At 46.9% G+C, this 144,179-nt stretch overlaps 1 protein-coding gene across 10 annotated transcripts; it reads left to right on the plus strand.

Moving 5' to 3' along the window:
• The first annotated feature begins 39,972 nt into the window (after positions 1-39,972).
• On the plus strand, positions 39,973-118,219 carry STARD8 (StAR related lipid transfer domain containing 8). 10 transcript variants are annotated; one of them, XM_050776849.1, is made up of 15 exons: positions 39,973-40,233; positions 57,836-57,869; positions 105,339-105,410; positions 107,740-107,821; positions 108,808-108,871; positions 109,650-111,055; positions 111,651-111,824; positions 112,690-112,849; positions 113,350-113,548; positions 113,969-114,179; positions 114,479-114,593; positions 114,854-115,078; positions 116,052-116,269; positions 116,371-116,547; positions 116,730-118,219. In XM_050776849.1, the coding sequence occupies exons 1-15, from the start codon at positions 40,189-40,191 to the stop codon at positions 116,845-116,847; spliced, it is 3,300 nt and encodes a 1,099-aa protein (XP_050632806.1). In that variant the 5' UTR covers positions 39,973-40,188; the 3' UTR covers positions 116,848-118,219. The 10 variants fall into 10 exon arrangements, with proteins under 10 accessions (XP_050632806.1, XP_050632804.1, XP_050632802.1 ...); XM_050776847.1 differs by having other exon boundaries at positions 39,990-40,233; positions 109,638-111,055; XM_050776845.1 differs by lacking the exons at positions 39,973-40,233; positions 57,836-57,869 and adding an exon at positions 78,801-79,012 and having other exon boundaries at positions 109,638-111,055.
• Positions 118,220-144,179: the final 25,960 nt, after the last annotated feature.

Genomic DNA, 144,179 nt, shown 5'->3' on the forward strand with positions numbered 1-144,179 from the left:
GTGACAAATGCACAAGCTTCAGTAACCGACTCGATCAACTGGAAGAAAGAGTATCAGCGATTGAGGATCAAATGAATGAAATGAGGCGAGAAGAGAAACCAAAAGAAAAAAGAAGAAAAAGAAATGAACAAAGCCTGCAAGAAGTATGGGATTATGTAAAAAGACCAAATCTACGTCTGATTGGGGTGCCTGAAAGTGAGGGGGAAAATGGAACCAAGTTGGAAAACACTCTTCAGGATATCATCCAGGAGAACTTCCCCAACCTAGTAGGGCAGGCCAACATTCAAATCCAGGAAATACAGAGAACGCCACAAAGATACTCCTCGAGAAGAGCAACTCCAAGACACATAATTGCCAGATTCACCAAAGTTGAAATGAAGGAAAAAATCTTAAGGGCAGCCAGAGAGAAAGGTCGGGTTACCCACAAAGGGAAGCCCATCAGACTAACAGCAGATCTCTCAGCAGAAACTCTACAAGCCAGAAGAGAGTGGGGGCCAATATTCAACATTCTTAAAGAAAAGAATTTTCAACCCAGAATTTCATATCCAGCCAAACTAAGTTTCATAAGTGAAGGAGAAATAAAATCCTTTACAGATAAGCAAATGCTTAGAGATTTTGTCACCACTAGGCCTGCCTTACAAGAGACCCTGAAGGAAGCACTAAACATGGAAAGGAACAACCGGTACCAGCCATTGCAAAAACATGCCAAAATGTAAAGACCATTGAGGCTAGGAAGAAACTGCATCAACTAACGAGCAAAATAACCAGTTAATATCATAATGGCAGGATCAAGTTCACACATAACAATCTTAACCTTAAATGTAAATGGACTAAATGCTCCAATTAAAAGACACAGACTGGCAAACTGGATAAAGAGTCAAGACCCATCAGTCCGCTGTATTCAGGAGACCCATCTCACACGCAGAGACATACATAGGCTCAAAATAAAGGGATGGAGGAAGATTTACCAAGCAAATGGAGAACAAAAAAAAGCAGGGGTTGCAATCCTAGTCTCTGATAAAACAGACTTTAAACCATCAAAGATCAAAAGAGACAAAGAAGGCCATTACATAATGGTAAAGGGATCAATTCAACAGGAAGAGCTAACTATCCTAAATATATATGCACCCAATACAGGAGCACCCAGATTCATAAAGCAAGTCCTTAGAGACTTACAAAGAGACTTAGACTCCCATACAATAATAATGGGAGACTTCAACACTCCACTGTCAACATTAGACAGATCAACGAGACAGAAAGTTAACCAGGATATCCAGGAATTGAACTCATCTCTGCAGCAAGCAGACTTAATAGACATCTATAGAACTCTCCACCCCAAATCAACAGAATATACATTCTTCTCAGCACCACATCATACTTACTCCAAAATCGACCACGTAATTGGAAGTAAAGCACTCCTCAGCAAATGTACAAGAACAGAAATTATAACAAACTGTCTCTCAGACCACAGTGCAATCAAACTAGAACTCAGGACTAAGAAACTCAATCAAAACCGCTCAACTACATGGAAACTGAACAACCTGCTCCTGAATGACTACTGGGTACATAACGAAATGAAGGCAGAAATAAAGATGTTCTTTGAAACCAATGAGAACAAAGATACAACATACCAGAATCTCTGGGACACATTTAAAGCAGTGTGTAGAGGGAAATTTATGGCACTAAATGCCCACAAGAGAAAGCAGGAAAGATCTAAAATTGACACTCTAACATCGCAATTAAAAGAACTAGAGAAGCAAGAGCAAACACATTCGAAAGCTAGCAGAAGGCAAGAAATAACTAAGATCAGAGCAGAACTGAAGGAGATAGAGACACAAAAAACCCTCCAAAAAATCAATGAATCCAGGAGTTGGTTTTTTGAAAAGATCAACAAAATTGACAGACCACTAGCCAGACTAATAAAGAAGAAAAGAGAGAAGAATCAAATCGACGCAATTAAAAATGATAAAGGGGATATCACCACCGACCCCACAGAAATACAAACTACCATCAGAGAATACTATAAACACCTCTACGCAAATAAACTGGAAAATCTAGAAGAAATGGATAATTTCCTGGACACTTACACTCTTCCAAGACTAAACCAGGAAGAAGTTGAATCCCTGAATAGACCAATAGCAGGCTCTGAAATTGAGGCAACAATTAATAGCCTACCAACCAAAAAAAGTCCAGGACCAGATGGATTCACAGCTGAATTCTACCAGAGGTACAAGGAGGAGTTGGTACCATTCCTTCTGAAACTATTCCACTCAATAGAAAAAGAGGGAATCCTCCCTAACTCATTTTATGAGGCCAATATCATCCTGATACCAAAGCCTGGCAGAGACACAACAAAAAAAGAGAATTTTAGACCAATATCCCTGATGAACATCGATGCAAAAATCCTCAATAAAATACTGGCAAACCAGATTCAGCAACACATCAAAAAGCTTATCCACCACGATCAATTGGGCTTCATCCCTGGGATGCAAGGTTGGTTCAACATTTGCAAATCAATAAACATAATCCAGCATATAAACGGAACCAAAGACAAGAACCACATGATTATCTCAATAGATGCAGAAAAGGCTTTTGACAAAATTCAACAGCCCTTCATGCTAAAAACGCTCAATAAATTCGGTATTGATGGAACGTACCTCAAAATAATAAGAGCTATTTATGACAAACCCACAGCCAATATCATACTGAATGGGCAAAAAACTGGAAAAATTCCCTTTGAAAACTGGCACAAGACAGGGATGCCCTCTCTCACCACTCCTATTCAACATAGTGTTGGAAGTTCTGGCTAGGGCAATCAGGCAAGAGAAAGAAATCAAGGGTATTCAGTTAGGAAAAGAAGAAGTCAAACTGTCCCTGTTTGCAGATGACATGATTGTATATTTAGAAAACCCCATTGTCTCAGCCCAAAATCTCCTTAAGCTGATAAGCAACTTCAGCAAAGTCTCAGGATACAAAATTAATGTGCAAAAATCACAAGCATTCTTATACACCAGTAACAGACAAACAGAGAGCCAAATCATGAATGAACTTCCATTCACAATAGCTTCAAAGAGAATCAAATACCTAGGAATCCAACTTACAAGGGATGTAAAGGACCTCTTCAAGGAGAACTACAAAGCACTGCTCAGTGAAATAAAAGAGGACACAAACAAATGGAAGAACATACCATGCTCATGGATAGGAAGAATCAATATCGTGAAAATGGCCATACTGCCCAAGGTAATTTATAGATTCAATGCCATCCCCATCAAGCTACCAATGAGTTTCTTCACAGAATTGGAAAAAACTGATTTAAAGTTCATATGGAACCAAAAAAGAGCCCGCATCTCCAAGACAATCCTAAGTCAAAAGAACAAAGCTGGAGGCATCACGCTACCTGACTTCAAACTATACTACAAGGCTACAGTAACCAAAACAGCATGGTACTGGTACCAAAACAGAGATATAGACCAATGGAACAGAACAGAGTCCTCAGAAATAATACCACACATCTACAGCCATCTGATCTTTGACAAACCTGAGAGAAACAAGAAATGGGGAAAGGATTCCCTATTTAATAAATGGTGCTGGGAAAATTGGCTAGCCATAAGTAGAAAGCTGAAACTGGATCCTTTCCTTACTCCTTATACGAAAATTAATTCAAGATGGATTAGAGACTTAAATGTTAGACCTAATACCATAAAAATCCTAGAGGAAAACCTAGGTAGTACCATTCAGGACATAGGCATGGGCAAAGATTTCATGTCTAAAACACCAAAAGCAACGGCAGCAAAAGCCAAAATTGACAAATGGGATCTCATTAAACTAAAGAGCTTCTGCACAGCAAAAGACACTACCATCAGAGTGAACAGGCAACCTACAGAATGGGAGAAAATTGTTGCAATCTACTCATCTGACAAAGGGCTAATATCCAGAACCTACAAAGAGCTCAAACAAATTTACAAGAAAAAAACAAACAACCCCATCAAAAAGTGGGCAAAGGATATGAACAGACATTTCTCAAAAGAAGACATTCATACAGCCAACAGACACATGAAAACATGCTCATCATCACTGGCCATCAGAGAAATGCAAATCAAAACCACAATGAGATACCATCTCACACCAGTTAGAATGGCAATCATTAAAAAGTCAGGAAACAACAGGTGCTGGAGAGGATGTGGAGAAATAGGAACACTTTTACACTGTTGGTGGGATTGTAAACTAGTTCAACCATTATGGAAAACAGTATGGCGATTCCTCAAGGATCTAGAACTAGATGTACCATATGACCCAGCCATCCCATTACTGGGTATATACCCAAAGGATTATAAATTATGCTGCTATAAAGACACATGCACACGTATGTTTATTGCAGCACTATTCACAATAGCAAAGACTTGGAATCAACCCAAATGTCCATCAGTGACAGATTGGATTAAGAAAATGTGGCACATATACACCATGGAATACTATGCAGCCATAAAAAAGGATGAGTTTGAGTCCTTTGTAGGGACTTGGATGCAGCTGGAATCCATCATTCTTAGCAAACTATCACAAGAACAGAAAACCAAACACCGCATGTTCTCACTCATAGGTGGGAACTGAACAATGAGATCACTCGGACTCAGGAAGGGGAACATCACACACTGGGGCCTATCATGGGGAGGGGGGAGGGGGGAAGGGGGAGGGATTGCATTGGGAGTTATACCTGATGTAAATGACGAGTTGATGGGTACAGCACACCAACAAGGCACAAGTATACATATGTAACAAACCTGCACGTTATGCACATGTACCCTACAACTTAAAGTATAATAATAATAAATAAATTTAAAAAAAAAAAGAAACTAGTTGCTAACAAATCTGGTGATTATTCTTGTGATGTAAATATTCTGGTATTATATAGTGGTGATGATTGCACCTAATGAATATACTGAAAACCACTGAAGTGCAAACTTTAAAATTGTAAATTTTATATTATGTGCATTATATCTTAGTTAAAAAAACACTATGAGATACCTTAACACAGCCACCAGAACGGTTAATATTAAAAACGTTCCAACACCAAATATTATGAATGATGTGGAGCAACTGGAAATCTCATGCACTGGTGGGAATGTAAAATGGTACAACCACTTTACAAAATTTGACAGTTCTTTTGCAGTTAAACATATGCATTTCCTATGACCCAGGAATCTACACCTAAGTTGTTACTCATGAAGAATTTAAACATATGTGCCTGCAAAGACTTGTAGACAAATACTCATAGCTGATTTATTCATAATAGCCACCATCTGGAAATAATCTACATGTCCATAACTTTACAGACTGTGATGTATTCATACAATAGATACTACTCAGCAATAAAAGGAATGAAATTATACATGTAACAATATGAATGAAGCTATAACATACAATGAGTAAAAATTTATACATTGTTTAATTTATATGAAATTCTAGATTATACACTATGTTATTTCATTTCTATAAAAATGTAGAACAGGCAAAACTATTTTATGTTAGGGAAAATCGGTGATTTCTCTACAGGACTGGAGCAGGGCATTGTTGGAGAAAGGTTATTAGGGAACTTTCTGAGGTGATGCTAACATTTTATATTTTGATGAGGTTTGGGTTACACAGATGTATGCATTTTCCAAAATTTAGTGAATGTACAATATGATTTGTGCGTTTCATTTTATGTATTTTTTTGAGACAGGGTATTTGTCTGTCACCCAGGCTGAAATGAAGTGGCATGATCATGGTTCACTGCAGCCTTGACCTCCCAGGCTCAAGTAATCCTTCTAGCTCAGCCTTCTGAGTCACTGGGACTAGAGGTGTGTGCCACCACGCCTGGCTAATTTTTTAATTTTTCTTTTTGTAGCGACGGGGTTTTGCTGTGTCCCAGACTGGTCCCAGACTCCTGGGCTCAAGTCAAGTGATCCTCCTGTCTCAGCCTCCCAAAGTGCTGGGATGCTGGGATTACAGACGTGAGCCACCACACTTGGTGTCATTTAATATAAATTTCTAATAAAAAACTAATCAGTATTGAACTCTAGTTAATCATATGCATGCTGATGTGTTTACAGGGAAATGTGCTGATGTCTGCAACTTACTCTGAAATGAAGCAAAACATAAGGTGAATTAATAGACAGCTAGACAGACATATGATACAGCAACTATAGCAAACTATTCATGTTAGAATCAAAGTGATGAGTATTCACATGTTTATCATAATGCTTTCTGATTTTAATGTGTGTTTGAAAAAAATCATCATAAAATGTCAGCAAAAAATCCAGACTTAGATACATCCTTATGAAGTTCCATACCCTCAATGAGAGGATCCTACAATCTCCTGGAAACAAAACAAAAACAAAACACAAATATGGACCAAACATAGGACCAAAAATTAAAATGGCACCAAAATAAGATCGGTATTGGACCTCTCCTTAGTAACTGTGGGTAACAGAAGTCAGTGGAGAAATTCCCTCAGAATTCTGGGGAAATTAGAGTCTTGCTCTGTCGCCAAGGCTGGAGTGCAGTGGCACCATCTCAGCTCACTGCAACCTCCACCTCCCAGGTTTAAGCGATTCTTCCACCTCAGTCTCCGAGTAGCTGGGATTACAGGCACCTGCCACCATGCCTGGCTAATTTGTTTTTGTATTTTTAGTAGAGATTTGTTTTCGCCATGTTGGCCAGGATGGTCTCAAACCCCTGACCTCAGGTGATCCGCCCGCCTTGGCCTCCCAAACAGCTGGGATTACAGGCGTGAGCCACTGCACCCAGCCAGGTTTACCTATCTTTGAATTTATCACTAACAAAAGCTATAAGATTATTTACATAATGGATTAGAATAATCAGTTGCCCAGGCATAGTGGCAAATCATCTCATGACTGTGAGGGGAACACAGCCTTGGAATAAATTTGATATTATGGAGAGAGGCAGAAAGACCCCAAAACTTCGGTGTTACCATGTAATCACTGACAAACCAACCTTTAAGCTTGCCTTCTCTATGGACTTTCTCTTATGTAACCTAATGTATTTCCTCATTGTTTAAATTAAGTTAAGCTCTTTGTTGCTTGGAGCCAAAGCATCCTATCTGATACAAAAAGCATGCCTTACTTTTGTCAAAAAAAAAAAAAGTGAGTAACTTCAAGAAATACAAAAGAGATATACGAGAAAGTCATGAGCTAGATAGGAAGCAATCCATGAAGAATAAGAAAAGAGAATTTATTTGGTATTGATGATCAGAACATTCTTCAAATAGCATGGTTTTAGAGACATACAATTAGATTTCCTTCTCTGTGGGCTCAATTACACTACATGATTCTGCAGTGAACAATATTAGTATAATCCTAATAGTGTAAATACTGTTGTTTTTAGTATTTTATAAATACTAAGCAAAAGCTTAAGCAGCATAATTATAACTATAGAAAAATTTAAGTGCCATAAATCTGGAGAGTTATAAAATTTTATCTGACATAGATTCTGGAGGTAGAGGGAGGATAGGGAATGAGGGAAAGTGAGGAGTTTAAATTATCTTATGTAAAGAGAGACAAATGATAATCTCTAAGGTGAAGACTGCCTGAGTTCCAGTACTGGCTCTACCACTTACTTGCTTTGTGAACTTGGGCAAATTATTTAATCTCTCTGTGCCTCAATTTCCTTATCTATAAAATGAGAAAAATAATGGTACCTACATCACAAGATTGTTAGTAAGAGAAGTAAATTAATATTGCTCTACAGGGCTTAAAAGAATATCTGTCATTTAGTAAGTGTTCAGTAAATATAAGTACTATTGTTTCTGTTATCTATCCAGAAACTGTGGTTAAAGTATGCTATTGAAAGTTATAAAAGTAATTCATAGGAGAATTTAAAATAATATTAACTCTAAAAATATGGGAGATAGGAGTAATGTAAATGAGCTAATTTCTTACCTTTCTTACCTTGGGTAAGGTACGAGTTATTAAAACAAAGAAATAGATAAGCATATTATTTAAGGTTATAGAGTAAACCACTTGAAGAATTAAAACTAAAAATGGTTAAAAATAGCTAACTCGGGGATGTGAGCCAGGAAGAAGAGCCAGAGATTTTACTTTTAATTTCATATACTCTGTTTTGTTTGAAAATTTTCGCTATTTGAATGCATTACCAATGTAAAAGCCTAATCTAATAAAATACAGCTTTTATTTTCAAGTGGCTGGCTCTCTTGTTAGGCAGTAGGTGCTAAAATGAGGGTTATGTTTTTCTTTCTTTTTTAAAATTATACTTTAAGTCATGGGATACATGTGTAAAACGTGCAGGTTTGTTACATAGGTTTACACATACCATGGTGGTTTGCTGCACCCATCAACCCATCATCTACATTAGGTATTTATCCTAATGCTATCCCTCCCCTAGTCCCTCGCCTCCTGACAGGCCCCGGTGTGTGATGTTCCCCTCCCTGTGTCCATGTGTTCTCATTGTTCAACTCCCACTTATGAGCGAGTACACGCAGTGTTTGGTTTTCTGTTCCTGTGTTAGTTTGCTGAGAATGATGGTTTCCAGCTTCATCCATGTCCCTGCAGAGGATGTGAACTCATTCTTTTTTATGACTGCATAGTATTCCATGGTGTATATGTGGCACATTTTCTTTATCCAGTCTATCATTGATTGGCATTTGGGTTGGTTCCAAGTCTTTGCTATTGTGAATAGTGCTGCAATAAACATACGTGTGCATGTGTCATTATAGCAGAATAATTTATAATCCTTTGGGTATATACCCAGTAATGGGATTGCTGGGTCAAATGGATTTCTGGTTCCACATCCTTGAGGAATTGCCACATTGTCTTCTAAAGAGCTTCTGCACAGCAAAAGAAACTATCATCAGGGTGAACAGGCAACCTATCGAATGGGAGAAAATTTTTGCAATCTACCCATCTGACAAAGGGCTAATATCCAGAATCTACAAAGAACTTAAACAAATTTACAAGAAAAAACAACCCCATCAAAAAGTGGGTGAAGGCTACGAGCAGACACTTCTTAAAAGAAGACATTTATGTGGCCAACAAACATATGAAAAAAGCACTCATCATCACTGGTCGTTAGAGAAATGCAAATCAAAACCACAATGAGATACCATCTCACACCAGTTACAATGGCAATCATTAAAAAGTCAGGAAACAAAAGATGCTGGAGAGGATGTGGAGAAATAGGGATGCTTTTACACTGTTGGTAGGAGTGCAAATTGGTTCAAACTTTTTTTCATTTTTTAAACTTTTTTTTCTGTCCCTTGTCTACCCTAAACTTTTTATTTTATTTATTTATTTAATTTCTTTTGAGACATAGTCTCACTCTGTTGCCCAGGCTGGAGTGCAGTGGCATGATCTCAGCTCACTGCAACCTCTGGCTCACAGGTTCAAGCGATTCTCATGCCTGAGCCTCCCAGGTAGCTGGGATTACAGGTGTGTGCCACCACACCTGGCTAATTTTTGTATTTTCAGTAGAGACAGGGTTTCATTATGTTGGCCAGACAGGTCTTGAACTCCTGACCTCAAGTGATCCACCCGCCTCAACCTCCCAAAGTGCTGGGATTACAGGCATGAGCCACCATGCCCGGCCAAACCTTTCATTTTGAAATAATTATAGATCCACAAGAAGACACAGAGATAGCACATTCAAAAGAAGACGCAAAGATAGTACTGATTTCATTTTACTTAACTATAGAACAACCAGAAAACTGAAATTGGTCAAGACAAGGAAACTGAAATTGGTACAACACTTGTGTATAATTCTGTGTCTCTTTTTTTCTCATGTATATATTTGTATAACCATCACAGTAATTAAGAGACAGAACTATTTCATCACCACAAAACCTCCTTCATATTATCCTTTATAGTTACATACACCTCTTTGCCACATCCCTAAACTCTGGCAATCACTAACACTAAACTGTTCTCCATCTATGTAATTTTGTTATTTCAAGAATGTTATATACATGGAATCATGCAGTGTGATCTTTTGATATGGGCCCTTTACATTCAGCACAATATCCTTCAGATCCATTTGAGTTTTTGTGTGTATCAATAGCTCATTCCTTTTCAGTGCTGAATAGTAGTCCCTGGTGTATGTCTTAGTCCATTTTGTGTTGCTATAAAGGAATACCTGAGGCTGGGTAATTTATAAGAGGTTTTATTTGGCTCACAGTTCTGCAGGCTGTACAAGAGGTGTGGTGCCAGCATTCACCTCTACTGAGGACTTCAGGATGTTTCCACTCATGGCAGAAGGTGAAGGGGAACCAGCCTGTACATAAATCACATGGTGACAAAGGAAGAAAGAGAGAAGGTGAACATGCCAGGTTCTTCTTAATAACCAGCTCTTGTGGAACTAATAGTGAGAACTCACCCTCCCTCCCAGAGGGGGCATTAATCTATTCACAAGGGATCTGCCCCCATAATACAAACACCTCCCACTAGGCCCCACTCCCAACAACTGGGATATAATATCAACATGAGATTTGGAGGGGGCAAACATCTCGGGGTGTTCAATCTTTTGGCTTCCCTGAGGCCACACTGGAAGAATTGTCTTGGGCCACACATAAAATACAGTAACACTAACGATAGCTGATTAGCTTTAAAAACATCGCTAAAAAAATCTCATAATGTTTTAAGAAAGTTTATGAATTTCTGTTGGGCTGCATTCAAAGCTGTCCTGGACCTTATGTAGCCCATGGGCCATGGGTTGGACAAACTCGATCTAAACTATAGGAGTATAGACATGCCACAGCTTGATTAACAATTTACCTATTGAAGGACATTTGGTTGTTTCCAGTTTTTGGCTATCATAAATAAAGCCACTATTAACCATCATATGCAGGTTTTGTGTGAATGTAAATGTTCGTTTTTCTGGGATAGATCCCCAGCAGTACAGTGGCTAGGTCATGTGGTAATTATATGTTATACTTTTGAGAAACTGCCAAACTATTTTTCAGAGCAGCTGTACCATATTAAATTTTCACCAGCAATGTTTGAATGATCCAATTTCTCTGCATCCTTTCCAAAATTTGGTATTGTCACTGTTTTTCATTTTGTCTACTCCAATAAGTGTGTAGTGATATCTCGTTGTGATTTTAATTTGCATTTCCCTAATAGCTAGTGAAGTTAAATATATTTTCGTGTAGGATTTTTGCCATCTGCTTACCTTCTTTATTGCAGCATTTGTTCAAATCGTTTGCCCATTTTCAAATTGGATGTTTGTTTTCTTGTTCAGTTTTGAGAGATCTTTATATATCCTACATATGAGATCTTTGCAAGATTGGCATCTTGCAAGCATTTTCTCCTAGTTTTTAACTTCTCTCTTAATCTTCTTAGCAGAATGTCTCTCACAGACTAAAAGTTTTAAATTTTAATGAAGTCCAATTTATACATTTTTAAATAGATTGTGCTTTTGGTGTCATGTCAAAAAATTCTTCATCAGTCACTAGGTCCCAAAGATTACTGATAGCTTTATGTTTTGTATTTAAATCTTGATCTATTTTGATTTCAGTTTTATTTTTTGCCTATGGATATGCAGTTGTTCCAGCATCATTTATTGAAAATGCTATCCTTCTTCCATTAAATTTATTTGCACCTTTTCCAAAAATCAGTTGAGCATAATTTTTCACTTCTATTTATGGGTTCCCCGTTTTGTTCCATTCATCTATATGCATCTCCCTCTGCAAGCACCACACTTTCTTGATTCCTCTAGCTATATTGTAAGCCTTACAATTGGGTAGAATAATTCCTCCTACTTTATTCTTCTTTGTCAAGATTGTTTTAGTTTTTCTACGGCTTGTGCCTCTGTGCATAAATTTTAGAATAAGCTTGATTATAAAAAAGTTTTGTTGAGATTTGACAGGAATTGTCAAATCTCAACAAAATTGTCAACTAACCTATAAATCAGTTTAGGGAGAATTGATGTCTTTAGTCTGTTGAATCTTCCAATCCATCAGCACAATATTTCTCTCCATTTATTAAGATATTCCTTAATCTCTTCATCAGTGTTTTCTTTTTTAGAGACAGAGTCTTGCTCTGTTGCCCAGGCTGGAGTGCAGTGGTGCAATCATAGTTCAATGTAACCTTGAACTTCTAGGCTGAAGTTGTCCTCCTGCCTCAGCCTTCCACAGGCACTCACCACCATGCCTGACTTTTTTTTGGGCGGGGGGGTGGGAGTGGTAGAGACAAGGACACACTATGTTGCTTAAGCTGGTTTCAAACTCCTGGCCCCAAGCAGTCCTCCTGCCTCGGCCTCCGAAAGTGCTTGGATTATAGGCATGACCACTGCACTTGGTCTGTTTTGTATTTTTCAGCATATAAATCCTATACATGTACTTTTGCTTGTTTGTTTGAGACAGGGTCTTGCTGTCACCCAGGTTGGAGTGCTATGGTGCAATCACGGCTCACTGCAATCTTGACCTCCTAGGCTCAAGCAATCCTTTTATCTCCCCAGTAGCTGGGACTACGGGGCACGCCACCATGTCTGTCTAATTTTAATTTTTATTATTATTTTTTTAAGTAGAGAGGAGGTCTCATTATGTTGCCCAGGCTGATCTTGAACTCCTAGACTCAAGCAATCTCACCACCTTGGCCTCCCAAAGTGTTGAGTTTATAGGCATGAACCAATGTGTACAGCCTTACATATGTTTTTTTGAACTTATACTTAATAAAATTTAAATACGTGTTTCAAGTTTACTTATCTTAAATTGGCATACACAATTTCAGATATTGCTTCAACATACTTATTTCATTTCTTTTGGAAATGTACCCAAAAGTGGGTTGCTGGATCATATGGTAGTTATAATTTTAATTTTTTGAGGAACCTCCATACTGTTTTCCATATTGGTTGTACTGATTTACATCTCCACTAATAGTATACAAGGTTCTCTTTTCTCTATATCCTTGCCAATATTTTTTAAATCTTTAATTAAAAAATTCTTTCATTTTAGTGTTTGTGAGTACTTAGCAGGTACATGAGATGTTTTGATACAGGTATGCGATGTGTAATCACATCATGTAAAATGAGGTATCCATTCCCTCAAGTATTTATCCTTTGTGTTACAAGCAATCCAAGTATATTATTAGTTATTTAAAAATGTACAATTCGGCTTTCGGAGGCCGAGGCAGGCGGATCATGAGGTCAGGAGATCGAGACCATCCTGGCTAACACGTTGAAACCCCGTCTCTACTAAAAATACAAAAAATTAGCCGGGTATGGTGGCAGGCGCCTGTAGTCCCAGCTACTCGGGAGGCTGAGGCAGGAGAATGGCGTGAACCCTGGAGGCGGAGCTTGCAGTGAGCCGAGATCGCGCCACTGCACTCCAGCCTGGGCGACAGAGTGAGACTCCGTCTCAAAAAAAAAAAAAAAAAAAAAAGAAAAAGAAAAGGAAAATAAAAAATGTACAATTAGGCTGGGCGCAGTGACTCACGCCTGTAATCCCAGCACTTTGGGAGGCCTAGGTGGGTGAATCACTTGAGGCCAGGAGTTTGAGACCAAACTGGGCAACATGGTGAAACCCCATCTCTACTAAAAATACAAAAATTAGCTAGGCATGGTGTTGCGCACTTGTAATCACAGCTACTTGAGAGTTTGAGGCATGAGAATTGCTTGAACCTGGGAGGCGAAGGTTTCAGTGAGCCAAGATTGTGCCACTGCACTCCAGCCTGGGTGACAGAGCAAGACTTGGTCTCAACAACAACAACAAAATAATAAAAAATAAAATAAAATGTACAATTAAATTATTACTGACTATACTCACTTGTGGTGCTTTCATATACTAGGCCTTATTCATTCTTTTTATTATTTTTTACTCATTAACCATCCTCACCTCATCCACAACCCTCCACTACCCTTCCCGGCCTCTGGTAACCATCCTTCTATTCTCTAGCTCCATGAGTTCCATTGTTTTGATTTTCAGACCCCCAAAAGAAGTGAGAACATGTGATGTTTGTCTTTCTGTGTCTGGCTTATTTCACTTAGCATAATGACCTCCAGTTCCATCCAAGTCATTGTAAAAGGCTGGATCTCCTTCTTTTTAATGGCGGAATGGTACTCAATTGTGCAAAGTACCACATTTACTTTATTTGTCTGCTGATGGACACTTAAGTTGCTTCTGAATCTTGGCTATTGTGAACAGTGCTGCAACAAACATAGGAGTGCAGATATCTCTGGTATACTGATTTTCTACCTCCCCACCCCTCCCCTCCCCTTCCCTCCCCTCCCCTTCCCTCCCCTCCCCTTCCCTTCCTGTCCTCTTTTTGAGACAGAATCTTGCTCTGTCACCCAGGCTGGAGTACAGCGGCATGATCTTGGTTCACTACAACCTCCACCTCCCGGGTTCCAGTGATTCTCCTGCCTCAGCCTCCCGAGTAGCTGGGACTACAGGCACCTGCCACCACGCCTAGCTAATTTTTTGTATTTTTAGTAGAGACAGGGTTTCACCCTGTTAGCCAGGATGGCCTCGATTGTGATCCATCTCCCTCAGCCTCCCAAAGTGCTAGGATTACAGGCGTGAGCCACCACACCTGTCATGGTTTCTTTTCTTTTGGGTATATATCCAGCAGGAGGATTGCTGGATCATATGGTAGCCCAATTTTTAGTTTTTTGAGGAACCTCCAACTGTTCTCCATAGTAGTTGTACTAATTAACATTACCACCAACAGTGTACAAGGGTTCCCTTATCTCCACATCCTCATCAGCATTTGTTATTGTTTGTCTTTTGGATAAAGCCATTTCAACTGGAGTGATGATGAGATCTCATTGTAGTTTTGATTTGCATTTCTCTGATGATCAGTGATGTTGGACACCTTTACTTATGTCTGTTTGCCATTTGTAAGTCTTCTTTTGAGAAATGTCTATCCAAACCTTTTGCCCAGTTTTTAATCGTATTATTAGGTTTTTTCCTACAGAATTGTTTGAACACATCTATATTCTGTTTATTAATCCCTTATCAGATACATAGTTTGCAAATATTTTCTCCCATTCTGTGGGTTGTCTCTTCACTTTGTTGATTGTACCTTTGGCTGTACAGAAGCTGTTTCACTTGATGTGATCCCATTTGTCTATTTTGCTTTGGTTGCCTGGGCTTGTGGGGTATTACTCAATAAATTTTTGCCCAGACCAATGTTCTGGAGAGTTTCCCCAATGTTTACTTCTAGTAGTTTCATGGTGTGAGGCCTTAGATTTAAGTCTTTAATCCATTTTGATTTGATTTTTGTATATGGTGGGAGATAGGAGTCTAGTTTCATTCTTCTGCATATGGATATCCAGTTTTCCCAGCACCATTTATTGAAGGGACTATCTTTTCCCCAGTGTACATTCTTGGCAACTTTGTCGAAAATGAGTTCACTGTAGGTGTGTGGATATGGTTTTGGGTTCTCTATTCTGTTCCATTTGTCTATGTGTCTGTTTTTATGCCAGTACCATGCTGTTTTGGTTACTTACAGCTCTTCAGTATAATTTGAAGTCAGGTAATGTGATTCCCCCAGTTCTATTCTTTTTGCTCAGGATAACTTTGGCAATTCTGGGTCTTTTGTGGTTCCACATAAATTTTAGGATTGCTTTCTTCTATTTCTGTGAAGAATGTCATTGACATTTTGATAGGGATTGCATTGAATCTGTAGATTGCTTTGAGTAGTATGAACATTTTAACAATATTGATTCTTCCAATCTACGAACACAGAATATCTTTCCATTTGTTTGGTGTCCTCTTCAATTTCTTTCATCAATGCTTCATTATAGAGATCATTTGCCAAAGATGATTAACCAAAGATGATATGATTAGTCATTAACCAAAGATGATATGATTAATCATTAACCAAAGATGATATGATCTTTGGTTAATGATAGATATTTAATTTTATTTGTGGCTATTGTACATGGATTACTTTTTAAATTTCTTTTTCAGATTGTTTACTATTGTCATACAGAAATGGTACTGACTTTTTATGTTGATTTTGTATCCTGCAACTTTACTGAATTTATCAGTTCTAGTAGTTTTACAGTGGAGTCTTTAGGTTTTTTCAAATGTAAGATGATATGACCTGCAAACAAGGATAATTTGACTTCTTCTTTTCCAGCTTGGATGCCCTTTCTTTCTCTTGTCTCATTGCTCTAGTTAGAACTCCCAGTGCTATGTTGAATAACAGTGGTGAAAGTGGACATTCTTGTTGTGTTCCAGATGTTAGAGGAAAGACTTTCAGTCTTTCCCCATTCAGTATGATACCTACATGTGTGTTTGTCATATATGGCTTTTGTTATGTTGAGATATGTTCCTTCTATTCCCAGTTTTCTGAGGATTTTTTATCATGAAGGAATGTTAAATTTTAATAAATGCTTTTCAGCATCAATTGAAATGATCATATGGTTTTTCTTCTTCATTCTGTTGATATAATGTATTATATTGATTGATATGCATATGTTGAACCATCCTTGAATCCCAGGGATAAAACCCACTTGATCATGATAAATGATCTTCTTAATGTATTATTGAATTCAGTTTGCTAGTATTTTGTTGAGGATTTTTGCATCAATATTCATGAGAGATATAGGCCTGTAGTGATCCTTTTTTTGATGTATCCTTGGTTTTGATATCAGGGTAATACTGGCCTCGTAGGATGAGTTTGGAAGTATTCCCTCCTCCTCTATTTCTTGGAATGGTTTGAGTAGGATTGGTATCAGTTTTTCTTTAAATGTTTGGTAGAATTCAGCCATGAAGCCAACAGGTCCTGGGCTTTTCTCTACCGGGAGACGTTTTATTTCTGCTTTGATCTTGTTACTTGTTATTGGTTTGTTCAGGTTTGGGATTTCTTCCTGGTTCAATCTTGGTAGGTTGTATGTGTGTAGGAATTTGTCCATCTTTTTTTTAGATTTTCCAATTTATTGGCATGTAGTTACCCATAGCAGCCACTAATAATCCCTTGAATTTCTGCAGTATCAGTTTCAATGTCTCCTTTTTCAACTCTGATTTCATTTATTTTCGTCTTCTCTCCTTTTTTCTAAGTCTGGCTAAAATTCATTGATTTTGTTTATCTTTTCAAAAAAAACAACTTTCTGTTTCATTGAGATTTTGTATTCTTTTCTTCCTTTCAAATTCATTTATTTCTGCTCTGATCTTTATTATTTCTTTTCTTCTACTAATTTTGAGTTTGGCTTGCTCTTGCCTTTCTAGTTCTTTAGATGCATTATTAGGTTATTTATTTGAAGTTTTTCTTTTTTGATGTAGGTGCTTGCAGCTATACATTTCCCTCTTAGTATGGCTTTTGCTGTATCCCATAGGGTTTAGTGTGTTATCTTTCTGTTGTCATTAATTTCAACAAATTTTTCAATTTTCTTCTTAATTTCTTTATTGACCCACTGGTCACTCAGGAGCATATTGTTTAATTTCCATGTATCTGTATAGTTTCCAGAATTCCTCTTGTTATTGATTTCTAGTTTTATTCCATTGTGGTCAGAGAAGATACTTCATGTGATTTTCAATTTTTTGAATATGTTAAGACTTGTTTTGTGACCTAACGTATGGCCTATCCTTGAGAATGATTCATGTGTTGAGGAAAAGAATATGTATTCTGCAGCCATGGATGAAATGCTCTGTAAATATCTATTAGGTCCATTTGTTGCATAGTGCAGATTTTCTGGTGTTTCTTTGTTGATCATCTGTCTGGAAGATCTGTCCAATGCTGAAAGTAGGGTGTTGAAGTCTCCAGCTATTATTGTATTGAAGCCTGTCACCTTAGCTCTAACAATATTTGTTTTATATATCTGGGTGCTTCAGTGATGGGTGCATATATATTTAAGATTGTTATATCCTCTTACAGAATTGACACTTTCATCATTATATAATGATCTTCTTTGTCCTTTCTTATAGTTTTTGTCTTGAAATCTATTCTGTCTGGTATAAATACAGCCACTCCTGCTTTCATTTTGGTTTTCTTTGGCATGGAATATCTTTTTTTATCCCTTTATTTTCAGCCTATGTGTGTCTTTATAGGTAAAGTGTATTTCTTGTAGGCAACAGGTCATTGGTTTTGTTTTCGTTTGTTTGGTTTTTTGTTGTTGTTGGTTTTTTTTTTTTTTTTTTTTGAAATGGAGTCTTGCTCTGTCGCCCAGGCTGGAGAGTGCAGTGGCATGATCTCGGCTCATTGCAACCTCTGCTTCCCAGGTTCAAGTGATTCTCTTGCCCCAGCCTCTTAAGTAGCTGGGATTACAGGCATGCACCATGATGCCCAGCTATTTTTTGTATTTCTAGTAGAGACGGGGTTTCACCATGTTGGCCAGGCTGGTCTCGAACTCATAACATCAAGTGATCTGCCCATTCTGGCCTTCCAAAGTGCTGGGATTACAGGCGTGAGTCACCACAAGATCTTGGTTTTTATCCTTTCAGCCACTCTATTTCTTTTTATTCAAGAGGTTAGTACATTTTCATTCAGTGTTATTATTGATAAGTAAGGACTTTCTGCCATTTTGTTATTTGTTTTCTGGTTGTTTTGTAGTCTTCTCTTCTTTATTTCCTTTTAGTGAAGGTGACTTTTCTCTGGAGATATGATTTAGTTGCTTGCGTTTTATCTTTTTGTGCATACATTTTATATTTTTTGGTTTGAGGTTTCCATGAGACTTGTAAATACTATCTAATAACACATTATTTAAGCTGATAACAACACTGTTTTTATAAATAAGCAAATAAACAAACGAAGAAAAGTAATGAAGACTTTTTGCTTTTACTTCTTCCCCTGATTTTTAACTTTTTGTTATTTCTATTTATATCTTCTTGTCTGTGTCGTGAGAAGTTGTTGTAGTTATTATTTTTTATTAGTTCATTGTTTAGTCTTTGTACTTAAGAGTAGTTTACACACCACAGTCACAGTGTCATAATATTCTGTGTTTTTCTGTGTACTCACTATTACCAGTGAGTTTTGTACCTTCAGATGATTTTCTATTGCTCATTAACATCATTTTCTTTCTAATTGATGTACTACCTTTAGCATTTCTTCTACAACAGGTCTGATGATCTTTCATCTTTTTGATAATAGCCATTCTAACAGGTAGGAAGTGATATCTAATTGTGGTTTTAATTTGCATTTTCCTGATGATTAATGATATTGAACATTTTTTTCATATACCTGTTGACCATTTGTACGTCTTCTTTTGAGAAATTTCTATTCAAGTCCTTTGGACATATTTTAATAGGGTTATTTGTGTTCTTACTTCTGAGTTGAGTTTCTTAAATATTTTGGATATTAACCCTTTATCAGATACGTGCTTTACAAATACATTCTCCCAATTTGTAGGTTGTTTCTTCATGCTGTTGATTGTTTCCTTTGCTTCACAGAGGCTTTTTTATTTTATGTTATCCTGCCTATTTTTGCTTTTGTTGTCTGTGCTTTTGGGATCATATCCAAAAAATCATTGTCCAGACCAAGGTCATGGAGGTTTTCTCCTGTTTTCTTATAGGAATTTTATAGTTTCAGGTCTTAGGTTTAAGTCTTTAATCTGAGTTGAGTTTTGTACATGGTGTGAGATGAGGGTCTAATTTCATTCTTCTGGATGTAGCAATTGCACTATTTTACATTCCCACCAACAATATACAACGATTCCAGTTGCTATTATCTTTTTTTTTTTTTTTTTTTTTTTAGACAGAGTCTCACTGTGACACTCATGCTGGAGTGCAATGGTGTGATCTCAGCTTATTGCAACCTCTGCTTCCCAGGTTCAAGTGATTCTCCTGCCTCAGCCTCCAGAGTAGCACTACCATGCCCGGGTAGTTTTTGTATTTTTAGTAGAGATAGGGTTTCACCATATTGACCAGATGGTGGCTTACACCTGTAATCACAGCACTTTGGGAGGTTGAGGTGGGTGGATCACTTGAGGTCAGGAGCTATTGTCTTTTTTATTCTAGCTACCCTAGTAGGTGTGAAGAATATCACATAGTAGTTTTGATTTACATTTTCCTAATGACTAGTAATGTTAAGCATCTTTCTATATGTTTATTGGCCATTCATATATTTTCTTTGGGGAAACACCTATCCAAATCCTTTGCCCATTTTTATAGTAGATTATTTGTCTTTTTGTTGTTGAGTTGTAAGAGTTCTTTATATATTCTGGATAGTAGATCTTATCCAATATGATTGGCTAGTATTCTCCATTCTGTGTGTTGTCTTCAGTATCTTGATAGTGTCTTTTGATGCATAAAAGTTTTAAATTTTGATAAAACCAAATTCATTTATGTTTTCCTTTGGTTCCTTGTGCTTTTGGTGTCATATCTAAGAAACTATTGCCTGATCCAAGGACACTCAGATTTACATATATGTATTATTCTGAGAGTTTTATAGTTTTTGCCCTTACATTTAAATCCTTGATTATTTTGATTTAATTTTTGTATAGGTGTGAGCTAAAGATTCAACTTAATTCTTTTGCATGTGGATATCCATTTGCGCCTGCACTATTTGTTGAAAAGACCACTTTTTTTCCATTGAATATTATTGGCACCTTTGCCTAAAAGGTATCTCAATTATATTACATTGGTCTATGTATCTTTCTTTCTTTCTTTCTTTCTTTTTTTTTTAAGACAGGGTCTCACTCTGTCATCCAGCCTGGAGTGCAGTGGTGTGATCATAGCTCACTGCAGCCTTGGCCTTTTGGGCTCAAGTGATCCTTCCACCTCAGCCTCCTGAGTAGCTGGGACTACAGGTGCACAGCACCATGCCCAGCTAATTGTTTGTTCTTTTTTGTAGAGACAGGGGTATCGCTATGTTGCTCAGGCTGATCTCATACTACTGGACTCAAGTGATCTGCCTGCCCTGGCCTCCCAAAATGCTGGGATTACAGGCGTGAGCCACGACACCCAGCCTATGTATCTATCTTGATTCCAGTCCTATATTATCCTTTTCTCCAAAATTTGTTTATTTTAAATCAAGAAATAAAATTATATGTATTTATCATGTGTAACATGATATTTTGAAGTATATATACATTGTAGAATGATTAAATCTAGCTACTTATAATATGCATTACCTCACATAGTTATCATTTTTGTAGTGAGAACATTTAGCATCCACTCTCTTAGCATTTTTCAAGAATACAATATATCATCATTAACTTGTAGCAGAAATAGAGAGTAGAATGGTGGTTACAAGAGGCTGAGGGAGTTGTGGGGGAAGGTTGGGCAAATGTTAGTCAAAGGATACAAAATTACAGTCTTATACTATCTTTATTACTATAGCTTTGTAGTACATTTCAAAATCAGGAAGTCAAATTTCTGTAACTTTTTTTTTCTTTTCTCAAGATTGCTTTGGCTCTTCTGAGTCTTCCATTTTCATATAAATTTTCAAATCAGCTTGTCAATTTCTGCAATAAAGGCAGCCAGGATTTTTATAAGGATCGCATCTAATCTTTAGATCAATAGGGAATATTGCCCTTTTAACATTATTAAATTTTCTAGTTCATAAACATGAGATATCTTTTCATTTATTAGGTACTTAATTTCTATTAATTGATTAATTAATTTATATATTTTAGAGCTGGGGTCTCACTCTGTCACTCAGGCTGGAGTGCAGTGCCACAATTACGGCTCATAGCAGCCTCAACCTCTTGGGCTCAAGCAATCCTTCCAACTCAGCCTCCTGAGTAGCTAGGACTACAAGCATGCACCAACACACCTGGCTATTTTTTTTTCTTTTCTTTTTTTTCTTTTTCTTTTTTCTTTTTTTTTTTTTTTTTTTTTTTTTTGTAGACAGGTTCTTACTATGTTGCCTAGGTTGGTCTCGAACTCCTGGGTTCAAGTAATCCGCCTACTTCAGCCTCTGAAGTGCTGGGATTACAGTTGTGAACCCCTGTGATGAGCCCTTATGTTCCTAATTAGGAATTAATTCCTAATTCCTAATTTAATGATTTTTTCATGAAAGGGAACTGAATTTTTGTCTAATCTTTTTCTTCAATTTTTTAGATGATCATATGGTTTCTGTTCTTTATTTTATCCGTATGGTGTGTTTCATGCACTGATTTTTATATATTAAACCAACCTTACATTCCTGGGATGAATCCCACTTACTCATTCTTTTTGTTGTTTTGTTTTTGAGTTGGGGTCTCACTGTATTGTCCAGTCTGGAGTGAGTGGTGCAATCATGGCTCACTATAACCTTGTCCTCCTGGGCTCAAGCTATCTGCTGGGACCGCAGGCTTACACTTCCACGCTGGGCTAACCTTTTGATTTTTTTAGAGACGAGGTCTCACTATGTTGTCCAGACTGGTCTCAAACTCCTTTCTGTGCGATTTCACCTTGTGATCGTGTGAGTCAATTCTCGTAATAAACTCTCCTTCATATATACATCTATCCTATTAGTTCTGTCCCTCTAGAGAACCCCAATATACCTTATAATCCCTTTTGTTTCTGTAAAGTTGGTAGTAACATCCTCTTTTTTATTTCTGATTTTATTAGTGTTCTCTCTCTGCTTCCCCCTCTCCCTAATCTGTCCAGTTAAAGGTTTGCCATTATTTTTGACCTTCAAAGAACCAACTTTTGGTTTTGCCCAAGGGCACCCTGGAAGGAGGAGCTCTGTGCTGAGCTCAGAGCCCTGGGCTGGCAGTGAGGGACTCTAGAGCACAGGCCCAGCCAGGTCCAGGCCAGAGGAGATTAAGGGGTCACTTAACCTCTCTGCCCTTGCCCTCCCTAAGCTCAGACACAGAGGTGTGGGGCAGCTCATGACTGCCTCCTGGCACTTGGACTGGGCAGGTGGAGCTGGATAACCCAGGCCTGGCTCTTTCCCAGACATGTGGGGGCCTGTCATCTCCCCTGAACCAACACCAGGCAATATGCCAGCCTGATGGAAGGCCGGGCCCCAACATCCACTCTAGACTCCTGGGCCATGACAGTACCACAGGTCCCATTTCATACCCAGGATGAGCCTCCGGACTGACCTTACTGGCTTATCTCCAAGGGGCCAGAGGTTTTCTGCTACAGGCAGATGGAGCACCCCCCATACGCCTCCGGGAAGTCTGTCTGCCCAGCCCTAACAAATAGGTGGGGCACCCTGGACAGAGCACTTGGTGACCGTGGTGGCACAGACGCTCAGAGCAGGATGTCCACCCCAGTGCCCCACCGCATTCCTGCCCTCTAGAAGAAGGTCACAACGTGCAGAGGGGAGATGAGCAAAGACAAGACCGCCTCTGACACAACCCCACACCCCACACACAGCAGGCGAGGACAGGAGCACTCCTCTCCGCCCAGCTTAGTCTCAGTCCTCAGCCCTGGAGCTTGCTCCTCCCTGGCTAGGCCCACTTTCCTCATCTGGAAAAAACGGGATGGGCCCTGGTTCTAGGGTCCCTTCCTTCCAGAATGCTCTGCCTCTATGAGCTCCTCTGTGTGTTCCCATGGGGGTGGGGCATCTGCAAGTCCAGGATGCACAGGGCTTCTGCAGAGCATAGGGGTGGGGGTGGCATGATAGTCCTCTGAGGATGGGGGGTACCTGGGGCCAGGGGAGGAAAGTGAGAAAAAGGAAGGGTGGGGAGCCTGAGGGGAAAGGCAGGAAAAGGGAGGGCTGAGGCTAAGCCATCCCACTCCTGGAGCCCTGGTCTCTGCCCCCAGCATTGCTCCCAGCTCACTCTGGGGCTATGGGTACCCAGAGTCCTTGAACAGCCCTCAGGATCCTGCCTCCTTGCCTGGGATCCTTTCAAGTGTCCCTCCAGGGTTGCAGCTCCCAAGGAAAATACCTGGGAAGGGGGGGAGGATCCGGGGAAGCAGAAAGAGAGACTCTTCCTTCCCACTCACAGGCTCCATCGTCAGCCCCCGCCAAGGCCTGACCTCACACTGCCACCAGACCTGGCGCCCTGGAAGCTGGAGGGCTGCTTGTGGAGAGATGTGTGGCTTTTACACACCCTGTCCCCTGCCTGGCCCAGCTCAGCCCTGCGGAGAGGGGTCTCTAGGGCTTGACAATGTCATTTCAGGCTGGCTGAGCCTGCCCCTGGCAAACCACCCCCCCGTCTCCTGACAGGCCCCAGGATGACATTGGAAAAGGGCATGGGATGTGTTTGGATGGTTGAGGGCCACTCAGCAAAGGGTTTGGCTTAGTCTTGGAACTCCTCTGCCTTCTCAGCAGGCCCTTCCCTAAGCACAGTTCCCCCCATTCCCTTCCATACCCACACACTTACTAAGTAAGAGTTCTGATTCACCCTCAGTCAGGGCTAGAACTTCCCCACACCCATGCATCAGCTGGTCCCGTAACATCAGTAGGCATGGGCATATACCAGGATATGCGGCACATCTCATGGAAGTGTCACTTCTTTATGTTATTCACCACATACTTTTCATGTACACTATAAGCAGGTCTCCACATGGCACCTTGTGTGTATTTTCACCTTTATTTTGTGGAAACTGAAGCTTAGAGGCATGAATGTGAATGGCAGAGCTGGGCTATGACTCCCAAGGCCACACAAACTTGATTCCAGGCTCAGAGCCAGAGGGCGATGGGGAGCGTATGGTTTGCTGGAGCTGTCTGTGAACCTCTCTTCTCCCTCCGTATGAGATTTCCTCGTCCTGTGGTGTAGATTGGCAGAGAGCCTGGATCTGTGGAGATGGCTCCAGGTTGGGGCTGCAGGACTGTACCCTTCCTCCGTTCTTCTCCTTTTCCTTGATTAGCCCTAGGTCTGGCTCTTACACTCTGATCATGAAAGCAGGATAGAAAAGGTGGAATGGGAAACAAATCATGGAAGAAAGCTGCAAACAGTCCAAAAGGCAGCATTCCTCCACGGGTAAGCAAAATGGAATGATCTGATTATTACACAAGGTGGCCTGTAGTATAAAATAATTTACTGCAAAGTGAAATGCCTTTTTGAAAAGTTCCAGATGAAGAATAAAAACAAAACAGGCTCAAATATGTTCAAAATTCCAAAAAGTTAGAAAGTGGAAGGCTCTGTGAAGTGATTCTCTCTTTCTTTTTCTCCTTCTACCAAGAACTTTCCATCAATCTTCCCTGCAAATTAATGCTGTGCAACAATAAAGGATACTTTTAAAAGTGCTTCTTATAGTATAGGGGGTTCTCCTGTTTTATTTTGAAAAAGAAATGTCTGGGAGACCAGAATGGAATGATAGAATGAGCTGTGTCTTGAATCCATAAGGAAGCCTTAGTTTGAGCTCTAGCTCTGACACTAACCTGCTCTGTTAGCCAGGTCAGTTCCCTCTGGGTCACTGTGAAATGGGAGTGACGGGGGAGATGGTAGACTAAGTGATCCTTAAAGTCTGTTCTGGTTCTGTAGGTGATGCTCAGCCTGTCTCTTCTATCAAGAGTATAGTTTACTTGTTACAAAATTGAAGCATTGGGTTACATTACCTTGAAGGCCTCTGCCAGTTCTTTCATTTGTGGCCTGAGATGAGGAGATATTCCTGGCTCAGCTGTCTCCTTTACCAGCTCCCCACATGAGGCACCATGCTGGATAGCTGATCCTTGAAGCTGAGGAAGAACTCCAGAAGAATGGGGTGTGGGTGTGTCCAGGCAAGAAAGGGAGGAAGAATTATGGCATGGTGTGGGAACTGCAGAATGCAGAGGAAGACAGATGGGTTCAAAATCTAGCTCCACTACTTCCCAGCTGTTGTGATTTTAAGCAAGTCACATGACCTTTCTTAGCCTTAAACAGCCATGCTCTTCAAACTTTCATGTGCATGGGAAGAACCTGGGGAATCCTGTGAAAATGCAAGTTCTGATTCAAAGGTCTGGTTTGGGACCTGAGATTCCACACTTGTAACAAGCCCCTAGCACATTGAGGAAGAAGTGGCTAGGTGACCTCACTGGGACCATGTACCCTGAGATGATTACTTCTTTCTTGAACAAATGATTGAGTGCTAACCTTTGTTTTTCTTCTTCAACTCAAAGGCAGAGCCTAGTAGTGAGGAGAAAAGGGAAGGGACAAGGGAGTGGTGACGGAGCTGCAATATGAATGGAATGAAGTCCTATCTGTAAAGGCCTCTCCTATCCATAGAATTCTCCCCTTTCCTGATTTATTTTATTTTTTATTTTTTTTTATTTTTTTTTATTTTTTGAGACGGAGCCTTGCTCTTCTCACCCATGCTGAAGTGCAGTGGTGCGATCTCGGCTCACTGCAACCTCCACCTCCCAGGTTCAAGCTATTCTCCTGCCTCAGCCTCCTGAGTAGCTGGGACTACAGACGCCCGCCACCATGCCCAGGTAATTTTTGTAGTTTTAGTAGAGATGGGGTTTCATCATGTTGGCCAGGCTGGTCTCGAGCTCCTGACCTCAGGTAATCCACCCTTTCCTGATCTTTGAGGGTTCCAGCCAGCATGGGGTGAAGCGAGGCACTCAGAGAAATGGGCTGTTTACAATCTCCCTACCAGCTGACTTGGTCAGTTCATTCATTTCCTTATTCATTCACTAATCCATTTAACCACCCCCTCCCCCACCCCATATGGCAGATGCACCTGAGAATAATAAATTAAGCATACCCTGAGAATGACCCTATGGTCTAAGAAGAATGTGTGCTCAGAGTTCCAAGCTAAGGAATCCAGGAGTGGCCAACCCGGAGATTCATTCCTTATCTATGAGGAACATCTCTGAACCCCTGGCCCAATTCTTGGAACACAGGACATGCAAGGAACCGAGGCCCTTTGTTTTGGGTTAGACGGAGGTTGCTAGGGGAAGAGTGCAAAGTAAAAATGCTGTATAAACTGCATGCTTTTTACAAACGGTATTGGTTTTCCTGTCAAGCCCACCACTCCTGGACCACCCTGTATGTAAATCTCCAATAAACCCTATGTCTTGTTTACCGGATCCAGCTCTCTTCTGTGGCCTCTCGGACACAGCGCCATCGCTACTGGAGTCAATAGGGGTCTGGCTTGACCCCCACTCAGTAAAAATTTACTAAGTATACTCTATTTCAAGCCGTGTGATGAGCACATTCATTCAGAAATGAATCAGATATAGCCTCATCCCTCAAGAAGCTCACAGACTAACAAATAAGTAGCAATTCAGTATGATACATTTTATAACACAATATTAACAAGATGAAACAGATTCATGAAGGAGGGGGATGTTTACCATTTCTGGGTATAGGATGATGCTTAGAAAGGCTTCATAGGGTAGGAGGTGATACTTAAGATGGGACTTGATGTAAGAGTATTTGTCATGCAGATACAGTGGAAATACATTCCAGGCAGAGAGAGGCACCAGCATGCACAAAGGCATTTACTAGTGTGTTAGGCAACCATGAATGGGTGGAATATGGTATGTATTAGTTTGGATGCTTTCAATCGCAAGTGAGTGGATATCCAACTAAAAGTATGATGAACACACGAACACATTGGCTTATTACCTCACATGATAGGTAGTCCAAAGGTAGGTGGTTCCCAGGCAGGTTCAGTGGCTCAGTGATGATGTCATCAAAGATTCAGAGGGTTTCTTATCCTTCTGTTCAATCATCCTTGATTTGTCAATGACATGCCTCTCTTTTTTTTAATTAAAAAAATTTTTTTAGAGATAGGGCCTTGCTCCATCACCCAGACTGGAATGCAGTGGCACAATCTTTGATCTGTCTTTTTGATTGCAAGATGGTTATTGTGTTGCATGCAGGCTTCATTCCATGTGTGTTCTTTTTTTTTTTTTTTTTTTTTTTTTTTGAGACGGAGTCTTGCTCTGCCGCCCAGGCTGGAGTGCAGTGGCCGGATCTCAGCTCACTGCAAGCTCCGCCTCCCGGGTTCACGCCATTCTCCTGCCTCAGCCTCCCGAATAGCTGGGACTACAGGCGCCCGCCACCGCGCCCGGCTAATTTTTTGTATTTTTAGTAGAGACGGGGTTTCACCGTGATAGCCAGGATGGTCTCGATCTCCTGACCTCATGATCCGCCCGTCTCGGCCTCCCAAAGTGCTGGGATTACAGGCTTGAGCCACCGCGCCCGGCCCCATGTGTGTTCTTATAGCAGGCAGGAAAACCTTTCCCGGAAGCTCCCCATCAGACATTCCTTTCCCATGCCCTAAATTCAAGAAAGACTAGAAAGGTAAGTTTATGGCATTTTTAGTCTTTATAGTGGGAAGTGTACCACAAGGAAGGGATGGCAGGACAAAAGTCTGAAGAAGTCAGGTCCCGAAGACCCTGTTTGCCTGGCTAAGAATTTTGCATTTTCTTATGCAGGCTATTGGAGAGAAACTGGATCACAGTAGTAATACAATCAAATCTGCATTTTGGAAAGATCATATTGCTAGATATATACATATGTGTGAAAATATATAGAAAAGGCCTGGATGACCAATGTCAAATGATGATTATCTCTGAGGAGGGGAGTGGGTTGGCAGAGGTGAAGGGGGATGTGCACTTTTTACTCTTTAGCAATTATTCCCAATGGGGGGAAATTTTGCCACCCAGGGGATATTTGCCCATGTCTGTAGATGTTTCTTAGTTATCACAACTGGGAAAGTGCTACTGGCATCTAGTGGGCAGAGACCAGGGATGTTGCTAAACATCCTGCAAGACATTGGACAGCCCTCACAACAAAGAATTATCCAGTCCCAAATGTCAATAGTGCTGAGGACAAAAAAAAAACCCAGTCTAAAGAAGTCTATAGACTTCTTTATTGTTGATACTGTTTGCTACTAAAAAGCTACTCATGTAGTATTTATATTTTTAAAGTGTTTAAAAGCCGAATTGCCTTACCCACAATTTGTAAGCAGTGTTGGAAAGCAGATTGGAGGGGTGGAGGATGGAAGCTGGAGGCAGGGAGAAGAGTTAGCAGGCTGTTGTAATATTTAACTGAATGGCTTATTTTTTATGCTGCCAGATGAAGTCCCTCTCCTCCCAAGAGCCTCTGTGTGGGAGGGCAGTAAGTCCCTCTCCCCACTAGTGGCCCGACCTAGTGCAGCTTGGCCTCCTTCTCTGAGGACCTCGGGTGGACCCAAGGAACCCATCCCATCCCAACACTGTGGCAATATATGCTCACCTTTGATGCCCAAATGACTTGACCTTCCGGACAATTAGGCCCCACTGGAGTGCATAATTCCAAATTACAGGATTCTAGGAGGAAATAACACATTTCCATGGTGTTTTTCAATTTAAAAAAAATTAGATGCATTGACTTATTTAGTCCTCAGGATTAAGAACAGCTGAAGACCAGTGAGAACAGTACTGAATTGTACCCAGGTGTTTGTATATTTAAAAGTCAAGTGTGAGTTTCATTTGATTTAAATGTTTAACTTAGTAGAGGCTGATGTTAAAACCAAGCTGCTCTCATAGAGTTCCAGTCTTCTGAAAAAGGTATACATGAGTTGAAAAGCACAACGCTTTCCTTGTCTCAGTTCACCTCTCCCATAGCCAGCTTAGCTACTGGGACTACGATAAATCCCCCCTCCATTTGCATAGCACTCACAGAGCCTCAGTTGCTCTGATATCCTTTTTATCATATCATCATAAAAATAACCACTTAGGAGGTGCACAGGACATAGACTTTTTTCCAGATTTTTCAGAAGAGGAGACCTGGAATGATGCAGCCTGGAGTGATGCAGAGATTTGCCCAAGATTTCCCAGCTATCAGGGGCTGGGCTAGGACTATGAGGTACGCCTACTGCCTCTAAGCCTAGTCTTCCTTCCCTTCTAATATAAGGGTCTGATTTTCTACATATTTACTTTTTGTGTTTATAGTTTGTCTTCCCCACTGGAATGTAAGCTTCAGGAGGGCAGAGGCTGTGTTGGTCTCATTTACTATTGTGTTCTCAGTGAGTAGAACAGTGTCTGGCATATAATGGTAAATATTTGTTTAATGAATGAATGAAATGTATACATGTGAGAATTGAACTCCACAAAGAAGTGCTTTGTCCAAAATCCCATGGCCAGGCTATGTCCTTCTTCCTCCTAACTGCCAGAACAGTGCTTTCCCTGCTCGCATGGGGTCAGGACTTAGCTCTAAAACTACTCTCTGTCGATTTGGGGGCCAGGACACTAGAAGAGGGGCATGAGGCTTGGTGGTCAGGTCCCAGTGCCAACAAGATGATGGCAATTATTGCAGTCTTGAGAAAGGCCACTGTGCCTTTGATAGAGGAAAGCTCTGGTTTTGGCCACAAGCTGAGCCCCAAGGCCACTCAGTAGTCTGGGGAACTGAGGTCATCCATGGAAAGTGTTTAGAGTGGTATCTGGCACACAGTAAGAACTCAATGCATGTTAGCCGTGGTTGTGGTTATTTTGTTAGAATTCATCATTATACTTTCTTCTTATTGTTCTGTTGTTATTTATTTTATTTTCACCATCCTCATCACTGCTCTTATTACTTAGTTTGCTTTTTTCTCCTTCCATGTACTCCATGCATTTTTCTTCCTCCAGCTCTATGGATTGATGGTATATAGAGAAATGGAAGCATATCAGCCTAGCAATGGCTTGTTCCGGGTCTCATGATTCATCAAGTCACCAAGAAGGCCACAGCTTCACAGCTCAGGGCTTGCTTTTGCTGCGGCTGGGCCTCTTGGGAAGCCTTCTTGCCACTACAGCATGGTCTGAGTCAAGCTGTACAAGCTGCGTTGTGTCAAATATGGGGGGGCAGGCACTTTTGGACTGACTTTTGCCCTGTGGGATGTCTACTAACTAACCTTGCCTGGTGCCCGGTTGCTGCTCATCTCCTTCCCCCATTGCTGAGAACTTCTGAGCCCCGCTTCAGGCCTAACTCCATCTCTGGCCCCCATGCTGACACTGGGAAGCCCTGGGCCCACCTGCTGGCCTCCACATCAGACTCTTGCCATGATTTGGCACTGGCCCTATGCCCTGGTTCTAGTCACTGGGCTCTGACCGGAAACAATAGCCAAGTCCCCACCTTGCCCACACCAGCTCTGATCTTTGGGTTCCATCTATGGTAAAGTGATAGCTGAGCTCTAGTTTGCTATTGCCGATCCTCTCACAGACTTAAGTCTGGTCCCTTTTCCTCCAGCAAGGTCTTGCTGCCACCTGCCCCTGCACACACCCCACTCCCTGCCCGCCCCAACTGTCTCCTAGAGTATTTGGCATCACCCATCCCTGGACTCCTCATCAGTTGCTGTGTCCTCCCCAAGACATTGTGTGAGACTGAAAACTTCTGCTGTTCCCTTGGGTGTCCCCACTTCTGGCTATTGCCTCAGCTCTCTAGAGAGCCTGTTCTATCTGTTCTGCCTGCCTGACTGCAAGTATAGCAAAGCCTGCCCAGCTCCTTCCATCTCTCAGGGCATCTGGGCTTGCTTCAGCAAACTGTGGCCATGATAACCCATAATAGGAAATCTGACTACCCACCAAGCCTAGCACAGGCTCCCAGCATTAGCTGACACTAACTCGGGCTCTCCCTGAGCTCTGTTAGGCCTTGAGACATGCCATTGGGCCATCCAGGGGCCCTAAGAGGAGGCCTAGAGTGTCACTGACCCAGACCTTGCTCCAAGCCAGTCTGTTTCTTTCTCCTGCCCCGTTTCTCAGCCCCCCTCTCCCGGTATTTGACTCCTCCCTTCCCCCCACACACCCTGCTCTCTCAGCCCTGCCAGGTTCTGGCTGACCTGTCAGAGCCAAGACGACAGCCCTGATACCAAAGCATTTGGTGCCACCACCTTGTGCAGAAATTGCTCACGTGCTGGGCTGTTGATAACCTACAATCCTACTGACAGATGCTTAGGGGATTCAGCCTCCAGTTGCCACCACTTCCTGTGAGGCCCAGCAGGATTGGCCTGTTGGCAAGTGGGCCTCTTGGAGAGGTAAAGTGGGTTGGCCCACGGTGGAGGCTGCCAGGTCTGGCTAGGAAACATAGCAGAGCCTGGTCTTCGGGGATCTCATATCCCCTGCCCTGACTCTAATTCTCAGTATAACAAGCTGGTTGGAGTAGGAGCCACAGGAGCTATGAGGTGCTGAGTTGACCTACTTATGGGCAGTAGCCACTGTGGCGGGAGGCAGAGGCCTTGTGTTCCTGAGCTGGGAAGTCGACATTTCCCACCTCAGTCCCTGCTGTGGAAGACCAGACTTTCTAACAGCAGTAATTTCACTTCTCCAAGGAGTATCTCATATCTTTTCTAGAGATCATGCTTAGGCCTGCCTCAGTTTCAGGCCGTTGGTCTTGATGGTCCTGTGACACACTGACCACCAGTCTCCATCCCATCCCAAGAAACTCCTACAAGGCAAGGGACATTTTGCACACACACACAAAAATGATCAGCTACCTCCTATCTGCCAGAACTCCCTGTAGTATGGGCATTTGACATGGGGCCTTCTGGAAGCTGGGAGAGGAATGGAAGGGGAGTCCCAAAGTCTTTTATAGAAATGGTTGGGCCTCACTGGTGAGGGAAACTGAGGGAAAGAAGGGACTCAGGGACTTGATAGTATAAAGGTATAGCCTACCTCTCTGGTATGATCACTCTTGAACCAGTCACAAAGAATATTGAAGCTAGAAGGATACTTAGAGCCACCTAGCCCATTGGTTTTCAAACTTAGATGTTCATCAGAATCACCAGAGAACCAGATTCTTCTCCCTAAGGTTCGGATTCAGGAAATTTGGGGAAGAGTCTGGGAATGTACACTTTGGAATATAGTTGTGCACTGGGTTTAGGAACCATTGGTCTAGTCCAGTGCTCTCACATTACAGGTAGGGGAAACTGAGGCTCAGAGAGGCAAGTTTGCAAAATCATCCGGCAATGACCTAACCTGATGTTGAGAGTTCTGTATGATCTGATTTCAATCTGCCCTTTCTCATTCTAGCTTCTCATTTATGCATTCTTGGGGTTGCTGTATAAAATATAGGACCCCAGTTAAAGGTGAGTTTCAGACACACTTGTATTAAAATTTATCTGAAGTCCAACTTTAACTGGGCACCTTGTACTTTTATTTGCTCAGTATTGTGATCCTATGAACCCTATACTGGAGACATCTTGAATGAACTTCTTCATATGTAATTTCTGAATTCCTACTTTTAGACCTTTGCTTATGCTGTTTCTTCTGTCAAGAATACTCACCCCATCACTTCCCCAAAACCTGCTCATCTATCAACACGAATGTCACCTCTTCCCTCAAGCTTTCTTATTCCTTGAGTTGACCCTCATCTAGCTTCCAATAACACTTTCTCTGACTCTCTGCTTCCACCCCCTCATGCTGTATTTTGGATCAAGGCTGTTTGTCTGGTTGGCTTAACTCTCCTGTGGAGCATGAGTCAGCCCTTTGCCAGGGTGGGGGGTCATATCTGAACAGTCAGCAAAGTGTAAAAGAATGGGCTCTGGAGTGGGGTGGCTTTTGCTTGAACCCCAGTTCTGTCACCTACCAGCTGTGTGACCTTGAGCAAGATTTCTTACCTCTCTGGGACTCAGTTTTCTCATCCGTGAAATGAAAATTATAAGAGTAATTTCTTCATAATGTTACTGTGAAAACTAAATGAGAGTGCTTAGAATTGAAAGAGTACACAAAAATGCCCAATAAATCTTAGCAATTGTTATAAATCATAATCATCATCATCATCATCATCATCATCATCATCTCTGTATCCTCAGCGCCAAGCACAGAGTGCTAATCAGTAAGGTCTACTGAATGAACACATGGGTGAAAGTAAAAGGCCTGGATATAAGATCCTGTGACCTATTAGCAGAAGGCGCTAGATGCTAATGTGTATAGCTCTGCATTGAAAATACACATGCCTTGGAAAATCATGTTCCCTCAGGAGGAAGTTTCTGCCCTTGAGGAGCTGCGTAAAATACCATATTTCTCTCTAGGAGAATAAGCTGTTGTTTGGAGATTGTTACACAAATGTTTGTCTCGTAGGAGCACTTCTATGCTTCTATTCTCTACAGTAATGATTGGAAATGGAAATCAAGACTTACGCCTTTCACAAGTCCCTGCCTTCCTGTGGAATGCTAAAAACTTTATTTTCTTTCCACCAAGCTTAGCTGTTTCCCTCTGTTATAGTGGAATGCATTAATTAAAAGATTGGCAAATGCTCAGAGACCAGGAAAAAAATGATGAAATACAAACACCAAGTTCTGTCCAAGTTTACTTTTCTGATTCTTCACTATTACTCCTGTGATGGTTAATTTTAGGTGTCAACTTGACTGGATTATGGAATACCTAGAAACCTAGTAAAGCACTATTTTTGGATGTTTCTGTAGGAGATCAGGGCATGCGTCTGATGGACTAGGTGGGGAAGATCCACTCTCAATGTGAGCGGGCACCAGCCAGTCTGCTGGGGGCCTGCAGAGAGCAAAAACAGAAAAGGCAGATATGATGAATTACCCGCTGGAGCTAGGATACAGTCTTCCTCTTTTGTCCTTGGACATCAGAATTCCAGGTTCTCCAGCCTTTGAACTCTAGACTTACACCAGCGCTTCCTCCACAACACTGGGGTTCTCAGGCCTTCAACCTGAGACTGAGAGTTACACCTCAGCTTCCCTTGTTCTAAGGCCTTCAGGTTTGGACTGAACCATGAACGTTACCAGCATTCTAGGGTCTCCAGCTTGCAGACCTTGCAGACCCTGCAGGCAGCCTGTTGTGGGACTTCTGAGCCTCCGTAATTGCATGAGCCAATTCTCCTGATATATATATATATATATATATATATATCCTATTGGTTCTGTCTGTCTGGAGAACCCTGACTAATATACCCTTAAACACACTCAGTAGTCAAGGGTTCATTGGGTTCATGGTACTCACTAAAATGAGCATAAAATAAACAGGTAGAGATTGAAATAAAAGGAGATGAGAAAGGTACTTTTCTAGCGCAATGAGATGTATTATTCTCATCTGAAATCACTTATGATTTTTATTGGAACAAGGCACCCAGCAAATTGCCTGGCATAGAGTAGATGTCAAATAAATATTTGTCAAATGGATGAATGGATATTATTGAATGAAAAGTAGAATGTAAATAGATACATAAATCATTTTTAACAAAATAAATGAGGAAGAATTCTTCTAATCTTTTCCTGCCTACCATGTCCCTGGCTCAATGTGGAAAAGTGACTGATTTGGCCCTGCATGGGAACCCTGCCTGAACTGTGGAGTAAGTACCATTTATAGTCACCTCTCTTAGACTCTTGAACCACCCAAGTGGTTAGCTGAGTCAACCTTTTCCTCATCTGCATCTAGTGACAGGAAACTCACTACCTTATTGGCATCCATGCTATGATTCTTGGATGCTCTAAAAATATATGACTGCTGCATCAATTACTAGCAAGTAATTGCTAGTAATTGTGCTAGGACACAAGCCTCTCTATTATCCAGACTCAGGTACTCTCCAGTGTATCACAACTGACACCCTTAGAATATATAGCTGTATTTTATTCAAAGGTGGTGGGAAAATAACTTTCCTAGGAAGCAGGAAACCTGGATCCAACTCTGAGCTCTGCCACTGACTTGCTGTGTGAATTTGAGTATTCTCCTTCCTTATTTGGGCCTCAGTTTCCTTTTTTTACTCAATGAGGGGGGTTTCAAACCGGATGCTCTGCAAGACCTCCAGTTCAGACATTCCAGGCCAGGACTCTCTAATGAGGTCTAATTAAGATCTTCTAATGCAGTGGTTCTCAAATTGTGGTCCAAGAATCCCTGGAAAGCCTGGGCGACATAATGAGACCCCCATCTCTAAATATATTTATATAAAAAATACATTAAATATATGCTATATTAGTGCACCTGCAGTCCCAGTTACTTAACAGGCTGAGGTGAAAGAGTTCGAGGCTACAATAAGCTATGATCGTGCCGCTGCACTCCAGCTTGGGTGACAGAGACCCTGTCCAAAAAGAAAAAAAAAAAAAAAAAAAGAAAAGAATCCCTGAAGGTCCCTGAGAATCTTTCCAAAGGTCAAGGAGATCTTTTCAAACTAACATATCCGCAGGAGGCAGAATTTTCTTCATATACTTCAATACATAGCAGAAGCAGCTATGAGAATCCAGCTGCTTCTGAATCCAGCCAAATTATCAAAGAGAATAACAACAAATGTAAAACCTCCCCACTCTTCTCGGTAAATTTATTTTTGTTTTGTAAAATATTGTTATACTTCATAAAATATTAAAAATATATTCTAAAATATATTATTTATATTAACATGTTTAATTTTTAAGCATGACTTTGACAATGAACAAATCAATCAAGCAATATTCCTTAAATGTTTCCATCTTAATTTCTAATATAGTGAATATGGATAGATGTAACCCACATAAATAAAAACTCCATGAAATCCTTCATAACTTTTAATAGTGTACAGTGGTCCTGTTCTTGTAGGTCTGACTTCCTTTCTCATTCCATATAGTTTTCTGTCTGGTCCCCCAATGGTCACAGATGTGCTCTGCTCAATATCTGGCACAGGAATGGACACAGTAACTTTGGGAGAAAGGCCATTCTTCCTTCCTCATGGGCCTCAGCCATACCGGGCCTGGCCTGTCTTCTCCTTCACCTGGGTTCCTTGGCATAGACCGGTGACTTGGGCCTTAAACAAGGCACCCCCTTGTGGGCAGTGCCAGTTCCCGAGTGGAGAAATCAAGCAGCTGATCAGGCAAGGTTGATGTGCTAGCCTCCCCGCTTGCCTGCGCACAGTTGCCCAGCCCCTCCGGGTTCCAGCTTCCCTGAATGCTACACTCTCCATACCTGCCACCCAAAGAAAGCAGATTTCATGACTGCTATGCCAGTTGTCAGGCCTTGGGTGTGAGGCAAGGGAGAACCTGCCAGATTCAGAGTCCCCATGGGGGTATGTGGGGAGAAGGGAGATGAGGAGGGAGAACTTGTGTTAACTGAGAGAACCACTTCACATCAGGTCCTGCATGTTCCTTCTTTCTTTGTTTGAGACGGAGTTTTGCTCTTGCCGCCCAGGCTGGAGTGCAATGGTGCAATCTCAGCTCACTGCAACCTCCGCCTCCTGGGTTCAAACGATTCTCCCGCCTTAGCCTCCCGAGTAGCTGGGATTACAGGCACCCACCACCACGCCCAGCTAATTTTTTGTATTTTTAGTAGAGACAGGGTTTCACCATATTAGGCTGGTCTCGAACTCCTGACCTCAGGTGATCTGCCCATCTCGGCATCCCAAAGTGCTAGGATTACAGGCATGAGCCACTGCACCTGGCCTGTTCCTTCTTTCTTAATGACAAACCTGGGAGGTGAGCATAGATCTTTATCCTTATTCTCCTGTTATAGCCATGAAAACCGAAGGTTCCAGAGGTAATGTGACTTGGCTAAGGTGGTTACACAACCAAAAAAGTAGCTGGGCTTGGATCTAAATTCACATCTAATAATGTCAAATCAATGCTCCTTCTGCTTTACCAGAAGCAGGGAGAGCCAGGAGCATTCAGGAGAAGACGAGAGAGGAAGGGAGCTAACATTTATTGAATACCTACTATGTGTCAAGCATATGTTATCTCATTAACTCCTAACAGCAGTTCCCTTATGTAAGCAGTGACTCTCAGTTTACAGATGAGGGAACAGGCTTAGGGAAGGGAAGTGGCTTTTGTAAGGGTACACTGCTAGGAGGTAGCAGAACCAGGATTCAAATCTAAGTCTGTCTGGCTCCAAAGCCTCTGCTTCTTTAATAATACCAAAGGAGATTTATTTTTATTTGTTAATTGTTTATGAAGACAAACCATTTCTTAGCCCACATATTCATATTTCATAGTTCAGGAACACAGGTCAGTGACAAACTTCTGTAATTCAACCCAAAGAAATTCTTTATATTCCAAATCACTTTGTACCAGCCTTCCTCATCTCCTCAAAATCTTTTATGGAATCATAATTTCTGCAAAAATTTGCGCATGCCTTCTTCCTTGGTTTGGTCAGAGCAAACACAGAGAGCTGCAACCCTCAGGGAAGCAATAAATGCTCCAATAATATGAAACCCATGCATCTGAGGTTTCATCAAAGCACTGGAAGCCACGGTAGTTATTATCCTTGATAGATATGTCAACCTTAACACCAACATCCTTCCTGGCTGATGGAGAATAAGCCACAAATAACATTTATTGAGAACTTACTTTATGCCAGACACTATACTACATGCTTTAATTCATTCTGTTTAAACCTCCCAAAGGAGGTAGGTACTATTATTATTGCCCATTTTACACATGGGAACACTAAGGCAGTAACAGGCCCAAGGTCACCAGTTAAAGAGCAACAACTAGTATTTGAATCCAGGCAGTCAACTTCCGAGTTCATGGCTTAAAACCACCTCAAGACTAAACTGTTGTGAGAGACCCAGAACTGAAACTGAAGTCTCCTGGTTTCTTAGCTTAATGTGGTGTGCTGTGCACTAATGCCTCCTGAATGAATGCCCAAGGGCGTGGCTGACACATCTCCCAGGGGCCGGAATGGAAAGAAGGAGGTGAACTCCAGAGAGCGAAAGTCTATGAGGCCATCCTAGGAGGGCAGGCAGCTTTTACTGTAATAGTTGCTTCCCAGTTCTCCATCCTCAGGCCTCTGGCTGCAGGGCAGGAGGGCATATGCTCAGAGAAAAGTCTCTGAGCTCTGACTCCTCCCGTTATTCCGCCCCCACATGCAGAGGGCTTCCCCCTTATAAGCCTGTGCTCAGCTGGAGGTGGGTGGGAAGCCACTTATCTTGGCTCTTGCTGACTATCTTCCCGACACAGCCCAACAAAACTCACATCTGAGACACCCTTGAGGTCGGTGCTAGAGAGAGGGTGAGGTCAGTGATTGTAGCCTCCTTGGTATAAACCAGGAAACTGAGGGCCACAGAGTAAGTTGTAAACAGAGCTGGGGGGACCCTCACAGAGCCTCTGGACAAACCTCCAGACAAAGCCACTGATGAAGAAAGGCCTCGAAGGCAGGCAGAGGCTTGCTTAAAGCAGCCTAGGACCTTCCAGGGTCCCAGGACCTGGCTGTTTGCCTGACTAACTTGGGTCTCTGAAACAGAAGTGAGGCCAGGGAGAGTAAGTTATTCTGGGCCTCATGATGACATGTGCCTCCAGAGATCCAAGACTGGCCTTTTGCCATGGGGTCCCTGGGAGCCTTCTGGCCACCAGCCATGGCACCCTGCCTTCTGATGCCTGGGGAGGGGCTGAGAGAGGGGGAGGGTCAGTGCTTCCTAATGGCTTCCTGCCCAGAAAGCCTCTAGAACTTCCTACTGCTAACTTTCTTTCCTCTAAAAGAACCGACTTGAGGGCATCCAGAGGGTTCAAGTTTAGATTCCAGGCTAAACTTCTAGGCTTAGAGGGTCCTGAGCATGGGACTGGATAAAGGAGGGAAGCCATCATCTCTTCAGAAGATGTTTAGAAAAGGGCATACACCCAGTCTATCTGAGCTGGGAGAGAGCTGTTATGTCCTGAGGCAAGGGGATGGATGAAATGGCATTTTAGGGCTCCGATTCTCTTTGGGGCAAGACCTGACTTCCTATGGACTCCCAGGAGCAGCAGGGGAGTTCTGACAAGAACTGTGGTTGTCCAGAGTGAAGTTTCTTTGAGACTTGCCCTGTACCTAACCCCGAACAGATTTGAGACTTAGATACCTCTAACCAGGCATCTCATTGTACAGCTGGGAAAACTGAGACCCAGGAGGAAGGGGCCTCTCCGAGATGCCACAGTGAGTCAAGAGTCCTCACTTTAGAGGGCTGGAGAATGATCCACTGAGGCAGGGCCAGGGCTCCTGTCTGAGAGGGGCTCCTGAGGCTGCAAGCTTTTCCCCTTCCGTGGACTGCATTCACACCTTGTTCGGTCCTGCTGGGGTCGGGGCTCTCCTTCCTTGCCCCTTTTCCTTGGCATTCTTTCCACAGGCCCTGTGTGGTCTGGGCTCTACCGAGAGGTCCCCAAGGAGAGCTGGCGCGTTAGTCAGCCAAGAAGCAAGCAGGCAGGCAATGCCAGCATGCAGGTGGCGGGGCTGGCAGGGGAGCCGGCAGGAGGGCCGGACACCCGGAGCCGGGGAACTGTAATGTTCAGGGAATTTCAGTTGGCATTGCTGTCCCGTTCCAGCCAACTGGCTAACGGTGCCGAGTTTGAATCAGTGACCCGCCTCCTGGTCCCTCCTCCTTAGCCAGCCTCTCTCCCTCCCTCCCTTTTTCCCTCCCTCAGTGGCCCTCCAGGAGGCGGGAGGCGCCCGCTGTCAAGGCAGCTGAGCCCCGGCAACCGCTGCTCTCCGCTTCTCCCCTCGCGGGGCCGCCTCATGGAGCGCAGGGCCCGGGCTGGCTCTCGCTGAGTCCCGGGCCTCTTTTAGCCTCATCCCCAGAGTGGGAGGGGACCGTGCCCGGCACAGCCCTGCCGGCCCTAGCAGCTCCCCACACGCCACCATGCCTCTGCTGGACGTTTTCTGGTCTTGCTTCAGGAAGGTGAAGGTAAGTGACTGCCCAGCCCCAGCCCATCCCGCTGCTCAGGGGGGAAGGAGGCAGATGCGGACCATTGCGCGCCAGCTGGGAAAACGGACCAGATGGGCTTCTGAGACTACCTGAGGCTCTCAGAGTTAAAAGGGATTGGGTTCAAGTCTCACCTTTGTTACTTAACCAGTTCTGTGACCTTCTGTTGCATTCCCATAAAAACAAGTCGGCTAGTTGGTTCTTTTTCATAAAACTTGCCTCTGTTGCTTCCTGGATCTTGCCACAAAGGCAAGATGCTTAACCTCTCTGAACCTCAGTTTCCTCTCAGCTTTAGAATGAGGACCATAGTAACACCAACCTTATGGGGTAATGAGGTTGGTGTTATTGTTTACATAGTAAATGTATGCAAATCCAGGAGATAATGTGTGTAAGGTTCCTAGTAGGATGCCTGGTGAGGAGCATCCACACAAGCAATGGTATCTATTATTATTATTATTATTATTATTAATTTCTATCCACATATATCAAAGCACACACTCTGTGCTAGGCACCATTGGAGCTACACAAAGACAAAAAAGGGCTGGACACAGTGGCTTACGTCTATAATCCCAGCATTCTGGGAGGCCGAGGTGGGAGGATCACTTGAGGCCAGGGGTTCGAGAGCAGCTTAGGCAACATAGGGAGACTGCCATCTCCATTTTTTAAAAGAAAGCAAAGAAGGACATGGCTTTTGTCCTCAAAGAGAATATAAGAAAAGTGACAAATATTTACCAGGCACCTACTATATGCCAGACATTGTGCTAAATAGTCAGTTTGTCAGTAAATATTTGTTGAGTGTCTACTATATCCTGGCCATGGGGGATACATGAGCACAGCCGAACTCACAAGGGTGTGTAAAGCATGATTCCGCTTTCAAGAACCAAGAAACTAATATTTATTTAGTATCCACTATGTACCAGACCTAGGCACTTTTAATTCATTCATGTGGTGGTGATCTTCAGCACAACCCATTGCTTTCCTGCTTTTATAGATAGGGAAAGAACACTGTGAATAGTTAAGAAATATTTACAAGGTTGCTCAGATATGACTGGCAGAGCTGGGATCTGAGCTCCTAAGTCCATGCCTTTCTTGACACTGTGTGGTTTCCCACAGTACAACCCAGGAGGAAGACTTTCAAACGACTAGCCTGACTGACTGTAAGACAGGATGAAAGAATGCTGGGACCTTTGGGAAGGAAAGATCCATTCCACCGGGAGGGACTTGGAGAGATTTCACAGGAGGTCACATTTGGGCTGAGTCTGAGGCTTAAAGGAAGAGAAGAGTTTGTCAGTCCAAAAGTGGGGGAAGGGCATTCCAGGCATGCCTGGCAGAGGGAACTTCGTGAGCTAGAGTTTGGAGGCAGTCAAATGGTAGTGGGCTGGGGGAAGGGCTTCTTTCGTGATGTGGCTCAAATGTAGGGTTAGAGGGGATAGGAGCTTGAGAAGGGGAAGCAGGGACTACTTCCAAAAGGGTTTGGAATTGATCTGTGGATTCATGGTCCTCACCTAGTGGGGGTCCCGAATGAGATTTTTCAACCATCTGTGGTGGAATGAGAGAAAAGTAGGGATAATGTCGTGCAGTGTTCATAAAACTAAATTAATTCCACTCAAAGGACTATTCTTTATTTGGAGACTGTTGTGTCCTTCCTGTGGGGGCGGGGATTCAAATGATCTTTCTCCTACAAAATATGAGTGAGAAATTTTTTAAATGTCTGCCCTCAGCAAAATTACAAAGTTTGCAACATGCTGATTGTTTCCCTATTTATTTATTTAAGAACGTTTTCCTCATCCATGAAATCTGAAACTCTGGTGACTACTGTTTTGGGGAATAAGGGGCTGATTTCAGTACAATAGGGATATAATTAAGTGGACGGTTTTAGAAAAAGCACTCCAGCAGTAGTGGGCAGGGATGGTGCGGAAAGGCCCAAGCGGAGGTGCAGAGGCCAGGAAGGAGGCAGCTGCAGTGGAAATGAGGATGGGAGAGGAAGAAATGATGGAGAGCTGGATGGAACGAGAACGACGGGGGAAGGGAAAATTAAAGCGCCTTTGAGGTTTGATGCCTGAGAGGCACCTCTGTCCCCTACCCCGGTTGACTGTTCTAGGTGCTTGGCATGGATTTAAATCTCTTTGCACTCATTCCCCCAACTTCTCAGATACCCAGCAAACATGTCCTAACCCCTGTCAGCCTCTTAGAAACTGTTGGGCTAGGTTTAGGGCGGTGGCTCATGCCTATAATTCTAGAATTTTGGGAGGCCAATGAGAGAGGACTGATTGAGGCCAGGAGTTCCAGACCAGCCTGGACAATATAGTGAGACCCTTTATGAAAAATAAAAAAATTAGCTGGGCATGGTGATGCATGATGGACACCTGTAGTCCCAGTTACTTGGGAGACTGAATTGGGAGGATTCCTTGAGCCCAGGAGTTCAAGGTTGCAGTGTGCTATGATTGCACCACTACACTCCAGCTTGGACTACAGAGTGAGATCCTAACTCAGAAGGAGGAGGAGGAGGAGGAGGAGGAATAGTAATTATAGGTATGGTGTCACACCTGTAATCCCAGCACTTTGGGATGCTGAGGCAGGTGGATCACTTCAGTTCAGGAGTTCAAGACCAGCCTGGGCAACATAGTAAGACTCTGTCTCTAGAAAAATAATTTAAAATTAGTCAGGCATGGTGATGCATGCCTGTTTTCTCAGCTACTTGTGGGCTGAGGCAGGAGGATAACTGCAGTGAGCCATGATCTCACCACTGCATTCCAGCCTGGCCATTAGACTGAGACTATGTCTCAAACAAAACAAAATAAAACTGGTGGGCTAGGACAGCCCCAAGAGAAGGTTGAGGATCTCTATCCCGGGTCCCAGACATTTGCACACATTCACTCATGTGCGTGTCCACAGAGGACATACACGTGCATTTGTGCACATTCAGCCCCACACACATATGCACAGGCACACCATTCAAGTGTGCGTACACACATACACACATAGAGACGAACACACATATACCGTGGCACAAGCAGGCAAATGCACATGTACACACAAACAGTGCACATTCCTAGCATGATGTAGACTCACACACATATGCATGCATGCATATACAGAGGTAGGCACACAGGCACATCAGATACATACCCTCCTACGCACAAGCTTGGGGGACACACAGAGACACAGCCAGGCACGTCTCCAAAAAGCCTGTAGACATACAAAAGCATGCACACGGCGTGAAGGCCCATGTGCATGCGCATGCATACACACAGGTCTGTGGTTGCGCATGTCCTTGGCAGATGTGAATCAACACACGGCTGGATCTCAGGGCTAAGAGGCAGCCTGCCAGATCCACACACACACTTGGACTGCGTGCTCCCTTTTCCAATGCTGCTGCTTCAAGGCCCCAGTCAGAAAGGCAGGCTCTCTGGGCTCGGGAGCTCAGTCAAGGGCACAGGCTGCTGTGAGCCACCTTCCCTCTCTGAGCCAGGCCCCCTGAATGTGGGAGACTGAGGGGTTTGAGGGGCGGGGAATGCCCAGGACAGATCCTGTCAGAGCTGAAAGGGCCTCTCAGATCATCTTATTCAAACTTCTCATGGTCCTGATAGGGAAACCAAGCCCCTTGCCTCCCCCACCATATGGAGCCCCCCATCAGCTGAAGAGGTATGAGGAAGGGTGAAGCAGACAAACTTAGGTTTCAATTCCACCCCACACCCACAGGCACACATACTAGCTGTGTGCCTTTGAGCAAGTCTTCTCCGAGCCTCAATTTCCTTGTTTGCAGAATGACACTAATCAGTGCCTGCCTCATAGAAATGCCACGAACATTTGGTGGGTGGGTTGTGTCTTTTTTTTTTTTTTTTAACTGAGTCTCGCTCTGTTGCCCAGGCTGGAGTGCAGTAGTGTGATGACTGCTCATTGCAACCTCCACCTCCCGGGTTCAAGCAATTCTCCCGCCTCAGCCTCCTGAGTAGCTGGAATTACAGGCGCCCGCCATCACCTCCAGCTAATTTTTTTTTTTTTTTTTTTTTTTTTGTATTTTTAGTAGAGACGGGGTTTCACCATGTCGGCCAGGCTGGTCTCAAGCTCCTAACCCTAAGTGATCAGCCCGCCTCGGCTTCCCACAGTGCTGGGATTACGGGCCTAAGTCACCACGCCCAGCAAAGTTGTGTCTTTAAAGTGCCTGACATGGAGTAGGTGGTCAATACACATGATTTGTTGGAAGCTGCTTCCGAAACTGTGTAGTGGAGGCATCACAGCAAAGAACGAGGGTTATTCCATATTTGAAAATTCCAGGGTTAGGGTCTCAGGTCTCGTCTGCTCCTTTGCCACAACTCGTCCTCAGTCCTTTACTTTGACTCTGCCTAGGTCTAGGAACAGAAGTGATCCATTTGGGAGATGAGGACTGACACCTCAGAAGCCAGGGATGGTGGGAAGGTGGCAAGAGGCCAGGTCAAGGCTCAGGATTGCTTTGAGCTGCTCTTGTGTTAGGGGCAGCCAAGGGACAAGACATTTAAGTGTGAGATGAATCCAGTATAAATAGTCCAATATGTGTCTTCTGTGTCTTTCCCTTGAGGCCACTCAGGGCCCAGAAGGTATCCATGGCCGCTTGGTACAACCAAGCATGCATATGAGTCAGTTTCTCACCCGCTCCCCCACAACACACACACACACCCCACACTCACACTCCACACACACACAGCACACACACCAAATACACACCATACACACACACCATACACATGCCACACACACCCCACACACCACACATACACCACACACACACACCCCACACACACACCACACACACACCACACACACCACACACACGCCACACACACACACACACCCCACACCCCACACACACAGCACACACACCAAACACACACCACACACACACCATACGCACCACACACACACCCCACACACCACACACACACACCACACACCACACACACACCACACACACACACACACCATACACACACCCCACACACACCACACACACCCCACACACACCCCACACACCACACACACCCCACACACCACACACACACCACACACACATCACACACACCCCACACTCCACACACACAGCACACACACCAAACACACACCACACACACACACCATACTCACCACACCCCCCACACACACCCCCCACACACCACACACATACCACACACACACACCCCCACACTCCACACACAGCACACACACCAAACACACACCATGCACACACACACCATACACACACCTCACACACCACACACACCCCACACACCACACACGCCCCACACACACATCACACACCACACACACATCACACACACACACACCACACACACACCACACAGACACACCACACACACACACCACACCACCCACACACACCCCATACATCACACACACACCACACACACACACGCCACACACCACACACACCCCACACACACATCACACACCCCCCACACACACCCCACACACACACCACACACACACACCCCACACACCACACACACCCCACACACACACCACACACACCACACACACACACACACACACACACACCCCCCACACACCCCACACACCACACACACCAACACACACACACACCACACACACACCCCACACACCACACACACCCCACACACACACCACACACACACCACACACACACACCACACCACCCACACACACACCCCATACATCACACACACACCACACACATACACGCCACACACCACCACACCCCACACACACACCACACACACACACACACACACACACACACACACACACACACACCCCACACACCACACACACCCCACACACACATCACACACCACACACACATCACACACACACACACACCACACACACACCACACACACACACACCACCCACACACACCCCATACATCACACACACACACCACACACACACACGCCACACACACACACACACACCACACAAACACCGCACACACACACACCACACCACACACACACACACCACACCACACACACACACCCCACATACCCCACACACACACCACACACCACACACGCACCACACACACACCCCACACCACACACAAACACCCCACACCACACACACACCACACACACACACACACACCACACACACACCACACACACCACAAACACACACCACACACACACACACACACACACACACCACACACACACCACACACACACCACAAACACACACCACACACACCACAAACACACACCACACACACACACACACACACACACACACCACACCACACACACACACACACACACTCCACAAACACACACACACACCACAAACACACACCACACACACACACACCACCACACACACACACACACACACACACACACACACACACACACACACACACACCACACACACACACACACACACACACACACACACACACACACACACACACACACACACACACACCACACACACACACACACACACACACACACACACACACCACACACACACACACACACACACACACACACACACCACACACACACACACACACACACCACACCCACACACCACACACACACACACACCACACACACACACACACACACACACACACACACACCACACACACACACACACACACACCACACACACACACACACACACACACACACCATACACACCACACACACACACACCACACCACACACACACACACACACCACACACACCACACACACACACCACACACACACACCATACACACCACACACACACACACACACACAGCACACACACACCACATACATACAGAACCATTTCTTTGATATGTCCTTTGCCCCCTTCCAGCACTTAGCATGGTGTTATGCACATAAGGGGTGCCAGGAACACAAATCCTCCCTCATGTTACTTGGCTTCAGGTGGGCATATCAGGTCCTAGAGGGCACTGACTTGGGAGGTGGGAAATCTACCTGGAGCGCCATCTCAACCACGACCTCTGGATGACCTTGAGAGGGTCAATTCTCTCTCCTGTCCCTCAGTTCCCTCCTCTTATAACATAGGTAGATAATCACACAATATCAGAGATGAAAAGGCCCTTGGAGGTCATCTATTCCTCCTTCTGTGTTCCTCTCTCCAAACTACCAGTGAGGAAACTGAGGCCCAGAGAGGGAGAAATATGGCCAAGGTCTCAGAGGGCGTCAGGACACAGCAGGATTCCAATGTGGTCTGTGTAATATACCATAATCTCCCTACTCATTCTGTGACAAAATCCAAACACAACTTGTCTCTGGTAAAATCTAAAAGCAGTAGTAGGGGGGATGTCTCTACACATGCCACACACACGCATGCAAACACATATGTGTTAACAACCCTGCCGCACCTACCCATAAAGCTTCTATGGGAGTTAAAGCAAATCATGGACAGACAGTCGTGTGGACTGGGAAGGCTCATAGAGGTGAACCTCCCAGTCGTGGGCCAACGTGGGACCCCATGCTTTTCCCTAGGCACCATACTTACATACTTAGGTCTCACACATGAGTGTGTATGTGCACAAGGGCTTTCCTGAGCTCGCCCAGGCACACATTCTCAAGCACCATCTCCTGTGAATGCTTTCGTCCAAGTATGCATGAGACTTCCATGTGGCTGCTCTTATACCTGGCTTCCCAGGCACCTGTTCATATGAGTGTGAGCTTTCACGACCCCCTGTGCAGGCTCACATTCATGTACACACACACACACACACTTGCAAGTGAGGTGAGCATGCATCCTCCTTATGTGTGCTTGCCCACATCCCAGCCCCTCTCTGCCCCTAGGCCAGCTCTCAGCTTCCCAGTCTGCCTAGGAGCAGCCTGGCAGGATATGGGGTGAACGTGTGACGATGATAGGGTGATTCAGCAATTTCACTCCCAGCCTCCAGGATGTCTCTCCTTTTTCATTCCTTTGCCCTTGTCATCCCAAGCAAATCCAATTTGCCACATGCAGTGTATATTTGTTGTGGAAGGGGCAGGGGGAGTATAGAGAATTCAGGGGTGCACATGAATGTATACAAACTCCTGGGGCTGGAAAAGGGACCTCAGAGACTCCTCGATGCCATCACTACAGAGTTGCCTCTATCACATCTTACCAAAAGAATGGCCAGACACTTGCACACCTCCAGTGATGTGGAGCTCACCACTTCCTCAGGTAGTCTCTTTTATCTCAGGACACTGTTGCAGATCCCTTCATCAGTCTGATGTATGTGCGTGTGTGTGTGTGTGTGTGTCTGTGAATGGAAGTAGTAATGTACATGGGTACATATGAGACAGTATGTACAGCCAGCCATGTCTTAACTACTTGTTCCAAAGAAATAAATTGTGACATAAGACTCTCAGGTCATGGAAAAACCACTTAGAGGGGGAAAGGCAAGGGCCTATACTGCACAGAAGGAAGGTTCACTCGGAGGACCCTCTTGGCAGAGTTCCACAGCCCACTCAAATAACGTGTCAGTTGGGTGATAGGTATTGGCCCCGTATACGTGCGAAAAATTCAGACTGTGGATTGTCCCTGACATGGTTAACTGTAAGATGCCTAGATACTGGACATATGCTGTGTATCTTTGAGGCACAGGCCCATGGACTAGAGCAAAATAATAGGTTGTGGTAAGGTTATTGGCATAGATGGAGCTCAAGAGATTTGTGAGGTGGTTTCTGGGTGATCTAGGAAGCTTTCTGGGAGCAGTTTTTGGGAACAGAGTAGAAGGCAACTTAGTGTTGCCAAAGGAGTACTGGACACAGAGTGAGACTGACCTGGATATTACGTCCACCTCTGCCACATCTAGGCTGAGTGCTCCTGGGCATGTCACCTCTCCTCAGTGGATAAGACTTAATGGAGTTGCCAGCGAGATGATGTCTATAAAAGCCTGTTACAAGGTAGATGCTCCATTGAATCTGAATCTGAAGGAATGACCTTTGGAAGAAAAGGGCAAAGAGTGTTTTCAAGGCAGAATGAGGTTGGAGACATGTGAGGGAAGAGTCACAGATCCAAGGGACTTGTCCTCAGTGGAGGTGTTGGGAGTGAATGGAAATGGGAGGAGAGGGAAGAACAAGAGACTTTGAAATTTGTGTGTGGGACTTTGAACTTTGTGTTCTTGATGCAGTGAAAAGACCAAAACATCTACATGGAGTCAAGCCCTTCACCTATCTGAGCCATGACTTGCTAGCTGTGTTGACCATGAGAAAGTTACTTCACCTTTCTGAGCCTTAGTTTCTTGCTCCCTAAAATGTAGATAATAGTAGTACCAACCTTACAGGGTTATTCGGAGGCTTAAATCAGTTAATATGTATAAAGCTCTTAGAAAAGGGGCACATAGTAAGCATTGACCATTTTTATTATTTGTACACTGGGAAGAATGATAACTCCTACCTTATAGGGCTATAGTAAGGATCAAATGAGATAATGATCCCAAAGCCTGTTGAAATGTTTATTTGTTGTTATCTTGGACAAAATGTGAGGGGGTTTCCTTAGGCTGAGAATAACCTTAAGTAATTCATTCCTTCACTAGTTCAACCAAGCAATATTTATTCAGGGCCTACTATGTGCCAGACACTGTGTTAGATCTTAAGGAGATAGGTAATGGTGAGCAAAACTGCTATAGGTCTTCATCTCATGCAGCTTACTGTCTAGTGGATATGAGTTTTTCACACTCAACCCCCAAGTGCCCTGTTGGTGGGCATGATTGATTTAGTACAGAAAATTTCAGTATATGAAACTGTTCAATGCGTTAACAGTTCTAGTTAATCTAGTACCTGTGATTGGAGATGCCACCTAATCCTTAAGGCAAAGGGATAGCCATGCTGAAGTCTGAGTAACTCCTGTAACAGCAAAGTCTGGAACGATCTTAGGCTCAGCCTGGGAATGGGGATGGGGACCCGCTGCCAAATTTGCCTGATCCGAAGCTCCTAACCCTTGCCCCATCATCACAACTGGTGTGTTTTCCTCGAGTCATGTGAGATTGGATAATATTTGTTCTTGGGAGTGGGAGAAATAGGGGCCAGCATTGGGAAGGTGAGATGGGAGCAGGAGGCAAGGCTTCAACTCTGACCTAAGTCTCTTTGGATACAGATTCTTACCTTGCTTTTAGTTTTTTTGATGCCAAAAGGCGTACAAGTGGGAGATCCCGGCGGGGTGGAGGATATACCTCCTATGGCTATGGTGGAGGTTGGGGGAAGCAAAAAGGAGTGGAAGGGGCTGCAGATTGGCAATACCAGACTTCTCTTTCATCCCCAAAGACTAGAGGAAGTTAGAACTAATACTAGCTAATATTTGCACTTGATCGTAGCCAAGAGGTCGGGAAGCGATACTAGCTAATATTTGTAGAGCACATACTATGTGGTGTACACTGTTCCAAACCCTCCGCATATATTAACTCATTTCACCATCACAATAATCCTGCACGGCAAGCTATCATTTTCATCATCCTCATTTTACTGAAACACAGAAAGGTTTAGAAATTTATCCAAGATTACACAGCTATTAAGTGGTGAATTGGGGATTTTTAACCCAGGTAATCTAGTTCCAAAGTCCACTATGTTCATGTAATCTGTGCTGCGTTCCTCCACTTGTAAAATGAGGAGGCTGGATTGGTTTATCTCTGAGAGTCTTTCCAGCTCTGACAGTCTCATTATATTTCACATATACTTCTATGAACTTCCAGGCCAAATGAAAAAAAAAAAATTCTGCTCCCAAATGTCAGTGATTTCCACTAAAGTCCCTCAGGAGAAAAGCGGGGAGCCCAGGCTCAGGGAAAAGAGCCGACACTGGAGCTTGGTCTTCCCAGCAGCCTCCAGGGCCTGAGAACAGCTGGGGGCCTGGGAAGCTCTGGGAGCCAGGGCCTGGCCTGCATTTCCAAGTCACTGGTAACAATAACAAGGAGCAGCAGCTCAGGCAGCCTCTGCTGGGATTTGGGGTCAGAGGTTTCACAGTGGGTGGGGAACAGAGCTCCTCAATTCCATGCCTCTGGGCAACCCTTGAGCTGTTGCTGCTGCTGCTGCTGTCAGGGCCCTTAGAGTCCAGGTCAATCAGTAGTTCCAAGGCTGAGGCTGCCAAGGGGCAGAGGAAAGGAAGTCCTGCACTTGGGGAACGGGAGTTGAGGCCCTGGATATGGATGAGGCTGACTTTCCCTGGCCCTTTCTTCTACCTTGGGTTGGGTGCCTTCTGGGAGCTGGAAAGAAGAATGTAGTACGATGATATAATGTTGTAGATGGAAATAGGACACTGATCTAGCAGCCCAGGTTCTGCCTCTTCTTCTCTTCTCTAAGCCTCAGTTTCCTTACCTACAACATGGGGAGAATATTCCCCATTTCATAATTGATTGTGATGATGACCTATGTGAAAAGGCCTGCCACACAGTGGGTGCTCAGTAAATATGAGTTGAATGTAAAAATAGTTGATTGATTGCTCTAAGTGACGCTGGGCCCATAGGTTGGACCCTGTTTGTTCATCTATAAAATGAGGAAAAATTTTTACCTGCCATTCCCTTCATTCCCTGGCTGAGGAGAGCCTAGAATTGGGGACATCCTGTGGAAGTGAAAGGACAGTAGAAAACACAGATGCGACTACCCTGAGGTTGAGGAAGTGGGTTGTTTAGGCAATTTCCTCATTCCTCCTATTCCGGCCCCTGCTCCCATCCCTGGTCAGACTAGTTCAGACTCTGGAAAAGAAGCTCCATCCCACACTGGAATCCCCATGTCTCTCTCCTCCAGCCGCTTCCTACACTCACCCTATAGGGCGCCTCTCCCGGAAAGACTCCCAGGTTCTGGGCAGGAAGGAGGGTCCCTGTTGGCTGGTGGGAAAGTCAAGTCTTTGGGATATTACATTCCTGAGATTATCCAGAGAACCCCTGGGGGTTGCAGCTGCTGCTGACTCTGCTCCCTGGCCCTACTCTTGGCCTCTGTGGACGTGTGGACAGCAGGGCCCAAGGCAGGAGAAAGATTGGAGGAAAGGCTCAAAGGCAAAGAGTCAGGCCTGGAGCAGCCCTGCAGGCCAGGTGAGGAGTCAGGATGGGGCAGCAGGAAAGGATGTCCTGGCAGCACTGGCAGGAAGGAATTAAGGGGAAAAGCATCCAAGGCAGTAGGAATTTTTGCCAAGGGGTGACTTATAAAACCATCAGCATTCCTGAGGCTATAGGTTGGGGGCCCTTTTTGGGGGTGGATGAGTAGGTATTAAATCACAGTCGTCCTGGGGGGTAGAGATGGAAAATCAGGCTTTCTGAGAGGCCTTCTGTGAGGCCCACATACTCCAAGCCAGTGTGGGACAGCTTGCACCCTCGGAGGGAGACAGACGGGAGACAGGCGCTCTGGGGGTTCCTCAGGAGGCTGTCCCAGACTCTGAGTTCTATAAAAGCCTTTTAGAATTTATTCCTTCCATTGCTCTTTCCCAACTGGGAATGTTCCTCATTCTCTTCTTTGTGATGGCAGACTAAGAATCGTCAGGCACCCCCCTCTCATTAGGTAACAAGTCTGAAGCCCAGCAAAGAATTGGTCAAATGTACAGGGTCAAGCCCAGAACACCTGTGTCAGTCAGTCCTTCTTGAAACCAGCTCTCCTCTGCCCTTTTCGGGGACAAGATTGGCATCCTTCAGGGCTGTAGCACTCCATCCCCAGCAGACCTCACATCCCGAACATGAGCACATGTCTCCAGGTCATTGACATGGGGTTTAAAAGTGGCACCATGACACCAGTACTCCCACTTAGGACCTGGAGGTAGGCTCAATTGAGCTCCAACCCACATACCATCCTCCATCTCTACTCAGCTGTCTCTGAACTGTGAGCTGCTCTAAGAAACCAGCCTGGGTCTAATCGACCCCTGTGTCTTGTCACAGTCTGGCTCAACACAGCCCCTATTCTAGGCCTAGCCTAGAGAAAGTTTGCCAAGTGCATAGAACACACATGAACTCTCATGCACGTACAAGTGGCCAAAGCCACTGTACCCACCTTCCAGCTGAGAGACCCCCAAGAGAGAGGAGTCAGCTCCAGAGTGCTCAGGAGAGCCTGCTTTCCACAGTGGCCATGGTCTGTGCTGGCAAAACTCAGGATAGGCCTGGGGGTGGTGAGAGCCCACTATGGAAGAAGGGAGGGCCAGGCTGTGAATAGGGCTCTGTGTAGCCAGGCTGAGAAGGCTGGGGGAGGCTGGAATGTGAAGAACGTGCTCTCATGACTGTGGCCCTAGGCCTGAGTCTATGGCACAGGGCTGGCTAGGAGTGACGGGTGGGGGTGTTGGAGGTGGTTAGGGAAGGAAGGGAGAGGTGGAGCAGAGAAACCAGGCAAGACAAGGACAAAAAGTCTCTCCAGACACACCTCAGATACCAGGGCAAGGGCTGGTCCTAGAGCCTGGAGGCTGAGCGAAAAGGATGCTGGGAAGAGTGAGCTCCATCCCAGCCACTTGTGGCTGAGGATGGCCCAGTTCTGGACAAAGCTTGTCCATAGCCTTTGCAGCTTGTCTCCAAACTACCCCTCTCAGACCTCCCTACTTCTCATCCAGCAACCATCTTTCTGTTTTTATTCTCCTTTTGGCTCTGGTTTTCTCCTTTGCACTCTTTCAATGTGTTTCCCTTTTCTCTGAAAAAACTCATGATCTGCCTTTTTTTTTTTTTTTTTTTTAGCTGGCAACTGTATCTCCCACTAGACTGAGAGCTCCTCCAGGGCAGGAATCACATCTGCTTTTGTTCATGTTTGCATCTGCAGGTCTACCCCAGTGCCTAGTGGACTGCTCAGAGCAGATGCTCCACAGACCTTTTTGAATCCAACAGATCTAAGGGAAAATTCATTACAACAGAAAGATTCCCCCCGTATACCCACCAAATCACTTTTTCCTCTGTTCCTGACCTCAGTTAATAGCATCACCATCCACCCAGTTGCCAGGCCAGAAACATTGGGGTCATCCTTGACTCCTCTCTTATCCTCCCACATCCTTTCATTTACTTTGGTTCTACCATGTAAATTGTCCATATATTGGTCCCCTTCTTCCTATCCTAAAGACCACTGCCCCACCCAGAACCTTACCATTAACTCTCGTCTCCCTTTCTTTTCCTTTCTTTCTTTCTTTTTTCTTTTTTTTTTTTTCTTTTTTAGACGGAGTTTCACTCTTGTTGCCCAGGCTGGAGTGCCATGGCGCGATCTCAGCTCATTGTAACCTCTGCCTCCCAGGTTCAAGTGATTCTCCTGCCTCAGCCTCCTGAGTAGCTGGGATTACAGGCATGTGCCACCACACCTGGCTAATTTTTTGTATCTTTAGTAGAGACAGGGTTTTTCTATGTTGGTCAGGCTGGTCTCGAACTCCTGACCTCAGGTGATCTGCCTGTCTTGGCATAAGTGCTGGGATTACAGACGTGAGCCACCGTGCCAGGTGTCTGGTCTCCCTTTCTCTGGTTTTGCCTGAGCCCCACATTCCCAATCCATCTTTCACTCAACAGTTAGAGTAACATTCTGAAACATAAATCTGACTACATTACCTCTCTGTTTAGGGCCCCTCAATGGCTCCCCATTGGGCTCTAGATAAAGTCCCAAGTTCTTAAGATGACCTACAAGGCCCTTCACGATCTGGCCCCTAAACTGCTGCTTCAGATTCATTTCCCACTCTCTGTCTGGCACTCTGCTCTCCAGCTAGACCAAGGTCCTAAATGTGACAGTTCCGGGAAATTAGGAGATAAACTGATGGGTAGGACAAACCACAGGCTTTGATACCTCCTCATCCTTTTCTAGTCTCCCCCTTCTACCTGCCAGGCTCTTTGCCCCCTTGTCTTCTTGATGAACAACTGCTTAGCTTTCAAGACCTGTTCTAAACGCTACTTTCTTCATGAGGATCCTTATAACAATGTGCCCCCACTCCCAGCAACAACTTACTCCCTCTGCTCAGTTCCATAAAGCTTTATACTTTCCAATAGCACTCACATTGAATTGTGATGATTTGTGCATGTAATCGACTTCCCCTCTGAGCTGTGATTTCCTCAAGGGCAGGGAATATGTCTGATCTATATGAATCCCTGAGTACCTAGCACAGGGCTTAGCCCTGAGGAGGTACCTAGTGAATGAGTGAATAAATAAATGAATATATGAATGAATGACCCACTAGATGAGAAGATTGTCACCACTAATCCTGGTCTTCTTCTAGAGTGGCTGTCTTTGTAACTGTTGGATTTTTGGCTTCTGGGTTCAGAAACTCCAAATCAGAGGGATATGTTCTACAACAAGGAAACAAAAAGGGCCTTCACTTTGTAGCAGAACTCTTTGATGCAAAAGTTCATAAGCTATCTTCCCCTGTAAGTCTTTCAGCTACCAAAATAGCATCAAGATTAAGGTCAAAAGCAGAGTGGGACTCATGGGCCTGATCCAATCCAGGTTATTCTGGACCTCAGAGAGAAAAAAATAGAATGCCATAAAATTGGGAGCCCTATTGACCTCAAGCATAGACTGTTGGTTCTGACACTTACCTTGACCTTGAGCAAATCATTTCACTTCTAGGCCCCATTTGCCTTATGTGTCTCATGAGGATAATAAAATCTACCATGCAGGATGGTTGTAATGGCCAAAGTAGGTCACTAATTTGTAACCTATAAATCCCTAAATTTAAGGCCTAGTTATTTCCTGAACTATCTGTAATTCTGCTACAACTATGATGGGTTGGGCTGGTAGGGTGGAGAAGTAGGAGATTTAATATGACTAGAGCATAGAGTACAGTCTGTCCCACCCATCAGTTCATCTCTTAATTTCCAAGAACTGTCACATTTAAGACCTCACAGGGGCCTGCTTTGTCCTTCTCTTCTACCCTCTCATCCTTTCTCATTTTTCTTTCCTCCCCCTTTGTCCACCACTAAGAATTATATTGACTTGCTTAATCATAGTTCCACTTTGTAGCTTTGTAGCAAACTTTCATATCTGTCGCTATTGGTCTTTCTCCTCTAGTCACGCCGATCTCATTCTAGAACTTTTTGTCTCCTTCACACTGACATCCCTCGAGGGTCTTGCCAGTGAACACTTGGGAGGACATCCCCCATCCCTCCTCTCTCCTGTGGCCCATTGTGGGCTACAAGGGTGGATCAGACCTTTAGTCATTTTAGGGTAATCTAAGGCTGAGACAAATCTTTTAGGATTAGGAAGCATTGTGGTCAAGTGTCTGCAGCTGGTATGGCAGTCATTGTGCAGAGGGTAAGAGATAGACACGTACTATGGCAACTATTTTCCTGGTAACCACTTGGTTGGTTTAGAGGCTGGCTGTGTAAAAGGAGAACAGGCAAGAAGACCCTTCTACCTCTAAGAGGTACCCTTCTTTCCTTCCTTCTTTCTTTTCTCTCCTCCTTAACTATTGAATGAATGTCTCTACAACTACCATTTTAGCCCAAGCCACTGACATTGTTTGCCTCAACTGCTGCAAAAGCCTCCTAACAGATTTCCCCACTTCCACCCAGGCTCTACAGTCCACTTCCTACCCAACAGCCAGAGTGACCTTTTGAAGGTAGAAATCAGATCTTGCCATTCTCCTGCTCTATATCCCCCAATGGCTGCCTATTATAATTTGAATCAAAGTCCAAATCCTTGCCCAGGCCTTCAAAGCCTCTCATAATTTGGCCTTCGTTTCTCTCTTCACCATCTTCCTGAAATGCTCTTCACCTAGCTCTTCACACTGCTGATAACTTCTTGCCATCTGGGTCTCTGCTCAAAGTTGAGCTCCTTTGAGAGACCCGTCTGGTCACCTCTGTATTCCCCCTACTCAATCACTCTCTACCTCATCCTGTCTTTAAAAGTTTCTCCTTCTTGGTTCTTAGTGATGCCTGAAATTTCTTATTTCTTTGTTTACTTATTTATTGTTTGTCTCTTCCTACTAAGAGTTCAGCCACATGAGGATCTCATCTGCCTAGATCACTGCTATATCCTTAGCATCTAGCATAGTGCGCCAAAGGGCATTGGTACTGTATAAATATTTGTTGAATGCATGAATTTAGAGTGCTTAATCTTTTTAAAAAGTGTCTTTATGTATGTTAATTTGTCACAAAGCCTGTGAAGGGGGATTATTGCTCTCCTAGTCTTATAAATGCAGACACTGAGGCTAAAGAGGTTACGAGTGATGTTCAATGTCACATAATCAGTAAGCAGGGGAAGGTGGCCCTGAACTTGGGCTCTCCAATTCTAAATACTGCCCTTGCCACCAACACACCCTGCTTCTAGCTTTGTTGATGCTATACCAAGGATGGTATGTGCCAAGCAAAAGTTAACTCATTCTTTGATAATCTTTCTTATCAGGCCTTGGAACAGTACTGTGAGCTGTGGCAGAGTGTCTCCAATCCCCTGACCTGGGGGTCTTCTCCATTCAGGGAGAGTGAAGTGAACCGGCGGGATCAGCAGTGGGGTAGCAGAAAGTACAGTTGTATGGAGTAGGCATCCAGGAGTCTGTGTCTGGGCTCCACTTTGTTCCTTACTTCATTTTCCTTTTCTTTGGACCTCCATGTGTCTTTCCATAAAATGGGTGGATCGAGCTTGCTAACTTTAAGATCCCTTTCAGTTCGGATATTGCATCTCAGCAATGCCTTAACCTCTTCTCTGTTTCTTTTGCAGTGTTTCCCATTGCTGCAGGTGAAGAAGAATGCTGGTAAGTACACGAGGGGGGCATCACAAGTGGCATACAAAGAGACTGAGCTTCTCAGTAGTCCTCATGGGGCAGCCGATCAGGTCCCTGGGCAGCAGAGCCAACAGCTGAGATGCAAAAGCCGGAGACATCCTCTCTGTCTCCCTCCACTGGGCATTTGCTGTCTTCCTCGGGCCCTGCTTTTTGGCTCATGTGCAGAGCGTCTTTATTTCTCAGCTGGAGGTTTTGCTCTTGTCAGAGAGCCAGGGGAGGACTTCCCTCCAGAGCTTTCAGCAAGTGGCAGCCACCCATATACTTCTCTTGTTCTCAAATGCCTTATTTCCACTGGGAAATGTATTAGGGGTGGGAGATGCCTCAGAAGAGAAAACAGGTAAGTGGAGGGTAAAGGAAGGAGACTTGGCATTTGGGGTTCAGTGTCTGTTATACTCCCAGCACTTGCTTTATCTAGAAGGCTTCCAACAGGAGGTAGGCTTTGGAGTTCATTAGACTGAGGGGATATATGTAGCTTTTTCCTTTTGCTCTCTCACAAGTTTCTTTGAGCCCAACTTCCTATCTGCCTGGTGCCTCTGGTGTCCTACTTGGGTGTGGATAAGTGAACGGCATACTGGGAGCAACTACCTTCCATTGAGAAGGACACAGTTTTCTAGAGAGGGATAACAGCTTTGTGGAGGAAGAGAAAGAAGGCTACTGGCCAGGGAAGAGTTTGGTGCTGGAGCCTGAACTCCTGTATCAGCTGGGCTTTGCTGAGGTCATCAAGGCCATCCTCCTGGCTCTAGCCTGACTTCAGTCATTCCCATTGGCTCCAATTTTTCATCAGGATGAGCTCACGACTTGAATGAGCATAGCTGCTGGTGACAGGATTGGGGCTGCCAAAACAGAAAGGCATCAGTTAACAAGTGTCATGCTAAGAGTCTGTGCAAGCCATCATGGGAAGACGTTGGAAGAGAAAACCAGAACCCTTACTAATAAGGACCTTCCAAAGTATTTGGAGCTGGTTTGGGCAAATCACACCAGGATAGAGAGAGGGGATTCTAGTGACTTCCCAAGGACGTTTCCATCTTATGACTCTGAGTTTTTGGGTGGTGGCTGCTACAAAACAAGAACTGATAGGGTGGGGGGTTTATTTGCATTGCCATGACAGCAGATAAGAGAGGATTTATTTTGAAACAGGAACACTGCTTTGATCAGCATACAACATACATCTGCTTCTCCACTTCCCCACCCTGCCTTTCCCCCTCATCATCATTCCAAGGCTTCTTGCTGGGCAGTTTCTGCTTTGCAACAGAGACTTCTGGGGGCACAAGGTCTGTGCACTGCCCATACTAGGGGAAGGGCACACTTCTCCATTTCAGAGACACCAGCTGCAAAGGCTAAAAAGAAACCCCTCAGGCCCTGAAATAGTGACCCCCTCAGACGAATGCACTCACAGCTGCCAAGTTACCTCTTTAGAATGTCTGTGCCAGGCAGAGGTGCCAGCACTGAGCTCTGGGAGGGTGGGCACCAAGTGGCTGAGTGGTCTGTGGCTTCCAGAGGAGACAGGAGTATCTTTTAGGGGGTGGGGTCAGGCAGAGGAGGTTGCCATCTACGAAGTTGAGATGGGACTGGTCTTTCTGCTATTTCTTAGGTTAAAGTTTGAAAATGTCTATTTAAAGGCAAATGGGAACACGTTGTCTCAGGCTGATTCAAAAACAATCTGGCATAAATTATGAGTTTATGTGGATGTGGAAATGGTAGCAGCAAGGCACTGGGAATCAAGGCACCTGGATTTTAGCCCAAATTTCATTATAGATTCACTGTGTGAGCCCAGGAAAGTAGCTTCCTCTGTCTGGACTGGTGTCCACATCTACAAAATGGAGCTTATTGCATGGGACTCTCGTATGGATCACAATAGACAGCACATTAAAAATGTCAAAGTGCTGAACAAATGTGATTGATTGTTTCTGAAATTTAGGTCGTGGGGTGAGCAGAATGCTTCATTGTTTTGTTACGTATTATTTGAGACATAGGTAATATCTTCACAGGTTTCAAAATTCAAGAGGTACAAAAATACAAAGTCTCTTCTCACCCCAAGTCCCCAGCCACCGAGCAAGCCTCTTAGAGGTGATCAGTGTTAGCAGCTTCTTGGCCCTCGATGAGTTTAGAAGGTCTGAATCAAGTGAGCTGTGTTAGATGGGACTGCGATGGGAGCTGGCACTGCCTGACTGGCCTGGGGGTGGGGCTGAGGGGAGCTGCAGAAAAGGTCATGGAGCAGGAATCCTGGGGCAGGAAATATGGGCTGGTAGAATCAGCATTCTTTTGGGACCCAGTCTTGACTGTGCCACTCATGGTGGAATGATACCAAGTAAGGGCCTTCCCCTCTCTGAACCTCAATGTTCTCATCTATACATTGAGCCTGTCCCATTCTCCTATGCCATTTCTCCCAAGTGCCACCAGAGCAGAACAGAAGTGGTAGAGGACAGGACTAGCCAGGGACTTCTTAGTGACAAAAAAGCCAAAATACTGACTCCAGGCTGAGAGTTGTATATAATTTCTTTCTATCTTTCTTTCTTTCTTTCTTTCTTTCTTTTCTTTCTTTCTTTCTTTCTTTCTTTCTTTCTTTCTTTCTTTCTTTCTTTCTTTTTCTTTCTTTCTTTCTTTTTCTTTCTTTCTTTTTCTTTCTTCTTTCTCTTTCTTTTCTTTCTTTCTTCTCTCTTTATCTTTCTTTCTTCTTCTCTTTCTCCTTCCTTCCTACCTACCCTTCCTTCCTTCCTTCCTTCCTTCCTTCCTTCCTTCCTTCCTTCCTTCCTTCCTTCCTTCCTTCCTTCCTTCCTTCTTTCCTTCCTTCCTCCTCCATCTTTTCTTTCTTTCTTTCTTTCTTTCTTTCTTTCTTTCTTTCTTTCTTTCTTTCTTTCTTTCTTTCTTCTTTCTTTCGCCTTCCTTCCTTCCTTCTTTTCTTTTTCTTTTTTTCTTTGAGACAGGGTCTCTGTCACTCAGGCTGAAGTGCAGTGGTGCAACATAGCTCACTGCAACCTTTATCTCCTGGGCTTAAGGAATCCTCTCACTTCAGCCTCCTCAATAGCTGGGACTACAGGGCTGCATCGCCATGCCCAGCTCATCTTCCTTCTATTAGGATGAATCAAGCAAAGATTTATCTGACACATCATTGCTTTTGTTCTAGTGATCCCACTGATAGAGGAAACCTTGTAAGGGCTGTCATAGGATCACTTGGTACCACCTTATAGGAGAGCATTAGGAATAGCCAACTGGCTTCAACACATGTGGTGCTGCCCAGGCCCAAGAGAATGACTTTCAAAGGTGAATTACCTTTGAAGTCCCTGCTATGACAGTCCAAGAAGCCACTAGTACAGTGTTTCCCAAATGTCACTTATTTGTGAGCCAACTTCAGAATTTTTGCCATCACATCATCCATGCCATTAAGTACTTAATATTTTTCTTTAAATCAACCTGATTTTAAATAATAACCTCACCCTAAGCCATAAAATCTATAAAATTAGGTTTTGAGGCACTAGTTATATTTTTCCTGATATGTAGTAAATTAAATATATATCTATCATGATGCAGATGCCAATGTACCACCCCAAATCATCCTATGTCAACATATATATCAAACACTGAGAAACACAGAGCTAGCGGTAGTAAAACCAGCAGCTCAGGAGGAGGTTCAGGCCTTAGGGACTCACTTTAAGATGTGCTACATGCTCTCAGGCTCCCATCTTCACTTCATATTTCTTTTAGGCCTTCACACCCTGTTGCTTGAGCGCAAATTGCTCCTAAGATGGAAAGGTCCTGGAGCCTAAAAGGAACCCGTTTCCTCCAAATAAAACCCACAATTCAAAACTGCCTCTTAAGTGCTGAAGTGAGAATACTTGACTGGGGCCCGAAGCTCTAGGTTCCAGTTTTGGCTGTGACCTTTGCCAGCTGTGTGTCCTTGGGCCTGTCCCTTTCCCTCTCTGGGCCTTAGTGACTCTAACTATAAACTGAATAGCTTGCTTTAAATGACCTCTAAGGTATCTTGCTGCTCTGAAATTCAATGACTCCTTGACTTACAAACCCCATACTCCGCGGAGTTCATTAGCTCGCTTCCCAGCAGCCCACAGAGGTGAGGAGGCTGCTGACCTTCCCTCCCACCGCCTTTGCGCCAAATCTTCCCCAAGGTCCCCTGCTCCCAGTGCACAAAGCTCCTTTTGTTGCCTGGAGCCATTTGAGGCTTCACTCCAGGCTCCTGCTGAAGTGGCTGAGGTGGCCTGGTGGGGTAATAGTTTGCCTGTAACAAGAGCCCCTGCTCGCAACCCAACTGGCTCCAGTCTGGCTGCAGGCTTGGCCTCAGCATCAGACTCATCCATCAGCTGCCCCAGACCCCTCCCCCAAGCTCTGAGGGAGCGGGGAGACAGATTTGAACAGTAGAAAATAGAAACAAATACATTTATTTAACATGCTATTGGGTGTCTGTCACCTCCAAGGCTCAGAAGGGCAGTAGAAAAAAATACTAAGCATATGAAAGTCATCAGAATAATAATAATTCAATCCACATCCTTTCTTTTGAAAATGACCAAATCATTTTGATAACTAAGTCTTGACAGATCTGGTCATTTAACATTTGTTATTTTACAAAGAACAGTTGCAGGGCATGGCTTATCTAACATTTGACAGATATTTTACCCAGCAACTTGGAATAGTATAAAGATCTACTTAGTTAGGGAGCATCTGGAATTTATTATCATTTGAGACAGGAAATCTTTTAACCATGATCTACAGTGAATTCAGCCAAGGTAAAAATGCTGGACTGTGACTTGAGAGACCTAGGATCTAGTCTCATGTCCATCATTAACTCCTTCTGTGACCTTGAGTTAGTCACCTCTGCTCCCTGGGCCTCAGTTTCCTCGTCTGCAAAATGAGAATGTTGAACTAGAAGGTCTCAAGATTTTGATTTTGCGCCCCGGCCCCCTCTCTTCCAGAAGTCAGGCTGAAAGGAAAGGGAGGTGGGGGTAGGGTCAGTGGAAAGGGCAATTTCAAGATGTTCTTTGGCATGGGGGAAGGGTTTCCAGGCCTGTGGAGGAGTGTAAGGGCTTCCTTTGTGGCCCAAGGGGCTGGGAAGCCCAGGTTCTCAGTTGCTTCAAGAGTGCAAGACAGAATTAGGTCTAGGGTTAGAGAGGCAGGTCAGGTATATCTCTCGAGGTATAGCCTAGATGACCATTTTCACAGTGTAGGCCACTCCAAATCAGGGGCTGGAGAGGGCGTGGGAACTTCAGGTGGAAAGACAGTTCTGAAAAGGACCTGGGAAGTGTTATTGGACTCTTCCACCAGAAGGTCCTGTGGATCCTTCAAACTCAACACTAAAGATCATAGTTCTTTATAATTTCTCTGGAAACCTCCTCTTTCTCCAGAATCTGCTTTCTTGGTTAAAGCAGCCCCATGCACCCAGCCACTCGAGCAAGAATCACGGGCGTTACCTGGACTCCATCTTTCTAATTTGCTGCCATTTAGTTGTGTGCATGGGACCTCTTCATAAGGCTTCCTAAATCTACCCCTTTTTTTTGTCACTCACACTAACATAGCCCTCCATCTGGGCCCTAGCAACTCTGGCCTTGATGGTTGCGACCACTACCTAACTGGTCTTCCTGCCACCATGCTCGCCCGTCCAGTTCACCCTCCATACTGCTGCCAAAGTTCTCTCTTTAAAAGAAAAACGTAGGTATCCTCAAAAATCTTTGGTTGTTTCCTACCTTTGGTCAAAGTCCAACTTCTTTGCTCTGACATTCAAGGTCTCTCAAGCTTAGGCAGCCTATCTTTCTTGCTTCCTCTCCCACCTCGTTCCTATATTTCTGAGCTCCATGGGACAACTCGCTATTTCCTAGACAGACAGTGAATTCTCGTATTGGACTCTCCCCTGAGTGTGTTGTTGCCAGCCCCCTTCTTGGCCTGTCTAACCATGCTCTGGCCTCCCTTCCCATCTTGTCCGTAGCTATTATATTATAAAACATCACACTGTTCTGCATTGGCCTCTTTTCTTTCCTGTCTCTCCCATAGACCATGAGCTCTTGGTGTACAATGGCTACATCTGACTGACCCCTGGATTCCCAGAACTAAGCATAAGGTCTCACATAAACAATGAGTCTGCCAAGAACTGGCTTTTATTTTTGATGGCATAGCAAAAGAACTTCTGGTAATCAGACTGGTGACTTCTTCCTTTCAGCAGACTTTCTTCCCTATCATTTCAGCTCTGAACTAGCTATTACAGATCAACATAGAGCCCCACTGGCTCCAGATGACAAAACCTCTTGAGACAGGGCCTTGAGGATCCAGTGGTTCCAGCCAATGGTGCAGATCCATGTAAAACACATTTTCACCAAACTCTCGAAATTTGGAGGTCGCCCACATCTCAAGGCAGGAAGGACACTTAAGGACTATATTAACCTGTGCTTTTGAAACAGAGTACTAAGGAACCCTAGTGTCCCCAGAGATTCCTTAGGGGACATGAGAGAAAGACAGAGTTATGGGATATCTCATTGCTGCTCCATTCAACTTAATCTATTTCACTTTTCGAAGGTTCCATGAACATTTCATTTGGAGACTGTAGTTGACTGCATTAAAGTTTCATTTGGAGACTGTAGTTGGCTGCATTAAATGTTGGCAATCATAGCTCAAATCTGGTGTTCAATTTTCCCTTTTTTACCTTTCCTGCTACATGCCCAACTTGGGCTTTGACCAAACTCTTCAGGTATGGTGAAGCATCCTTTTTCATTCTATACTGTTAAAAGTTCTTTATATTGAGCCAGAATCTGCCTTACAACAACTTCCACCCAGTAGCCCTATTTTCACCCCTTGAAGTCCCTTGGAAGTAGTGTGTTCCTTCTTCCTTAAGGCCAATCTGCTGGCATTTAGAATCTCCCAAAATCTAAGGTAGGAGGGATCTTATAGCTCATACAGTCCAATGTTCTCGTTGCAGTTGGGGAATGAAGCCCAGATAAGCTAAGTGATCTGCACAACAGCATAGAGCTAGTTGGCAGCAAAACTGAGACTAGAACCCAAGACTCTACTCATCTATAATGTGCTCCCCAGAATCTGTCCTTTCCTAGCTCCTAAAATCATTTCTCAGAGTCCTGGTCACTCTTCCCTACACGTACTCCTGACTGACAGTGACCAATGACTGAACATCAGCAGCTGAGTTTGTGAAAGCTCCATGGCTCCCAAGCCTTGGTCTGCCTGGGGAGAGGGCAGAGGCAAAGCAGAACAAACTGGTGTCAGAAGCAGAGCCATTCCCTCACCACAGCCTGAAAGTCATTCTCCTCATCCTCCTCTTCTTTCCATAAAACTAAATTCCATTCCAACAGCCCTCCCTCAATGGCAGGGCAGCCAAGGGGCAGCTTTCAGAGGCCCCTTCTGACCTGTTTGCTAAAGGGTTCCTGCTGTGTGACCTTCCACATCCCAAGCCCAGAAACAGGAAGAGTTAGTTTGGTTTGCGTTTTGAGAAGAAAAATGAAAACATAGGAAGTAGGGCTCCTGAGAACAGAGGCTTCCAACTCTGTGTCCATTTGTCCCTGGAGCAGGATATTTCAGGGAATACATTCCACAGGGGAAGGGAACAGCCTCCCTTACTAAAAACAAAACACAAAACCCTTCAAGGTTTGGAAAAAGAAAAAGGCCAAAAGGAGACTCTTAAGGAGGGGAGGGGGTAATTGTTTTATAATCCCCAGCCCTTCACCCCCTTGGCCACTTGGAGCTGTCATACTTTGATCTCACTACCGTTATCAGCACATCTGGCCCCCAGAGATGTCCTGCTCCCTTTAACTTATGGCCCAAGAAAGAGTCCAAGTCTCCTTTCTTGTTTCCCTGAGGATGGCCAAAGTAGGCCAGCACTCAGAGCCTTCAATTAAAACCAAGAAAAAACAGACAGAAATTAATTACACAATGCGCAAACAGCAGAACAACATTCAGGCCTTACCAAGTACGTGCTTTTTGTTTTAAGAAGCCCAGCAAAAGCAGAGAAGTGCTTTGTCAGTCCCCAAATATCTCCCAGGATAACCACTTCATTGCCCCAGATGCACTGCAGTAAGTTTGCCTGACCTTCTCCCGTCTCAGCTGTCAGTCACTGGGAGGCAGGTGCCATCTTGTTTCCCTACCACTGTTGCTAGAAGGACCAATACAACAGGTCTTTTACCAACAACAACAACAACAACAACAAAACAACCTTCCAGGACCCCTACGGTTCTTTTCAGTTCTAGTTTCTGGGCTGAGGAACATGGCTAGTTCACAGATAGTTGCCAGGGTAAAAGTGTGGATCATTTTGTGGTGCCAAAGAAACATATAGCCCTGCAAGGAAACCAGCTCTGCCTACAATCTGGAGCTTCTACAGGTACACATGTACATGTGTCACATGTGTAGTGTGCAAACACACACATAGTCTATTTGCCAAAATTTTAGTTTCATGAAATAACAAGGCCTTCACCATACACAAACATACCATTGTCTCCCCTGAGGTTATGGGTAAGCAAAACCTCTTTCTAGAGGATGGTTCCAAGAGCATCTGCCTGGAATGGCTTGTTTTTTCTATAAGATCTGGGGGTGAAATTTTCATATTAAAACAAGCATATAATTGTTGTGGAATAGCATAAAAAGTTCACATGAATTAGCTGGGCACGATGGCTCACACCTGTAATCCCAGCACTTTGGGAGGCCAAGGCGAGTGGATCACCTGAGGTCAGGAGTTCAAGACCAGCCTGACCAACATGGTGAAACCCCGTCTCTACTAAAAAAACAAAAATTAGCTAGGTGTGGTGGCGGGCACCTGTAATCCCAGCTACTCGGGAGGCTGAGGCAGGAGAATCGCTTGAACACAGAGGCGGAGGGTGCAGTGAGCCAAGACTGCACCATTGCACTCCAGCCTGGGCAACAAGAGCAAAACTCCATCTCAAAAACAAAACAAAACAAAACAAAACATTCACATGAATTCATAAGATAAAGGTGGAGACTTGAAAAAAAATTCTCACTTGTGGTTGGCTTTGTGAGATTCTCCTCCAGCTCCTCGGTCCTGTGTGGGGAATAAATTCTTTGTGTTCATTGGAGGTACTTTGGGGATGCAAAAGTCTGAGAGTCGCAAAGTAAAACAGTAGGCTCCTTGAGGGTAGAAATGTCTCATTTTTCTCTGTATCCTGACGTCTGAAACAGAGCCAGCCACAAACAGAGTGCTTGGGAACTATTTGCTCCATCCATGCATCCACCTATCCATTCATCCATCTATCCATCCTTACCAAGAAACAAGCTAAAAAGGTAGCCTTAGAATGGTGGAAAGAACACAGTTTCTGGAAAATTCATAAACCTCTGGGTCTGAATTCTGACTTTGTCACTTATTAGCTGTGTCATCACATCTCTAAGCCTCAGTTGTCTCAGGGTTTTTTTTTTGTGTGTGTGTGGTTTTTTTTTTTTTTTTTTTTTTTTTGAGACAGAGTCTTGCTCTGTTGACCAGGCTGGAGTGCAGTGGTGCAATCTTGGCTCCCTGCAACCTCCACCTCCTGAGTGCAGTAGATTCTCCCACCTTAGCCTCCCAAATAGCTAGGATTACAGGCGTGCACCACCATGCCCGGCTATTTTTTTTTTTTTTTTTTTTTGAGATGGAGTTTCACTCTTGTTGCCCAGGCTGGAGTGCAATAATGCGATCTCGGCTCACTGCAATCTCCGCCTCCCAGGTTCAAGCGATTCTCCTGCCTCAGCCTCCCAAGTAGTTAGGATTACATGCATGCACCACCATGCCTGGCTAATTTTTGTATTTTTAGTTAAGACAGGGTTTCGCCATGTTGGTCAGGCTGATCTTGAACTCCTGACCTCAGGTGATCCACCTGCCTAGGCCTCCCAAAGTGCTGGGATTATAGGCATGAGCCACTGCTCCCAGCCTAATTTTTGTATTTTTAGTAGAGACAGGGTTTTGCCATGTTGGCCAGGCTGGTCTCGAGCTCCTAACCTCAGGTGATCCACCTGCCTAGGCCTCCCAAAGTGCTGGGATTGCAGGCATGAGCCACTGTGCCTGGCCCTAGTTTTCTCAGTTTTAAAATAAGAATCCAAATACCCAACTCCTGGGTTGTTGCGGAACCTTAAGTGTGATAACGGGAGTGGGAGTGCTCTATAAGATCCCAGACAGTACAGAAATTACAGTTATTTCATGACTATCAAATTACCACCATGACTAGCCCAGGCAGTAGGGTGATGGGAGGGGAAGATGTTTTCTCCAGCCAGAAGTCTGATTTGAGATTAAGAAAGCAGGAACTGAGACCTCAGGAATGAGCCCCCGGGCCTCTGGGATGGAGAGGGCAGATGTTGAATCCTGGCTTCAGCTCCACCCCCACTCCAGGAAGGCAGTATGCAGGCCAGAGGGGAACTTGGGGTGGAGTGATGGAAGGATCAGATGTGCCTCATACACTTCAGGTCTCCAAAGACCAGATGTGCTTTTCTTCTCGTGTCTGCCAATGAGCCCCTTTGAGGCCCAGTTTGCAGCAAGGGTCATTCATCACTGGGGCTGAAATACAACCAGGCATAATGTGTTGACTTGGCTGCTAACAGACTCTGCGTCCTTGGGTAAGCCCCCTTTCCTCTCTGGGCCCCAATTACCCTATCATTAAAATGAAGGGATTGGATTGGGTTGTCCCTCAGGTCCTTTGAGCTCCTACACATTATGTTTAAGACTTTTTCTGGCCTTGATTTTCTAAAAATGTGAACAATGTGATTTGCCAAAAATATAATTGGTCTGATCATCTGATAGTTGGACACTGAATCATGGATGGGTGGAAAAGTTCAAAGCAATTGTGGGGCAGGGGATAGGCCTGGCTGGGGCTCTCTTCTGTTTTTAAGTCTGCTGGTTCCTGTGGCTCCTTCTGTACGTGTCTGTGTCTGGCCAAACTGGCCCAGCTCGGCTGGACATCTCAGAGCAAGCCAAGGTTGTAGCCCAGGTAGACGGCTTATGGATACAGCAGGTGTTTCCTAAGCCCCGGGATCTGGCTCAGGTACCTCACAATATAAAATGAGGCAAGGAAAGAAAACAGGAAATCCTACCCACTATATGCAACTAATTGTTCAGGAAGAATTCCTTCTAGGCAAGCCTGTTGTCTCAGAAGTCAGCAACAGCTGCTGGGTTGGAATGGCTAACTTGTGCGGTCTCTGAGATCCTCAGGCTCCCTCCAAACCCCATCTCAATCTATTTAGACCTCTGCCATTCTCTGAAGCTCAGCTCAAATACTGTTCCCTCCCTCTTTCAAATCCCCATCATACTGTGTATGTCTTACAGCATGAATCATCCTTGTATTTTGAGCTATTTCCTTTCACATATGGATTAAAAGTAAAATACATGTTCTGAGTGAAAATTCCAACCCATAATCTTTCATTCTCACTTTCCAGAGTTAGCCACTCTGAAAAGGTTGTTGTTTTTTTTTGTTTGTTTGTTTGTTTTAGCTTTCCAGAAATCTTCTATTGCCAAAGGTATTGAAAATGTGAGGTTGGGCGTGGTGACTTATGCCTGTAATCCCAGCAATTTGGGAGGCCAAGGTGGGAGGATCATTTGTGTCCAGGAGTTTGAGACCAGCCTGTGTAACATAGGGAGACCCTGTTCCTACCAAAAAAAAAAAAAAAAATTAGCCAGGTGTGGTGGTACATGCCTGTAGTCCCAGGTACTCAGGAAGCTGCAGTGGGAGGATGGCTTGAGCCCGGGAGGTTGAGGCTGCAGTGGGCCGTGATTGTGGCACTGCACTCCAGCCTGGGTGACAGAGTGAGACTCTGTCTCAAAAAAAATAATAAAAAAAAAATGTTGTGAACAGAGCGTTGGTTCTGGAGTCTAAGCACTTAGATTTAAGTCTCAGCTTTCCGCTTGCTGGTCAGATCAGCTTCAGCAAATTCTATCACCCCTTTAACCCTCAGTTGTCTACTCTGTAAATGGGATAAACATGTCCTCTCCTCCTGTCTCACAGGGTTGGTATAAGGGCCAAATGAGAAAAGAGATTGAAGGCACCTTGGAAACTGTAAGGTGGGCCCTATTTATCTCTATGCTTGTCACTGCAACTTGACTGTAAGCACCTTTGAAACAGAAACTTGGCCCCTCGGGGGCAGTGTCCCCATTGCCTTTTGTTCCAGTTTGTCCAGAATGGGAAGGTGGTGATGCCAGGAGTATGGAACTGAATCCCCAGGGTCGTGCTACACCTGGAGGTGCTGATGCTCTGCTCCTGCCCTGGTTCTGGGCACACACCTCCTTGACCTTCCTTTGAAGCCAAACCCAGCTGAGAGGACCATTTTTCTAAAGTTACTTGGCTTGCAAAATACTGCTCCTCCACCAAGTGGGCATTGGCCCAGCCTCACTGCCCCAGTGTGCTTTAATTACTTTGAAAATTCTGCAACTCTTGTTTCACCCCCTCTACCTCCTTCAGCTCCTAGTTCCTCAGATTTTGGCTGCAAGTAACGATTTCAAAGTTCCCCGTGCCCCCTACCCACCCCGCAATGTATTATACATATATAGAGAGAGAGGAAGTAGAAAGATGTGGCCAAGAAAATTCAATATTCTCAATGGATCAGATGTAAAAGTGTTGGAAATTACAGCTGGAAAGCTCCACAGATAGCATTTAGTCCAACCTCCATCACTCCCCTTCAACCTTTGACAGACGGGAAACTGAGACCCAGAAAAGGGAAGGGACTTATGCAGGGCGTCTGTGGCTCTGACCTCCAACTAAAGGTAGGAAAGGCAAGACTCTGCAGTTTGCCAATGCACTGCTGAAAAGGTTAAAGTCAAGGAAACTAGCCTGGGGAAGGTGGGTGGGGTCCAAGAAGAGATGAGTGTGGCCAGAGAAGAGAGGATCAATCAGGAGAAACAGTCGAGACCAGCTGCAAAATTCCCCTGGAAAGTGGAAATAGAAGAAATATGAGGGTTGTGGTTTAACAAGTTATTATGAATCTCGCTGAGCAAAGAGAGGGAATAGAGAGGAAGAGAAAAGTAGAGGAGGCTGAAAGAGGAGTAAAAAGGGAAGGAGGAAAGCCAAACCAGACGAATGGAGATTGAGAGTGATAGGGTCAGTGAGTGCTTAAACGCAGCAAATCAGTAGAGTCCTGTCCCATGTGGGGCATCCAGCTACCTTATAAGTTACCACAAGCTCTGCTGCCTGGTTTCTTCTTCTAGGCTCCGAGCACATGAGCCAGTCCTTACTTTCTTAGCAAACTCAGCCCTTTTTCACTGTCCACTGTTTGGAGAGGCAGTTCCAGACGGTAGGCTTTTTACCTCAGTAGAGTTGGCACACCAACACAAGGGCACCGTGCAGCCCGGCCTGGCCGCCAGAGCAGGCTCTAGATCGCCCACTCCACAGTCATAACCTGATTTTAGTCACACAGTCATACTGTGAGTTGAACTCAGCCCATTTTACGGATGAGAGGTACAATAATTTTCAAATGAAAACAACAGCAATAAGAATAAACCTAGATACATATTGGCAAATAATACATGTACCGATTAAGAATGAGAGCGCTAGAGCCAAATAGCCTGTATTCAGATCCCCATTGTGCCCCTCATTAGTTGTGTGATCTTGGACAGGTTGCCAAATTTCTCTGTGCAGGTTTGAAAGGATCAAATGAGTTGATCCAAGTATATAGCCTTTGAACAATGCCTGGCACATAGTCAGTGCTCAATAAATGGTGGCTATTCTTGTCATTGTCATTAGTATGTGCCAGATGCTGTTCTAAGTGTTTTACCTGTATTATGTTATGCAGTCATCACTCAGAAGGTAACTGAGGCTCAGGTGCAAGAAGAATATATCTGGTTCATTGGCTTTTAAAACTTCATTAAATGCAGACTTCTACCTCCAAAATTAAATCCTATGTGACACCCCAATATATAAAACAAATAAAAACAGCATGGCTCTGATTGAAGCAAGGTGGGGTAGAAGTGGGGCCTGGAGACTCCTGGCTCAGTGTTCCCTTTTCTCCCCTCCCCCAGCCTCCCTATGATAGGCTTTGAGGCTCTTCCCCAGCCACTGATCTAGTCCATCTAACCTTTTTATGCTCAGATAAAGATATTGTAACTCTGAGAGGGCAAATAACATGCCTAAGGTTAAACAACAAGTCGAAGGCAGAGTAGGGTACCAGGCATGAAGGGACAATCACTTGGTCAAAGAGAACAGTCCCCTTGGTTAAATTAGAACACAGAACATCCTCAGCTTGGGCAAAGAAGAGCTAGGAAAGGAGAGTGAGCAGGAGGGAAGGGAGGTCCCCGATGTGAGCAGCCCCACTGACTATTCATATGCTGCTGAGGCCACCCCAGACGTCAAGATAAGACAAAGCCCTATCCACATGGGGCCTCTCACTGCACAGGGTTTGGGGTTCTGTTGTGACAAGGCATGTAGCCTACTCTCCCTTAGGTGTCCGTTCTGTGGGATGCAGCTGACTGGGGCCAAATCCCACCGTCCAGGCCTTCTGATTGGGCTCCTGGCCTGAGCTGGCATTATCACAACTCTCCTTCTCCTCCAGGGTTCTGGGATGGCAGCCTGACTTCCAACCCATTGTTGTTGGCGTGGGGGAGGTAAAATGGGGAGACTTGACGCTCCACCCTTTTCACAGCTTCCATGTATGTGTGCCCCTATCTGTTCAAGGCACGCCACTGCCAACGCTGTTTATCTAAGAACCTGTGCGTCGCCAACTTTTGTTTCCAGGACTTTGGCACGGGTTACCTGGGGACACCGCCCTGAGGAGAAATTATAGGATAAATTTTTCCAGAGAACTTCTTCGGGAACTCAGGACTTCTCTGGAATCCCTTCTTCTGACTTGATCCTGTGAGCTACTCAGGTTCCGAGCAAGCCTTGGAAGACAATCTGCAGGGCCGAGAAGGGGAGGGGCAAATGCTGGAGGACAAAGCTCAAATGCAAGGCCCTGAGTTCCTTGCTTCTGTTTGGATGGGCTTCAGGATCTCCATCTGTCCCATGTGGGGCGGGCATGGATCAAGATGCTCTCTGAGGAGCCACCAGCTCCAGGCTGGGCTTGCGTGGAAGCCCTGACCACTCGGTGCTCTCTCAGGCACTGGCCTAGAATCCGAGAGGGACACACCAAGTGATGGAAACAAACAGGGCCCCCTGGCTAGTCACAAGAGGGCAAGGATGAGGACACAGGAGGCAGAGTACTGACCTCCAAGCTGCAAAATGCTCCTCTGACACCAAAGTAGCTTTTCTTTCTGGCAAGGCCAGTTTGCATGAATGGACAGAGCCCTGGAATCCTGAGCCAGACTGCAAGGCATGTGTTACCGTGTGTTGGTGCTATGCCCTGCCAGGTGACAGGAAGAGGAAAAGGGGCTTATGCAAGTTCTGACTGAGGGGAAGGTGTGTGTACTAAGGCCAGGAAGTGGGGGTGGGGACGGTTGTGGGTGGGTACTGTGACTACTTCCCAGATAAAGGCAAAAGGACTTAGTGAGCATCAGATCTGAGCGGCCTACGTGATACAAGGGCAAGAAGAAAGCAGCGAGGCAGGGTGAAGGGGTAAGTGGTGACTTTTCTGTTGACAAACACTTCTTTCCACCTAACAGTTCAGGGAGCTAGGTGTTACTGTCACCATTTAACAGGTGAGGAAACTGAGGCTCAGAGGAGTTCTATGACATGTCATCTAGAAAGTGTTGAAGCTGATGTTCACATTGAAGGCTGCTTTGAGAGTTGCAGTTCTTAGGGGCCCCTTCTGTGAAGCTGGTAAAATGTGCACACATGTACACTGTTTCTGCCATCCAGCAACCTAAGACTTGGCCGCAAAGGGCTAGGAATTATTCTTCCCATTTTACTAAAGCCCTGAAAAGGTGAATGATTGGGCCATAGTCATCCATAGCAAGGTAGAGACAGGCAAAAGGCTGAGACTGGGGGCCCTCTGTTGGAAAGCTGCTGTACACTGCTAGAAGTAGCACTCCCACTGTGGTTCCGCCTGTGTCTGGTCATTTTTCACTTACGAAGTGCTCTAAGATCCGTTATCTTGAAGTTTACAGGGCAGAAAAAATAATCTTCCATTTTCTAGGTGAAGAAACTGAGCATCAGTTACTTGCCAAAGGTTACACAGCTACTGAATGGCAGACTCAGGACTTGAGACCAGAGTTGTGTCCAAACTCCCCTTTACTTTTCTGCCAAGTGCATGTGGCCAGCAACGGAAGGACAGAGTAAGTTCACTGAAACATAATGTTTGAGACCAAAAGCAACAAACCCCAACTCCCTGGGGGAGATATCTAAGCCCTTCTCTCTTTTCCATATGAACCTCTGAATTGCAGAGGCAGGCTTGCGGCCTTTGAGGGGGAAACAGAGAAGCCAGTGAGCTCAGTTCTCCAGAGCAGACCCCAAGAGTTGCTGTTGCTGGCTTTTGTCGCTAACTAGATGCCTCATCGGCCCAATGGTTTTGTGGTCAGGGTGCCAGGGTTGGTCCAGCCACACCAATGGTGGGACTGGGGGAGGTCTTCTCTCTCTTCCCCTCTCATCACCTGTGGTTGCATTTCATGCTTGGTCATTGAATCATTTTTATGCTTCTTTCCTCAGTAACATGGGGGAAAGAAAACCTCAAATCTCTCAGCCACCATTTGGTCTGGTCAAGGTTGCTCTTGGGCTTTCCACTCACCCACCCACCTACTCACTCACCCTTCAATTTTTTTTTTTTTTCAAACAGAGTCTTGCTCTGTCACCCAGGCTGGAGTGCAGTGGCATGATCTCGGCTCACTGCAACATTCGCCTCCCAGGTTCAAGCGATTCTCCTGCGTCAGACTCCCGAGTAGCTGGGATTACAGGCACACGCCACCACGCCCGGCTAATTTTTGTATTTTTAGTAGAGACGGGGTTTCACCATGTTGGCCAGTCTGGTCTCAAACTCCTGACCTCAAGTGATCCACCCATCTCAGCTTCCCAAAGTGCCGGGATTACAGGGGTGAGGCACTGCGCCCAGTGCATTCAATCTTTTAATGAATATCCTCTCAAGTACTAACGCTGTGCCAAATCCCTTCCTGAGCAATGGATATGCCATTAATAATAAAATACAGCCCCTGGCTGACAGAATTCAAACCCTTATTGGGCAGGAAGACATAGATAATTAAACTCAATATAGAATGATTGCTGATGTAACTGAGCTGTGGAGTCACCCAGAAAGGGAACAGCTTATGCTATTCATAGGAGATACTGTACTCAAAGGGTATGTTGGACTTTACCAAGTACAGGAGATACGGCAAATAATTTAATCTCTTCGTGTCTTCGTTTCCTCATCTGTAAAATGGGATAATAGTACCTACAGGGTTTCTGTAAGGACTTTATGAGTTAAAATGTGCAAAAAGCTTAGAATAGCGTCAGGCACATTGAAAGCACCATATAAATGTTTGTGAAATATGTAAAGGAAATAAGGATGAGCATTCTTGTGAGAGAGAAGCACACATGTAACACATTTGGTGGGTTAAGGAGGTGTGTTCTGGGAATGCCACCTGCGTTAACCAGGCAGGCTTGTGTGGTGCTTTGAATGCCAATCTCAGAAGTGTGGACTTGTCCCTGTAGATGATGGACAGCCATTTCTAAAGCTAGATCTTTGCCACAGAGGGTGGCAGAGGACTCCTGTGTGAAATGCTAGTGCTGTATCCACCAGCTCAACAGGTGCTAGGCCCAAGAGACTGCCACCAGCCAGGAAACAGTCAGTTGCCAAATCTGAATGCTGGACCAGCCCTGTGCATGGCCCAGTCCCAGGCTTAGCACTGATATGGGGAAAGGGGCAGTAGGGAGCCCCCTTGTCTCTGCCCTCAAGGAGCTGATCTTCTAATTGGAATCAGGCCTGCTTCTGCCAAGAATCAAATCAATCATCCTGGTGGGAAGTGGTGGAGGTAGGTAGGTAAGAGAAACTCTCATGTGACCTGAGAGGCAGTGTGTATAGTGGTTACTAGCTAAAGCTGACAGTTCAAACTGTATGACCTTGGGCAAATTATTTAACCTCTCTATGCTACAGTTTTCCCATTGAAAATGGTAGCAGTAATAATTCAGCCTATCATAGAGTTATATACGATGATTAAATCATATGTAGAAAGTGCTTAGAATGCTGGCTCACATGACAAACACTCCATAAACCTTAGCTATTCTCAGTGACTAAGGGCCTATCTTTTACTGAACCAGGTGCCTGCTACCCCTGGGGTGCAAGGCCATGGCCTGGAGGCATATGAAGGTACTAGACTGGTATGTGCCCTCTTCCTGGAGTGTACATTTTCCTCAAAGGCTTAAGGAAGAAAAAGATGAATTTTAATATGAAAACAAGGATGCATACGAGAGTTAACTGAAAATTCAAGTGGATGTTTAAGATAAGAGTTGGACTTCAAAGACGTTCCCACTTGGAGCCAACACTTCAGGTTTACATCATCAGCCCCCCAAGGTTTCACCACATTCTTCCCTCGCAGCCCTTAAGGGTACTTGAATACAAAAGTTACAGTAACACAAACACTTGTGAATTCAAGTAACTCTCAAGGGGGTCAATCATTCTCTGGGGGTAAGGATGATTATTACCATTATATATGGGTGAAGATGGAGGTTCAAGGTCCCAATCCTGCCACTGCCACTTATGAGCAATTTGGATTACCTTTGCTGCTCCTGAGTTTCTCCATCTGTAAACTGGGGTGATGATGATGATATATATACTTCAGAGCATTGTGGTAAGAATTAAATAAGCACTTAGAACAATGTCTGGTATAGCTTGTGCTCAATCCACATCAGCTTTTATTCGATCCATTCCTGCATCCCCTCTCACAGCACCATTGTCAACTCTGTGTCATATTATGTCCATTATCTGGAGGAGAAACTTGAAGCTGTGAAGGTTTAGTAAGGTGCCCCCTCTCCTCCTCTTTGCTAACAGCAGGCACTCCTGCCTGGAGTGGGGAGGAGGCAGGAATAAATAACCTCGAAGTTCCTTCCCAGCTCCAGGGCTCTGTGATTCAAGTGAATCTTCGGAGCTCTGGCTGGAGCTGAAGCAGCAGAACTCAGGAAATAGGAACAGAACTGGACAGGGCGGGAGATGCCTTAGCAGGGTGGGAAGTGACTGCTGCCGCCCTTCCTTCTAGGCTGCCGCCGCCGCTGCCTGGGGCTGTGTCCCACACTCCCGCCCAACCGGAGAGCAAAAGGGAAACTCCTCTGCCTGGAGGAAGCTGACTGAGGCCTCCTTTTTCGTGGGCAGAGCGGGGGGCGGGGAGGTGGGGCTGCCCCTGTGACAGGCGCAGTGCCACGAGTCAACAGAGTGGCAGCAGAAAGTTGGACCCAGAGAGGGGCATCCCGGTGACTGTTTGTCCTGCCTGGGCTAGTCCAGAATGGGGACTGCTGATAGGCCAGAGGGTGCTGGGAGAGAGAAATGGGCTTCCCATTGATTTATGGTCATTTGAAGGAAAAAGAAAAATAATTCCGTGAAGTAGAAATGACCTAGTGGAAGGAGGAGCAGAGTCAGATATGCCTTGGTTCTGAAACAACTCACTGTGCGACCTTGGACAAGTCTTCTTCCCACATGAAGAATGCATTCATTCAGACAGTAAATATTTTGTGAACACCTACTATATGCCACCATTGCCCTGGGGAAAAGGGATGCACGACATGAAGATCAACATGTTAACCGCTAATTTCCTTCCAGCTCTGACACTGAGTTCATGAAAAGTGGGTGCAAATATCATGCAAATAAGCACAAATCAACTGGAAACTGCACTTCCTTTTTCTAGCTTATCCCTCACAAATGGATTAGCTTAGCTCTAGATTCCAGGAACAAGGTATGGAGACAGTAGAGGGGAGGGGCTGTGACCTTCACCCATGTACCCCTTTATCGTTCACAATGCACATTCATTATTCCCATCGTGTCATAGGAATATTACCCTCATTTTACAGATGAGGAAACTGAGACTCAGAGAGGAGAAATCACCCAGGTTATGCCACAGTTAGTGCAGAGGCCCTATTAGAATCTTGGTCCCTTTACTGGCCACCAACAGAAGTAGAATGGAAATGACCTGGTCTGAGAGCTGTTGGTAACTTTTGGCCTTATCTCCATTGTAAACAAATTTAGACAGGACCCCCCACCATCCCCAAGTCAGGTAATGCAAGTTTGCTTGCTGTAGTGGGGATTACCTATTAGAGAAAAGGTTATGTACCTTAGAGTCCTGGTCCAGGCTTTTTTTGTGGTACATGCCCGGAGGCTAAACTCTTTGAAAACAAAAGCTAATCTTTCTTGACGGAGACTATACTCCGTGCCAGACACCATGATCAATCCTTCAGATCCTTACAACAGTCCTGCAACACAGAGATAACTGCCCCAGCCTAGATGAAGGCCAAGTCATTTGCATTCTTGGGCCTCAGTTTTCCATCTGTAACATAAGGGAGTCTATAAGGACTGTTTCCACTTCAGGATATTCTTGGTACTAGAAAGATTTCAAAGTGTCGTTGGTGGAATCCAGCTGGTCAGTTGCTCAGGCCAGCCAGTCAGAAAACGGGGTTGCGGGGAGGAGTGAAAAGCAGGGGGCGGTAAGGGACGCCGAGGAGTGAGTCAGTCTGCCAAGATGGCCAGAGCCATTGTTTCCTTCTCCATCTGGCTGTTGCACAAGGCCTTCCTCCACGTCACATGGTTGGTGAGATTTGGGGGCAGACAGGAGGTGGAGGGGCTGACCCCATAACTAGGAAGACACCCGCACTATCTTGCACTGAGGTATGAGAACAGAAAGGGGAGTAATCAGTGGAGAGACAACTCTCGAATGGGGGCCAAGTTGGAAAAGGCTGGAAAGAAGGTGACTCCAACCTGGAAGAAGGCGTCCAATGGTGATGGGGAGGCGGAACCGCTGAGTAGATGACTGGAGGCTAGAGAAGGGGGAGTTCCTGCTCAAGGTGGGGGCGTGGAACTTTCTAGTCGCGACTGAGGGGGCGGGGAAACACAGCCATCATCCGCTCAGCCCCTCCCTCCCCGGGCTCCCCGCGGGTTCGCTCAGTTCTGGCGCAAAACTACTCGAGGCGCCAGCACTCCGGTTCGCCAGCTCGCTCTTGGGCTGCTGAGTCGCCTGTCACCGCGCGGCGCCCGCGGACACATGGCCCAGGCGCGGGGTTGGGGTCCGGTGTTGCGGCTCCCGAAGCCATGGACGTGGACTCAGTGGGGTGTGAAGGGCACCCAGTGGGACGCGCCGCGCTGGAATCCAGGTGAACTGAGAGCCAGGCAGCCCCGGGCGGGGAGGTCAGGGCTGCGCTGCGCTTCGCGGAGAGCTTCCCGCACTGGCTCTTCGAAGCTCCCTGCTCCCCTCTGCCTTCTTGTTTGGTTCCAGCCCGGTTTTCATCGTTGAGTCCTATGTCCGTTTGTCTAAAACCTCACTCCTGGCCGGTAGTGCCCCCTTTTGAGGCTTTCCACCCCGCACGCCTTCTTTCTTCTAACTCTTAGGCAGCTCTTGCCCCGCCCTATGGGTGCCCCATCCTCTTATCCCAGTAGTCTATCAGGTTTCGTCCCCACCCGCCTCTGTCTACATCCTCTGCTCAAAAAGAACACCACTTTGGTTACTAACACATGGTAGGCGTTTAGTAAACAGTATGTCCCTTTACATCCATTCCTCCCGCACCTTTGTCTCTGCCTTTGGTATCTGCCTGTTCCCCTTCCTGCCTTCCTGTCCCACTATATGTCTAACCCTCAGCCTATATTTTTTCCTTGTCATTGAGATGTCCGTCTGTCCTTTCATCTCTTATTTATTTATTTATTTATTTATTTTTGATCTCCAGATCCTTAAGTGTTATCATCTACACAGTACCTCCCTACATCCCCCTATCACTCCAAAGGCCCCTTAGGTTCCTACTCTGTACCCCAGGTGCAGGACAGAGCCCAGAAACCCTGGCAGCACCTTTATAACCAACTCGCATTGCCTGAGAGCTCCATCCCAAGGAATGGGACTCTGAGGGATCTCCCAAAGTCTCCGGCACTTTGTCTTTTTAAAATTGAAAAAAAAAAGTTTTGGGGTACTTATATTTCCAGGCTCTGCCCACTACTTCTGAGTAATTCTCATACTCACTGTCTCTCTCTTGAGATTCGAACGTCTGAACTCAAGCAACCCTCCTCAGTCTCCAAAGTAGCTGGGATTATCGCACACAGCTCTAATTTGCTCTTGATTCCACTCAAAGGGCAGGGAGGAAATAGCGAACTGGGTTGGGTTTCTCATAGATTTAACATGGAATTGAGCACGCTGAAACACAGGACCCTTGGAGATTCTGAGAACAGACTCTCTGATTGTACTTATGTGGACACAGAGAGCCAGAGAGGGCAAGACTCTCAGCCAGGTCACACAGCTCCTCCGTGGTAGAAACAAAGTAGAAGCCAGAGTGACAGCTGCCTGGCCCTGACCCAGGAGCCTTGGGTGTTGGGGGCTAGGACCGTTTCCTTGGGGGCCTGTTGGTATAGAGTCATCAGGTCCCATCCACCCTGGGAGCCTGGCTGCCCATCCCTCCCTGTCCTCTGGGAACTGACCTGGCTACCCACCTGCCTGGGATGGGTGTTCTGTGTCAGGGGCTGCCATTGCCTCCCCCACTGACATGGGAGCTCCAGGAAGGCAGGGACCCAGGCTGTGGGCCTCCCCGCCCCACTCTCTGACCCTGTCCCTTGCCCAGTGCCTAGCACAGACAAGGTCTGGGTAACCATGTTACGGGAATGGCTGATGCATGTGTATGGGGAAGTTCCAGCCCTGGCTGAGGGCAAATCAGAACTCTTGCTTAGTAAGTGTGTGTGTGTATGGAGGGGAAGGGGGGGAGTTGCGCTTTGAGGAAAGGCCTTTTGAGAGGGTAGATGGGCTCCAAGGCCAAGCTGAGCCCAGAGCCCTTTGCTGAGTGGCCCTCAACCATCCAAACACATCCCATGCCCTCTCCGATGTCATCCTGGGGCCTCTGAGGGCTGCCCTTCACTGTCAGGACACAGGGGTGTGGTTTGCCAGGGGCAGGCTAAGCCAGCCTGAATTGACATTGTCAAGCCCTAGAGACCCCTCTTCACAGGGCTGGGCCAGGCCAGGCTGGGGGCAGGGTGTATAAAAGCCACACACCTCTCCACAAGCAGCCCTCCAGCTTCTAGGGCGCCAGGTCTGGTGGCAGTGTGGGGTCAGGCCTTGGCGGGGGCTGACGATGGAGCCTGTGAGTGGGAAGGAAGAGTCTCTCTTTCTGCTTCCCCGGATCCTCCTCCCCTTCCCAGGTATTTTCCTTGGGAGCTGCAGCCCTGGAGGGACACTTGAAAGGATCCCAGGCAAGGAGGCAGGGTCCTGAGGGCTGTTCAAGGACTCTGGGTACCCATAGCCCCAGAGTGAGCTGGGAGCAATGCTGGGGGCAGAGACCAGGGCTCCAGGAGTGGGATGGCTTAGCCTCAGCCCTCCCTTTTCCTGCCTTTCCCCTCAGGCTCCCCACCCTTCCTTTTTCTCACTTTCCTCCCCTGGCCCCAGGTACCCCCCATCCTCAGAGGACTATCATGCCACCCCCACCCCTATGCTCTGCAGAAGCCCTGTGCATGCTGGACTTGCAGATGCCCCACCCCCATGGGAACACACAGAGGAGCTCACAGAAGCAGAGCATTCTGGAAGGAAGGGACCCTAGAACCAGGGCCCACCCCGTTTTTTTCCAGATGAGGAAAGTGGGCCTAGCCAGGGAGGAGCAAGCTCCAGGGCTGAGGACTGAGACTAAGCTGGGCGGAGAGGAGTGCTCCTGTCCTCACCTGCTGTGTGTGGGGTGTGGGGTTGTGCTCATCTCCCCTCTGCACGTTGTGACCTTCTTCTAGAGGGCAGGAATGCGGTGGGGCACTGGGGTGGACATCCTGCTCTGAGCGTCTGTGCCACCACGGTCACCAAGTGCTCTGTCCAGGGTGCCCCACCTATTTGTTAGGGCTGGGCAGACAGACTTCCCGGAGGCGTATGGGGGGTGCTCCATCTGCCTGTAGCAGAAAACCTCTGGCCCCTTGGAGACAGGCCAGTAAGGTCAGTCTGGCGGCCCATCCTGGGTGTGAAATGGGACCTGTGGCACTGTCATGGCCCAGGGGGTCTACCGAGTGGATGCTGGCGCCCAGCCTTCCATCAGACTGGCACACTGCCTGGTGTTGGTTGAGGGGAGATGACAGGCCCCTCATGTCTGGGAGAGAGCCAGGCCTGGGTTATCCAGCTCCACCTGCCCGGTCTAAGTGCCTGGAGGCAGTCATGAGCCGCCCCGCACCTCTGTGTCTGAGCTTAGGGAGGGCGAGGGCAGAGAGGTTAAGTGACCCTTGAATCTCACCTGGTCTGGGCCTGGCTTGGCCTGTGCTCCAGAGTCCCTCACTGCCAGCCCAGGGCTCTGAGCTCAGCACAGAGCTCCTCCTTCCAGGGTGCTCCGGGGTGAGGGTGGAGGCAACCGTGAGAGTCCCCTAGGCTGTGGGCTGCGAAGGGGTGCTCCTTCCAGGATGTAGCTTTCTGTCCCGCATCCACACTCGGCAATGTATAGACAGTGAGGTGTCTGTGTGGCCCTCACCTTTTCAAACCCTTCCCCACCACTGTATGCCCTCTGTCCACATCTGCCCCTGCTTGGGCTGTCTTCTTAGTGCAAATCTCCCTCCTATGGCTACAGCTCCTCAGGAAGGTTTTGTTGTTTTGTTTGTTTTGTTTTATTTGTTTGTTTGTTTTAATGAACCATGAGTATCCTATGTTGTGGGACCTGATCAATAGCCCCCTTTCATGAGGCTGGCCGGGGGCCCCGAGCCACCAGGGAGCAGGCTTCGGTGAGGCATGCAGGAATGCGCGTACAAGTGTCAGAGCCTGTGTGTGAGGCCACCCGTGCTGATGTGCTGGGTGGGGCTGGTCTGAGTGTAATTCATTTTCCCCTCACTGCTCCAACCCCTTTTCTAAAAACTTCCCAGCTGAATTCCCTGAAGTGATTGGCTGCCGTTTCTTTAGCTCCTATGGAAAAGAGTAGTAGAAGAGTCTATCTGGTTCCTTCTGGATATTAACCGAGCCATTCCAGAGTGGGGGCATGGGTCTGCTGGCAACAGCTTGAGCAACTCCCATTCCCAGGCAGGGAGGGGGTGGGGACTGCTGGGAGTCCTTAGGTAGGCCCTTATTGGGACCCAAGCGTCTCAGAGTGAGGCTCAGGGGAATGGTATATGGAACTGCTCTTTGCCATAGCCTAGGATAAAAGGGCTGATAGGTCCCCCAAAGGTTAGCTCTATAGCACCTTCAGTGCCATCCTGCCACCTGCCACAGTCCTTTACGGTATACTTTCACATTTATTGTCTCTACTCTACCCTGTGGGTATTATACTCTAGTCTTGTTATTTATAGGTGAAAAAACTGATGGCTGGAGTAGCACAATGACTCATCTTGGGTGGCATAACAAGAAAGTGGTAGAACTGGGGCCAGCATTTAGCTCTACTACTTCCTAACCCAGGGTTCATTCTACTATTGCTCAGTGCTTCTCACCATATCTGACGCTTATAAGCACTTACTACGTGCCAGCCATCATTCTAAGTGTTTATTTAGCCTAGTGGATCTGCTCTGCAGCGATTTAAGGTCAGTGTTGTGATGATCATCTACACTTTCCAGATGAGGAAACTGAGGCAGAGTCACACAGCTAGTATGTAGCAGAGGCCATTTGTACCCAGGCCATCTGGCTCCAGAGTCCATTATACTCCCTCTTGTGGGACTTACGTAGTCTGTGGTGGTGGTAGAATGAGGAAGGCCCCATGCCTCAGGCATAGAAACACACACACAAAAACACACACACAGATACTTTTTTTTGCCAGTCCTTGACCTGCTTCAAGCACTCTACATTCCCCTGCCTGATGACTGAGCTGGCATCCAAGGTAGCAGCAGTAATGGTACTGTAGGACACACAGGCAAGAGTGAGGTCTTGAGGAAAAGGGGAAGTCAAGAACCTAAAGCTTCCAGTTACCTCCACAGTCACTCAGGTTGCAACCTAGAAATGGGCCTGTGAAAAGGTACTCTTTTTCTCATCCATTCCAGGCATGATTAATCCTTGCAAGACTCAGGGACAGGGAGCAGGGGTTGGCAGGGGTATTGAGGGGGATGAGCTATCTTTGCCCTGCTGAACAGGCTGAGCTCTCCTGGCCAGAATAAAAGAGGGAGATCAAAAAAGACCAAAAGAAATAGCCCTGATATCACTTGGGCCATTTCAAAATGTCACAGTGTGTGTGGCAAATATTATGATTGTAGCTTTCCCTGACAGTTGTGTTCACTGTCATTCGACAAGCATTTTTATTGAGCATCTACTCTATGCCAGGCACTGCAAAATTCTCCTTCTAAGTATTTATAGCAGTGCCCCATTGTTTGGTAGTTTTTGTGCTATACTCCCCTCCTTTTTTGTTTCCTGGTTTGATGGCTTTAAAAAAAAACAGCTGGTGTCTCAGAACCCATGATATCTGATTCAGTTAAATGTATCTACTAAAAGATAAGTTGACTTTGCTTATTAGTCATATGATTGTCATTTATTTTTGGTTGTGCTTTGAATATCTTTCAACATTTGTTCATTCATTAGCAAACAATAGTGAGGAAAGTACTGTAAGCACTGTGCTTGGTGCCTTGGAGTGGATGGAATTGACTTTGACAGGGTTTCTTGCCCTTAGGAAAATGATAAAATCATTGCAGGACCCCACTTTTTGTCCTTTTTAGCACTGTGCACAGGCCAGATGCCTTTGGCTGCAACTCAGCGCCTTAAGGATGCTTATAATTGTTAAAGCCTAGCCTCAGGAAGGAGGTCATATCCCTTCCCACCCACCAGAAGGATTTCGTTTCTGGGACTAACTTCTGGTGTACAGGCCTCATCCACAGATCCACAGGGACTTGGCTCACCTTGAACAAATTGCTAGAGGATACGAGCGGCAGTCCTGCCATCAAGAGGAAAAGAGGGATACATGGGATACACACAGTGGTGGTAGTGTCACTTTATCATTGCTCCTCTGACTCTCATCAGGGCCAGCAGGGAAGGAATGTGGGAGAATTTCAGTTTGGCCTAGTGAACTGAAGGCTAGACAGCAGAGGGGCACTTGGAGCTGGGTTAGGTCTGGCTCTGTCTTTGCCTGGGTGACCTTGATAAAGTTGCTGCCCTCAGAGACAGATATTTTTGCTCTCATCTGTATTGGATACTCTAACAAGCAAGTTAGATGGACGCAGTTCCTGCCTTCTAGGAATGGTATGGAGAAAATAACCAGTGTACACGTATTGACCCTGCCATGGATTTTCTGGGTAAATCATTTGAGACCAGGAGTGTGAGACCAGCCTGGGCAACATAGCAAGACCTCAGCTCTACAAAAAAAAATTTAAAAATTATCTGAGCATGGTGGCACGCACCTGTTATCCTAGCTACTCAGGAAGTTTAGGCAGGAGATTTTCTTGACCCCAGGAGTTCCAGGCTGGGTAGCTTTAAGTGAGTTATCTCTGCTCAGTTTCTGTCTTTGTAAATGTGAGGGATAGCAGTTGAACTGCATGAGGTCCTGGATACTCTCAGTCCTGACTAATAGGAATCCTCAATTCAACAATGAAATCAAGGTTGTGAACTTGTGTTGGACCCTTGCGATGAAAGGCCAGAGAGAAATCAAAGCTGAAGGCTCTTGTTTCTTACTGAATTTGAATGGGCTTTCTGGTGGTGCTTACTATCAGAACTCCTGGAAGCCCTCCCCTGCCACGATTAATGTTCATGCCCCAAGTTTTCCATGCATTTCTCTGCGGAGGTAGAGTTTGGACTTGGGGTAGGGGACAGAAGCCTGGGGTATTGGAGAAGTTGCAGAGCCACTGGGGCCTGAGCAAGGTAGGAATGGCAGCTTCCTGCTCAAATTCCTAATCATCGGGTTTTCCGCTACCAGCTGGAGATTTCACCGAAGTTAAGTCTTCTGGACATCCCATAAACTATCGAGCAAGTCACTGAATTCTCCCAGGCACATGGCGTATGTGTTTAAATCCCCCAAACAGTGCCAGACTCATTCATAACTCAATAAATATTAGCCTGTATGCCTGGCCAAGTCGCTCCTTGAGCCTCAGTCGTTGGGCTTGCACCTCCTCCCTGGCAGCGGTGTGACCCCAGGGAAAGGCAGCGGCGAGGGCATTGGAGGACCGGTAGGCAGTGACCCGCCCACCCAGATTTGGGCGACTTTCTGGCGAGTCCGGTGGGCCAGAGTGCGCCCCCATTGGCCGAGGGGAGGTGGGCGGGGCGTCCCTACAGCCCTGCTCGCCCACGCTCCCTCCCCACCTGCGCTGAGTGGACTCGGGTTGACAACGGCTTAAGCAGCCGCGGCAGCTGCTCTTCTGGCTGGCACCGTTACCCCTGCCCGACCCCAGGCCCCGCGTGTGCCCCGGACGGAGCAGTCCCTCCTGGGCTCGCCTCCTGCCGGTTTGCTCTGTGTCAGCTCCCGAACCCAAAGGGGTGGACGCGGCCTCCAGGTAGGAGTAGAGGCGACGGCAGAGGGAGATCCGGACAAACTAGGGCGCCTGGGCTCCCTCTCCCCGCCTTGCCTCTCTGGCGCGCTCCAGCTCGGCCCCTCTCCTAGCGGTTCCGCCGGGCGGCGTACGCAGGACACAGGGAGGAAGCGAGCTGAACCACCTCCGCCCCTGGGACTGGGGGGTCAGAATCGCCGAAATTGGGGGACCCCCGAGCGCGCCAGCCGAGCGTCTTCCAGCGAAGCCTCGCGAGTGGGGCGGTGGAAGGCAGCTGTCCGCCTGTTACCGCCGGGCCCGTGGGTCTCGCAGCAGTCGCTTTGGGGCTTTGGAGGAGGGTTGCAGCTGGGCGGGGGCGGCAGGACTTCAGGCCCTGTGGCCGGGTCGCGCCGGGTCGCCTGCCCTCTCCTTTCTCTGCTTTCCGGGGCATTTCCAGGAAGCCCCCGTCCGGCTGTATGGGTTTTCCCGTCGGCCACTGCCTCATTGCTTTCCCTTCTGAGAAACGCCCAGGACTTCTTGGTATTAAGGTAGCTGCGGGGACCAAGCGAAAACGTTTGGACACGTCTCATCTTCATAGGTCTCATTTTCCCATAAAGTCCAAACTGGGTTTGGATTAGAGGAAAGGCTTTTCAGTGGAATTTTTGGGATTTCCAAATTAGGTAGTGTGGGGTTCACGTTCCTCCTGACACTTGTAAAAGTTGCTCGCTGAATTAACGACTCAGAAAACTGGGGTTCAGCCAGTCCATGTGACCTTAGGCGAGTCATACTACTGTGTGGGCCATAATGTTTTAAGCCACACCTCGGGTGGCAGCTTGATTTCAGTATCTAAAGGGCCCGGTCTCTTTCACCCTGACATTTGGTTACTTGGTACCTGGGGTCAGGCTCCTAATTGGCAGGTAAAAAGTTGTCTCTGAGACGCTCCGGGTGGCAGCAGCTATGCACACGGGGAGCTTTGTGGTGAGTATGCAGCTAAGCCAGCTGGAAAACTAGAGTGTGCGTGGAGGGGTGGGCGACAGCAGCCAGACCAAGGTAGGGAGAGGTGGGAGTTTTCTTCCAGAGCCTGGGGCCACAGAGGTTGGGGTCCTCAGAGATTGGGCTGGCTTGGAGCCTATGCTTACCCCCAAGTCCCAGGGCCCTGGCTTCTCTCCCAGTCAGAGCCTAAGCGGGGAGGAGGAGTTAATGAATCACACTCAGGGCTATTTTCAAACCCTGACTCCTCGGGTGCGACCTGCTCCCTCCCCACTCCTCGGTTTGCCGCCCCCTCTCCTCCCCCCACCCCCGCACACCTGTATTATTGCCCTCTGAGTTTTCCTCTCATTTTCATCCTCCTGGAATGAAAGGGGGACAAATCTTGTCTGCGGATGGGATGGGAAGGTGGGCAGCCCAAAGGCGTGGAGAAGGCGGCTGCAGGTGATTTCTGGGTGGCTTTCACAGCGGGAAGAGTGTGATGGGAAGGGTGGTGTTTCGCTATGAGAGTATAGGGGTCGGTAGTGAAACTCTTTCACTCTAAAGGTACAGCTGCCATCTAGCTGGACATTCTGGGCTGGTTTTCATTTTAGGGACGTGACTTTTTGTTAATGTGCTGGACTTTGGATTTTGGATTTCTGCTCCCTAGACCTCTATATTTAGTGCTAGGAAACACCACACTGGACACTGCCTCTCCTGTTTTTGAAGTATGCTAAACCTCTCTGTGCATCTACAGCTCCCCTCTCCCACCTGGAGAGGAGAGGCTGCCTAGAGATGATATCTGGAGGTGTTCAGAGCAAGAAGAGGGGCTGAACTGAAGGTGTGCAAAGCAAAGGGGCTGTGTGCCCTATGTGCTTGCTTGAGACAGGGTTTGCAGTGAGTCATGTGGGGAGGATGGCAGAGCCTTCCTTATTCAAACACAATACCTCCTGAGTTCCAGCAGAGAAGCAAAGAAGTGGCACCAAGAAGGCTTGAATGTTGTCCCTCTCTGTCCTCTTGAAGTTTTAAAATTCCATTATTGGGACTACAGATTGGAGAGGGAGCAGAGGACCCCTATGTCCAGGTTTAGAGGATAGCAACAGGGACACAAAGGCAAGAAGGTCCCAAAGGGAGGAGGGGATGGAGTCTCCAATTGGGAAGCTGTCACAGCTGCAGCTGCTTTGCTGCTAGGAGACTCCTGGAGTTCCTTATTTGAGCCATGGAAAGTTCAGGTTCAACAGATGGCAGGTTTATCACATGCAGGCTGTGCCCTCACCTCTTTTCTGGCTAGAAGAAAGAGTTGCCTCTGCCATGAAAAGAAGAGAACGACCTTTTCCCTCAGGCTCCCAGTTTGGGTAGGATCAGGTGTCATGGCCATGAGCTTTAGGAAAGCTTTTCAGCAGGTAAAATAGGGACAGCAGATTTCAAAGATGCAAGGGCTTTAGGGTGGGAAGTATGAGCTCTCGGAGATCTAGGTGAGTTTTCCGTTGTTCCCCACCCCACAACAGGGTAGTTGAGCACTGGGCTGGGCACACAGTTGCTGGTGTCAACTGTTTATTAAGGGGTCTTGGTTTTGTGTGTGCACACTTGTGCATGGGCATGCATTCGGGAAGGGTCCTGGTAGATAGGAATCAGTGGACTGGAGGCCACAGCCTGGGCCCTTGTCACAAGTCTGAAGTGCTGTGTTTGTGGGTGGAGTTTCCTTTTCCCCAGTCCTGCAGGTTGGTAACTTGCATGCTAAACAGTTGCTGTTCCTGTTTACATCGACCACACACAGGAATTTTAGAACTGAATGTTAAGTTCCCTAGGAGTCCAGGGTGGCATGGAGCAAAGAACAGGGGATTGGGAGTTGGACATGGGGAGCTTTAACTCCAGGCTCTGCTGCCCCCTCAAATTCTCCGACTCTGGGTTTCTCCTCATTTTTTCCACTTCACTGGATTAAACTAGGGGATCCATGGCTAAGTGCTTTGTAAACTACCACGTGCTGTATAAATTATTAGTCATTAGGTTTCAGCTTGGTGCTAGGTCTTGTGGAGGACACGGAGTTAAAACCCCCAGCTCCAGGGAATCTACCATCTAGTTTGGGGGTTAGTGGCATAAATAATACATGCCACTAATTATTTATGTATTAAATAATAATACCTTGGTGATGGCTTTTAAAAAATTATTAGGAATAATTTCAAACATATATAAAAATAGAGACAATTAGTGTCCTAAGACCCCGTGTACCCATCACCCAGTTTCAACAGCCATTAGCCCACGGCCAATCCTGCCCTGTCCGCACTCCTATCTACATCATGCCCTTGTCATTTTGAAACAAATCCCAGATACCTTATCAGTTCATGTATACATATTTCAATACGTATTTCTAAAAGATAAGGATTCATAAAAACAGCCATTATCACACCTAAAATAATTTCTTAATATTATCAAATAACCGGTAAGTGTTCATATTTCCAATTGTTGAGAAGGACTTATTTGCCCTGGGCGTCCATTCTGCCCTGGGAATCCATTCCAGGGAGTGATTGCTTTTGACTGAGGGGAAGGTGACAGATCGAGGCAGTGACATTTGAGCTGAACCTTGGACGAGAGGCCCAGGAAAGGTCCCAGTCCAGATGTTAGCCGCCTCTAGGGCTCCAGATCTGGAGGCTGACCCATGGAGGCTTCTTGCGGAGACTTCCTGCCTTTGTTTCTCTAGCAGTAAATGACATTCTCACTCTCACACTTGCTTCCCCAGTCCAGGGCACCCAGGAGTTTGGGGTCCGCAGGTCTAGGAGAATTGTGGGAGGCTGCTCTCCACCTAGGCCCCTCCCCTGTGCCTGACCCCCGAGGCCAGTTCAGAGCAAAACAGGATGTATTCAGGATGAACGTCTTTCCCAGCTTGTCATCTAATCACCAAGGCCCAGCTTGGAGCTTCCTCTCTCATTCATGATAAAAACCCTCACTGTCTCTCTTTTCCCTTCCGCCCCAGTAAGGGTGTGCTGACTTCCTCCATATCCGGGCCAGCCCTCTACCCTCATGCGGGGCTGAGGGAGAGATTCCCTCAGTGCAGGCCTCTGCCCCCACCCACCTCACCGCAGCCTGTCGGAGAAAGAGAGAGAAAGACCCCAGGAATGTTCTCCCTGACTGCAGGTTCCTGCTCTTGGGCTGTCCTTGGGAAAAGAGCGGCCTCCTTCCAACAAGCCTGGGGTCCTGCCACTGCTTGGTTAATCATTGAGCCACATAATAACCACCTTGGAAAGTCATCTTTAGGGGATGGTCATTAACTAACTCCCTGTCCACCCCAGGCCTTAAAGAGACCGTGTCCTGAACCCTCACCTTCCCCCAAGGGAACATTGACAAACATTCAGTCACGGGACCTTCTGGGGCCAGTTAAAAGTCTGCCCCTTCGTCCTTTACTTGGGCAAACAGAAGCAATTATTCACAGCATTTGAAGGACATGGGTTCAGCTTGGATGGTATTGAGAAGGGAAGGGGAGTGAATTGATGGGGATTTGGATGGGCAGTGGGGTCCAGGATCAGAGTTAAAAAGGGGTAGGGGTGTTTCTAGGAGTAGTTGATGCCCTCATCTCAATTTGAAAGTCTAAAAGAGCAAGAAATGCCCACTCAAAGGGTCTGCCGATGCTGGGGATGGAGTTAGGCTGTCTGAATGTGTGTCTGTTTTCAGTACAGCTGTGGGTCCCTCCACACCAGGCTGCAGTGGGAATGGGGACAGCCAACCACATGGTTGCTGCTGAGAGGCCGAGGGGCTCTGTAAGTGGAGGAGGATGCCTTCCTCTGGGAGCCTGTATCTAGACAAGCAGTGGTACCTGGGAAGGGTTGGGCCAGGACCCAGACCCAGACCCAATTTAGAAAGCTCCAGACCACATGCAGTTTTCTGCAGTTTCAGTAGGAAGAGAAGGAACCACCCCGTGGGCCTGCTACAGAGTTAGGAAACGGCTTCTGGTTCTGCCCCCTTTATAGCTTTCTCTCAGTGAGTGATTTTTGCTTTCTCTGGGCCTCAGTTTCCACGACTATAAAGTGGGTAGGGCAGGTGGCAGGCAGACTCAGTGGTCTGTCAGCCTTCCTTTCAGCTATGCAAGTATGCCTCCCCACTCGAGACCCTTTTCTTGTCTTCTGGGCAATGGTGAGCTGGCTTCAAATTCATCCAGGCCCAGACACTGAATGTTCTCAGCCAGCTGGGTCAGTTTGAGCTGGCCAAGCCCTGAATTGCCACAGCTTGGGTTCTCCTTGTGCATGGGCTTTTCTGCAGTTTGCTCTCTGGCCCCTCCCCAAGCCTGTGTCTGTCCCAAGCGGCCAGCCACTCTCTGACCCATTCAGCACAAGTTAATGAGTGAACTGCTCCCCCTCGGTCATACCAGCCCACGGTGCTCCTGGGATCCCAGGTCCCTGTGGGAAGCAGCCAAGGGCCTAGCCAGCTCCAGTCACCTTTATGCTCTCTCCCACAACCCCTCTAGAGGTAGGTATGCAGGCAGAGCTCAGGGGAGAAGGACCTTTAGAGGGTACTAGGTCCAACTTTCCTTCTGAAACTTGGGGCTTCCCGACAGGTACTCGTGCAGTTCCTGCTCATTCATGTTCAATACGTGGGAATGTGGTATGTTTCAAGCAAGTTGCTTTCGTCTTTGGAATGTCTGAAAGCTTTTCTCATGTTGAATTTAACTGTGCCTCCCTGAGGCTTCTAACCCTGGGTCCCGACTGTGCCCCTTGGGACCACCTGGACCCTGTCTGCTCTCTCTGACCTTCAGGAGTCTGAGGACGGAACCCAAGTGCACCTGTGTCTTCTCTAGGCCAAACAGCCTTCAAGCATCTGTGCTGCTCCTCAGACCTGGAGCAGCACCCTTCCCAGCCTCATCATTGTCCTCTGTCCTCCCTGCCTGCTACTGTTTATGGCCCCCTTAACATGTGGAGACAGGAAATGGGGCACTGGAAACCCCTCACTCCCCTTAGTTTATTTATAGTCTGAACTTGTTCAGATGACTTCTCCATAATCCTTTTCTAGTTACCCCAGCGGGTAGACTCCTGACCCCTAGAATCTTGGGTGCAAATACCTTAGACAATGCTGATTTGTTTATTGTTCAGGTCCAGCCAGCTCTCATGATTGGAGAGCCCTTGGAAAGTAGGGCCTTCTAATTGGTGCCCCCGTAGTGGAGGACAAGCCTGGTGTTAGTAGGTGTTCCCCTTGATTAGTTGAATACTATGTAATATGTGGGGGGCTTCCAGCATACCCTGCTTTCCTGCCACTCGGTTTTATCTTTGGAGTTGGTGAGGGGTGGAGGGAAGGGGATATTTTAGGGAGTACTGAAGCCGGAAATGAGTATGAGCCATGCCCACAGTGGGGCCTAGAAGAGTGAATCAGACAGGGAGAAATACCAACTTAGCCATTCCTTCCCCTAGCAGTTGATGATGACGACTATGAGTCCTCCCATTTCTTCAGTTTTCAAGGCACTTTCACTTCCATGATCCCATTGTGTTCTTTGAGCAGCCCTGTAAAGTAGATGGTATGATTTCCCCAGAGTGATCTGTGGTGGTCTCCACCTGAGGCCCAGGGAAGGGAGAAACAGTCTCCAGTGAGGGAGGATTTGGAGCCCAGGTCTCCTGACCCTCAGCCCTCCCTGTTTTCCCCAAACCACACCCAGCAGCCATGGCAGCCGGGGCTGACTCGGCAGCTTCCCCACCACAGAGGAACTCCTGCCCTGGCTGCAACTCTGTTCCTGTGAGAGAGTGAGCTCCAGGGGAGGTGGCCTAGGATTTCCTGTCCTTTATCTGGGCTGGCCAAAGGCTGGCCTGTCTGAGGTGTGAGATAGGCACCTGCAGCCAGCCTTTCTGCTCCAGGCTGAGGTCAAGTCAGGCTGTGGCAGAGGCTGTTGAGCTTGTGGGAAGAGCTTGTCCCCAAACATCTGTCCTGAGCAGTGCCCACACCAGCAGGGCCTTCTAAATGGGAAAAACAAAGAGGAGAATGTGGAAAAGGGGTCAGAGTGGAGCAGAAGTAAAATACATCCTGAGCTGTACACAAGCTCTCATGTTCACAGTGCTGGGAGACTTTGGGCAAATTACTTAACTTCTCTGAGCCTTCATTTTGTCAGCTCTGAAATGGAGATATGTACCCACCTCATGGGGTTGTTGAATATTAAATCCAACAATATAAATAAAATTATTGCCATGATTGTTGCTTGGTAGTACCTTCTGCAGTCCTGTCATTTTGCTGTTTTTCACTGACCTGGGGTTGTGCAGTCCTCAAACCTGCCACCTCCTGGGCATTCGGTCTGGACTTTGCAGTCATTTCAGAGTCCACCTTACCCAGAAAAGCCCCTTTGGCCATGCCCACCCACAGGGCTCCCTTCCTCTGGCCTTCTTTAGTGGCATTCACGACACTGCAACAGTTTTCAAGGCAGTGTCAATAATTTAGAAGAGTTCACTATTATTATTGGTGTCACCAATTTTATTATTATTGGTGACACCAATAATAATAGTGAACTCTTCTAAATTATTGACACATTTTAACTTCTTTAGCATTCATGGCAATTCTGTAAGGTAGGTACTGCTATCTTTGTCTCTATTTTACTTGTGAAGCAACTGAGGTAAGTAGAGGTTAGATAAACTTGCCCAAGGTCACATATCCAGGGAGTGATGGAGCTGGGATCAGGACCCAGCTGGTCTGACTCTACCTCCTGACATCTTTAATGACTGGCCATGCCTCTCTCCAGATGCCTGGCCAGGAGGCAAGAGCTGAAGTTCGGGTCTCCTTCCCCTCCTTAGTGCTCATCACACCCACCAGTGATTAGTCACTTCTGGACAGGCAGTCCCCAGGTCCTTGCCTGTCTGCTCTGTGCACTTCCCCTCACCCTCCATCACCAAGGTGGACAGATGAATAGGAGGGAGGACATGGAGGAGTGGGTATTTATGCTCTAAAACAGAGCTGCATTGGGTTGGGGAGGGTGTATAGGAGGGAGTTGGGCGGTGGGGGTGGCAGTGTGGTTCTGACATCAGCACCAGGCCTGCCTGATTAGCACCTTCTAGCACTGGGGGTGGAGAGCAGGGTGCTGGGTGGCATCGGGGAAGAAGAGACATTTGAATATGCCCTCTTGACAACCAAGCTGCATTATTTAGAAGGCGTGGGTGGTTGGGGCAGGCAGGAGGCTGGCTGGATTAGCTCCTATGATCACTAGCTGGCGTGTCCCATGCTAGAATTGGGTGGGAGGAGGTTGTCCGGAAGCTCTAGCCCTCCCCGAAGTGCTTCCATCTCAGGGTCCTGGGGGCTGCAACCTTCCTTCCCTCAGACTGTACTAGCTGTCAGCTCCATTGCTTCGGGGCTTATGCCCCTTTATCTTGCTTCCAAAGCAAGCTCCAGAGAGTGCTACGAAGGCCAGTCCATGTGAGCCTCTGTCTCCTGAGAAGGATGGGCCTGGCAGCAGCTCTGGCCAAGTGCTGCAGGAGAGTTCAACTTTTTTTCTCTTTTCAGACCTTAGTACCCAGCGTAGGGCTTGGCACCAAGTAGGTGCTTGGGTATTATTAGTTGAATAAATTCACAGTTCATGGGGAGTGGATTCTAAGAGGAGAGCCGAGGGAGGGAACAGGTCAGCAGGAGGGCTGTGGGTGTTTAGGTAGGCTTCTGGCCCAATCTGTAGTCCAACGGAAGCTACTTGACCTAGTGTAGCCTCAGTTCCCCATTTGTACCATAGGCATTACCTGCTTTGGACGAGTTCTTGCGGGGACCAAATGACATACAGGATGATCAAGTGCTTTCCCGGCTGATGGGAAGTTAAATTCAGGCTAACCACTCATACTGCAAAAACCCTGGTAAATGATTTTGTGTCTGCTGTGTGCCAGGCCCCAGCCTAGACAATTTCTTTTCTTTAATGAGGAAGATTCTAACTTGGTAGCTCTGACTCTAGAGCCAAACTGCTTGGATTTGCATCCTGGCTCACCACTTCTTAGTTGCTGACCTTGGGCAAGTTACTCCCTATCTCTGGGTCTCAGTTTCCTCCTCTGTAAAATAGAGATATTATTGGAGCGCTTAGCTCACAGGTTTGTTGTGAAGATTCGGTAACATAATACACATTAAAAAAAAAAAACCTAAAGAAATGCCTGGGACATAATAATGGCTCAGTACAAAGTCCGTGGCCCAGGGCACGTAGTTAGTACTGTATAACTATTAGTGTCTGCTATATTTTATTAATAATTACATTCTGTATCACAAATATTGCTGTGAGTAAGAAGTATAGAGCCAGGACCAGGGGCGGTGGTGGCTCACACCTATAATCCAGCAATTTGGAAGGCTGAGGCAGAAGGATTGCCTGAGCCAAGGAGTTTGAGACCAGCCTGGGAAATATAGGGAGACACCTATCTCTACAAAAAATAAAAAAATACAAAAATTAGTTGGGCGTCATGGTGTGTGCCTGTAGTCCCAGCTACTCTGGAGGCTGAGGTGGGAGGATTGCTTGAGCCCAGGAGGTCGAGGCTGCAGTGAGCTGTGATCATGCTACTACACTACAGCCCTGGTGACAGAGTGAGACCTCATTTTAAAAAAAGAAAAGGAAGAGGTACAGAGCCGTGACTAATAGGCTACGTCTTCAGGTGACTAGCCTGTTAACTCCTCTCACTGTACCCTGTAACCTCTATGCCCATAGGCCTTACAGAGCTGTAAGACCACCGTTTGGGGTTCTCCTTCCCTTGGCCCTGCCATGACCTGAGCATGCACATCGTCACCCTTGCCCCCAGAGCCATAGGCTCCGCCCCTTGCTATGTGCTCAGCATCACAGCCCTCCCTCTGACTCTCCTTGGGGCTGGGGGAGGCGTTGTGTCTGCTCCCTTCCCAAGGAGGCCACTTCTCTCAGGCCCATTTCCTTTCTATCAGAGACAATTTTCTGTGGATCTCAGGGTGGGGCCAGGCTCCTTCAAGGCATTTCCTGTCCAGGAGTTTATATTTGGCCTGAGCAAAAGGAAAGGGAAGTAGGCAAGGGGGTGGGATGCAGACGTGATGGCACAGGGTCAAAACAGACAAGCGCCAAGACTTTCCAGGCCAAGAGAGGGAGGCAGGAGGTAGGCACGCCCCTTCTCTCAGGTGAACGTGGATTCCCTCCCCTGAGCTCGGCGGAGTGAAGTGCTCCTTCAGGTCATAATGCCTCCACCATCGAGCAGAGTTCATTTTCTGTTCTCACATCTCTGAGCCTTCATTCCTGGCTATGTGGTTTCTGTCCTAGGGCAAGGCTTTGAGGTAAAGAGGTGCTCAATTCCATTTCTAGTGCTGTGGTGATACCAGACAAGGGAGCAGAGTCAGAGGCCTGTATTCTGTGTAGTGGGAAGTAGGGCTTCCTGTCTGTGTGTTGCCAGAACATTCGGTAGCCCTTAACACACTTCAGTGGCAACACAAAGACCAAAAGTACCCAGTGCAGAGAAGTCCCCAGTTGAATGGGGGATAGACTCACATGCTGCTGAGATGATCATGGAAATGTGTTAGGGGACTGCTTAATTGAACTGAGCCACTGGGTGTTAGGGGGTTGGTGAGAGGTCAGGGGAGGCTTCGTGGGAGGGGGTGTTTGATCTCCAGCTTGATGAATAAATAGTAGTTTAAAGCTTCAAATCAGGCTGTGTCTAGATTGTGCAGAGTCTTGAGTGCCAGGGAGCAGTCAAGGCTATCTGCCCCAGGCTGTGGAAGCTCTTTAGGTTGTAGAGTAGGGGAGCGGCCAGGTTAGAACTGGGCTCTTAGAAGAAGCAGCTGGCAGGATGGTCCCTTGAAAGGAGAAGCTAGAGGCTGGGAACTTGGAGGGCTGAAATAATCCAGGCAGAAGAACCTAGAGCACAGTTGGGCAGGAAAAAAGCCCAACCATTTGATGGAAAAGTTGGTAGAATTTGGTGACTAAATACATGTGGCGAGAAGAGAGCAAGAATGACTTGAGGTTTAAGCCTAGGCAGTGGGCACACTGGGAGGCAGAAACATACGGAGAGCTGGTTTGTGGGGAAAGATGGGTTTGGTGTGCGTTACACTGAGGATCCTCGCTTGGGTCCTCAGAAAAGAATGTGAAGGAAGAAAGCTCCCCCCACTAAGACAGCCACTACCCATCACACACACCTCTGCTGCAGCTCTAGATTTTGGGGAATGGTCATTAGGAGATGGGGAAACTGAGGTTCAGACAGAGGTAATGGCTTGCCTGAGGTTATGCAAGATGCTAGTGGAGCTAAGGCCAGAAGGTAGTTCACCTGACCGTTAGTTCAATACTTTCCACTCAAACCAAAGTGGAGAGCAGTCACCACTGACCTAATATCTGCCCCAGACCGGTTAGGCTGGCATCATTTACCTCTAGGCCAGGGACTGGAGATGACGGAGTAGCACATGGCTCATTAAAACAAGTCTCTCTTTCCTAGGCACCATGACCTTGTCAGAGCACCTGGGACTGGGTTGGGGGCAGGAGGCCCTTGGGGGCAAGAAAACTAATGGAGCAACTGCAGCAGAGCAGGTGGCAGCTTTGACCTTCCTTGTCATAGGGAAACCCAGTGCCGGGGAGGAATGTCAGCTGCCTACTTTGGTCCTGCCATACCAAGCTCAAGCCCAGGAGCCTACAGGCTGGGCTGCCTCTGGACCCAAAATCTCCAGCAGCCTCAGTGGGCCTGAGGTCTGGTTTAACCTCAGGGTGCTCATGATTCTCCCTCATTTATAACTGCACACAGGAGCTAAGGCCACTGCTTTGCGGAGAGGAGTGGGGAACCACAATTGGGGGTTTCTTGTGTAACTTCCATTTTTAAATAAAATGCCAAACCAGAATTGCCGCCTCTTCCTGGCCGATCCTGCAAGGTGTCCACAATGTGCAAAGGCTAGGGACCGCCACTGAATGTTGCACCCATTCTTCACTTCAGCCCCCAGGACATCCTGGCGGGAGGGTGGGCTGCCCAGAGGGGCCCGAGGCCCCAGATAAGGCAGAGGCCAACCCTCAGGGTCTCATGCTTCAGATCTGGGGTCAACCTTTCTTTGTCTGGGGCTGTCTGGTGCAGTGTATGATGTTTAGCAGCATCCCTGGCCTCTACTGAGTAGATGCTAGTAGCATTTCCCCCTTAACCCCCGCCAGTTGAGATGACCAAAAATGTCTCCAGACGTTGCCAAATGTCCCCTAGGGTAAAAATTGTCCCTGGTTGAGAATCCCTGTGGTAGAGACTATAAATTTTTTCTGGGGTGTGCAGTGTTGCGAGAGGGATGTTATATAGAAGGTAGAACCACACTCCTGAACTTACCACTGGCCAGCTAAAAGATTCAGTGACTTGTTTTTCCTGCCATCCTGTCCTAGGGGCCCCTCCTGGGCTGTTTGCTTTAGTGGTGCCTCATTTGTGACAGGGAGGCTCCAGAAGTGTTGCTTGTATGGGCCCAGAACTTGGCATCCAGCTGTAGCCCCAACCGAGACCGAGACTGGCATCTGAACAGGTGCAGCAGGGCGCTGAGTTCTGCCCGGTGACCTAACAAGCCAGAGGCCAGCCAGAGTCCAGCACTGCCAACCTAGGCTGGGTGAAATACAGAGGCCCTTCCTGTGGTGCCCCTCCTGTGAGGTTTGGAATGTGGGATGAGAGCTATTTTGGTCCTGTCTCCTTTCCTCCCTGTGCCGCCTCCTGTAAGAATCAAGTTAGAGTTGTGATTTCAGTGAAGAGCAGCAGGAGCAGAGAGAGGCGCCAGTGAACTGGACCACCCCATAGATAGGGCATTGCAGACCCCCTTGCATGTCTGCTTCAAGGTCAGGAGGGAAAGTCTTGGTGGCCCTGTAATCCCTGACAGCTCTTAGTACAGGTCCCTCTCCCACTGTCCCCCAGGGAGAGAGGTGGCAGAGCCAGTCAGCCACTCATTGCAGCACTTCTGCTAGGGGCACTGCCAACCTAGAGGGTAGCTTTGTGCAAATTCAAATGAAACAGCGTCCCTGAGGGATGCAGCCCTGTGCCAGGGCTCAAGGCTTGGTGGGCAAGCTTATTTTGGCCTGGGTCCCTTAGTGTTTCCTTAAGGGAGGGTATAAGGAGCTGCTCAGAGCAGTTGGGGCCACATGCTGAGGATGGTAGCTTCTGAGATACAAGCCCTCTGCCAAAAGGCCAGCACCTTCTCCTTGAGAGAGGTCCCCCTCTAGGGTTGGAGAGCAGGCAAAGGAAATGCGCCTTGTAGCAACCAAAGGAAATGGGCCTTGTAGCAACCAAAAGAAATGATCTGAGAAGCGGCTTGCCGGGTCCTAGCGTTTCTGAGCAGCAGTAGCAGGGCCTGCAGTGGTAGGCGACCCCCTGCCTGCCTCCTAGCCCTGCCTTGAGGGACCAGCCTCACAGAGCCTGCCTTGGGAACTGGGGTTGTCACGTAGATAGTGGCATCCCAGGTCTTTCTCCACCACTCAGGACACTGGCTTTTCCTCCTGCACTCAGTGAAGGTGGGAAAGACCGACATGGAGACAGATCCTGTTTTGGAGGCCCCTGTCCTCTGGTGAGCGCCATGGAGGCGATGCTTTTCCAAACAGGAAGCTAAGTCAGGTAAAGGAGGCCACCGCATGTTTAAAGTCACCTTAGGGAGCAGGTCAGCTAACTGAATGACCTTCACAAACACCCACTGCCTGCCTTCCCTCAGTCATCATAGGCATTCACATTGATGCTGGTCACTCTCTCCTGCTCCTGCACTCAGGTCTAGAGAGAACGTGGGCCTGTGAGCAGAACAGGCCTGTGACTCGGCTCTGGGTAGAATTTTCCAGGGACCTATACCTGTGGCTTTCTAGCAGGCCTTTTCTGTTTAGGGTGGTGGTCTTTATCACAGGCTGTACTTTAGAAGCACCGGGAGAGCTCTCAAAAATAAGCAAACAAAACTGAACCCTATCCCCAGAGTGTTTAATTTAACTAGTCATGGGTGGGGCCTATTAGTAAAAGCTCCCCAGGAGATTTTAACGTGCAGCCAGATTTGAGAGGTGAGGGAGGAATGGGACGGGACACCCAACAGCTCCAGCAGTAATAAGGGATGCTTTCATCTGTGTCCCTGTGACATCCATCCATTACTTGTCTTGAGCCTGTGTCTTCCTGCCTGGTCCCCATGCCTGATATTGTCTTTATGGTTAGGCATGAGTAGGCTGAACCCAGGGCTGGGGCAGCTGTCTTATAACCCACTGAGTGACCAGAAGATACAAGGACTGGGGTTGCCTAGTAGTGGTGTGAAGAGGGGATACCCAGCCCGAGAGTGGGGTTGGTGACACTGGCTGGCTGAGGCCTTACTTCCTGTAGTCTAGATTAGATGCCTGTTGCCTTCTCTCTTCCTCCTGGCTCTTTTCTCTCACCTCTTTGCAACTGGTACACAATCTGAACTGTGTCTTAAAGACTAGATGGGTACAAAGTTCAGCTCATCTTAATAAAAATAGCCTTCGTTAATGAGAACTTTTATATAGCCACTTTCAAAACCAGCAAAAGCCTGATCAAATCTATAAGGTAACCACAGTGGTAGACAGGAAAGTCGTTAGTCCCCACTGTATAAATTTGGAAACCAAAGCTTAGAGAATGACATGAGTTGTTTCAGATGACTCAGTGGCCAGCATGGAAGCTGGCTTGATTGGAAAAAAGCTCGTTTTCCAACTTAGTGATATCTGCGGGCATTATTGCATCTCCCAGTGAGAAATGTTGCTGCCTCTTTCCTGGGTGCATAAGCCCTATGCTTGAGTGTTTCTCAAGACCAGAAGGTCTGCTTTTTTCCTGGTTGCATCCTTCTCAGCATAGAAAACTGCTCTGTGCTGTCTGGGAACGTGGCCTGTGTAAATGTAGGTGCGGATACCATCATTGACCTCAGAAAGCATGTGCTGCTGCTCAGCCTTTCCTACTTTGACGCTCCCTCCAGGAGACCTGTGGGTTTGGCTCTGAGGCCTGATTGGACTCTGGAGCTTTCTAGTATGCCCTCTCCCCTGACTCTCCCAGCCTGGATCTGGGAGATCTGGGCCCCTCCCCCAGGGAGAGTCTGGGCATAAGTCTCAGTGGAATCCAGTTTGTGCCAGCTGACTGCTGTTACTGACCTACCCTGGCACATCACCTAAGCTTTGGCCAGAGCATACACCGCATGCAGAATATAGCCTTTAGAACTGCTGGTAGCCATGCCTTGGAATCTGCACATCTGGATATAGAGGTAAGGCAAGGGACCACAAACATTCCTACCTCACCTCAGCCTGCCCGTTGTCACTCTCCCCGCCAGATACATAAGCCAATCCTCAGTCTGGGCCACCTGGCTTCAGCCCCAGGTGAATTGACTCTACTAGGGGTGGAGGTGGGGTCGCTCCTGGCCTCAGCCTGGGCAGGCTGAGACGAGTGGGAGGGACAAGGCAGAGCGGCGCAGTTCAGCCCTTAATCACCAAGACATATGTCCCTGACTGATCCATCTGGGAAGGAGCCTCAGGGCCTCCCAGCCCTCCATGAGATGGTGTATTGTGGGGAGCCAATGTCCCTGACATCCTGTTTGGTAATAACCCATTACATTCTCTAGATTCCTGTTAAGGAGAGGTGGTGGGGAATTCAGTCTGCAGCCCTACTCCAAACTTCTTTGCTCCTTTGTCTTTGGAGCAATTGCAACCTCTTTGAAACTTCTGCCTCCTTACCTCACTTCCCCCAACCATTTGGCCTCAATTCTGACAGTGGTCTGGGCAAAGCCATTGTCCAGACCCACAAGGGAATGCAGTAGCTGGGCTTCTTTCTCTAATTTCCTCTTTTTCTTTGGGACCTTTCAGAGTCAGAGTTGGGGTGGAACACATTTGTTGAGTGCTTGGTATTATGTGCCAGGGGCTTTCGCTTTCTCCAGTCTTTTATTTAATGCTGTCAGTAGCTATAAGATGTGGATGCTGACTGGGTGTGGTGGCTCACACCTGTAATCCTAGCACTTTGGGAGGCTGAGACAGGGAGACAGGAGGATCACTGGAGGCCAGGAGATGGAGACCAGCCTGGGCAATGTAGTGAGACCCCGTCTCTACAAAAAATAAAAAGAAAAGTAGCCGGGTGTGGTGTGGTGGCTGCTATTGTAGTCCTAGCTAGTCAGGAGGCTGAGATGGGAGGATCACACAAACCCAGGAGTTTAAGCCTGCAGTGAGCTGTGATAGCACCACTGCAGTCCAGCTTGGGTGACAGAGTGAGACCCTGTCTCAAAAAGAAAAAAAAAATCCAAAAACATGAAAAATAAATAAAATAAAAATTGAAAAAAGATGTGGATGCCGTGGCTCCTGTTTTACAGAGGAGGAAATGGAAACCTGGAGAGGTTATACAACTTGCCCAAAGTCGAAGAGCTAGTGACTGACAGCATCAGGATTTGAACCCTGGGTTGTGACTCCACTAGACCGGAAGGAGCAGGAAAACAGCCTGGGGGGCTGGGGTTGGTTCCTGAGTCTGAGCTCCTTGCTTGGCTGGCATGAGGGCAGGTGGCATAATGCAATGGCCAAGAGCGCTGAACATGGAGTGAAAAGATCAGGGTTATAGTCTCACCTGTGATACTTTACCCTGTATGACCTTGGAAAAGTCTCTTGGACCTCAGTAGGCTTTATACTGTAACTTTTTAAAAAATACCAATGTGGAGAGTCCTACCACAGATCAGTTAAGCCAGCCTTCTGGGCACTGGTATTTTTAAAAATAACACTTCCTAGCTGATTCTTATGTGCATCCAGGGGTGAGAATCACTGAGCAATGTGATTCAGACCAAGACTTTTCAAACTTTAATGTGTTTGCCTGAGGGTCTTCTTAAATAAAGTGGTTCTGGGTGTGGGGCTTGGGATTCTGCATTTCTAACAAGCTCCCCTGTGATGTTGATACTGCTAGTCTGGGACTACACTTTGAGTAGCGAGGGGCTACAGGGCTCTAGGTAGTCATGAAAGAACTTGGCATTGGCCTGAGTGAGATGGTCCTCTTCTGCCAACCCCCAGCTAGGGCCGATGCCTAGCATCAGGGGAGGGAGGTGCCTCTCCTATCCTCTCCATTAGCCATGAGTAACTGAGGGCTGCAGTGGGATTTTAAGGGTGTGTTCCTGGCATGCAGGCCTACCCTAGAGATTTGCTCCCTTTCCTGGGGTGGCCATACATGTGACCCTTTAGGGGCCGCTGTCTGCCCCTGTGCCCGCCTCTCTGGAAGTCCTAACCTGGTCCATCTTCTGGTACCTCCCTTTTGTCCTAATAACAGGAAAGCAGAGCTGGCTGCCAGGATAGGTGCTGAGATGGGGAAAGGGTCTCATCCCAGGGGCATGACAGGAACAGGGACAGGGAAGTGGCTGTGGCAGCCAGCTCAGCTGTCCTAGCAGCAGAACCATGTTCCTCAAAGGCTCCCTGGGCAGCTGTGCAGTCCCTTTGGACTGGTCTTACATCACCTAGACTACCACTGGCCTGGAGCACAGGATCCTTTTTCAGGCTTGCATTGCCCCCTGCCAGACAGGTGGAGGTACTGCTAGCAGGGCTCTGTCAGACACTTTTCAGGGACCCCTCAGAGGTCCTGGCGATTCCTAGATCTGTATCTTAGGTTAGGAAGTTGCAGTAACATAAAACATACATACACACACACACACGGAGAGAAAGAGATGAGAGAGAGAGACAGAGAGAGAGCCGGGTGCATGCACAGACTGAGGTGCCTGTGGGTATATACAGGTGCACAGTCCCACAGTGATCCTCATGAGTTGTGGACATGAGCACATTTGGCTACAGCTACGTGTAGAGACAGATGCTGTGGTGGACACTGACCTGTTGCATGCACTCACAGAAATGCACAGATGTTCATCCTTGCCCTTACCCCCATTTGCCCCCAAAACCTGCAGGGGCTCCAGGGGCTGCAGAGCCCTCTCTTCTTTCCCTCGAATCCTCATCAGTATGTGACCCTTGAGGAACCCATTACTTTTTCTGACTGACTTCTAACTTCCCTCACTCTTCCCTCCACTGTCTACTCACCTAGCATCTCTGAAATACTGTTTTGTCCTTCATCTTATCTGTCCCAGCCACTAGGATTTCATCCTGGGTTTCCTTGTGAGTGAGCACTGGGAAGAGAGAGCTCTTCCTGTCTTGGAAAAACCTCACCAGCCTCCTTAGAGTCCTCTGGTCAGGGGGGCCAGGTGAGACTGTGGCCACAGGTGCTGAGGAAGTGGAGGACGTGTTGAGGGCAGGACTCCGTGGCCGGATCAGCTCTGCTAAAACCAGCTGACTTCCCCCACCATCCCTGCGATGCCAGGTCCCATGGCCCCAGCCCCACTCATCTTGGCATCACCTGGGTGGAAAGCAAATAACCGCCTGGGCAGGCGCAGGGCTTTACTGCTGGTATTTGGCCTACCCTGACTAGAAGTGCCTCCTCTGTGGCTTCAGTCCAGCTGCACATCTCCGCTGGCGCTGGCAGGGGTGCCCAGCTCTGTGCCAGAACTCCCAGAGCAGAGGTGACAGGCTGACCTAGCCATGTTCTTCCCCCAAGACCCCAACAGGCCAGTACTGTGTCTTCATGACACTCAGCACTGCACTATGACACAAATAGGCCAAGAGAGCTGGGGCAGTACTGGGAAGCTCCCTGAGGAGGGAGGACTGGAATGAGCATGGGGATGCTGCTGTCAGACTCAGCTGGGATTCCAACCCTGGCACTGCTGCTTTGTCCACTGTGAGACCGTAGGCTGAGCCTGTTTGTATGTCTGTAAAATGGGGATAGCAAAGCCATCACTGGTTATTGTGTGTGTGAAATGAGATTTGGCTGTCAAAGTGCTGAAGAATGTTACATGTGATGATGAGAAAGAGAATGATAGGAATGGTTGAGCATTCCTATTTCCTGCCTGGACTAGGCTGGTCTACCCAGGGCCTTGGAAGGGGGTAGGTTCCTCAGAAAGGCTTGCGGGGTGGACACAGCTGTGACTTCTTATCCCAGCAGGCCTCCTTGACCCCAGATGATCCTGGTTCCTGGGCAGGGGGTGGGAGAGTGGGAGGGGTTTGGAAGAGGCAGGGAATGAGACTCAAGAAAGCCAGGGCCAGGATGCCCAGACAGTAGGGTTTGGGGAGCAGAGGGCCTCCTGGTTGGCTATGACTTGGAGCAAATGTGCTAGGACCTCTGGCCTTCTCTTGCCATTTCTGGATCACCAGAATGAGATATGCCTGCCTGCTGGGGTTGGGCAGCATACACCTAGGGCCCTGGCATCAGCACCCTCCTAACCCCATTTCTTTGCCTGTTTCTTTCCCTTGTTCTGTTTTAGAAGCCGAGGCCAAAAGAGCATGTGAGTGGCTTCGAGCAACAGGATTCCCTCAGTATGTGCAGCTTTTTGAAGGTAAGGCCACTCAATTGTTTACCCTCCCCCGTTACATACTTCCCCTAGCCCTCAGTTTTTTGTCTGTTAAATGGGGCAAGTCAGATTCTCTCTCCAACTACACACAAGCAGTGTCTCCTGGCCTTGCTCCAATTTTTTTCTGACTTTGCTCCTGCAGTTGTACCTTTCTCTCCCGCATCATCTCTACGAGATTGCTCTCACAACTGCCGCAAACTCTGCTGTTGCCCATGCCTTTAAGGTACCTTGTCTTGACCAGGGTCACCACGTGGTACCAATCCTGAGGATGCCATGTCGGTACACACAGTGTGAAGAATGCCGCCTGGAGTTGTACACCCTGGTGGCCCAGCCTTGGCCTCACTTGCCCCACAGTGATGGCCTCATTTCTCTGTTTTCCTTCATTTCTCTTTTGTGTTTTTCTAGAGTTCTTCATATTTGCTGTTTCCCTTCCCCTTTTCTGCCCACACCCCTACTGCACCCTGGCTTCACATCCACCTCGCCTGGTCAACTTGCCTGGTCAGTTCACCAGTGACGTCCATGTGGTCACACTCAGTGGTCACTTCCCAGTCCTCATCTTGCTCCATTTCTCAGCAGCATTCAGTGCCACTGGCCACTTCTTCCTTTGGCTTCTGGAACACCCCCCTCTCCTGGCTGCCTTTCTGACTGGGTTCTGTCTCCTTAGCTGACTCTGCTTCCTCTAACTGATATCTAAAGGTTAGGATATCCCAGGGCTCGGTCCGGGGCCCTCTTCTCTCTCAACATTTCTTTCTCATGAGATCTTTCTCTAAATACCATCCATATTCTGATGACTTCCAAATGTCCAGACCTCATCCCCAAGCTCCAGATTCATATATTCACAGCTGCCAATTCAATCTCTCTACTCTGATGTCTGATGGGTGTCTCAGATTAAACAGGTCTAAAACCAACTCCTGATGGTACCACCATTTACCCACTTACTCAAGCGCCATACCCAGGAGTCATCCTTAATTTAATTCCTCCTTGTTCCCATCTCCTATGTTTAACCTTTCAGCAAGACCTTTTCCCTCCAGAACGTATCTTGAATCAATCCACTTCTTACTACCTCCACTGCCACAGCCTGGTGTGACCCAGTGTCACGGCTCACCTGGGCTAGTACAGCAGCTTCCTGTGCTCTTGCACTCTCATCTCTACACTGCAGCTGGAGGGCTCTTGTTGGCCATAGGCCTGACTGTCAGTCCTGCTCCAAGCCCTCCGATGGCCTTCCAGCACACTCAGAATGAAATACACACAGACGCTCTGTTCTGGCCTGTCACACTGCATTCTCCAACCTCCATTGATTACTCTTACCTTTGTTCACAGGGCTCCTCTCTACACTTGCTCACACCAAGCTTTTTCCCTCTTCAGAGCCTTGATGCTGATGTTCCTCCTGCCTGGAACTCTCTTTGCAGTTTCCTTGCACAGCTGGCTGCTTCTCATCTTTCAAGACTCAGCTCAGATGTCACTGCTTCAGAAAGCTCTCTGCTGACCACCTCTCTACAAGCAGCCGCCACCCCTACCAGCCTCCCTTTACACTATCATGCTGGCTGATGTCTTCCATGACATTTGTAACTGCACCATCTTGGTTTTAAGTATCGTTGCTTATCTGTTTCCTTTAAGAGCGTAAACTCCATGAAGGCAGGAACCATTTTTGTTGTGTTCACTGTTGTATGCTGTATGGTTTGCTCAAGTGCCTAGCACAAAGTAGATGCTCAATTGGATGCTCATTAGTTGAATGAGTAAAGGAACAAATGGGCTTGCTTCACCAGTAAGGTAGAGAGCTGTGAGACTTCTCAGATTCTCTCTTCCATTCCCCCAACTCCTTTCTTTCCCCTCTCCCCTCCCTAAGTCCCAGGGAGTGGGCTCCTACTGCTCTGGGACACAGGGGGATGCAAGGTATTGTTTGGCTACTGTGCTGTCCTGTCCCTTCTGTCCTTGCTCCTGCCCTACTCCCCTAGGTTCACCTTGGGCCAAGGAGAAGTTTCCCTGCCTGAGCAGCCCAGGATTCAAAGGGGAATGGGGGAACCCATATTGGGCTCTTGGCAGTCACCTGGGGTCTTGGGCCTGCTATCTCCCATAGACCTGCCTCACTGACTGACAGAATTCTTGGGTCCAGCTCAGCCCTCTAGGCCTCTCCCAGACCTTTCCCCTGAACTCCCTGGGCACCCTCCTTTATTCCTGACGTTTTTCCCTTCTGCTTTGCCTCTTGTCTTCCTGCTCCCCCTCCTTCCTGGCCGTTCCCCTCCAGCTCAAGGGCTGCTGAGGCTGAGTTTGTGATATACTACTGGACTCATCTTTGCTTCTCTCTGCCGTACAGAAGGTTTGTTTCCCCTGGATATTGGCTCTGTGAAGAAAAACCACGGTTTTCTGGACGAGGACTCTTTGGGGGCCCTGTGTAGGTAGGTGGGCTGAGGGTCAGGCCTGGGAAACCAAAGGCCCGGCTTGAAGCTTCCTGGTGGGAAAAAAACATCCCTTGTACCCTCTAACAGAGGAGGAGCCCAGCTTACTAACAAAGCTTATCTTCTGCGGTCACATTGCTCATTCTGTTCTTTGTGTTTGTGACACCCTCAACCACCCAGTCACTCTAGCTAGAAAGCCAAGATCTGGCCTTGTTTCTTTTCTCCTAAAGTTATAGCCTCCAAATATTCCTCTGCTTCAGTCGCTCTCTACTTACAAGAGCTTGGCCCTTGTTTGAGGCCAAACCATGGCTTCTCCTTGGATCGATCACAAGGCTTCAGCCTAACTGGCTTTAGTCTTGATAACCCATCTCTCCCCTCCCCTCTCCCCCTTCCCTCACCCCACTCCCAGATCCATCTAGATCCACCAGCCTCAGCATTGTAACAGCTCCAAATGGTGGTTCTTTCTGCTTAAAATTTGTCACTGCCTAAGGATAAAAATGCAGACTTTTTAGCATACAACCCAAAGCCCTTTGCAAGCTGGTTCATTAGCCTTAGCCCCACTGGTCTCATGCCCACTGATCTGTTTGCTGACTATATACCTACAATGTCCTGTGTAAGCTTGGGTAAGAGTCCCTGTTTCTCTCACTCTCAAAATCCCATTTGCGTCCTCCAGGACGCCTTCTCTGACTGCATCCCTCCTTCATGGAGGTTGCTTGTCTCTCCCTGTGTTTGTCTGCTGTGCCTTCTGTCTGCTCTGTCTTTGAACATGTCCCATTTCTGTAGGGTTTATTTCCACTCTCTGTAAGCTCCTGGAGGGCAGAGGCCATAATCTTGCCAGCATTGTCTCTGGTTCTTAAACCTTAGGAATATTGGAGTTTGCGAGAAGTTTTGATGGCTTGGGCATGTGAAGTGGTGGGTGCATCTTGGTAGGCTCTGCCAGGCTTTGGGGATGTCCACCTTGGGTGGACACTTCCACTTTATTACAGGAGGCTGATGACCTTGAACAATTGTGCCTCGATGAAACTGGAGGTTCATTTTCAAAGCAAGCAGGTGAGTCATGGCAAAGAACGGGTCTGTGGTCTTGTGGCGCCATAAGGAAACCCAGGGCGTATGTAAACCATTTGTAAAACTAGCTCTAGTATCCCAGGAGTCTGAGATGTCCAGAGCAGTACCTTTCCCCAGCTAGGGGTAGAGATGGAGGAGATCTACGACCCCATTCTTTCCTGGGAACTCACTTTCTTGCTTTTTTTTTCTGGGGCTTTCTATACCAGAGACCTGTAGTCAGGTGGGGCAGCCAAGTTACCAAAGCCCTGGGCTGTGAGGCAGGAGGCCCATGGGGCCTGGTCTCAGCTCTGCCACTGATTGCTGAGGGATCTCAGGGAAACCTCTTCCCTTCTGGGCCTCAGTTTCCCCATTTTGCAAAGAAGGAGATGAACTAGAAAATCTCAAATTCCGTCCACCTCTGTTGTGATTCTAATCTAAGACTGCAGCCCAGAGCTTGGGAAGGTCTGTCACTGACTTAATGTATGTCATTGACCTTGGGCAAGTGGCTTCTGGTTTGTGGGTTTGTTCCCTATCTGTAAAATTGGAAGGGGGGTTAGATTAGTTACTTGACCATTACCATTACCATACATCTGGGCTCTGTCTGTGACTCCTGGCTTCCTCTGGCACTCCCAGAGCTAGCTCTACCCACCTAGGCCATGTTCTCAGCCAGAAAGCAGGGCCCTTCATCTCAGAGTCCCCCAAGAGTTTGGAAGCAGAGAGTGGAGTACAAGCAAGGACTTGTGGCCTGGGCTTCTCTGACCTGACCCTGCAGTGCCTTTCCCAGAATGAAGACTCAGAAGAGGAAGAGCAGTGTACCATCAGTAGCCACTGGGCCTTCCAGCAGGAAAGTAAGTGCTGGTCTCCTATGGGGTCCTCTGATCTGTTGGCCCCACCGAGCCCTGGCCTGCCAGTGACCTCAAGCTGTGAGAGCGTTCTCACCGAGCTTAGTGCCACCTCTCTGCCAGTCATCACCGTGAGCCTACCACCCGAGCCAGCAGACTTGCCCTTGCCAGGCTGTGCCCCCAGCTTGAGTGACCGGCCCTTCCTCAGCCCCACCCAGGGCCAGGAGGGTCCCCAGGACAAAGCCAAGAAGCGCCATCGTAACCGTAGCTTCCTCAAGCACCTTGAGTCTCTGAGGCGGAAGGAAAAGAGTGGCAGCCAGCAAGCAGAGCCCGAACGTAGTCCAGCCGCCTCAGAGAAGGTCTCCAAAGCCTCATCTTTCCGCAGTTGTCGTGGCTTCCTCTCAGCCGGATTTTACAGGGCCAAGAACTGGGCCGCCACCTCAGCCGGTGGCAGGGGTGCCAACACTCGGAAGGCCTGGGAGGCTTGGCCAGTGGCCTTGTTCCGGCATCCTCAGCGGATACACCGGGGTGATTGCCTGGTGCACGTGCCTGGGGACCACAAACCAGGCACATTCCCTCGCTCCCTGTCCATTGAGAGCCTGTGTCCTGAGGACGGACACCGCCTGGCAGACTGGCAGTCAGGTAGGCGGTGGGGCTGTGAGGGGCGCCGGGGCTCCTGTGGCTCAACGGGCAGCCATGCCAGCACGTATGACAACTTACCTGAGCTGTACCCAGCTGAGCCTGTAATGGTTGGGGTCGAGGCTGAAGATGAAGATGATGAGGACAGTGGGGGCAGCTATGCTCACCTAGACGACATCCTCCAGCACGTGTGGGGGCTACAGCAACGAGTAGAGCTGTGGTCTCGGGCCATGTACTCAGACCTGGGGCCTGGAGATGAGGAAGAGGAGGAGGCCACTTCATCAGTACAAATAGCCACAGTTGAGGTCAAATGCCAAGCTGAGGCTCTCAGCCAGATGGAGGTTCTGGCCCACGGAGAGTCCCCAGCCTGGGCCCAGGCTGAAGTCCAGCCAGCAGTCCTGGCTCCGGCTCAGGCTCCAGCTGAGGCTGAGCCACTGGCACAGGAAGAGACTGAGGCCCTGGCCCCGGCCCCAGCCCAGGACAGTGAGCAGGAGGCACATTCAGGCGGGGAACCCACCTTTGCCTCTAGCCTGTCTGTGGAGGAAGGACACTCCATTTCTGATACTGTGGCCTCCTCCAGCGAACTTGACAGTAGTGGGAACTCCATGAATGAGGCTGAGGCTGCGGGGCCCCTGGCTGGACTCCAGGCATCAATGCCCCGTGAACGGCGCGATTCAGGTGTTGGGGCCTCACTTACCAGACCCTGCAGGTGAGAGTTTGGGTTGGGATGGGGCGGACGCAGGGACTCCTGTTCTCTGTCTCTGAAGCTGATTTCTCAGTCATGAGGCCCAGGGCTAAGTGCTTGGGGGCTGCGTTATCCCCTCACAGCCAGCTCAGGAGAATAGAGTACAGGAGTTGGGAATCCAGAAAGTTAGGTCCAGAACCTGCCTCTGCTGTGGCCTTGAGGAAATGATGCTCTCCTCATTGGACCTCAGTTTCCTCATCTGTAAAGTGAGGGAGGGTGCTAGAGGAGATGGTCTCTGGTCCCCAGGTTTGCCCATTCAGAGTTTCTTGGAGCAGCCCCTCCATGGTAGTTTTGGAATGGGCAGGGGGCTTCACTGCTTATTGGCACTAGATGGGCCTGAGCTCTGTGCCATCCTCCCCAAGAACTTCCTGGCCCCTAAGAAGCTGAGTCCAAGCTTTTTCCACCCTGGGGCCTCAGCAGCAGCCCTGAAAGTGGTCCCAACTCCCTGCATGTTTTCTTTGGAGAGAAAAAAGGGGACCAGAATAACACACACCTTTTCTAAGGTTTAGCCAAACCTGCTCCTCTGGGCCTCTCCACCCCTCTCACCGCCCCCCACCAGGAAGCTCCGTTGGCATAGCTTCCAGAACTCCCATCGGCCCAGCCTCAACTCAGAGTCGCTGGAGATCAACCGGCAGTTTGCAGGCCAGATCAACCTCCTGCACAAGGGCTCACTGCTGCGGCTTACTGCCTTCATGGAGAAGTACACTGTGCCCCACAAGCAGGGCTGGGTCTGGTGAGTGGCTCCTGGGCCACGGAGGGTGGGAAACTGCCGACTCAGGTCCACGGCCCCAGGCAGGGTCAGCCCAGGAGGTGGGTGCAGGCAGGCAGGGCCCACAGGCCAGGGGAGCAGTGTGATATGCCAGGAGGCTGGAGGGGCTTGGTAAGGCTGGGTATGGGGCAGAGGACCTGAAGTCCTCCAGCTGTGTCTTCTCCATCCCAACCTCCGTACTGCAACTAGTGAGATTGTCCTAAAATGCAGGTGTGGTTGTCATTCTCCAGATAAACACTTTTCTCTGGCTTCCCATTGTCCAGATTCCCTCCCACCATGACTGCTTCCTGTTCTGGTCCCGCTCCATCCTTCTGGCTCTTTAGCCTACCCCTCCTAAGCAACCCCACCTTACAGACCAGTGGGACCAGTCATCCTTCCGTGAACGTGCTATGATCCTTTTCCTGCCTCTTTGCCTTTGTTTGTGCTGTGCTCTCTGCCTGTAATGCATTTTCCCCATTTCTCCTCTGGGGCAATGCCTTCCTATCCCTCAAGAGCCTGCTGAGTTACCACATCCTCTCTGAAGCCTTCCCTAACTCACTAGGTACAGTTCCCCTCCCTCAATGGGTCTTCCCCTAAGTTCTTGGCCTCCTACTGGCCACATGAGTTGTTACTGCCTATTGACACAGTTATCTCCTTGGCCAGACTGAGAGCTCTCTGTGTTCCTCTGTGACTCCCTGGGGCTGCGCCCAAAGCAGGTGCTCAATGAGTGTTGACTCTGGGACAGTGGTGTGTGCCTTACCCTCTTCACCCCACCTGATCCTCTAAGACTGCAGGCAGAGTCTCCAAACTGTGTTCTCCCTATCTGATCACTTGTCATTCTCCCAAACAGGTCAATGCCCAAGTTCATGAGGAGAAACAAGACCCCAGACTACCGGGGACAGCACGTATTTGGGGTGCCACCCCTCATCCATGTGCAGCGCACGGGCCAGCCACTGCCACAGAGCATTCAGCAAGCCATGCGCTACTTGCGCAGCCAGTGCCTGGACCAAGTGAGCCCTTGTGGGGCAGCCTGTGGGGAGATGGTGCAGGGGTGGGGTGCTGGTGGGCATTGGGCCGAAGGCTGAGGAGCTGGGGAGAGGAACTGCTCTGGCCTTCCCCCTCACTTGGGCTGGTCCACCAGAGGGCTTTGCTGTTCTCAGCAAGGACCAGCAAGGATGAAACTCCTTTCTACTCCTTAGGCCCAGCTCTGTGCTACCTTCTTTCCGGCCCAGGCTCCATAGTCCTTATCTTCTGGGAGCCTGAATTTGCCTAGATCCACCTTTTCCTACTCATCTCCACAAAAGCATCTTTTCTTTTTTGTCCTGAAGCTGTAAAATTCCTTCTCTTTGGTTTTCCCATTTGTCTCCTACCCTGCCCCTCAGGAGGCCTGATAGGCTTTGAAGTCTCTGGGGTGGCCTAAGCTCCTGACACCCAGTCCAGGACTGGCCTCACATTCTCCCTCCTACTCACGCATGTCTTCTTCCCTCCCTCCCTCCCTTGCATGGACCAGGTAGGCATCTTCCGCAAGTCTGGGGTCAAGTCCAGGATCCAGAACCTGCGCCAAATGAATGAGACCTCGCCTGACAACGTCTGCTATGAGGGCCAGTCAGCCTACGATGTGGCTGACCTGCTAAAGCAGTATTTCCGGGACCTGCCTGAGCCCATCTTCACCAGCAAGCTCACCACCACTTTCCTCCAGATCTACCAGCGTGAGTCACCCACTCCTATCCCCAACAGCCTGCCCCATTCTCAGCCTCCCTGAATACCAGGCCTTGTGGAAGATAAGCCTGGTGCAGGCAAATGTAGCTGGACCTGTGAGCTGATTGGAACAGTTACTGTCTGGAGTTGAAAAGGCCCTTGCAGAGAGACCATTCTGCTTCCCCAAACCCATTATATGGAAGGGTAGACTGAGGCCCTGAGGGGAGAAAGGGAAACTACCTAAGGTTACACTGTACGTTAGTAATAAAGCTAGATCAAGCACCCAGAGACCTCACAGAACTGAACTTTTCCCTTCCCTCTCGCCGCTCCCCTCGGGACTTCTGTGCCTTTTGCCCCCTTGGAAGCAGGAGGCTGGCTGCTAAGGCCTCTGGGGAAGTAAGGAAGGCTCTTCTTCCATTGCTTCCTCACAGTCCTCCCCAAGGATCAGTGGTTGGCAGCAGCACAAGCCGCCACCTTGCTGCTCCCCGATGAGAACCGAGAGGTGCTACAGACTCTGCTCTACTTCTTAAGTGACATTGCCTCTGCCGAGGAAAACCAGATGACAGCAGGCAACCTGGCAGTGTGCCTGGCGCCCTCCATCTTCCACCTCAATGTCTCTAAGAAGGAGAGCCCCTCTCCCAGGTGAAATGGGGCACGGCATGTCAGGGCCGGGCCAGGTCCAGACAATTTGGGCCCCATTGGACTTTTGGCTTTTGATGACTGGCACTGCTGTGTCTCGTCCTCACCGCAAGGAGTGAGCCTGACTCCTCAGGGACCCTGGGCTGGTGGGATCTGTGGAGCAGGGCCTTCCAAAAGGCAGCAGGTTGCTTTGTGGCCAAGTTTGGCAAAGTGGCTTCCTGGCAGCTACAAGGCAGCCTGTCTGTCATCTTGTCTTGTGCCCTTGTGCCATCTCTCCTCTCACCACCTCCTGCCCCATCTAGGATCAAGAGCAAACGCAGCCTCGTTGGTAGGCCAGGCCCTAGGGACCTGAGTGACAACATGGCAGCCACCCAGGGCCTGTCGCACATGATCAGTGACTGCAAGAAACTTTTCCAGGTGAGTAACCCCAGGCCATGGTGCCTACTTACCAGACCTGGGGGAAGCATCAGGCCTGACCTCGGTGCCCCAAGTCAGGGATAGGACCCAATTTGACACATACCCCTCAAGCTTATACCCCCAACTCTTCCTCCACAATGGTTCTCATCTACCTTGCTGTGGTAGCTGCACCTCTCTACTGCCCTTAACGTGAACCTGACAGACCCCATGGGGTCTCCTGCTCTCTGGAGCTGCAGCCCAGTGTGTGTGTGCCCTCTCAGGTGCCCCAGGACATGGTGCTGCAGCTGTGCAGCTCCTACAGTGCAGCTGAGCTCAGCCCTCCCGGCCCAGCCCTGGCTGAGCTGCGTCAGGCCCAAGCTGCAGGGGTAAGCCTGAGCCTCTACATGGAGGAGAGCATCCAGGACCTGCTGCGTGATGCTGCTGAGCGCTTCAAGGGCTGGATGAGCGTGCCAGGGCCCCAGCACACGGAACTGGCTTGCAGGAAGGTGAGTACCACACCATGGGTGGCTGCTATGGGGCTGGGAGAGCATGGTGCAGGCAAGGGGAGTCAGGGAACCCAAAGGAAGGAGCCGGGGAGGAGCTGTCCCCCAAGTCTCACTGTGCCTCGGCCTTGTCCTTGGAGAATGTCAGAGAGTCAAGAAAGTACCTTAAGGAATCAAGAACCAAATGAGACCGAGGGAACTCTCTCAGGAACCACCTGCCAGAATGACCTTCCAAAAGCCCCATTCCAGATACGATGCTGCTTTGATAGCCTCAACTCCCATCTCTCCCTGCCCCGCAGTCCAGCTGAAACCTTGCATTTTGCACCTTCGTGCCGTCCTGCTGCCTGGACTGCCCTGACCCTGAGCATTACATTTTCCGAGGCACCTTTAGCGACAATGCAATGTGTTCCTCCTCCATTCAGAACCTTCTGTCATGCCCCAGGATGGAGGGGATTTCTCTCTGTTCCTCTCTGGGCACTGGTCATGCTCTTTCTTGGACGTGGATTCTGAGTAAGATTGCAAGCCTGAAGTGTCCTGTGTAAAAAACGGTCATAACAAAACCTCCTATGTAGGATCAGGGTGAGTGCCTGGTACATACAAAAGGCTCTGTAAGTGGCAGCTTTTGTTGTGCATGTGTTTTACTGCCTGTGCTAGATGGCGAGCTCCTTGACAATCACCATCTTCCTGCACCTCCAAGCACTGTGCCCATCATGGTAGGGCCTGAGAGGCCTCTGGGAATGTGTGCCCCATCATCTCTTTATGCTGTCTAACAGACTGAAAAGCAGACATCCAGAAAAGAGAGAGAGAGGTCAGGGAGCATGGGAGCACTGTCTCAGTCTGGCCAGGGTTAGCAGAGGAGCTCTGCAGCCTACCCTATTAAACCTCAGGCGCTGCGGTTTGAGGCCCGGACTTAGGGCTGGAGTCAGAGTTCTCCAGCCCTGACAGCTACCCCCATCCCCACTCCTGTGGCTCACAGGCACCGGACGGGCACCCCCTGCGGCTGTGGAAGGCGTCCACAGAGGTGGCAGCCCCCCCAGCTGTGGTGCTGCATCGTGTTCTCCGGGAGCGGGCCCTCTGGGATGAGGATCTGCTGCGGGCCCAGGTGCTGGAAGCCCTGATGCCGGGTGTGGAGCTGTACCACTATGTCACCGACAGCATGGCACCCCATCCCTGCCGCGACTTTGTGGTGCTTCGGTGAGGGGCCGCAGCTGCTACCCTGCTGTGCTTGGGGGGCCCGAGAAGTGGGGTGGAAACCAGCAGTAGGAATCTGAGCCTATGTGTCCTTTCTCCAATAGGATGTGGCGCTCTGACCTGCCTCGTGGGGGTTGCCTGCTTGTCTCCCAGTCCCTGGATCCTGAGCAACCTGTGCCAGAGTCGGGTGTGCGGGCCCTCATGCTCACGTCCCAGTACCTCATGGAGCCTTGTGGCTTGGGCCGCTCTCGGCTCACACACATCTGCCGGGCTGACCTCAGGTACCAGGCCTGGGACAGCCTGCTCGACCCCCTTGGCCTTGACCCGTTCCCCTGCCTCTGCCCCTCCTTTTTGCCCCATGCTGTTGATCCCTGGGGCTGGGACAAGTCCTTTCTTCCTTCTCCCTGGTGAGGGTTCCAGGGAAAAACACATTGCTCATGCCTGGTTTCTTCTACTTCCCTAGGGGCCGTTCTCCTGATTGGTACAACAAAGTCTTTGGGCACCTGTGTGCCATGGAAGTGGCAAAGATCCGGGACTCCTTCCCCACCCTGCAGGCAGTGGGCCCTGAGACAAAACTGTGAGCCTTGGGCTGGTCCCAGGGTGGCACCACTCAGGCCCCCTGGGCACCAAAGGAGTGAGGGGGAATAAGAGCAGAGCAGCCCCCTGGGTGCTGCTGTCAGGAGCAGAGCCAGGCCCAGGTGGCTCCAGCTGCCTGTCCTGTCCCCTTTCCTAAAGCTCCTCTGCACGTAGAGGGGAGAAAAAGAGAATTTAGGCAACTCTACTCTCCCTTCACCCCCAACCCTGTATTCTACTCTCCCGAAAAGAGAAGAGAATCACATGAGTAGCAAGACTACTGCCGCCAGCCACCTGCCTGTGAGGCCGCCACTTGGTCTGAAGCCTCCACAGCTCCCCACCTGCAGGGGCAAAGAGGTCGAAAACAGTGTGTGATCCCAGCTCTCTGCCAGACTGAGAGGGCAAGCCGTCTTGTTTCCTGCAAGGGTGCTTTTGAGATTGGACAGGAGGTTCTGGTCCTGCCTTTGGGGCCAACACTGGCCCTGAAGTGTCTTTTTCAGAGGAATTGGACTGGAGTGAATGGGCACAGGGGTGGAGTGCAGGGCAGCCCCAATCACCATGAGCTGTTTCATTTGTGTAAATATGATGCTGAATTTTAAGAGGCTGAGTTAAGAGTGGGCACTGACAGGCCCCTAATAAGCGACATGACGATTTGGCATAGATTGGGATGTGAGGGTGGAGAAGCTTCCTTTCTCAAGTCTCAAGATGCCAATGAAACCAGTTTTCCCTGACTTGGGTTTCACACTTTATCTGCCACCCCATGGGGTCCTGTGTAGCCTTTGTCCACACACTGCCACTGCCCAGGCCAAGCAAAAGCAGAGTGTGGTTAAGAGACGAGGGTCTGTGTCATCGTCTCTTTTGCTTATGGTAGTGGGCTAACATAACAGCCCCTTTCTCAAGCAGAGACCTGGCCCGTGGGCCAGACAGATGGAAGGGCCTATCTTAGCCAGCTGGAGCTTAAGCCAAACCTGTTCTGTCCCACTGGCCAGCCATCTTTGCTCACATGGAAATTCAAATGCCATTCAAAGGCCACTGGTGCTTTATTTTTCAATCTGCTGAGTAAACTGAAATGAGATGGGTCCCAACCACCACTGTAATTTTCAAGCCTATTTTATTTGTACCTGTAAATACTGTACAGTTTATATATATATATATGTGTGTGTATATATGTGTTTATATAGATACACACACACATATATACACACACACACACACGCATTTGCACAGACACACATATATATCAATTCTCATGAGTGTATTATAATCTCTGGTGGGGGCAAGGGTCTGGAAGGCCTGAGGGGCATTTCAGATGAGAATGGAGAGGTAGAGAGCCAGGTGCAGCAGGATCCCTCAGATCAATAAAGCATTACCAGAGATGCACTTTGACTGTGGCTGTCTTTGCTGACAATGGGCTAGGGACTGGGGACTGGGGTTGTGACTGAGGCTTCAGTGTTAGGGCTCAGAGCATTGAGCATTCACCCCACCCTCTGCTGAGTCCCAGCTTACTGGCAACAGGTCTTGGGTGAGTCCACAGGAAGAACGGGGAGGGCCTCAGCTCTTCTCTTTGGAGAGGGATTTGTGGCCAGGCATGGTGGGGTGGGGTGGCGGGTGCGCGGAGAAGGGGTGGAAAGTTAGCCAGAACTTGAGCAGAAGCTGCAAACCCCATCTCATGACCTGGCCACAAGCATGAATGACCTCAGGCATACTAGGGAGAGATGAGCCTGGCTAAGCGGCCATTCCTTCCCCTTCTAAACAGCTTGAATGAAGAGTGAAGTCCCAGCCCCAGGAGGCTTAGGGGGCCCTGTGCCACCCGTAAGCCAACCTGAGAGGTCTGAGTGCCTCAAGGCAGCCTCTGGTATGGCCCCAGTGACCAGCAAAGCCCAGGGGCCTAGAGAAACTCTTTCGTCTTGACTTTCCCAAAGGAAGGGGCTTTCCTCTGCCATATTACATGGCCATAAAATCCCAGGCTCCGAAGAGCAGGTAGAGAGAAAGTCCAGGCTTTGGACTTTTGCATCCCTGAAGTGCTCTCAGTAGCCTGGGCAAGCAAGCCCTGCTCTCTGGGTACCTCAACCTCCTCATGGGTCAAACGAGGCCAGTCATACCTTGCCACAAGCCTGTCTCGGTAAGTGTTCAGGTTGCACCACCCAAGTCTGCACTCCGACCCGGCCTGAACAGTGAGGTGCCTGTCCAGTCCCACTGCTCTGTCACCTTCTTCATTCTGTCTTGGGCTCAGTTGTCCCTACATGCCTTGGCCTTTCTTCACTGCTGCCACCTAGGGGTCTTGGCTAGCCCTGGAAGTGAGTGAGGTAGAGCAGAGGACCCAGTCAGCCCCCTGCCTTTGGGAAAACTAAATGGAGGCCCCTTGTGTCTGAGTATGGGCTGGGAGATCACTCCGGCAGTGCTGGGCTTAAGGGATACCAGCGTGATGCTCTGGCCAGTAGTTCTTGAGGAAGGCATCGGGGCCTTCTGGCCCAGGCACTGCCCACCTTCTCTTGGAAGGAGGTTGGTGGTAGGGTACAGAGGATGAGACTCAGCACTCAGATGATGGTTGCTAGGAGACGGATAAAGAGGAGGGATCCTCTTGGAAGGGCCAGAGAGTTCCCCCAACCTTGCAGCTCTGGACTCTGCTACCCTGACCCAGTCGCCCAGTGTCTGGCAGTGTGGAAGAGGTAGCTCCAAGTAGGAGAGCTTCTGTTGGGCCTTAGCATCCTCATGTGTAAAGCAGGGCTCCCATCCCTCATCTCTGCCTACTCCACCGTGCCTCTAGATGTAGGAATGAGTTTCATGATGAGGCTGCCCAGGCCTCTCGTTCCCACCCACAAAGCAAGCACCACCCCTGGCCATTTCTAGCCCTGAGTCGTGTACCTCTGCCAACCCTAAGTAGGCTTCATTTCCCTGGTGCCAGAGAATGTGCCTTCAAATTCCCAGTCCCACTGCCCGTAGTCTCTACTCTTGTGCTTTCCCTGACCCACTGTCTCAAAGAAACCAGGTCTCAGGGGAATCCTGCATAGAAATCGAACAATCTGCCTATGAGCTTTGATTATTGTTTCCTAGTCTCCAGCGCCCTGTTGCCAGAGTGACTGAGGGTAGTGGTCAGACCCAGGCTCAAATCTAGCTATATCATTTCCTGGCTGTGTGACCTTAAGTGGCACATTTAACATTTCTGATTTCTTTTCCCTCTCTGAAAATAAGGGTAAGAATCATTTATATCTTGTAAGGTTGTTGTCAAGGTTAAATGAGCCAAGAGTCGTGAAAGTGGTTGCACAGTACCTTGAACATAGCAGACATCAAAATATGGTAACCCCCTGCCTGCCCTGTGTCTTTCCTGCCAGTCAGACTCCATAGGGAGAACTTGGTCCCCTCATCTGGGATCTCCAGCTCCAAGATGGGGAGGAGTGGGTGGGCTTTTCTCCCATCAGGAGAAAGATGAGCAGCCAGCATCTGCCTGTTGTCAGTGAAGACAATGAAGAAACATGTTGCAATGGAGACTTCATGAGGGGATGGCACCATGCAAGTGGGCCCCAGTAGTGTGGATGGAGCAGAACATACTGGTAAAGACAAAGATGATGGCAAGGACTGCCAGGAGCTTTACACCTGTATGTAACAAAGCTTCTGAGCTCCTTGCTCAAGGCCTGGGGGTGTGGAGATGGGTGGAAGAAAGCCCAAGGCAGTCTGACATAGAGCTACACAGGGGATAGGGTTGGGGCTATGGAGATCTAGGGAACTTCAATAGCTTATGGCCTTCACCCAGTGATGGAGAGGAGTCAGCAGTCAGGGCTATCAACAACGAAGGCAAACAGTAGAACTCAGAGACGGGCATGGGGGCTCCATTGCATGAAGCTGCAGCCAATAGGGAAAAAAGTCTCAGAAAGTGGCTTGGGGCTGGCAACCAATGCAATGCTTTCTGGGGAGAGAGTCACTTGTGAGCCAATCAGTAGCATGGTCTGAATATTAGCTACCCACCAGGTGCCAAGGAGGGAACCAAATCAACACTTTTCCCCTCATCTAGGGCCAGATGAACTGGTCAGGAAGCTGGCAGCTTGGCCCCTGCCCATTATGTCCCCATCCTCACTCAAGAAACAGAATGGAATAGCTCGGGGCAGCTGAACTTGCATGTGCATCAAGGTGGAGAGGAAAGCAGATGCCATTGTTGCCATGGCAGTTGACCAAGGGGTCACAGCACCAATGGAACAGAATAGAGAATGCAGAAACAAATCCACACATCTACAATGAACTCATTTTTGACAAAGGTGCCAAGGACATACACTTGGGAAAAGACAGTCTCTTCAATAAATGCTACTGTGAAAACTGGATCTCCACATGCGGAATGAAATGAGACCCCTATCTCTCTCCATATACAAAAGTCAAATCAAAATGGATTAAAGATGAAAATCTAAGGTCTCAAACTGTGAAACTACTACAAGAAAACATTGGGGAAATTCTCCAGGACATTGGTCTGGGCAAAGATTTCTTCAGTAATAACCCACAAGCCCAGGTAACCAAAGCAAAAATGGACAAATGGGATAACATCAAGTTAAAAAGCTTCTGCACAGCAAACGAAACAATCAACAAAGTGAAAACACAACCGACAGAATGGGAGAAAATATTTGCAAACTACCCATCTGATAAGGGAGTAATAAATAGAGTCTACAAGAAGCCGAAACAAATCTATAGGAAAAAAATCTAATCAAAATGGGCAAAAGATTTGAATATACATTTCTCAAAAGAAGACATAAAAACGGCAAACAGGCGTATGAAAAAGTGCTCAACATCACTGATCATCAGAGAAACGCAAATCAAAACTAGAATGAGATACCATCTCACCCCGATTAAAATGGCTTATATATAAAAGACAGGCAATAACAAATGCTGTTGATGATGTGGAGAAAAGGGAACCCTCGTACACTGTTGGTGGGAATGTAATTAAGTACAACCACTATGGAGGGCAGTTTGGAGGTTCCTCAAAAAACTAAAAATAGAGCTACCATATGATTCCGCAATCCCCCTGCTAGGTATATACCCAAAAGAAAGGAAATCAGTATATTGAAGAGATATATGGACTCCCGTAATTGCTGCAACACTATTAACAACAGCTAAGATTTGGAAGTAACCTAAGTGTCCGTCAACAGATGAATAGATAAAGAAAATGTGGTACCTATACACAATGGAGTACTACTCAGCCATAAAAAAGAATGAGATCCAGTCATTTATAACAACGTGGATGGGACTGGAGATCATTACGTTAACTGAAATAAGCAAGGCACAAAAAGACAAACATCACATGTTCTCACTTATTTGTGGGATCTAAAAATCAAAACAATTGAACTCATGGATATAGGGAGTAGAAAGATGGTTACTGTTACCAGAGGCTGGAAAGGGTAGTAAGGGGGTGGGTGGGGGGAGGTAGAGATGGCTAATGGGTACCAAAAAAAAAAAAAAAAAAATAGAAAGAGTGAATAAGACCTCTGTTTGGTAGCACAACACGATGACTACAGTCAATAACAACTAAATTGTACATTTAAAAATAACTAAAAGAGTATAACTGGATTGTTTGTAACACAAAGGATCAAAACTTGAGGTGATGGATACCCCATTTATCCTCATGCAATTACTATGCCATGCATGCCTGTATCGAAACATCTCAATTACTCCATAAATATATATACCTACTATGTACCTACAAAAGTTTTTTAAAAAATTTAAAGAATGTTTTTGTTTGTTTTATTGATGGGATCACTTAAAACCTGGGGTCGGTGGGGAGAGAGCAAAATTCAAAGGCGCCCTTGGGAATTCATTACATGAAACAATCAGAATTTGTTATCTGGGGCAGTTGCAGGCACCGGACATAAAAACCTGCTTTCCTTTAGGCATTTGAAAATTAAAAAAAAAAAAAAAAAAAAAAAAAAAAAAAAAATTGGCTTGCAGACCACTACCTTTGCCACATCTCAGGAATCAGGAAGCCCAGGTTAGGAATCATCACATCAGGAGAGTATAGGATGGGCTCTGGAGCCAGACTGCCTGGATTCAAACTCAGCACCATTACTTACTATCTCTGTGACTCTGTCATCTTCTCAAGGAGTCATGTAGCTAGTAATCCAAGTGACCATATAGCTAGTTACCCAGTCTGCCTCGTACCAGAGTGTGTGCTCGTAACTCCTCCAGTGGGCTTCAAACTTCAGTGAGCATCAGCATCACCCTGGTGGACTGTCAAAACATGGGCTGCTAGGCCCCACACCCAGAGTTTCTGATTCAACCGGTCTGGGGAGAAACCTGAGAATTTGCATTTCTAACAAGATGTCAGGTGATGGTGATGCTGCTGGTTCAGGCACCACACTTTGAAAACCAGTGATCTATAAAGTGAGGAGGTTAATTATGATGACATAAGTTTCATTCAACTGAATTCAAATCAGAAGATGTTTGAACTCCCCCTCAGTCCCTGCAGACCAAGGACTCAGGGCTCAAAGGCATTACCACTTTCTATTATAGCTGCAGGGCTTACTTATACTCACTGAACTTCAGTTTTCTTATCTTTAAAATGGGAATGATACTACCTTATGAGGAGGTTATGAGTAGTCAACTTGATTGTTTCTAGCATTTGGTGGGTACTTTCAAAGTGGCAAATCACCTGCTATTTGTGTTGTTAGTAATACTGCACATCTTCTTTTGTTACGCAGTACAGCGCCCACTGCTACGTTTAGGCAGAGATGATCTCGGGAAGAAGGGTCTGTGGAAGAGGACAGAAAGGTTGCCTGTTCTGCCATACCTTCCTCTGGCTCCAAGCTATATCACTACTTGGTCTCTGACTTTAAGGCTCTTCCCCTCTGAGACTCTCCTTTCAAGATCTTCCACTGCTCAGACCCTGATGGCTTGTGTTTCATTTTAACAATGTTGTCCATTCTCTTCGTGAAAACTATGGGAATCTCAAACTGAAATTCCTACAGGAACCAGGCAGTTAGCACAGATAAGCAAAGCATACTGGGTAAAGACCATAATGATTGCAGAGTTCATACCCCATCCAAAGAGGGCAGCAGCTATTCCCTTCTCATCTGTTATGGATAGGTGGGAATGTGGGTCCAGATGTGGATAGCTACATCTTCTGATTTTTCCAGGGAATCTAGAAATCCAGATTTGGTTTTGGGAATTTTTTTTTTTTTTTTTTTGAGGTAGGGTCTGGCTCTGTCACCCAGGCCAGAGTGCAGTGGTATGATCTCGATTCACTGCAACCTTTGCCTCCTGGGCTCAGGTGATCCTCCCACCTCAGCCTCCTGTAGCTAGGACTACAGGCTCACACCACCACACCCAGCTAATTTTTGTATTTTTTGTAGAAATGGGATTTCACCATGTTTCCCAGGCTAGCTTCGAATTCCTGAGCTCAAGCAATCTTCTCACCTTGGCCTCTCAAAGTGCTGGGACTATAGGCATGAACGACCACGTTTGCCCAAATCCAGATTTTTATGTGAAATCTACCCTTTTAAAATATTGGTGGCCAGGTGTGATGGCTCACGCCTGTAATCTCAGCACTTTGGGAGGCTGAAGTGGGAAGATTGCTCGAGACCAGGAGTTCGAGACCAGACTGGGCAACACAGTGAGACTCCGTCTCCACAAAAAATAAAAAAATTAGCCGGGTATGGTGGCATGTGCCTGTAGTCCCAGCTACTCAGGAGGCTGAGGCAAGAGGATCGCTTGAGCCTGGGAGTAGGATCACACTACTACACTCCAGCCTGGACAAGAGAGAGAGATTCTGTCTCTGAAAAAAAAAAAAAGATAAAAAGTAAAATGTTGGTGAAAAAATTTTAACATAACATGCAGCAGGCTCAACAGACACACATGAATAGCCCACTGGTTTGCACCCTCTACTCTAGAACGTTTTCAAAATGTGACTTTCCCTCCAGGGTTATGGCCAGGGATCCCGTCCCTTTTGGGCTCAGTCCCTACATAGGCCAGCCCCTCCCACCCCACCCAGTGCTGCCCCTGCCATCACAGCATAGGCACTGAAGACCATGGCATGGGGGCTGTGCTCAGACGCAAAGCAGGTGTACATGCACACCTGAGAAAGGTTCCCAGATAGGTGGCTGTATTAGTCTGCTTTCACACTGCTATAATGATGTACCTGAGACTGGGTAATTTATAAAGAAAAGAGGTTTAATTGACTCACAGTTCCGCATGGCTAGAGAGGCCTCAGGAAACTTACAATCATGGCAGAAGAGGAAAATGCATCTACAATCACGGCAGAAGGGGAAGACGCATGTCTTACATGGCAGGTGAGAGAGAATGAGCAAGAGCAGGGAAACCTGCCTTATAAAACCATCATATCTCGTGAGAATTCACTCACTATCATGAGAACAGCATGGGGGAAACTGCCTCCATGATCCAATCACCTCCCACCAGGTCTCTCCCCAAACACCTGGGGATTACAATTCAGGATGAGATTTGGGTGGGGACACAAAGTCTAACTATATCAGTGGCACAGGCAATAACCCAGACACAGATGTGAAGCAGCAGGTTCTCAAAGGAGGAGATGCTGTCTATGTTGGGCTTGCCGTTGTGCACAGTTTTGGAAGCACTAGAAGAAATTGTTGGAATAAAGAAAGCCCGTGTGAAAGCTGGCGCTAGAGCGTGGAGGGGAAGCGTCAACCCCAAAACAGCCAGGTCCTGGCAGGGCCCACAAGGGGGCACTGCTGTTCTGTGTGGGAAGGTGGGCCACAGGCAACAGGAAGCTGCTGGGACTCAACCCCAGCATCTGCTCCCGCCTCCAAGTCTTCTCAGGGTTCTCCGGTTTCTGCCCCTTTTCCTTCACACGGTTTTCCAGATCTTGTTCCTTCCCCCGTTCCCTCAGTTTCCCCATCCCTCAGATCTTGCCATTCTCCACTACAGAGCCCTAAAAATTCTGTCTCCTTTCCTCCTCCCACTGGTCCCTTAGGGTTGGAGAATTTCTCTCCAAGTTGAGATTCACTATCTAGTTCATCTCCTGATTGAACAAATGAAGACGGGGATGTGACCAGGCACAGTGGCTCACTCCTGTAATCCCAGAGCTTTGGGAGACAAGAGGCTCGCTTGAGCCTAGGAGTTTGAGACCAACCTGGGCAACAAAACGAGACCCCATCTCTACAAAACAAAATAAATTAACAGGCATGGTGGCGGGCACCTGTAGTCCTAGCTACTAAGGTTAAGGCTGCAATGAGCCATGATTGCACCACTGTACTCTGGCCTGTGTGACAGAATGAGACCCTGTCTCAAAGAAAAAAAAAAAAAAAAAAAAAAGGAAAAGAAAGAAGGAAAGAAGGAAAGAAAGAAGAAAAGAAAAGAAAATAGACATAGACCATCAGTGAGAACTGCCCAAGGTCACTAGGAGGGAAGAGGCAGTTCTAAGATGGAATCCAGGTCTGTTGAGATCCAAGGGTGTCCTTTCTAATGGGCCAGTTATTGGCTCAACAAATATTTACTGAGTGTTTATTATGTGCTAGGCACTATTATAGATACCAGGGATAGAGCAGTGAACAAAATAAATAAGAATCCCTACCCTCATTGAGCTGGCATTCTAGAGGGATGAGCAAACGTAATTCAATGACATAGTGTGTTTCAAGGTGACAAGTGCTTTAGAAAAAAATTAAGCAGGGAAGGGGGATTGGGAGTGCTCTCCGTCATTTTAATAGGGTGATTATAGAGAAAGTGACATTTGACACAGGTGAAGTAGGTGAAGACATGAGCTGTGTGAAGACAGAATATGTCAGGCCTTGGAAGGCCAGATGTAAAGAAAATCATCCTAGTGAACAGAAACCGAGAGGCAGTGCTCAACTGCCAGGAAGAAGTCAGCCTCAATAAAACTAGCATAGGCCAAGGGTAGTGGCTCATGCCTGTAATCACAACGATTTGGGAGACTGGGGCAGCAAGATCACCAGAGTCCAGGAGTTTGAGACCAGCCTGGGCAACACAGTGAGACCCTGTCTCTACAACAAAAAAAAAAAAAAAAAAAAAAAAAAAAAAAAATTTAATTAGCTACATGTGGTGCACACACCCATAGTCCTAGCTGGGTGGCTGAGGTGAGAAGATTGTTTGAGTCCAGGAGTTCGAGGATGCAGTGAGCTATAACTGTCCCATTGCACTCCAGTCTGTTGCTATTTTATTTTATTTTTATTTTTATTTTTATTTTTATTTTTGAGACAGAGTGTTGCTCTGTCACCCAGGCTTGAGTGCAGTGGCACGATCTCAGCTCGCTAAGACCTCAGCTCCCCGGCTTCAAATGATTCTCCTGCCTCAGCCTCCTGAGTAGCTGGGATTACAGGCATGTGCCACTGTGCCCGGCTAATTTTTGTATTTTTAGTAGAGACGGGGTTTTGCCATGTTGGCCAGGCTGGTCTAGAACTCCTGACCTTAGGTGATTCCCCTGCCTTAGCCTCCCAAAGTGCTAGGATTACAGGCATGAGCCACCACGCCTGGCTAGCCTGTTTCTATTTTTAATAAAAAAGCTGGAGCAGTTTACACAGGTGCATGACATGGATGAAACCTTCATGTCCTTCCAACACACTCAGTGCGAGTTATGCGAATACAGCTGCAAATGGATTGGCTTATCTGACTCCAAAGTTTGCTATAATATGTAATCCAGCTCCTGGTCTTCTGGGAAGTGTGATGAGGTCCCATGGATGGGATGGAAATAGGGAAGGCAGGTTAGGGGACAGAAGACTGGATGTAGAAGTCATAGCCAGAGCAATCAGGCAAGAGAAAGAAAGAAAGAGCATCCAAATTGGAAAAGAGGAAGTCAAACTATCTCTGTTTGCTGATAATATGATTTTATACCTAGAACACCCTAAAGACTCTTCCAAAAGACTCCTAGAGTTGATAAATGAATTCAGTAAACTCTCAGGTTACAAAATCAATGTATACAAACCAGTAGCACTGCTATACACCAACAATGACCAAGCTGAGAGTCAAATTAAGAACCAAAACTACAGAAAATACCTAGAAATATATGAACCAATGAAGTGAAAGATATCTATAAGGAGAACTACAAAACACGGCTGAAAGAAATCATAGATGACAAAAACAAATGGAGATACAGTCTACGCTCCTGGATTGGAAGAATCAATATAGTGAAAATGACTATGCTGTCCAAAGCAATCTACAGATTGTAATTCCTATCAAAATAAAATACTAACATTATTTTTCACAGAATAGAAAAAACTATCCAAAAATTTATATGGGATCAGAAAAGAGTCCAAATAGCCAACGCAATGCTAAACAAACAGAATAAATCTGGAGGTATCAGAATACTACACTTCAAATTATGCTACAAGGCTATAGTAACAAAAACAGCATGGTACTGGCATAAAAGCAGTTACATAGATCAATGGAATAGAACAAGAAAAAAGAAATAAAGCCAAATACTTACAACCAACTAATCTTTGACTAAGCATACAAAAACATAAATTGGGGAAAGGACATCATATTCAATAAATGTAGCTGGGAAAACTGGCAAGCCACGTGTAGAAGAATGAAGGCGGATCCTTATCTCCCATCTTATAAAAACAATCAACTCAAGATGGATCAAGGATTTAAATCTGACCTGAAACCATAAATATTCTAGAAGAAAACCTAGGAAAAACTCTTCTTGACATTAACTTAGGCAAATAATTTGTGATGAAGACCCCAAATGCAAATGTAACAATAACAAAAATAAATAAATGAGACCTATTAAACTACAAAGTTTCTGCACAGCAAAAGAAATAATCATTAGAGTAAACAGACAACCCACAGAATGGGAGAGAAAATATTTGCAAACTGTGTATCTGACAAAGGACTAGTATCCCAAATCTACAAGAAACTCAACCAAATCAGCAAGAAAAAAAATCCCATTAAAATGTGGGCAAAAGACATAAATAAAGATTTCTCAAAAAAAACAAAAAAGATATACAAATGGCCAACAAACATATTTAAAAAGTCTATGTTACTAATAATCAGGGAAATGCAAATTCAAACCACAGTGAGATACCACCTTACTCCTTACTCCTGCAAGAATGGCCATTACTGAAAAGACAAAAAAACAATAGATGTTGGAGTGGCTGTGGTGAAAAAGAAACATTTATACACTGCTGGTGGGAAGGTACATTAGTACAACCTCTGTAGAAAACAGTATGGAGATTTCTCAAAGAACTAATAGTAGATCTACCATTCCATCCAGCAATTCCACTACTGGGTATCTACCCAAAGGAAAAGAAGTCATTATAACAAAAAGACATCTGCACATGTATGTATATCACAGCACAATTCACAATTGCAAAGATATGGAACCAATGTAAATGCCCACCAACCAATGAATAGATAAAGAAAAATAAAAGAAAAAAAAATATATATATATAATGGAATACTATGCAGCCATAAAAAGGAATGAAATAAATTCTTTTGTGGCAACTTGGATAGAACTGGAGGCCATTATTCTAAGTGAAGTAACTCAGGAATGGAAAACCAAATGCCACATGTTCTCACTTATAAGTGGGAGCTAAGCTATGATATGCAAAGGCATACAGATTGGTAAAATAGACATTGAAGACTCAGAGATAGGGAGAGTGGGATGAGTGAGCAATGAAAAACCACCTATTGGGTACAATGTACACCACTTGGGTGATCAGTGCACTAAAACCCTAGATTTCACCACTATAAAATTCATCCATGTAACAAAAAAAACGTGTATTCCTAAAGCTATTGAAATAAAAAATATTTTTTTAAAAAGAGTGGGTGTTCAAAGAAAAGCATGGCTTAGGGTGTGCACTCCCACTTTGGGTGTGTAACTATGTATATCATTTTATGCTTGGCATCCAAGGTTCCATCTACCCTCTTGTCCCCCAGACCCCCACAGCCTCAGCCTCCACCATACTGGACATACCTACCTCTTCCCCAGCCCTGAGACATCCCAGTGGCCTCTTTGCACCCTAACTAATGAATTGTTTTTCACTTTACTTCCTCCTTGAGAATTTAGCCCCATGGCCATATCTTCTTTCTTGAACCCTTCCTTCCTCCACGCTCCAAGACCTTGTCTCAATTCTTTGATCACAACCCCATTGGTCTTCTTTCCTTGCCTCCTGTCACTTCTCTTCTCCTTCAGCCTTGCCCCAACCTCAGGAATTCCTCAAAGTTCTTCTTTATTGTTCTCCTCCCTGCTTCACCTTGGTCATTAAGGACTTTGTTGATAGTCATTGTTTCAGTTTTACGCCTCTGTGCTGATGCCTCCCACATCATTACCCAGAGTCTCCATCTCTTTGAGCTCAGGCCAGTATTTCCCACTACATGAGTGGGCAGTTCCATCTGGAGGCCCCACATGCATACCAAGCTCAACAGACCCAAGCCAAGCTCATCCCACACACAATTTGCTCCCCTGCTCTGTCTCTGTTGGTGGTGCCCTTATCTCTCCAGCTGCTCAGCTGAGATCCCCAAATCAACCATAACTCCTCACTCCCTCTTGCCTTCCCCTACAACCTATGCATGCATGCTTCCATCCATTTTTCCATTCCACAAGTAATTATTGCATGTTTTCTATATGTCGGACTCTGTGTTGAGATGCTGAGAATACAGGGGTGAACAAGACAGACAAGGTTCCTACCTTTTTTTCAAGTCCCCTCTAGTAGATGGATGAGTTGGGGAGGTATGTGATAAATAAACACACATACAAGCTACCTTCCACTATTCCCAGAGCTCCGAAGGCAACAAAGCAGGATGAAGTAGTAGTGACTGAGTGGTTATTCAATCAGGTGGTCAGGGAGGCCTTCTCTGAGTAACATTTGAGCTAAGGCCTGAATGAGAAGAAGACATCAGCTATGCAAAGATCTAAATAGTGAGCATGTGTAATGGCACTGGAGTGGGAACATGATTAGTATTTTCAAGGGTGAGCAGTCAGTGTGCTTGAAGTGCAGGGAACAAGTGAAGAGCAGTAGGAGACGGGGTGGAAGAGGTAGGTAGGACCAGACCATGTAGGCCCTGATGAGGAACTGGTCAAGTCCTGTCTACTCCATCTCTGCAGCATCTCCTCTACCCAGCCTCTGCCCCAGTGTCTCCAGCACCCTAGTTCCCATTTCATTCCTTTCCACTCGGATGTCAGGGAGAGGCCCTCACCTCCTTTCTCTCTTTTCCTGCTCATTTCCAGCTATACTGGTACCAGGTGAATCTCTCTAATGATAAGTATCATTGTATGTCTTTCTGCTTAAAGCCCATCAATGTCCCCACCTCCCCCAACTGGCTACTAAATTGTGGCGTTCAGGACCCCATTATGTGGCCTTGGCCTATCCACCAAGTTTCTCTTCTTCATATTCCTTCTCCAGCCATGTCCTGAATATGCTCCTTTAGGTCCCTCTGCCAGGAGTGGAGGTAGGACGGCTCTTGGGCTCAGAGAACCCTGGTTCCATGTCCCAGCTCTGCCAGTTCTTGTCTATGGGGCTGTGGGCAAATTATTTAATCTTTAGGGGCCTCAGTTTCCCCATACATAAAATGAGGCTCAGAGAGATGCGTGGATTACTTAGCAATGTAGGTTATTTATTGCAAAGTGCTATCACCCTACCCAGGGCTTACTATATTTTAAACCCCCACTGGTCTGGCAACACTCAACTCAAATATGCCCCCACCATGAAATCATTCATCCTGAAAGCTTCCAGCAAGATATCATTTGTCTCTCTGAGTTATCATTGTGCTTGGCATCTCTTTCAAGGCCTCCATTTTGTTTATGCCTCATCTTAGGTTCCTTTGGGTAGCAATCACATTACCAGCATTTCCATTACTCTGTGAGCATCTGGGGTCACGACCCTCACAGGGTTCATCTCTGAGCCCTTCTTAGTGCTCAGCTCAGGGAGGTAGGGAGGCCTAATGAAAAGCAACTGGAGTCACACAGAGGTGGGTTCAAATCCTGGCTCTGCCACTTCTTAGCAGTATGATCTTGAGCAAACCACTTCAATCTTGGAGTCCCAGTGTTTTCATCTGTAAAATGGGTGCAGGGTTGGTGACATGGTTTGGCTCTGTCCCCACAGAAATGTCATCTTGAATTGTAGTTTCCATAATCCCCATGTATGATGAGAGGAACCTGGTGGGAGGTAATTAAATCATGGGGGTAGTTTCCCCCATGCTATTCTCATGATAGTCAATAAGTTCTCACGAGATCTGATGGTTTTCTAATGGGTTTCCCCCTTCACTCAGTTCTGATTCTTCTCCCTGCTGCCATGTGAAGAAGGACGTGTTTGCTTCCCCTTCTGTCATAATTGTAAGTTTCCTGAGGCCTCCCTAGCTATGCTGAACTGTGAGTCAATTAAACCTTTTTCTTTTATAAATTACCCAGTCTCAGGTATGTCTTTGTTAGCAGCATGAAAACAGACTAATACAGGTGCCTACCTTGCTAGAGTGTTGAGAAGATCCTGTAAAATGTGTGTTATGCATTTATCACAGTGCCCAGTAGAGTCATAGGCATAATGTGAGTGTTTAATCACTGTTCATCATGTTGGATCATTTTCTCCAGGGCCCCACTTGGCATGCTCTCCTTTCCCTTCTTCGGGTTAATTCACATCTTTCAAGCCTCAACCACCCTTCCCTAACTAACCACCCCCCTTCCCAGAGCTCCTGAAGCATTTTTTTTTAAGAGACAAAGCTTCCCTCTGTTGCCCAGGCTGGAGTGCAGTGGCGCGATCATAGCTCACGCAGCCTCAAGCTCCTGGGCTCAAGAGTTCCTCCTGAGTGGCTAGGACTATAGGTGTGCACCACCCATGCTCTGCTAGTTAAAAAAAAAAAAAAAAAAAAAAAAAAACTGTGTGTAGAAACAGGGTCTTGCTATGTTGCCCAGATTTGTCTTGAACTCTTGGGCTCAAGCTATCCTCCCACCTTGGGCTCCCAAAGCAATGAAATTACATGTTTGAGCCACTGTGCCTGACCTTGTGAAGCACTTTTTCAAGTGGATTTTTGTCACATCAAACTAACCTCAAATATATAAGCCAGTCTCTAGGCCTAAGCTATGACATTAAGGACAGAGCCAGGTGAGAGTCATCTCTTTGGCCCCAGTGTACATCACAGGGTCTGGTCTACAAGAGCCACTTCTTAGGGAGGTCAAGGAGTGCACACTGTATGCAATTAAATATTTGTGCGTAGGAGCAGGGAGACATGAGAGGACATGAGGCAGAGGTTGTAGAGATGGAAAGGGGCACTGGAACTCCAAGGAAACTGGGGAAGGGTGGGTGAGGACGACATCAAAAACCCTTCCGTTCCCTGGGGACGAGGGATTGAGCATAGATACTGAGTGTACACTGTAAACCAGGCACCATGCCATGTACTTTCCCAGACAAGATGTCATTTGAACCTCAAAAATCCCCCATAAAGTGTTAGCACCACTTTTTCCTCGATGGAGATCTGAGAGCCCAAGAGGCAAAGGACTGGGACTTCAACCCAGACTCCCAAGCCTGTCTTCTTTCCACAGCAGCCCAATGCAAAGGGAGAGGCGACTCTTACCTCCTGCTGGTGGTAGGAGTAGAGGAGAGAGTCTGGAGGGAAGCAGGAGTGGTAGGTGTGAGAGCTGTTGAACAAACGAGGAAATGCTTTTGAATAAGGGCTCTGGAGGAAAGCTGGCTGAAGAGAAGTGAGAGCTGGAGGCAGGAAGTGGGGCAGGGCTGCTAGGATCCACAACAGTCCATAGAGGCTGCTTTCATCCACCTCACCCCACCCTGATGGCCTGCTGGGAGTCAGTCTTCTCTGCCCTGCCTCTGGGGTTCTGGCCATGGTCAGGAATTGCCCTAGGGTAGCCCTGGGCTGCTGCAGCACCTGTAAAACAGGCCGATGGTGATAAGCCTGGGACTGAGCAGAAATCAGGGCTGCATATGAATTTTCTTAAGCCCTAAGTACTTTTGCTTTAGTGGGCCCCTTCCTGCATAAACGGTATTAAAATTGTATTATATGACTGCATTGATATAATGACAAAAGTTGTCCAGACTGTACCAATCATCGTATATTTTTATTATATTCATTTTTTCTTCTTCCAATATTAAAATAAATTAAAATTAAAACACTTCTGTGAGCCCTAGGTGTTGGGCCTACTATGCCTAATGATGATAAATCAGCCCTGGCAGAGGCCAGCACAGAGACTGCAAAAGAGTGAAAACTTTCCTGCCCAGGGGAGAGAGGCACTAAGGCCTGGGCAGCTGGAAGTCTGTCTCTCCACTCAGCACAGCTCACACTTGTGACCACAGCAATACTTGCTGCCTCCCTTGATGGAGTGAGTATAGAGACTCCTCATTTCTCAACTCCACCGCAGCCAAACCTTCTAGTCCAGAGAGGCAAGTGGGTTCCTGCTAGACCCTCTAACTGGCTCTTATGACCTTGGACAAGCTTATCACTGTCAAATGAGAGCCATTTATGGCACAGGGCTACTGACTGGGAAAGGATGGAGCAAGGCCTCAGGTGGCTCTAGGGAGAGAGAGCCCCAAGGCTCCCAGACTCCTTTCTTCTCAGGGGAAGAAGAAGAGTTGAGCCCAGCCTGAGGCTGGCCTCTTTCAATCAGCACGCCCCGGGTGGGGGTGGAGAGATAGGCAGCTGAATCTGTGGCTCCACTTTGTCCATAGAGTGGAACACATTGTCCAGGCCACAGAAAAACACCAGAATAAATAACCGCTGCTTGTGTAGGCGCAGGAAATTGCCATGTCCTGGCTTGTGACAACTTTATGACGAGGGGAAGCAGAGGAGGTAGAGATGGGGAATGAGATAGGGGGTAAGAGGGCAAGGTGCTAAGGAGGGAGGCAGGGCGCTGGGCCCAGGAAAAGGAGGAGGAATCACAAATAAAAACTCTCCAAAGTGGTTGATACAGTTCTCCCACCTGTTTTCTCATTAGATACTCACAAAACCTTGCAGGTGGGTAGACTTTTGAATTCCCCATTTAGAGGTGCAGAAACAGGCTCCAAGAGGTGAAGGAAGGATCTTGCTTAATGTTATACTCAGCTAGTTAGCGATGAAGCTAGATTTAAGCAAATTAGGTCTGTGTGACTTGAAAGTATTGGGTGGGTGGGAAAAGACCAGCCAGTGAGGTGATGGTGGCGAGGTCAGAGGTGAGTGAGATGAGAGTGCCTTTTCTCACGGTTTCACCCATCTTGGGAGCCAGGTCAGTCTCTGCACTGCCTCCAAAAAAGTGCACTTGATTTATTTCCAAAAGACCCTGGGGTGGGTATCAGCATAATAGCTAACATTTATTTAGTGCCTACAATATACCAATCACTGCTTACCAACTTTACATGCCTTTCCTCCTCTAATGCAGGTGTCCCCTACCCCCAGGCCACAGACCAGTAGGGGTCCATGCCCTGTTAGGAACTGGGCCACACAGCAGGAGGTGAGCAGCGAGTGAGCATTACCGACCTAGCTCTGCCTCCTGTCAGATCAGTGGCGGCATTAGATTCCCATAGGAGCACGAACCCTATTGTGAACTATGCATGCGAGGGATCTAGGTTGCACGTTCGTTATGTGAATCTAATGCTGATGATCTTCTGAAGTGGATCAGTTTCATCTCGAAACCACCCCTCTTTCTCCCACCTCCAGGCCTCATCTGTGGAAAAATGATCTTCCAAGAAACTTGTCCCTAGTGCCAAAAGGGTTTGGGGACCACTGCTCTAACACTTACTGTGCACTTATTATGCCAGGCATAGATTGAGTGCCTTATATTCGTGAGCTTGTTTCCTTTTGCAATAACCCTGTTTTTTGTTTTTTTTTTTTTTTTTTTTGAGATGGAGTCTCGCTGTGTCACCCAGGCTGGAGTGCAGTGGTGCGATCTCGGCTCACTGCAAGCTCCGCCTCCCGGGTTTACTCCATTCTCCTGCCTCAGCCTCCGAGTAGCTGGGACTACAGGCGCCCGCCACCATGCCCGGCTAGTTTTTTGTATTTTTAGTAGAGACGGGGTTTCACCATGTTAGCCAGGATGGTCTCGATCTCCTGACTTCGTGATCCACCCGCCTCGGCCTCCCAAAGTACTGGGATTACAGGCTTGAGCCACCGCGCCCGGCCACAACCCTGTTATTAACACAGTCATGTACCACATATCAACATTTCAGTCAATGATGGACCTCATATGTGACGGTGGTCCCATAAGATTACAATACCATATTTATACTGTACCTTTTCTATGTTTAGATACACAAATACTTACCACTGTGTTACAGTTGCCTGTAGTATTCAGTACACATGCTGTGTAGGTTTGTAGCCTAGGAGCAACAGGCTATACCACAGGGCCTAGATATATAGTAAGCTATCTAGGTTTGTGTATGTATACTCCCTGTTGTTCACATGATGACAAAATCGCCTAATGACACGTTTCTCAGAACGTATCCCTGTGGTTAAGTGACACGTGATTGTATTTCCATTTTATGGATGAGAAAAACTGAAACCCATAGAGATGAGGGGACCTACCTTCACAGAGCTAGCAAATGAGGGAGGCTGCATTTGAAGCTTGGTCTGGCAGACTCCAAAGACCAAAGAAAGATTGGGATTGGGCAGGATGCTGGGCATTGGAACCAGCGGGATAAACTCAACAGAGTTAGAGGAACTGAAAATGGAGCATAGTCAGAGACATAGCAACAAAAGACTGAACTTAGTCTTCATCCAGAGGTTGTTGAGAAGTGGTTTTCCATGTCCATGGAGGAAAGAGAAAAGGTAGGTTTAGGGAGCCGCTGGAGAAATTGATGTAAACATTAGGAAGAACTTCCTTATTCTATGGATCACTAAAGCACTAACTTATCTGGCAGCATCTTGCTTGAACGCAAGGGGCTGTCTAAAATAACTCCCATAAGGCCAGGAGGTAGCACCAAAATTTGGAGAGAACATGCAAAGACTCAAATTCCCTGGCAAACAGTAGTGCTGAGCTCCTCTTCTAGGGAACAGTCCATGGGTACAGGTGCCCAGGTTTAAAAACCCTGGTCTAACTCAAATCCTGCCAGTTGCAGTTGAAATTAACTGGCCAAGACCAATAGGACCAAGGTCCCTCAAGCCAGGGATCGAAGGTGAGAAGGCAAAGGAAGAAGAAACAAGGAATATAAGGAACTATGTACACTACAGCCATATTCACAGAGCTCTGAAGGAGAGGCCCTCACTGCCAGTTCAGCTTGGGCATCTGGATGCAGACAGACAAGGCAGGCATGTGGCTGAGAGCATTGTTCAGCAGGCACTCAGAGGGTGGCAAGCAAGCAGGTAGGACTGAGCTCCCTCCAGGGGTTCACCATTATGCCAGCCATGCCAATGAGGCAAAATATCGAAGAATCATTTCTCACTGCCACATGGCCCTTTACACCCAACCAAGCATCGCTCTGTTTATTGGCTTACATGGGCTTCCCGAATGCTCCATGAGAGGCAGGATGAAGGTTCTTCTCTCTTCTCTAAGGCACTAGGAAAAATACTTATCTGAGAATCAGGAGCCATGGGATCTTGTCTCAACTCTATTGCTTGTGAACTCTAAGAGCAAAATCCCCCACCCTGCTCTTCCCCAAAGTCCATCAGTGGAAGTGGAGACATGGTTTAGGGAGTGGAACTAGTGCCGTTGTCCACATCCCACATCAGTTCCAGGGGGTGGACTTGGGGACTTCTTGGCCCCTGTTGTCTGGGAGGAAAGCCCTGTCCCTGTCCTGTGTGCAAGTAGGCCTATGCATACACACACCTACCCATAGACATGTGCACCATATATGCATGCCCATGTGTGCACAGAGGAGCACATACGGAGACAGGCATAGAGCTCAGATCCTTTGCTCCCTGGCTGGAGCAAATGTGAGGAGAAGAGAAGAGAGGACAGAGTCAAGAAATCACAGAAAGTACAAGGAATTCAGACCCCGGTAAGGGGTCCAGCAGATGAGATTATTGTTGTCCAGCACCCTGTGAGAAGACTACTCAGCAAAGAGGGAACAGCAGGTGGGAACTACCCAGGCAAGAGCCGTAGCTCTGTGATGGGGAGTGACCAGAGGTATGGTCTCCAATCTGCTTTTTCCCAGACTCTTGCCCTCATCCTGGACAGCCTTCAGGAAGGTGTCACAGAGTTGCCCCAACAATGGGGCCAAAAAGTTTGTGAACATCCAAGGTAAAGTCTCTTTTCAAGGATGGGCCTTGCCAGCCCTTCAATCTTGCATTATTCTCATTTACTCAAATACAAAGGTTGACTCCCAGCAACTGCTGTGTGAATTGGTCTCATTGTTTTACCATTCACTGAGTAATCAGGCTGCATGACCAAGGTTAAAAGTCATATAAGTACCCCCGACAGAAGAGACCAGTGCATGAGTCAAGGTGGTGAGAACAGACAACATGTTCATCAAGCTCTAGTGGCACAGTGTTTACCTACAGCAAGACAGAGAGTGTGTGCACAAGATCCAGGCTCTGGATTAGCACCTCATACAAGGGCTTCAGGTTGAAAAGAGTGCCCCCTTGCCCTTCCACCCTTTCTACCATATGAAGATGTGGGCTGGTTCCTCCCCTTGGGAGGATGCAGCAACGAGGCGCCATCTTGGAAGCAGAGAGCAGCCCTCGCCAGACACCAGTCTTGCTGGCACTTGATCTTGTATTGCTCAGCCTCCAAAACTGTGAGAAATAAATTTTTATTATTTATACATTCCCCAGTCTGTAGTATTTTGTTATGGCAACACAATTGGACTAAGATGCTCAGAGTCCCTTTCTTGACTCCCCTTCGTCTCCACTGCACCCCCAGAGGGAAAGAAGTCACTCACAGCCACTCCATGCAGGAAAGGTCTTGAAAGAGCTGTGGAGTCAGTGAGCAGATGGAGTTGTGGAAGCTGCGGGAGCAGAAAGCCCCAAAAGGAAAGAGCAGAGTTAGGGGCATGGACAGGGCTGGGCCTGGAGTTTACTCGGGCAGTGGGTGCTCTGGAGATTCCAGGAGGGCTGGCTTGAGTGGAAAAGCAACCTCTGAAGAGTGAATTTAACTTAGGAGAGAAACACACGGTAAATTCCCAGTTAGTCATGAAAGGCACAGACCTCTTTCTCTGGTGAGTCCTTCTGTGAAACATTTGTTTTTGTAAAAGTTCCCTTTGCCTTAAAGTGTCTGCTCCTTGGTGAGCAGGTCTATGCAAACCTAAGCCCAAAGGCCAAGGAAGCTAAGAGGCTGATAAATTCAGTTTTTCAGAAATAAATATTTAATAGAGACTGAAGAACAGAAGCTATGTCTCAGACAGCTGTGAGTTGAGATGCTAGATGCCCCGCCCATACACATTCCTTGTTGTTACTGTTGCCCCCTCAGCCTCAGGGCTCATAAACCATAGGAAAATGGTAAGCGTGCTTCAAATGGATATGTAGGACAATTGCTTCAGGGCAGGATTTATGGCAAGTACAATAACATCAGGGTTGTTTTGACTTAAGCGAAGATTTGGTAAGTACATGCTCTTACATCAGGAACAGAAGATAAAATAGAAATGTCAGAGGTATTCCTGGAACTGGGGTTAGTGAGAAGTCAACATGGTGGATTAGACTCCTAGATGAAGTTGCTTTAGCCTCTACAGTGTCCTACTGCCTTCTCACAAGAACAACTCCCCCAAAGGGGCCAGCCAACTCACTGGTGCCCAGGATCGCCAGGCCAGCAGGTGAGAGGGTGGAGATAGTTCTGGCAACATATTCTCTTGCTGGAGACACAACTCACAGTCATGGTCCTTAGAGCAACAGTGGGGACTAACGCCTTCGCCATCTTTGTTAAGGAAGGACTTGGTAAGATCTGGGGTAGAGAGAGATGATAGATGTCACTCCAGGCCTGACCAGTGATCTCTGGGACTGGACACAAGTGTAACTCTTGGATACAGGGTCATTTACAACTGGGAGCTGAACAACCCCCAACCAGACCTGATACCCAGTGGCCAACAGGCATGGGTTCCAAAGAAAATACCAAGGTCACCTCAAACTCTAGTTCTTTCTGGGCTGGGTGCTCATTCTATCAATGGCTATTGGTTCTTTGGTAAATGGGCCCCATCTGTCCTACTCCCCAGCAAAAAAGCTGAGCACTTCCAAGTTTATCTATCCTCCAAACCCTCAGCCTCATCTCTACGCCCCAACCACCAGCCCCAGGCTCCTTCCAGAAAACCTAGCCCTCATGGCTTTCTCAGTTCCCACAAGCCCTCTAAAGCCTTGGAAGTGATGGAATGGATTGAATTGTCTAAAGGAAGCTATGAGCACAGAAGGGTGCTGAGGCACCTCATAGTGTCCCATATTCTCTGGCCTCAGAGAAGCCCAGGACCCAAGAAAAGAACCAGGTCTCCCAAAGCTGTCCTAGGCCCCACTGACTCTCCCAAGTTCCAGACTTTCTTTTTTTTTTTTTTTTTTTTTTTTTTTTTGAGACGGAGTCTCGCTCTGTCTCCCGGGCTGGAGTTGCAGTGGCCGGATCTCAGCTCACTGCAAGCTCCGCCTCCCGGGTTCACGCCATTCTCCTGCCTCAGCCTCCCGAGTAGCTGGGACTACAGGCGCCGCCAACTCGCCCGGCTAGTTTTTTGTATTTTTTAGTAGAGACGGGGTTTCACCATGTTCACCAGGATGGTCTCGATCTCCTGACCTCGTGATCCACCCGTCTCGGCCTCCCAAAGTGCTGGGATTACAGGCTTGAGCCACCGCGCCCGGCCCCAAGTTCCAGACTTTCTACCTGGGCCCGCCAGAGACCTCATTTCCTGCTTTCCAGCAAAACACATTGGGCTTCTCCAAGTCAAGTGGGACCTGCACTGGGGGTCTGCAAAGAGGAGGGGGCAGTTAATTAACTTTGGAGGAACTTGGTCAGTTTTTTCCTTGCTGTGAAGCTTGGGTCTGATCATCTGTGGTGTCTAACAGTAAGTGGCAACTGCATCCTTCCAGTTGCACAAGCCAAAGGCCTTGGAGCCATCCTTGACTTCTATTTTTCCTTCATACCACACATCCTACCTGGATTCTGTTGGTTCACCCTTCAAAATACACCCAGAACCTTACCAATCCTTCCACTTCCATTGCTCCTATCTTAGTCCTTGCTAATATCATCTCTCACCTGGATGATTGCAGTGGCCTCTTGACTGACCTCCCTGCTTCCATGCTGGCCTCTCGCAATCCGTGCTGAAAATGGGGGTCAGAAAAATCCTCAGCTCAAAACTTTTCAATGGCTTCTGGTTTCACTTAAGTTCTTATGACTGTCTCCAAGGCCCTACCCAACTTCGCCCCTTGCCACCTCTTTGACTACATCTCCTACCACTCTCCTCCCTCATACTGTCAACTTTGGCCACACTAGCTGTTCTTGGGACATGCCAGGCATATTCCTGCCTCAGGGTCTTTGCACTGCCTATCTCCTCATGTAGTTGCACAGCTTGCTCCCTAATCTCTTTAAGGTTCTTAATCAAAAGTCAGTGAGGCTTTTTCCCTGACCATCTATTTAGAATGGCAGCATATACTCCCATCACTGGCCCCGCATTCCCTATGCCATCTTCCTACTTTATCACCCTCTGGCCTACTATGTAATGTATGTATTTTTTTAAAAAATTATACTTTAAGTTCTAGGGTACATGTGCATAACGTGCAGGTTTGTTACATATGTATACTTGTGCCATGTTGGTGTGCTGCACCCATCAACTCGTCAGCACCCATCAACTCGTCATTTATATCAGGTATAACTCCCAGTGCAATCCCTCCCCCCTCCCCCCTCCCCGTGATAGGCCCCAGTGTGTGATGTTACCCTTCCCGAGTCCAAGTGATCTCATTGTTCAGTTCCCACCTATGAGTGAGAACATGCGGTGTTTGGTTTTCTGTTCTTGTGATAGTTTGCTGAGAACGATGGTTTCCAGCTGCATCCATGTCCCTACAAAGGACACAAACTCATCCTTTTTTATGGCTGCATAGTATTCCATGGTGTATATGTGCCACATTTTCTTAATCCAGTCTGTCACTGATGGACATTTGGGTTGATTCCAAGTCTTTGCTATTGTGAATAGTGCCGCAATAAACATACGTGTGCATGTGTCTTTATAGCAGCATGATTTATAATCCTTTGGGTATATACCCAGTAATGGGATGGCTGGGTCATATGGTACTTCTAGTTCTAGATCCTTGAGGAATCGCCATACTGTTTTCCATAATGGTTGAACTAGTTTACAATCCCACCAAAAGTGTAAAAGTGTTCCTATTTCTCCACATCCTTTCCAGCACCTGTTGTTTCCTGACTTTTTAATGATTGCCATTCTAACTGGTGTGAGATGGTATCTCATTGTGGTTTTGATTTGCATTTCTCTGATGACCAGTGATCATGAGCATGTTTTCATGTGTCTGTTGGCTGTATGAATGTCCTCTTTTGAGAAATGTCTGTTCATATCCTTTGCCCACTTTTTGATGGGGTTGTTTGTTTTTTTCTTGTAAATTTGTTTGAGTTCTTTGTAGGTTCTGGATATTAGCCCTTTGTCAGATGAGTAGATTGCAAAAATTTTCTCCCATTCTGTAGGTTGCCTGTTCACTGTGATGGTAGTTTCTTTTGCTGTGCAGAAGCTCTTTAGATTAATGAGATCCCATTTGTCAATTTTGGCTTTTGTTGCTGTTGCTTTTGGTGTTTTAGACATGAAGTCCTTGCCCATGCCTATGTCCTGAATGGTGTTACCTAGGTTTTCTTCTAGGGTTTTTATGGTATTAGGTCTAACATTTAAGTCTCTAATCCATCTTGAATTAATTTTCGTATAAGGAGTAAGGAAAGGATCCAGTTTCAGCTTTCTACTTATGGCTAGCCAATTTTCCCAGCACCATTTATTAAATAGGGAATCCTTTCCCCATTTCTTGTTTCTCTCAGGTTTATCAAAGATCAGATGGCTGTAGATGTGTGGTATTATTTCTGAGGACTCTATTCTATTCCATTAGTGTATATCTCTGTTTTGGTACCAGTACCATGCTGTTTTGGTTACTGTAGCCTTGTAGTATAGTTTGAAGTCAGGTAGCGTGATGCCTCCAGCTTTGTTCTTTTGACTTAGGATTGTCTTGGCAATGCGGGCTCTTTTTTGGTTCCATATGAACTTTAAATCAGTTTTTTCCAATTCTGTGAAGAAACTCATTGGTAGCTTGATGGGGATGGCATTGAATCTATAAATTACCTTGGGCAGTATGGTCATTTTCTCGATATTGATTCTTCCTATCCATGAGCATGGTATGTTCTTCCATTTGTTTATGTCCTCTTTTATTTCACTGAGCAGTGGTTTGTAGTTCTCCTTGAAGAGGTCCTTTACATCCCTTGTAAGTTGGATTCCTATGTATTTTATTCTCTTTGAAGCAATTGTGAATGGAAGTTCATTCATGATTTGGCTCTCTGTTTGTCTGTTACTGGTGTATAAGAATGCTTGTGATTTTTGCACATTAATTTTGTATCCTGAGACTTTGCTGAAGTTGCTTATCAGCTTAAGGAGATTTTGGGCTGAGACAATGGGGTTTTCTAAATATACAATCATGTCATCTGCAAACAGGGACAATTTGACTTCTTCTTTTCCTAACTGAATCCCCTTGATTTCTTTCTCTTGCCTGATTGCCCTAGCCAGAACTTCCAACACTATGTTGAATAGGAGTGGTGAGAGAGGGCATCCCTGTCTTGTGCCAGTTTTCAAAGGGAATTTTTCCACTTTTTGCCCATTCAGTATGATATTGGCTGTGGGTTTGTCACAAATAGCTCTTATTATTTTGAGATATGTTCCATCAATACCAAATTTATTGAGAGTTTTTAGCATGAAGGGCTGTTGAATTTTGTCAAAGGCCTTTTCTGCATCTATTGAGATAATCATGTGGTTTTTGTCTTTGGTTCTGTTTATATGCTGGATTACGTTTATTGATTTGCATATGTTGAACCAGCCTTCCATCCCAGGGATGAAGCCCACTTGATCATGGTGGATAAGCTTTTTGATGTGCTGCTGGATCCGGTTTGCCAGTATTTTATTGAGGATTTTTGCATCAATGTTCATCAGGGATATTGGTCTAAAATTCTCTTTTTTTGTTGTGTCTCTGCCAGGCTTTGGTATCAGGATGATGTTGGCCTCATAAAATGAGTTAGGGAGGATTCCCTCTTTTTCTATTGATTGGAATAGTTTCAGAAGGAATGGTACCAACTCCTCCTTGTACCTCTGGTAGAATTCAACTGTGAATCCATCTGGTCCTGGGCTTTTTTTGGTTGGTAGGCTATTAATTATTGCCTCAATTTCAGAGCCTGCTATTGGTCTATTCAGGGATTCAACTTCTTCCTGGTTTAGTCTTGGGAGAGTGTAAGTGTCCAGGAAATTATCCATTACTTCTAGATTTTCTAGTTTATTTGCGTAGAGGTGTTTATAGTATTCTCTGGTGGTAGTTTGCATTTCTGTGGGGTCGGTGGTGATATCCCCTTTACCATTTTTTATTGCGT

This window comes from Macaca thibetana, chromosome X, assembly GCF_024542745.1.
Source record: "Macaca thibetana thibetana isolate TM-01 chromosome X, ASM2454274v1, whole genome shotgun sequence".
In the NCBI taxonomy this organism is placed as follows: domain Eukaryota; kingdom Metazoa; phylum Chordata; class Mammalia; order Primates; family Cercopithecidae; genus Macaca; species Macaca thibetana.

Bases quoted from the DNA above. Each gene is read 5' to 3' on its own strand.
- STARD8 (XM_050776845.1), top strand. From the start codon at position 78,904: ATGGCCCAGGCGCGGGGTTGGGGTCCGGTGTTGCGGCTCCCGAAGCCA. The intron at 105,411-107,739 runs GTAAGGCCACTC...TCTGCCGTACAG, and splicing joins GTATGTGCAGCTTTTTGAAG to AAGGTTTGTTTCCCCTGGAT. The intron at 108,872-109,637 runs GTGAGTCATGGC...CTGACCCTGCAG, and splicing joins TTCATTTTCAAAGCAAGCAG to TGCCTTTCCCAGAATGAAGA.